At 41.6% G+C, this 127,032-nt stretch overlaps 1 protein-coding gene across 1 annotated transcript; it reads right to left on the bottom strand.

Annotated features, from left to right (window-relative positions):
- Positions 1–68,294: 68,294 nt before the first annotated feature.
- On the bottom strand, positions 68,295–121,532 carry PPP4R2 (protein phosphatase 4 regulatory subunit 2). The gene is made up of 9 exons (XM_045808100.2): positions 121,260–121,532; positions 120,180–120,261; positions 85,599–85,769; positions 76,372–76,465; positions 74,764–74,801; positions 73,831–73,905; positions 73,469–73,612; positions 72,457–72,746; positions 68,295–72,203 (listed from the first exon to the last, which is right to left on the bottom strand). The coding sequence occupies exons 1-9, from the start codon at positions 121,291–121,293 to the stop codon at positions 71,884–71,886; spliced, it is 1,248 nt and encodes a 415-aa protein (XP_045664056.1). The 5' UTR covers positions 121,294–121,532; the 3' UTR covers positions 68,295–71,883.
- Positions 121,533–127,032: the final 5,500 nt, after the last annotated feature.

The raw sequence follows: 127,032 nt of genomic DNA on the forward strand, positions 1-127,032 counted from the left end.
TTAAATTTAACACACATGTGCACAGACACCACTGTCTACACTAAAATATTTGGAGAACATTACAGGCAATATAACCACTCTGCCATGCTCTCAGTTTCTGGATTTGAACCCATTTGCCTCCTCAGGTCTGTTTGCAACAAGGACCTGGGGTGATGAGTTAGGACCCCAAACCGCCAAGATGGGCCCACGTCTTCTCCCACGGAGCACTGAAGGGTCTGCAGGACCCTGCCAATAAACTGCAGGCGTCTTAATAGAGTAGCCAGTGCCCTGGGGAAGCGATGGGAGAATCTCTTTATCCCCTTTCTATTCCGCTCCGGAGATACCCAAGAGTTTGGAGACAAACACTATTGCATTTTTTACTTGTTGCTCTGCTCTCCAAGGCTACAGAGAAGAGCCAGTGAAGGCTAGATGCAGAGAGAAATCAGGATGTCAGACTTCATGCCATTATCTGACAAGTGAGTTCCTCTAACAAGGTCAGGTTCTGGTACCTGGCTTCTCATTTCCTCAGGATGAATTGTCCTCCAGGAGGGGCCTCAGTCTTCATGCAAATCGGCTTCCCAGGGCACCCACTCCATCAGTACAGACATGACCAGACGTTTGGAATTCCTCTTAGATTTCATCTCGAAGCTCTGCTCCCAGTAAATGAAATAGCGGAGGATACTGACAATCTAACAGATTAATCAGTGTAACAGAGTGACCCTGGAGTCAGAATTTAAATTTGTTTTTTAGCAAGAAGTTGACAGCTGCTTCCCTCCCGAGCAGGGTTAGCAACTCAAATGGCTCCAGGCAAGGGTGAGAGTCGAAATATTTAACAACTGGTACCAGCTGGGCACCGGTGGGCTCTGAGTGGCCCCTGCCGGTCCTGCCCACACAGTCCGGGCAGGTGAGGGAAGGAGTGGGTGCACAGGGGCAGTGGGAGACGAAACCAGAGCTTCGTGTCCAGGGGAATCTGCTATCCTCTCTGCCGATGGCGGATGTGGGAATGTAAGCCTATTGTTTCAGGTATATAGGTTTTTCCCAGAGAGCCTAAATTTGGACTTGTTTGGGAAATTTCCTGACTGAAATGTTGGCAACTAGTTTGAAATTTAAAAAATTAATAATCATCTTTGCAGGCCAAACCAAATAAAGACATAAATATATACGGCCTTTTTCCCGGAATTCTTCACTGCTACTCCAAAAGCCGACCCAGAAAGACCCGTGGAGCACTTGTCACTGCTCTGTGGAGGGCACCTACGTAGCCTCTTCACGAGCAACCAAGGTCGCTACGCTTTCACGCTTCGAAGGCAGGAATGTATTGGTCCTTTAGGTTAGCAAAGCGGTCCCACCCCCTTGCCACGTAGACCTCTGGGATGAGAAAAGGCAAATGAGCATCAAGATCTAGGAACTTCCGGGGTGAAAATAGTAGGGACGTCTACTCCCCAAGACTGAAAGTTATAGAAACCCATCAGGGTGGACTGGGACAGGCGAGGTGAGCTCTGCCAACTAAGTCCTCAAAGGGAGCTTCCAAAAGGTAGGAGAAACCTGGGCTGGCGTGCCACTCTCTCTCATCCCTGTCTGTGCTTCAGGGATGGTACTGAGTCATGCAACGGGCACTCTAGGAATAGGAACATGGCAGCCCGGGCAGGGACTCGACCAGCAAGGCCCGCACACAGTAGTGGACGAGCAGTGCCCTTTGAACCGTGCAGGCTCGTCTTCAACTATGAACCATTGCTCGCCCGAGGCAACGACTGTGGTGAGCTTGTCAGGTTCTTCTCTCCCAGCCTGGTGTTTAGAGGGTCTTTCAGTTTGAATATATCCAGGAGCAGAGCCAGCTACATGGGCATGTGACATGTGCCATCACAGAGGGCCCCATATACTTGGTTTGATGCTCATCTTGGAATTCTTACATTTTGTTTTTGTTTTTAAAGATTTTATTTATTTGACAAAGAGAGAGCACAAGCAGGGGGAGTGGCAGGCAGAGGGAGAGGGAAAAATAGGCTCCCCACTGAGCAGAGAGCTCAACACGGGATGTGATCCCAGGACCCCGGGATCATGACCCGAGCCGAAGGCAGAGGCTTAACCGACTGAGCCACCCAGGCGCCCCGGAATTCTTACATATTGAACAAGAGGTTTTCATTTTCATTTTGCACTGAGCCCCACAAATTATGTAGCTGGTCCTGGCCCTGAAGTTCTTAAATAATTGCGAAGGAACATTATCATAAAGGGGGCCTCGAGAAGGAGATACAGCCATTTCTGATTATTTGTGGTAGTTATGTTCTATAAACAGAACATGGAGTTAGTGAATACTGAACCATTGTTCCTATGAGAAATACAAGGTTATATTTTAGCCGGTCAACCCATCAGTGCAGCTAACAGAATCGCTACCCAGAATCGCAGAAAGGCATAAGACTGACAGCCCGACCTGGCTAAGGAGACAGCCAGGGCTTTGTCCAAAAACACCATGGATGAGGAAAACAATCCTCTTCTCAGTTTGAGTGGTGCTGATGGAATCCCAAATCTCACCGCCAGTTTGGAAAAATCCTCTAATAACAAGATAAAGGTGATTTTGTCAATGCGTAGAAAGGACAAAGTTTCAAATTACTTTCCGATGACAATTTTTGAGGCATCTAATTTATAAGGTTGGTGAGACTTAGCTCTCTTGCTATTTTAAGCTCCCCAGGCACACTCAAAAAAATTGTCTGGGACTGGTTATACATAATTCATTCTCTGGAGCAGAAATAAACTGAAGAAACTAAGGGATGGAGCTTAGTCTCTTGAAATAAAGGCTAATTGAAGGGGAGAAAACTTGAATTTGAAGTAAATGAAGAAGGCAGCTGAGGCCCTTCCCAGCAGACTGAATGAAAACAGTGGGACTTTTCTTCATGATGTGTTTACTGAGGGCCCACTATGTGACTGTGAGGTAGTTTTAAAGCATGACCACCGATTTTCTTGACATTTGTCTTATGTATTCAAGCTATGATAAGAACATACCACAGGCTACTTACCTTATAAATTTATGTCTCCCAGTTCTGGAGCCGGGAGGTCACTTTGTGACATCATGGTCACACACATTCTGGTAAAAGCCCACTTCCTGGTTCATAGCTGACACCTCTCGCCGCGTCCTCACGTGAGGGAAGGGGCAAGGGAACCCTGTAGGTCTCTTTTACAACAGCACTAATCCCACTCGTGAGAGCTCCCCTGCTTCCTGACCTAAGCACCTCCCAGAGGCCCCACCTTCTATTACCATTATCTCTGGAGGTTAGGATTTCAACATATGAATTGGGGTTTACCCAAATGTTCAGAACACAGCAACACCCCTTTCTTCAAAAGGAGGCAAAATCTAATTCTCGTGAATGTGGGCGACACTTGGTGAGGAACTTGTAGCACATAGAATTGTGCAGAAGTGACTTCTGAGGCTAAGTCATAAAGGACATTGTCCCTTCCATCTTACTCTCTCTTGGATCACTGGCATCACCGCCATGTTGTGAGATCACATGGGGAAGAGCTGAAGCCTCTCACAAATGCCTCCCGCCAACTTGCCAGCTGTAAGCAACCTTGGACACGGATCCCTCAGGCCCTCGGATGACTGGAGCTCCAACTGACATCTTGACTGTGACCCCATAAATGACCCTGAGCCAGAACAACCCAGCCAAATGGCTCCCAAATTCCTGACCCATAGAACCACGAGGATTAAAAATGCTATTGTTGTTCTAAGCCGCTACCTTTTGAGGTAATTTGTTATGTAGAATAAGTACTGTAACTTGTTTCTTTGCAAAGTTGTGGCAACACAGGAGCAAAAACAACTCAGTCTACCAGGAAGACGGAGGAGGTTCAGTTGGGTAAAACCAACAATAACAATACCACGGGATAAATGTTGGAATAGAGGGGTTATTCACTCAGTCTGAGCGTGGTCATGCTGTAGTAACCAACAACCTACACATTTCAGAGGCTTAAAACCCCACAGCTTATGTTTTGTTCCTGTTACAGATCAACTGTGCCTGGGACCTCTGCTTCTTGTCATCCTTCTTCGAGGACCTAGGGTCAGAGCAGCCACTGTCCACCTTGCTCCTGGCCGTGGCAGCAGAAAGAAAGAGAAACTGGCAGAACGTGACTACCTCTTAAAGCTCCCACCTGGAAGTTCCACAAATCAATTCTACTCATACTTCATCAGCCAAAGCAAGTCATTTGACTGTGCTTCATTTAAGGAGGGGCAGAGAAATAGAATCCTACCATTTTCCCGGAGAAGAAATCATGTATTTATGACATCCCCGGTGACTCCCAGAGGTCTGCTGGGTGCTGTGGAACACAGGGGACAGAACAGCTCACTCTCCCTCCGAGCAGAAAGGGTCAGAGATAGCTTTGCAGAGGAATGAATGCTCAGAAGGAAGATTTTAACTAGGCAAGGATAGAACAGCATTCCAGATGGAGGACACACCAGACGAAGGCTCCTTTGCACGAGAAGTTATCACATGCTGGAGAGGAGCAGGGGGTGGAAGCGGAGGGGGGTGTGCTGCACTGAGAACACAGTCAGGGGCTGGGCGGGATGAGGTACCACACGCAGTGCTGAAGTTTGTGCTTTGACGACCAACAGCGTAAGGAGGACATTTGGCATCGGACAATTCTCTTTGCGTGGAACTGTTCTATGCAGTGCAGGATGGTTAGCATCCTGAGCAGCAGACCGCCCAATGCCTGTAGCACCCAGAGGAGTCAGGACAGTCCCAACTCTCATTCCCATTCCAAACTCCCTCAGGGCTGGAAGGAATACTGCCCCCCGTTGAGAACCACTGGTAAACGCGATCATCTGTTTTTCTTCTAAAACACTCCAAGTCTAATCAGATTTTGACAGACCTTGAGAAAAATCAAGACGAAATAAATCACTGCAATAAACAGTGATTGCCGCAAAATGTCAACCGTCCAAGACAGCAGTTGGTTCCTACGGCCCAGAGACATTAGACTGTGGCTTACGTGGAATTGGTACCACACCCCTCTAGCCACCCCCCAGGAAAGTACTGTTTTCTCTCCTTTCAGGAAGAACGCAAATGATTGCAAGTAAAGGATCAGAGATAACTTTGAGTCTGCTCTCATTTATTTTTTAAGAGACATCACTAGCAAATAGTCCAATTAAAAAATGAAAAGATGAACAGATATTTTTTCAAAGAAGACAGACAGAGGGTCAACAGACAGCTGAAAAGATGCTCAACATCACTCATCCTCAGGGAAATGCCAATTAAAACCACAATGAGAGATCACCTCACACCTGCCAGGATGGCTAACATCGAAAACATAAGAAATAACAAGTGCTGGCAAGGATGTGGAGAGAAAGGAACACTCATGCACTGTTGGTGGGAAGGCAAGCTGGTGTAGCCCCTGTGGAAGACAGCACGGAGGTGCCTCAGGAAATTAAAAATAGAATTGCCATATGATCCAGTAATTCTACTACTGGGTATTTACCCCCAAAAAACCAAGAACACCAAGAAAACCAAGTAATGGTGTATATATACCGTGAAATATTACTCAGCCATTAAAAGAATGAAATCTTGCCATTTCCAATAACATAGATGGATCTAGAAGGTATAATGTTAAGTGAAAAAAGTCAAAGAAAAATACCATATAATTTCACTCTTATGTGGAATTTAAGAAACAAAACAAATGAACAAAGAATAATGACCACTGACACACGAATGGACAAACACAATGTGGTCTACACCTACGATGGAATATTATTCAGCCATAAAAAGGAAATACTGAAGCAGACCACGATATCGATCAACCTGGAGACATTATACCAAGTGAAATAAGCCAGTAATGAAAAGACAAATCCTGTCTAATTCCACTTATATGAGGTAGCTAGGATAATTAAATTCACAGAGACAGTACGTGAATGGTGGTTGCCAGCATTTGGGGGTAAGGGAGAGGTGGGAGTTAGTATTTACGGACATTGAATTTCAGTTCCGCAAGACCGTTCTTAAGACTGGCTGTGAGACAACGTGAATATACTTAGAATCACCACACTGTGCACTCGAAATGTTACTATGGCAAATCCTATGGTGTCTATTTTACCATAATTAAAAACAAACAGCAGTTAAAATGGTTACTTTTATGCTATGTACGTACACATGTTCTATATAGAAACATGTTGTATAGAAAGAGAGGGGAAAAAATGTTTTCATTGTTGTAATCCCCGCAGGAGCAATGCAGAGAGGCCAGCCTCCAGGATCAAGGTGAACTGAAAGCCCCGTGGTAAGTGGTAGGCCAGGTCAGCTCACTTCAGAAATTTCATCTCAGTGACAGCTACAAACTGACTTAAGCCCACTGGGTCACTGATGATCACCGCGTTCTTTTTAGCAAATGGGGGCAGCCTCAGATTAAAAGGAGGAGAAGGCTATGGGGGTCCTCACCATTCCCCTGCCATTCCATGGTGTGTTAGAAGGACCAACAGCTATCACCATGGTCCTACGCCGAGCTCTTGTTTGCTCAGTGAGGTCCCAGCTCTCTGTCCTCACACAGACGTTACCCTCGAGGAAAATGCAACAATGTTCTAGCAGCTCTGAGATCACAGGACAGAATCCCCTGTGTAAGGCAATGCACAGGGATAGAAGAACCAGGGGCCTCCACTGTTACAGAGGAAATAAGATCCTGAACTTGCTAGATTCTTATACACCATGGGTGGGCAACCTAACATAACTAAAATTTTATTACAACAAAGCCATTTCCTTATGGCCTGTGGTGACTTTCATGCCACTGTAGCTGAGCTGAGCAGTTGCCGTATCAACTGTAGGGCCCTAAAAGCCTAAAACATTTGTTATCTGACCCTTTGTGTAAGAAGTTTGCAACCCATCATAACCCCTCTCGTGTAAGGCAGGAGTGCCCACGTAATATTCCTAACCTGTCTGTAGTTCTCAAACATCGCTCATTTCACCGATGAAAAATAGGTGCCGTTGGAACTAATTTACTGATGGAGACATTAGTTAGAGGTCGACTAGGTGATTGGCCAGAGATAGTCTGATGAGGTCTCGACCTTGATGCGAATGAGAAGATTGTCACAGGTACAGCAGCTTACTAGCCTGCAGTAATCCTGAGGGTCTAAAACCACAGGTTCCCGCGCCTCCCCCAATGCACACTTAACGGGCGCTCCGTTGCCCCAGCAAACTCTGAGCTGGGCTGGCCTTACCCTTGGATGATCACTACCTTGGCCTCCACGCAAGCTGGTAAAGGGTGCATTCGAGGGCCCAAGCATAGGGGGCACACTTTACCCGGCGTATAGGAATGGGCTCGTGACCACCCACTTCCATGCCTTCTTTCTCTCCTGTGTTTCATTTCCGGGTAACATATCATCCTGGGTGAGGTTTGGAGGAAGAGGCAGGTAACACCCACCTACCTGTGACCCCTGGGGTCTCCAATGTCTGTCGGAGGAGCCACTGTCAGTCCAGCTGACTTAGGTCAGGTCACAAATCCAGGTTTTTCTTCCTGGAAACTAACAGACCCCCGAAAACAACGGGCCTGGTCCATTTCATGCAGTAGCTACAGATCTTTCTACTGGGCCTTCAGGAGGTAAGGCGGAACCTAAGAGGGGTTTTCTCAGCGGCGCACAGTCATGGAGGCTCAGTCACGGGGTAAAAGGAGCAGCAGCGTGCCGAGTCTGCTTCAGTTTGAAGCACAGGTGAATAGGTGACTATGGACTTCTGGTTGATCTGTGTCTCCTGATCCACCCCCCACCCCAGGTCCCATAGATGCAGTGGCATTTTTTCTTCTATGGCAGTGTTTCTCAACCCGGCTCCTGGGAATCATCTCGGAGGAGCTGTGTATGCCTGTTACCTTCCTGTTTGTTTTTAATACTATGGTCCCTCAACTTCCCTTCACTCTAGAGTTTTCTGTTTGGTGAGTCTGAAGTTGGGCAGGATCCCCAGGTCATAGGCAGCCAGGATGAAAACTCAGCATTTAACACGACCACTCACGGACCACCTGCCACCTGCCAAGCACCGAGCCAGACTGGGCCTTTTCTCACCTGGGCTTCCAGCCGCCCTAGGAGGATACTCGTTATACAGGGATGAACCCAGAGCCAGAGGGGTTATAAGTGGCCCCAGTTGGCTTAACAAGCAAAACGTAAATATGGGATTTGCACCAAGTTTTTCTCCCCTGGGGTGACTGCCCTGGGCGGGGGGCGGAGGGGAGCCTCCTGTGGTTCTGAAGACAACCAGCTGACCCTGGGCTGGCACCTTCACACCAGCACGCAGACCGCCATCCTGTAGCAGGGCCCACTACAACCCAAGAGCCATGACTCTAGAGGTGGAAGCAACTCACTTGGGTCAGCGGGGAAAGATGCCTACAGGAATGCCACCCACAAGCGTCCGGCCCCCCTGCAGCAGACAAGCGCAGAAATGCGAGAATTACATAAATCGTAGTCTTCCTACTTCCACTCCTTGCAATGTAATGTTTACATACCACCAAGACCCAGGGCTTCCATTAGGAACCGCTTACTTTCATCTCATCGCTTTGTCTGAAAGGAGAATGGCACGCCGTGATTTACTTTTCCGTGCATGACTCTTTAAACGGAGGACAGGGGTAGACAGAAACGTCTTGAAAGTTGCTATGAGCAGTGGATCCTTGCTCCTGGAGGAAGTGCATCTTTGCTTAACCACCGCAGGGGGAGTCAGCTGACACTGAATTCTTAGTCCCCATAGCACATCTTTTATTAAAGAGCTCTTGGTTCTAGTCATCAAGGCAAAGACAGAAAAAGTGAAAAACCTACCTTCTGAATTTGCCATCTTAATGATTTTAAGTATTCTTCTCATTGCCTTATTTTAATTTATACTTTCGATTTTTATTTTTACAAAATCCTATTCTTTAAACCTCTAATTTGCATTAAAACAGTTCAGCCACATGATTTTTTTAAAAAGTCATAGTACAGAAGGGCATCTAATAAAAGGAATACTTTTATGTCACATCTCCTTTACTCCCAAAGGCAACCATTTGAAACCATTTTATTTCTAGTTCTTCTAGTGATTACTACCACATAATTTGCTAATTTTTCTTCATTCCCTTTATATAGACATTTTTTTCTCATCTTGAGGCATAAAAGGAAATGCACACATTCAAGTAGAACATGGCCTTAAATTTTTTAAGAATATCATTTCCATAATATCAGCAAAATTCTCTGATCACTTAAAATTTAAAGGCACACAAGAAAGTAACTTTAGTTATCCTTTCTTTTGATTTTAAAGTAAAATATTTAAAAGGCAGCATTCGGGCACTCAAAATATATTTTCCTATGTTTCCAGTGGCAGAGTAACTACCTGTCCAATATCCATTCTCCCCTCCTCCCTTCATTTGTTTTAGCTCACCATATGGCCACCTGTCCCAGGACTATTATCTACTAGCATCTCTTGCAGTTTTATGTAGTCATGTGACTTTCTGTCAAATGTGAAGGGAAATTCTGTATGCCAATGCAAATCAGATTTTTTAAATATATGAATGAAGCTTTCATAGTCATTTCCTTCTTCCTGTTGGTTAGGATGCAGATGAGATGGCAGGAGCAAGAGCAGCTATTCTGAATTATAGACAGAAAAGTATAGTAAGTGTGATGGAGCCTCCCTACTTGCCCTGAGACACCCAGAGACTGCCCCTTGAAAGACAAACTTTCTCCTGTTTAGGCCTCTTTGATATGATAACTTAAACACAGCCTAGCGGACATTCTCAAATTAAAACCAAAATAAAAGCGCTCAGATCCTCTTCATCCATTTAGCAGTTATCTGGGTGCCTACTATGTGGCAAACCTTGTTCTAGGTAGTCGGGATGAGAGAGAAAGAGAAAGAGGCAGCGGGTGATGCAGAGAGGGAGAGAATAGGAATCCTTGCCCCAAGGTAGGAGATAGTTTGCGGGGTGGGGTGGGCGTAAGTCAGCCAGGGCCGCCATAACAAACATCACAGATTGCGAGGCTTAAACAACAGAATATCTCCCCCACAGTTCTGAAGGCTGGAATTCAAGATCACAGTGTCAGCCACATTGATTTCTTCAGAAGCCTCTCTCATTGGTTTACAGATAGCCACCTTCTCACTGTGCCCTCCCACTACCACCACCTGGGGTAATCGCATCTTCTTTCAAGGGCCCCACTCACAGGGGATGAAGGCCCTCCCTAATGACCTCATTTTACTTCAGTTATCTCTTTAAAGGCCCTCTCTGGAAATACAAACATATTCTGAGGTACTGGGGGTTAGGGCTTCCACACGGGAATTGGGGGTACGCACAATTCAGCCCCTAACGGGACAACGGGGAGGAGCAGCAGACAAATGGACAGTGCTGATTTAAAATAGAGAAACGTCATACCCTGGGAAATCTACTAAAGTTGCCAGTAGAAAATCAGTAAGCCTCAGTATGGTAAGAAACTATAAAAACAAAAACCAGGATTAAAAAGCAAAAAGCCAACTCGGAAAGCAATGCTTACAAGTTCTGTTACCAACAAAGTCTGCGCTCTTTCACATGGTGAGAGCCTTTGAAATCAATTAAAAGGCCAAAGACCTTGTAAGAAAATGCTAGAAGAGTTGAACAGGCCAATCCAGAAGAATACAAAAGACAAACATCATAGTGCATAATCACGGATTATTAAAGACACACAAATTCATACAAAGTGTATCACTTATCAGACCGACATGTGTTAAAAAGACTGGTCTGTACGGCGGGATTATGGACGATAGGCAGAAAACACAGAGATGATCACACAACTTAGTTCGAACAGATAAACCAGCATTACCCACTGCTGAATGTGTAGAATCTATTAGCCGGCAATTCCGCTTCCAGTGCACATGTAAATTCATCGCAGAATTGCTCATACTCGCCCCGAATTTGAAACCACTTAAATACTTATTGTTACGGACTACATTGGGTCCTCTGCACTAAGTTAACATGCTGAAGCCTAACCCCCTCCCCCATGTGACTATTTGGAGACAGAGCCTCTCCCCTGTCCCAGGGGTTTTGGTTTTTGTTTGTGGGTATTGATTTAGTTCCTGCCAAATGCAGTTTACAAAGGGAAAGTACAAGTACCTTTGTAGAGACATCAGATCGGGGGGGCCCAGGGAGGGGTGGAGGAGGGGACACATTTCCATGGGAACAGCTGCTCTTATCTCAGGAATGGTGGCAGAAGGCTGGGCAGCCAGAAGCATCCTCCTCCAGTGCCAGTCTCCACCACTGTTTCTGCTAGGTTCCCATTATCTCTGCCTCCTCCTTCTCCCAGCTCCTTACACGGAGCCCCAGGAGTGAGGGGTGTGTTGAGGACCATGCTCCTTGGGGCGTGTGCCCCAAATCTGGGAAAACAAATACGCACCATTGAACACCAAGCTCGTGACAGAAGGAGAGGCAGGCACCCCAAGAATGGATGAGCCGAGCCCCCCAGCCAGCCCTAAGGAGCCACTGCTTCCAGATGTTCTTTTAAGAAGGAGAAAACCATACAACCAAAGGGGAAGGGGTAAGATGGAGGCCAGGGAGTTGTCCCATTTATACAGAAAAAGGTAAAAATGTTAAGTGATGTCACAAGAGTGGTCATAAGAGGTCAATCCTACAGGCTGGCTTCCTTAGAGGGAGATAAAGAGACACCAGAGATCTCTCCCTCCACCTAAGCACAGAGGAAAGGCCATGAGAGGACCCTAAGAAGGCAGCCGTTCACAAGCCAGGGGGAGAATCCTCACCAGAAAATCAACCTGCCAGCCCCTTGATCTTGGACTTCCAGAACTCTGAGAAAATAAACGTCAGCTGTTTACCACCCAGTCCTAATACCTGGCCAACTAAAACACCAATCAAAACTTGGTTTCATAAATTACAGCATATTCACCCAAATGGAGTACTATACAGCCTTTAAGAAGACACAGAAGCAGATTCACAAGTGAAAGATGCCCCACCCCACCTTTATTGTGCCGAGGCATTAAACACCCCGAGTCTGCCTATAAAACAGGACTTTGGTGCTAAAACTTATTCTATTCCTAGAGGCTTGGCTTCATCTGAGTGAGAATCGTACATGATAGAATCCTCTCCTTTTCCCCTCCTATATGTATATTATGTTTCCCCTCCTATAATAACATTTTATTATAAAAATTTTCATACATGCACAGACGTTGAATTTTACAGGGAATTTCTCCATGCCCACCACGAAGATTCTACAATTAATATATTAGTATCTTGCTTTCTCAGATATCTATCCACTGTTTTACCCATCCATCATTTTATGGATTTCAAAGTAAGTTGCAGATATGAGTGCACTTTCCCCTAAATATTTCCATATGCATGGCATGTAGACTGCTGTTAGATACATAAATAAATACATAAATATATTAAAAATGTTACATGCCAGAAGAGTCCACAGACCACACAATGTTAGACCATCAAAGGGAGGGGCTTGGAGACAAATAGAGCGGCGGGGGGGCTACTTCAAAAGAACTAATTAGATTTTGTTTGCTACCCTGGTCCAGCCTTCACTGAGAGCAGAGAAGCACCCACACCCCATAAGCCAAACATCAATATGTTTGTCATTAATCAAAACTCCAGTTAAAAAAAAAAATCAAAGGGAAAATAAGGGTCTGGATATATTTGTTGCTGTGTGCATTTTCCAAGAGGAGTTGGTGTCTCAGACTAGCAGGTTCTGCCTTGATTGGCTCTAAGCCTTTACCTTCTGGGAAGACACCACCAGCCAAACATCCTTTTAAGTCCTTGAAGATATGGTCTGTTGCTGTTTTCCTACAAATATTTGCATGTTGATATCACTGAATGTTCTCGATTTTTTCCAAGGGTTATTTTCACTACAGAAACATCAAACTCCAAACAGCCCCCCATGACTTTCATGTAACATACAGTGTATCGACTTTTCCACCCTGACCTAAGAGGTTTATTTATTCATTTTCAAGGTAGTTCCAGGTCTCTTAATTTCTAATTAGCAAGAAATCCAGTAAGATTAAAAAGCCATGTGAACCACCTTCCCTTTGAGAGATGGGTCTTCCCCACCAGCCTCGTTCACAGTAAAGCAAAGTCAAGCCATTTTTTTCCTAAACCAGAGATAACGTTTCCTCGTGCTTTGACGAAGGTACCCAGCACGGCATGGCCCATAAACGTACTTAGGCACTCATAACACAATTCAGAATCTTTGCTAGAGTGATGCCATGCCAGGATTCCCACCAGAATTAGAATTGCCCAACGTCCCAGCCCCACTCAGGAGCGTGACACTTACATGAAACGGCGCAGACCTTTTTGCACAGCAGGGGATGTCTCCTAGCATCATGAAAACACCTAAAATTCCAAAGTTTAAGAACGCCAAAAAAATTCTGGGATAAAGTACTATTTAGTAGAATAAAAATACCACTGGAACATCTGCCATGGAGATTAGAAAATCATTAGATTTAATTATTCCCCTGCTATCAACGGTACATAGAAGCACAGTCACGCAGGATTCTGGGGCACCCGTATGGCACGCTCGGGCAACAGAGATGAGAACCAACGGGCGAAAAGCAGCTTATATGCCTTTTAAAACATATCCGTTCTAACTTACACTCTCATTTTTTCCCCCTATTTAAGAATTCAAGAATAAATTAAAAAGCTAAACCCACTAAGACTTTCAATGGCCTTCATGGAGAGGAATAAATGACATTACGTTTATCTGTTGAGAACATCAATGGAAAACTAATTTGAAAAAGAAAAGACTAATTAATAAAAGCAGAAATGACTACTTCACTTCCTTTGATCTTAGAAATTATTAAATAGTAAAATAAGCACTGCGTTGTATTAGGCACAATAAAATGGAGAAGGCAAAGGGGAGAGAACAAATAAAGGTACTAACCTTTAAACACACGGGCAAGTTCTCTGCCGTAGGAAATCCACCCCACTGGGGTTTCCGAGTAGAACTCAGGGCCCCTGGTGCAGCTGAACAACTTTGGGGGAATCCATTTCCAGGCTTCTCTCTCAGTAAGAAGGTATGGAAGCCGTGTGCTCTGAGAATCCTAGCTGGCCCCAGGAATCGGTCCAGCTGTGAAGGGATTGCACGTAAAACACTGGCCTAAGACCTGTGTGCAGATCCTACAAGCAGCCATCATCCCTGATCTCAGACCCCTTATAATCAGGTGGAAAGACGAAATACACTCACATATAAACCAAAGACGCACTCTTGGAAAACAGGAGTGCAGGACAGAGGGAAGCAGTGAGAAAGCCAGGAAGTCGTAGAACTCTATGGAAGAGGGAATCTTTGTCTCTGGACTCTCAGAAGACTGAGAAATTCAGGATCCGGGTCAAGCTCAGAGGGCCAAGGATCTCGCGGTCAACATCTGGATTGCACATACAACGGGCCTGCTGACTCAAAATCAGTTTACCTATCCTTATATAAATGAGACCAAACAAAAGAATCACAGCATCAGACTATCCACATTTCTACCCCCAAAGAGCATGTTATTTGCATACCACACAGCTGCTTTGTAAAGAGAAGGGCATGCATACAATTTCTTAACCATTTGTTGTTGTTGTTTTGGTTTTTGTACCCAAATCTTAAGAAAATGCCTGGTACTTGGTAAGTGTCAAATTAAGAAGGCCTAAATCATTGCTTTTTAGACGGTAAAAGCTGTCTATAATTGACTTACTATCACAGAAAGGAACCAACGATTTTATATACTTTAGTTATATTTCTACGGTTATTTCGTTTTGTTGATTTAAAAAGAAAAGAAAGAAAAACTGTACAAGAGATATTTTACTGAACTGAAATTGCTTTGGCCCTTAGAGAATTAGCTACATGGAGTTTCCATAACTCAAAATAACAAGAAGAGGAACAGCGGGAATCAGGCGCTATATCATTATCCCCACTTTAGAGACACACTTCCAAGTCCGTGCTTTAAACGCTCACACTGCATTACCTATAACCTTGTCCCATGCAAACCCTCACCTGTAACTTGAACCGCAGCATGTTTTCCAAGTCTGGCCTTAAAAAGGTCCTTTCTGAGAATTATAATTCTCCTGTTCTTATATTAGGTGGGATTCCATTCAGCTGAGAGATCAAATCCAAAATAACAGTGGCTAATTCACATAAATGAAGTCCAGAGGTGGTCAGTGCAGGGCTGGTAAGGCAGCTTTAGAAAAGTACTCAGGGTCCCTCTTCTAGCTGTGCTACCAATTTCACAGCCTAAGATGGCTGCTGAACTCCAGTCATCACACCCACAGTCCCTCAGCAGGAAGACAGTAATATGATAATCCCTGGAAATCACAAATGCCTCCATTTGTATCCATCATATGACCATGCCTAGGTGCCAGGGAACCTGGGAAACGTAGCCTTTACTATAGGTTGCCATGTGTCCATGTAAAAACTGGAGACTCTACTGCTAAGTGATAAGGGAAGAAACACTTCAGAGAAATAGCTAACATTTTCGTTCACGGGCATATGATTAACTTAGTGGCTGTGAGGACAATGGGGCTAACAAAGCTTGGTACTCCATCCAGCAACTGAATTGAAATAAATATGCAGGATTGTCATCTTGGTCTTGATAGCTTGTTCTGCTGGTAAAAGTAAAAAAAATTTTGTGAATTCAATCAATAGATTTCTTTGAAGTTTTGTCTTTATCTTTGGATCAAGGCCCAATAAAATTATTTAGAAGGATGTGTCTGCTGGTAGCGTGCACATCCGTCCACATACGTACTGAGTGCTCCTAACGTACCACGCTCAGGCCCAGCCCTGAGCACCACTAAGGGCCATGGAGACCCAGGCCTGCCCCTCCCCAAGCTTCCGTCCCAACGTTAAGCAGGGATGAGTCAGCACGGGGGCCCTAGGAACAGAGACAAGTGGCCCAGATTCACTCCTCCGGAGTAGTGTGAGAGGGATTCCCCGAGGCCAGGTTTCCAGGTCAAGCTCTGGATAATAAGGAGGCTTCACTAGGCCCAGAGTCACCAAGAAGGTTCATCTGGAACGTTTCCTCAAACTGGATTCCAGGGCAAGAAGCACACACAAATGCACACGTCTCCCTCCACCGATGGTCTTCACACTGCCAAGCACTCCGGAGTCCATTCCCCTTAAAAGGTCTCTGACAAAACCGATGTCATCTCCATTTCCCAGGCTGAAAAAAATGCAGGAAGAAGAGTTCCATCATCAGACATGAGTGCATAACTGAGCAAGCACAACCCCACCTCAGGGCAATATCTGGAGCCCCCATTAAGCTTCATCCTGGGAGAAGTTCAAGCATCTGCATAAAGCCACTGAGAGGGAAAACCTGTATCAGAACCGACATCTTTGAAGTGGGTGACTTGATTCACAGGCTACACACTGACATCAATTTAAAAGGCAGGACCCTTAAGCAACATTTTCAGGCAGACTCTTTTCACCTTAATGACAAAATAAAGCAGAGGTGGTCTCTGCTCTCCTGAGGCTCCCCCTGAACTGCGGGAAGTTGGCTGTTTCCCACTCGATGCGAACCCCACCGCACCAGATCAATAGGCCCTTTGGCGAGTGATGTAATTGGCTGCCTTCCTCCACCGCAGAGCCGGGCCTCCCTCCCGGGGGTCTCAGGCTCCCTTCACCTACAAAAATAAAATAAACTCAGAGGACTCCTGAGTCGGTGTTATGACACTCAGCTTGGGCAGACCATGCCACAGACCTCAGCTCCACTGACATAGAGACTCTCCGGTGGAGAGTCTCAGGCCCGGGTCCAGACCCACTGAATCAGAATCTGCATTTTAACAAGATCCCCAAGGGATTCATGAGCATGTTGAAGTTTGAGGAATGTTGTGCTAGAAGATGGGCTATAAAGAAAAAGTTTCACAAACTGAGGGTTGCTGGAGGGGAGGTGGGTGGGGGGATGGGACGGCTGGGTGCTGGGCATTAAGGAGGGCACATGATGTAATGAGCACCGGGTATTATATAAGACTGATGAAGCACTGACCTCTACCTCAAAAATCAATAATATATGTTAACTAATTGAATTTAAATTTTAAAAATGAAAAAAACATAAAAAAAAGAAAAAGTTTCAGCAGCAACAAGTTCATAGTTAGAAATGACTATTGATCTGGTTTGGAAGAAGCCCTTGATTAAAGTAGGAAATTGCCTCCATTCACTGGCTTATCACAGTTAAACAGGATCAAACGTGAGTAAGCCATCAGTGAGGTGATGGTGTTGGCGTTGTGATTATCACCTTGGGGAACATGTTAAAATTCTGATTCCGTGGGGCGCCTGGGTGGCTCAGTCGTTAAGCGTCTGCCTTTGGCTCAGGGCGTGATCCTGGTGTTCTGGGCTCTAGCCCTGCATCAGGCTCCCTGCTCCACTGGGAGCCTGTTTCTTCCTCTCCCACTCCCCCTGCTTGTGTTCCCTCTCTCGCTGGCTGTCTCTCTCTGTCAAATAAATAAATAAAATCTTAACAAAAAAAAAAAGTCTGATTCCATGGCCTTGCGACCACTCGAAAACCTGCACATCTTAACAAGCTCACCAGGCGATTCTGATGCAGAGGGTCCCAAAATACACTGTAATACACACTGCACAGTTTAACCATCATGCCGTGAAATCAAGGAAAATGATGCTGACGTTAGAAATGCTGGTCCCGGGACACCTGGGTGGCTCAGTCGGTTAGGTGACCGACTCTTGGTTTCGGCTCAGGTCATGATCTCTGGGTCTGAGACTGAGCCCTGTATCAGGCTCCGTGCAGAGTCTACTTGAGATTCTTTCCCTCTCCCTCTGCTCCTCCCCCTGCTCACACAGTCTCTATCTCAAATAAATAAAAAAATCCTTAAAAAAAGAAAGAAAGAAATGCTGGTCCCTATCAGCTGGAAGGAACATCGGTACTATCAGGATGAAAGTGAATAAGAAGTAGATCTTGTTGGCTCCTAAGTACATTACACACACACACACGCACGCACGCTCACACACGCACATGTAGGTATGTGTCAAGTTGTGCAGCAAGCTGCAAGCAATGTGGGATTCCCAGGTCAGGGAGGGGGTTAATAAGGTGCGTCATTTGGAATAGAGCTGTTCCTAATGAGAACAGGGGCGGGGGTGTCTGAATCACAGCTGGTGCACTTAATTGGTGGGAAAGTTTGGGGTTCTGTGGTTCATGGTTTAGAAAGTTCTGTTTAGTCTAAGATGATGTTTTATCTGGTGTAGATTCAGCCTGAAGGTGGGTAGTCAAATCTATGTTAACTCTTAGTGGTCAAGGTAAGACAGCTCTTAGACGCATTGCTGAAACCATGTCAATGTCCAGTTGGCAACGCTTTAGAAAGCTTCCGGTCCACGCATGGACAGCCAGCCTCAGAATCACCTGAGGGCTTGTGGACCATACGCTTTCCTAGACGCCCCCCCCCCCCAGCAGGACTACCGGAGTTCCTGGCTTTTGAGAAGCCCCATGCAGTTCTGGTAATCATCAGGTTTGAGAAACCACGAGGTTTCACCTTCTAGAGGAGAAAAAGCGACAGGCCCCCAGCCCAGATCCCCAGAGGAGTGCTCAGCTGGCAGGTGTGTTAACCACCCAGAGACCACCTCTGCCCCTGGGCCTTGCTGAGAACCAGAAAAGCGGAACCACCAGCTTGAGGGGACTTTGTGCCAATCGTGAATCAGATGAGATCGGGAGCGTTCGGGGTGGCGTGGCCGTAGAAATCCCAGTCCTTCCTTTTATTCTATATAACCCGCCACTGAGTGTTTGGATACTTAAAACGCAGCTTCACAGGTACCACGTTTTTTACAAAGTGGAGGCTTGTGGCAAGTCTGCATGAGGCAAGTTTACTGGCACCGTTTTCCCAATGGCATTTGCTTACACGGTGTCTCTGTGTCCCATTTTGGTCATTCTCACCTCATGTCAAACTTTTTCATCATTGTTACATTTGTGATGGTGATCTTTGATGTCACTACTGTAATTGTTTGGGGTACCACAAACCACGCCTTTATAAGACAGTGACTTCATCAATAAAGGTTGACTGTGTGCGTGTGCGCGCGCACGCGCTCTGACCGCTCCACCAACCAGCCTTGCCCATCTCTGTCTCCTTCTCCCCAGGCCTCCCTACTCCCTGAGATGCAACAACATTGGAATTAGGCCCATTCCTAACCCTACAATGGCCTCTACGTGTTCAAGGGAAAAGCAGAGTCAATCAGGCAAACTTCAATGTTGTCCCATTTTTTCAAATTGCCACAGCCGCCCTCACTTCCTGCAGTCACCACCCCGATCGGTCAGTGCCACCATCACCAGGGCAAGCCCCTCCACCTGCAAAGGATTAGGACTCACTGAAAGCCCAGAAGATGGTTTGCATTTTGTAGTAATAAAGTATTTTTTAATCAAGGTACATACGTTGTCCTTTTGGACATAATACTATTGCACACTTAATACACTACTCTCGAGCGTAAATACAAGTTTTATATGCACTGGGGAACCAAAAAATTCATTTGACTCTCTTCATGGCAATATTCACTTCATGGTGGCGGTCTGGAACCGAACCCGCAGCGTCTCTGAGGTACGCCTGTACTAGCCGATCAATGTCTCTGGCCTCCCCCCAGAGCGCGGCTCCAAATCGTAAGACTCAGCCCTCGGGACACGAGCTGATGTTTGTACCCACTCAGCATCTGTTTCGGATTACACACAATGTTCAGTATAAGAGAAGCAGCAATAACATTTACCCACATGGGATCACATTCCCTTCCTAAATTCTGCTCCAGAGAAGAATACAACATGAATGTTAAAACTTACAAAAAACAACGTGTTTCATACACCACCAACTGTGTTAAAATTAAAAGGATAATTACATATACATACATATCTGCTTTCCTCTACAGAAGATTTCTCCCAAGTTCGTCAAGTAACTAGAGGCCTGAAAGGAGCGGGCTTTGCCTGGAGTCTTTGATGCTCTTCCAGTCGTCAGCCACGCGACGGGATTGCCAGCCTGAACTACTCAATTCCCTTTTACTTTTGTTTCTAAGAAAAGACTACATTAAGTGTTTCGAAGTCTGCAGTCAGTCTGCAGCAAAAGCTGGTCCCAGTCCAGCGGGACCCTGTGACGCAGGAAGGCCAGTCCAACCCTCCTGTGGGTCGCCCTTGTGGGCACCTCCCAGGAGGTGGGGTGGGTCATGTGATCCGGTCCCCACGCTGGGCGTGGCAGAAAGCCCTCCATCCCGCCTGATGCGCCAGCCCCTATTCACCGTCCCCCAGCTTCAGCTGCACAGGATTTCGTTTTCCTAAATACCTTCAGAACTACAGCCATATAAAAACACCTGCACAGCAAGGAAAAGGGCCGATCAGAACACCGCAGCCTGCACACCTGGCCCCATCTCTCACAACCAGATACCAGCCAAAAGCCACCAAATAATCACAAAAACCCTCAGCTCAGAGGCTGCATAAACCCTGGAGGACCATAAAAAGGTCTTGCACGGGAACCACATGAAACCTGGACATTTCTCTGCTTAATTTTTCTTCCAGGTGAAAATGCTTACCCACCCCCACATAAATACATACACACACACGATAGATAGATAGATAGATAGATAGATAGATAGATAGATAGATAGATAGATAGATAGAAGCAAAAGTTCTTAATATCAGGCCATAAAATCCAGATACCTTCAGCCAAATATTTATTTATTCATTCATTCATTCATTCTGAGAAGATTTTTTTTTTTAAGATTTTATTTATTTATTAGACAGAGATAGAGACAGCCAGCGAGAGAGGGAACACAAGCAGGGGGAGTGGGAGAGGAAGAAGCAGGCTCACAGCGGAGGAGCCTGATGTGGGGCTTGATCCCACAATGCCAGGATCACGCCCTGAGCCGAAGGCAGACGCTTAACGACTGCGCCACCCAGGCACCCCCATTCTGAGAAGATTCTAAAGGACATTTCTGAACCCCCAAAATTAAAGCATCACTGTTCTGGAATATGTATTTCAATGTGCGGTCCTAAGGCCTCCCATATTAGGGGCATCAGGAACACTTTTTAAAAACGCCTATTTCTAAAGTCCACCACCCTCTCACATCAGAATATCTGCAGGTAGTGCCTAGGAATCCAGAGCTCAAACAAGCGTGTCTCCAGCTTGCCCACATCTGAGAGTCAGTGATATAAGAAATACTCAAGTCCTTATCTTGGCTATTGTGGATAATGCTGCAATGAACTTGGCAGGAAAAGAGCCTGAAGTGTTTGTCACCAGATGAAGGAATAAAGAAAATGTGATATATACATACAGTGGAATAGTATTTGATTTTAAACAAAGGAGGAGTTTCAACCACTGGAGACAACAAGGATGAAGCTTGAGGACATTATGCTAAGTAAAAGAAGCCAGACACAGAAAGATAAATACTGTACGATCTTGTTTATATGTGGAATATGAGAAAAGCCCAACTCATAGAAGCAGAGAGTAGAACCGTACCTGCCAGGTTCCGAGCCCAGGGTGGGGGTGGATGGAGAAATGAGGATGAAAGTGCACAAAGGTTCAGTTTTTCAGGATGATTAGGTTCTGGAAATCGAACGTACAGCACAGTGACTAAATACTCTCTTCCACGCTTGAAATCGGCTAAGAGAGTAAATCTTAACTGTTACCACCACACACGTAAAAATAGTAACCAGGTGAGTGAAAGCCGTGTTAATCAGCTTGATTGTGGTAATCATTGCACGATGCATACGGCCATCAAACCATCACACTGCACACCTGAAACATACACAAATTCTACTTCTCAAGTACACCTCAATAATGCTATTAAAAAATAAAATTAAAGGGAAAAAAAGCCACAGCATTTCCTGCAAGTAAAGAATTTATATTCTCTCTAGAGAACTCTGCAGGATCAGGTGGGCTTGAATAAAACAAAAACTCCCCAAGAAGGAAAAATTAGCTATTTGATTTTTTCCCTAAAAAATCAGTGTGTGAGAGTCGAATTCAAGTAACATCACAATTGTAATAGCTTTTTAAATGTCATATTCAAAGGGCTGACTCTCTAACTTTATTAAAACTTCTTTGAAAAACATGCCTTAGAGATGAAAAGTCTGATTAGTTTATTTGATCATTCACTTAATCACCAAATACAACACTTTGCATTCTCAATGTGTGATTTATTAAGTCTGTAAGCCTCATATTAACTCATGCCCAACCTGATACAATGACAGATAGCCTAATACTTGGAATTCCAAACATGCTACTGTTTTTACAGCCTTCTAAGGCTTAACGCCATCATATCTCTTGATTGAAAACCTCCCCATCCGATCCAGAGGGTTTTTCCCCCAAGTTCTCTTCTTAGGAGTCAAGATCTAGCCATGTAAAATTCCTTTTATGTCGGTATTTTAATTGAACACTAAAAAATAATAGTTCATGGAATACAAGATTTAGTGGAGCGCATAAAAAAAATAAAATGACAATAATAAAAAAAAATCTATCTTACTCACATAAATTAACACAAAGCCCTAAAAACTCAACCTATGAATATCGTATATTCTGCAGCTGATTTTCCATTTTCACCCCCAAAATGCAATAAATTACAAAGTATTAGCATGTAGCAGGGCACCTCGGGTTCTCACCAGACACAGAATTCTCCCCTAAAACATCTCGGCCATTCCTCACCCGTAGTTGTCTTTCCAAATCTTTATTAACTCCACCAAAAAGTTTATTGAAGGCGTACCTTCATTTTGACCTCAGGGGCTTTCAGCCAGTAAAAACAAAACAAATTAGAACTCTGATATTCACATGCATAGGGGGGAAATCAATAGTTTTAATTTTCACATTGAGGCCTACAATTTTCAACTGACGGCCTCAGCAGGTTTTAATGGACACAAACAATTTACTTTTACTGTTTTAATTGTTTTTCGTCAATCACTTTTTATTGCCCCTCTACATCTGACTAAACAAATTAATCGAGCTGTATTCATAAATGATGACTCGGTAAAACGGCCGGTTATGTATATTTCACTATTTGAGTCTCAATTACAGGAGGTCCTGGGAAAGCTAGCCTTGGTCATGAAAGCGGAAAGCGGAGCAAGTCCAGAGGAAAATGCCAGAACGGTGACCCTCTGCGGGTGAGGCCGTCCCGGGGCAGTTCCCTTTCTCCTGTGTGAATGCAAAGTGGCTAGCCAGTTGTCCCTGGGGATGCAAGTGGCAGAGTTTCGGGTGACTGGGATGGCAGAGGCCATGACAGCCTGAAGGCAGGGGAGGTGTGTTTGTGTCAAGTTAATTAGGAGACTCCGCGGCCACAAGCCCGCAAGGAGTCAGACAGGCGGACTGCGGTGCACCACCCCCTTTCCCTGCAATCACAGAAACGCTCTCCAGGCCGCCAAAGCCTGTCATCTCCTGGAGCAGCAAGCTCTCCCCTCTGAACAGTTTCCTGTGGGCACCTTTACAGCTAATAGGGCAAGCCTGAGGAAAGCCTCCTTGTCCATGAAAAAGCTTCAACACAACACGATGCTTCATAAAAGATAATATTCCTAAAGTTGATCTTGAGAGCCTCACCAAAGACAAATAAAGGTCTACACAACCAAAACACTGTTACATTTTAACTCCTCCATCTGCTTGGATCACATGGTTCAGCCCTGGGCTTCACTGGAATCATTAGTGAAAGGTAATCAATCCCAGCTGTCATCATGGTTTACAGGACAGAATTTTCCAGAACTGCCACCCAAGCACTTTCTAACTTTGAGAAGTCACGTCTTTTGGGTATCTCACCAGAGTATGGCTGTATCGTGGTGGGTTTGATTTTTGCAAATTCAATCACATGCACTGGCTAGACCAAAAAAAAAAAAAAATGAAAGAAAGAAAAGAAAAGAGAAAAGGGAAATAATTGAAATAGCGCTAATGACTCTGCCCTCCATGCACTTGCTGAGCCCATGTCCTAGCGGGAACAGAGATTGGAAATATGGCTCCGCTGTCCCCACAGTCACTCTCAGCCCGGACTCACTCTGAACCACGTCTCGTGCTCAACTGAAGAAACCATGATGAATTCCAACTTGAGCGGGGGCGGTGGAGAGTTCACTCTGCTGGACTTACTGACAGATGGGATCGTGGTTTCCAGAAAGGGGCCTCTCCACAAGATTCTCAAGAAATATTTGGCTGCCCCCAATGTGAACCCCATGCACTGCCTTTAAAACCCACCCTGGTGTAGGAATCAGCTCTGCTGAGCACCTACCAGCTTCCCAACTGGAAAATCGTGCTGTGCCAAACTGAAACCCAAGAAGACTCTTCTCTAGCTTGATTTATGTGCGTGTTGCAACAGTCAAACCCTCGAAATCTCTGACATGACCCAAAGGGCAAATAATTATTCCTTTTAATTGTGATAAATCACTCCAGAGTAGGCAAATATTTGATTCCCAATTAATTTCTTTGGCACTCCCAACAGTGGCGGTGCAGCTGCTCCGTGACTCCTTCCGCTGCCCGATTAGGACAGAGTACAGAGCTGATTGAAGGGGCAGGTGGCTGACAGTGACTTATAGGGGACAGCCTGTGCTCTCAGAGTATGTGATAAAAGCCTTGTGATAAAAGCAAAAAATATGAGGAAATTAATATGCGGCTCTAAATTGGCATTTAGATAGATCAAATAAATCAGAGGCCATGCTCAGATCCTGAAAAACTGCTAGAGGAGACACAATGCTGAGTCTGGGATCAGCCTGGGTCCCCGGTGCCAATCAGAGAATTCTGATGCCTGTTATATGCACCTCTCCAAAGACCACGGTTCTGCAGAGCAGCAGGGAACTGGGGGCATTTTGCAGGCCCCTCTCCTCACTAGCGATGAGCCAGTATTTAAGTTACTTAAATTCTCTGTGCCGCGGCAGTAAACTGGGAATAGTCACAGCACCACTTCTTGGGGTGGTTATTAGGATGTTATAAGGTTATATAAATATTTGTTGCACGAATGAATAAGTAAATATAAGTTGACATAAGTATTACTCATATCCATACTATCTTCATTACTAGGAAAATTTAACATGCAGGGAACAATAAAAGACACTCATACGTGCTGTGCTTCTACGTGCCTGGCCCAAGTACATGGCATACTGTCCTCCATCTACATTCTCTTTTCACAGACACAACCCAGTTTAGGAGGGTCACTGTGTGTTGGGAGACCGTGTCACAGTCCTCTTCTGTCCTCCTTCTATGCTCTGCCGAGAGAGAGAGAGCTGTAAAATCCAACTCCAAGGTACTGGCGAGATCACACAGAGTCAAGGCTCACAGCCTTCCTCGGTCTGGGTCCAAACAACCTCAGAGAAATGGAGAGCTCCATGGGTAGGAGCCCAGCTTCTCAGTTTCAGAAGTTCTTACCAGACTTCTCAGCACTGAGGTTTGGGGTCTGTGGTAGCTGTCTTAACAGAAAGTTCAAGGGCTGCTTGCAACTCACTCAACCATAATCTGTAGTATAAAAACATAAATCCGATTACAATTACTTCATGGTCCCTGAAATATGGCTGCATGGGAGATCTGGCTCCAAGTTAGGGCTTAGCGAACCCCCAGCCACGGTGACTATGTGTCCTAAAAGAGGTGATAGATGCCCCCCACCGATGCTATTCAATTCAACACTCACGGCTGAATCGTCCTCCCTGGACACAGACGACATAGCAGCTAACTGGGTGCACATGGTCCCAACCCCCATGAGACTCAAAACCCACAGACAGATCAAGTTGTTACTAAAGCATGGGATACAAAACTGCATCATCTAGGTTCTTGGCTTCCAAGCAAGGGAAACCAACTCCAACTAAGGAAAAAGAGGCTGTAAATAGAAGGACAACTGAGGTTACTTGCAAAGATGACCCTAATTTCTCACCCCTCCCAATCTCCATGACCTTTGCATGGAAGCAGGCAGTGCCCGCCCAGCATGGCTGGACTGACGTGCCCCTCCCCTTGACACTAGGCTCAACTGTGTGATTTGCTTTAGCCAATGGAATGTTAGCAGGGCAACATCAGCAGAGGCTACAAATGGCCTTGGGGGTACCAAGGTGGCATAGACTCATTTTACTCTGTATCTGCCCTCTAAATACAATGAAACACCCTGAAAATAATCCAACAACCATAGACAGTGGAGAGAGGAAGGTAGAGTGGCCAGGGACCTCAGGACTTGGAGAACAAAACCATGGTAAGTTCCCTGGATTTTCTTTTTCACTCACATATATTCCGGACTGGATATCAGCAAGCCTTCAACCCAGAATCACCAAGAGGCATAAAAAAAAAAAGTCTTGCTCTGTCCAAAGTCCCCATCAGGCACATAGCAGGAAGACCCAGAACCAGGATCTGCAGTAGCCTGATCTACTTACAGCACTGGCACCTGAGCTCCAGGGAACAACCCACTCTCATCTTCCCACAACATCCACAAAAGAGAAACCTGAGCAGGTGGAATCATCCCACATTCCAGACCTGGTTGCACCAGCAGAACCTGCATCTCTGGACCCTCCACCCAAAAGGCAACCAAGGTCTGGAATCCCCAGCTCCCCACCCAGCCACAGAAGGTAAACAAGGCCCTGGGTCTCCTGATTCCCCACCCAGTGGCAGAGAACCACCAGAGCCTGTGACTCTTGGTCCTCTGCCCAGCTACAGAAAGTGGTATAAGTAAGCACTTTCCTTCCCCCAAGACACCAGAGAGTGAGAAGCCCACCTGCAACAGGTGGCTGAAAAACAGACCAGCAGAAACAGTCTCTGTCCTACAGAACCAGAAACCATCGGGTCCCACCTAACAATACCAGGTGCACAGGAAAGTGCCCACTCTTGAATCCCCCAAACCCTGAGCAGCACCAGGAGGGATCTGGCAGGGGCTCCAGGAAATCAGAAGAACAAAGAGCAGAATAACATTGCAAGGGCTCAAAAACCTACATTGCCATTGGAAGTGCAGTCCACAAAAGTAGGCCAGAACCCACACACTAAACAAGAATGACTTCCTGCTAAAATTAAAGGACGAAATAGGATCAAGAACCAGGAAAATATCAACTTGAACAAGAAAAGACAGTCAACTGATACCAATCCTGAAATAAATCAGATGTTGCACTATCTGACAAAAATTTTTAAAGCAGTTCTCATAAAATTGTTTCAACAAGTAATTATTAATTCTCTTGAGCAAATTTAAAGACACAAATCTTGGGCAAATAAGTAAAACATATTAAAAACCAGAAATTATAGAACTGAAAATACGGTAACTGAAAAAAATTCAGTGGATAAGCTCAAGAGTAGAGTGGAAATGACAGAAGGATAATCCAGAAACTTGAGGACAGATCAGTAGAACTTGCTCAATTTGAACAAAAGGGAAAAACAGACTGCAAAAATGAACAGCCACTCAGGGACCTATGGGCCAATATACATCTGTATCTTTGGAAAGAAATAATGGCTGAAAATCTCCTAAATTTGGCAAAAAATATAAACCTACGGATTCAAGAAACTGTGTGAACCCCAAATAGGATAAACCTAAGTAATCAATACAAAGGCACATCATAACTACATTCCCAAAAACTAAAGACCAAGAAAATCTTAAGAAGCAACTAGAGAGAAACTGGTTACTTACTAGTACTTACCAGGGATCACCAATTCAAATGAGTTCTTTCTCATCGGAAACCATGGAGGCCAGAAGGAAGAGGCCCAACCTTTTTCCAAGGGATGAAAAACGAGTTCTGGATCTGATGAAAGGATTGTTCAAGAATGAAGGAGAAATAAAGACATTTCCAGATGAAAGAAAAGTAAGAGAATTTGTTGCCAGGAGACCTACCCTTACAGAAGGGCTGAAGGAATCTCTCAGATGACCATGAGAAGGGGAACAGAAGAAGTAGCATAACTTCACAACGGGAAGAACAACAGTGAAATAGGTAACAAGTTAAAAAATAAACTCCATCATCCTGAGTCGCTTAAATCATATGTTATGGTTGCAGCAAAAACGATAACGTTTTTTGTGGTACTTAATGCGTAATGAGGAAACACTTGAGACAATCACATTTAAACAGTAGAGAGGATAAAGGAACCTAAATAGAAGATTGTAATATTCCATTAAATGTACTAAAGCATCAATACAAGTAGGCTGTGATAAATTATGTACATGGATTGTAAAACCTAAGGCAATCGCTAAAAGAAAAAAACACTATATAAATACAATTCAAGAAATAATATAAAGATATACTAAAAATAGCACGAATAAAAGAAAGAAGCCTTAAAAATATTCAAATAACCACAGGAAGGCAAGACAAGTGGACCAGAGAAATGAGAAACAGAGGAAACAAACAGAAAATAAATAATAAAATGGTAGACCTAAGCCCTAATCTATCAGTAGTCACTGTAAATGTAAATAGTCTAAATATACCAACTAAAGGACAGGGATCAGCAGGGTGAACAGACACATGGCTCAACCATACACTGTCCACAAGAAACTCACTTCAAACACAGTGACAACATTTGAAAATAAAAGGATGGAAAAGGACATATCAGGCTAAGATTAATAATTTGTAAAGGCATGAAAGGCTATATTCAAATAGACTTCAGAGCAATGAAAATTACAAGAGACATAAGAAGGACATTGCTTAACCATAAAATAATTCACTAAGAAGTTATAACGATCCTACATGTGTATGTACCAACCCACAGAGCTTCAAGACATACGAAACAAAAACTGATAAAGCTGAAAGGAGAAATGGATACATTTACAATGATGACTGGAGACTGTCAGCACAAGATATGTCTACTAGAAAGAAAACAGGCCAAACTATGCAATAGTTGAACAATCCCATCAACCAGAAGGAACCAACATTTACAGAACATTAAACAACAGAATACATACTGTATTCAAGTGTCCGTAGAACTTTCACCAAGATAAACCATATCTAGGACCTTAAAACAAACCCCAACAAATTTTTGAAAATTAAAGTTTCGGAATTTGTTTTCTAACCAAAAAGGAATCAAACAAGAAATCAGTAACAGAAAGGCAAAAGGAAAATCTTCAAACACTTGGAAATTAAATGATACACTTTTAAATAATGCATGGGTCAAAGGGAAAGCCTCAAAAGAAATTTTTAAAGTACATACAACTGAATGAAAATGAAAATATAGTGTTTAAAAATATGTGACACCGGGGTGCCTGGGTGACTCAGTTTGTTGAACATACACTCTTGATTTCTACTCAGGTCGTGATCTCAGGGTCCTGGGATGGAGCCCAGCACCCATCTCCATGCTCAAGGGGGAGTCTGCTTGAGATTCTCTGTCCCCCTCCCTCTGCCCCTCCTGCTTGTGCTCGCTCTCTCTCTCTCTCTCAAATAATCTTTTTTAAAAAAATAAGAAAGCAAATAAACTCCTTTAAAAAATAATAAATACATACATAAAATAAAAATATGTGACTCAGCAATGCTGAGACTGAAATCTATAACACCAACTGCTTACATTAGAAAAGAGAAAAGATTTGCGGCACCTAAGTGGCTCAGTCGGTTAAGTGTCTGACTTCAGCTCAGGTCATGATGTCAGCATCCTTGGATTGAGCCCAGAGTCAGTCTCCCTGCTCAACAGTCTGCTTGTCCCTCTCCCTCTGCCCCTCCCCCTGCTCATGCTCGCTCTCTCTCTTGCTCTCGCTCTCTCTCAAATAAATAAATCATTTAAAACAGAGAGACAGAAAAGATCTCAAATCAATAACCTAAGTTTCTACATCAAAAAAAAAACACAAAAAGAAAATAAAAGTACAAAGCAGAAAAAAGAAATAATAATAGCAATATTAGTAGTAATTATAATAAGCACAGAAATCATTGAAAGTGAAAATGGAGAAAATCAGTGAAACCAAAACTGTTTGGGGGGGTGGGGAAATCAATAAAATTAATAAACCTCTAGCAAGACGGAGAAAAGTAAAAAGAGAGAAGACACAAGTCACCCTTGTCAGCAGGGGAACAAGAGAGATCACTACAGATCCTGGACGCAGACAAAGAAAGAGAGTGAGTGAGTAAGCACTAAAAACAACTTTACACTAATAAATCCAGCACCTTAGAGGAAACGGACAAATTCTTATGGCCCCCAACCAACAAAACTAATATAGAATGGATAAGCTGAACACGATAACCATCAAAGAAACTAAATATTTAAATGACAACTACAAAAGAAATTCTCCAGACCAGATGGTTTCACTAAAGAATTTAACCAAAACTTAAAGAATAATTAACACCAACTTCACAAAATCTCTTCTTCCTGAAAACAGAGGAGGAGGGAATGCTTGTCAATTCATTTTATGAGGTCAGTGTTACCGATACCAAAAACAGAGAGACTGTACTAAAAAAAAAAAGAAAAAAAAAAACTACAGACTAATCTCTCTCATGCTACCTGAATATTCCTTAACAAAATATTCCTTGAAATATTCCTGAAAATTCCGTAACAAAATATTACCAGTAGAATCTTAACAATGTTAAAAAAAAAAAAAAAAAGAATTACACACTATTACTCTCTCTCTCTCTGGCAAATAAATCTTGGGGGAAGAAAACGGAGAAAAGATTAGTGATTTCCTGGGATTGGGGCAGCGGACGAGAGAGGTGGGCATGGTTATGCAAAGTTATCTCTGTGGTTTTGGAACGGCACCGTATCCTAACTGTAATAGATACACAAATCTACCCTTGTGATAAAACGGCACAGAACTAAATATGCACTGCACCCAAATGAGTACAAGTCAACTGAGAAAATCTGAACGAGATCAGTGGGTTGCATCAATGTCAATGTTCTGGGTGTAACACTGCACTATATAGAATTTCTGCAAGATCTCAGTGTTGAGGGAAAGTACAAAAAGGGTACACAGGATCTTGTTGTATTTCTTACAACTCCACGTGAACCGATAATCATGTCAAAATACATTTTTTAAAGGGGAAAAGGTGGAATTTCAGTTTTTTAATGGGCTTGCGTATTTGCGCTTTCTCGTGCCTCTGCCACGGCCACAAAAACATGCCACGATTAGCCTGCCAGAAGGTAAGAGACACATGGAGCAGAGGCAGCTGTCCCAGATGCACCAACCTCCCCACACCGGTCCCCAGTCCTGTGAGCAACCCAGCAAGGCAGCAGAACCAAACGCCAGCTGACCCCAAACCTGTGACCGGGGCTTATTTTTGAATGTCACTGACAGTTTTGTGGCCGTTTGTCATGAAGCATTATCACAGCGATGGGTAACTCATACAACAGCCACGTGTCAGAAAAGACACAAGCAAGGGAACTCTGGAGAGGCACGCAGGACACCTACATCGGGCTCCCCGGGAAAAATGCAGCAGCTCCCACCACGCTTTGTGCTGGAGTTTTTTTGGTTCAAATATGAAAGATTCACAGTCGCAGGAAAGCATCTGCTGGACTTAGCTTGGACGCCTTGACTGCACGCGATGAGAGTGTGTGGGACCCCCCAAGGAAAACCGGAATGCGATAAAAAGTAGGGAGCGCAGACGCTAGGCTAGCCCAGCAGAAACGACAGATGTCCTGTACCAAGACAAACAGGTTGTATTACTAACATCGCAGCTCTGATCAGCTTCTAACATAGACTTAAAATCCACAAGTGCCGTTTTGATCATTTGAGGGAAAAACAGCTTTGGGAGAGTGGGCCGCGTTGAGAGGCAGTGTGACAGGATGGTTAATATCCGGATCCTGAATCCAGATTGCATGGATTTGAATTCAAGCTCTTCTGCAAAATGACAGATGTCCTGATTGGGGGCATTAATTTGAAAAATGTCATATCCTCTCTCCAGCTATTAAAGATGTATAATGCTGATTATCATAGTAAAAGTTCTGGAAGCCCTGAAGTCGAGAGAGCTACTGAAATGGGATTAACCCAGCAGGTGGCTCAGAGTCAGTATAGCAGAATTAAAGTGCAGGCTCCGTTTGTATCCTGGCTGTACCACCCATTGCCTGTGTGACCTTGAGTAGGTCACTTAACCTCTCTGTGCCTCAGCACCCTCATCTGTAAAATGGGGACAATAATAGCACCCATCTAATAAGGCTGTTGTGCAGAATTAATGAACTTATCAGTAAAGCATTTAGAACAGTGCCTGTTCTAAATAACAGCGTTAATTTAAAACCTAACTTCTCAATACATACTGCCTATTATTAATTCTTCGCTCAAATAAGGAAGTCCCTTGCTTCATCCTTTCTCCTGGAAGAAGACAGAATTTATCACATTTGACCTGGGAGTTTTCACAACAGGAAAGGCCATGTGGCAAATATCATCCCTTAACAATTGGGGGAAATCACTAAAGAGCGGCCATAAATCCCTAAACCTTTCTTTAATGGCTGCAGTGACCGCTCCTTTGATACCCGACATCCCACTTCACTATTGTCAATGTCCTAGTCCTTTCAAGGTTTCAAAAGGATGTTTTATGGCCGTTCCTTCATTGATCCCATGGCTTATTGACACGCCACAGCTGGGCCAACTGAGTCCTGGCAGCAGCACTGAGCCACGCCCCCACATTTGCAGGCACTGCGATTAATCGTCAAGGCCGCGGTGGCTCGATGGTCAGCTTGCATGAGGCCACACTGGGATCAGATTAAGGGAAGGTTCTCGCATAGTGGGTTCAAGAAGTAATATTTCATCTCTAGAGACCTGGGTTCTAACCTCACTGAAGCCCCGGGAGATAACATGTTTTGTGGCTTCAATCCATCCCACAATTTGTCAACATCCAGCAGGAGTAAAATCCTTCTTAAAGGCCGTTAATCAAAGAAAGTGGAGTCATCATAGCCAAGGATTGATGGGATACGGGGGCTGCAGTCGACACCGTCAGCCTCGTGCATTATTTCCAATAGCATGCCATCCACTTTTCAGTGCCTTTTGTGCTCTCATGGGAGGTATTCTTTTCCTTACTTTACAAGTGAGGAAATTAAGTCCAATGTAAATTAATTAACTTATCCAAGGTCCCCAAATGAACAAGTGGCTTTACTTCCACTCTGGATAACTCAAAAGTCCTTGCTTGTCCCCATTCCATACTGGTTTTTGTTTGTTTGTTTGTTTTATTTTGGTTTTTTGTTTGGGTGTGTGTTTGGTTTTCATTCTGGGGTGGCAAAGGTTTGGAAAGTGCCGGGGAATCCATCAAGGACAATGCTGAGCTCCACCCCCCAGAAACCCAGCCCCTCACATAGAGCAGGTCCCTACAGACTTGGGATTGCAAACAGATTTCATCTTGCCTGTCAGGCCTGACTCATTCGGACTGGCCTAGAACAATGTCGAGAGAAGCTTTGAGAGGCTGCCTCAGGTTCAAAAGGAAAACAATTCTGTAGGGATTAGCAAACTCCCCCACAGGCAAAGGGTAGGAAACTTACCTTAAGAGTCTACATGCTTGTTAATTTGACCCCAAAATCCTACTACAAGACTGCAAGACTACAGCAACTTCGCCGCACTTTTTAAAGTTTTATTAAGTAATCTCTACACCCAACATGGGGCTCGACCTCCTGACTCCAAGATCAAGAGTCACGTGCTCCTCTAAGCCAGCCAGGCGCCCCAACCCTGACGCTTTTGACTTCCAGCCTATTTTTTACCTCCTATCTCTCTCCAACTTCCCTTTGAACATACTTTCCTAGCAGCCTTCTTCCTACGACCCCGAGTTCCTGGGACACGGTCTTGGTTGAAACATCACTTATTAACATCCCCCATCGCTCTACACTGGACTTTAGTGTCAGGATCTCGTGGCTACTGTCTTTTTTAATCCAAGCAGGGGTGTTACATGATTCTTTGCACAGCTACACCTGCAAAGCTCAAACTGTGACTGCAGACTACAGTCTCTTTCTTATTCATCAAGCCTCTCTAGAAAGAATAAGCCTGCATCATCCTCACCAGCACAACTTCTTCATAACCCATGCAATATATATCATCATATATAAGTAATTCATACACAAGACAATTCCACTGCCACGAAATACACGCACGGCTGTAGAGATCCTGTGAGCACGTGTACATAGGCTTTTCCCTAACCCTACAGAGAAGTGCCGTAAGAGTGAGTGAGTGTGTGTGTGTGTGTGTGTGTGTGGAGAGAGAGAGGTAGACAAACTGCGTTTCCAAATTTGTACGTTCTGCTCCAGTCCATCAGTGAGAAATAGATGGAAAAAAAATGGTGATGTATCCATATGATGGGATACCACATGGCCACAGTCATGAAACAAAGGAAGCAGGGAAGCAGTGGGTCTTTAAGTCCCAATATGGAAAAATCTCCATGACAGATAATTAAGCAAACAAAGCAGACCGACGTGGAAAACTGGCACAATGCAACAGGGGTATCCACACATATCAGACAGCCACAAAAACATCCACCAACAGGGAGCGAAGTCAAGATGTATGAACAGCTCTGTTTCTGTTAAAGGAATAATATGTTAGTTTGTGCATTAAAAATAAATTTGGAAGAGGGGCACCTGGGTGGCTCAGTTGGTGAGGCATCCGACTCTTGATTTCAGCTCAGGTCATGATCTCGGAGTTGTGGGATCGAGCCCATCTCGGTCCCATCTCTCTCCCTCTCTCTCTCTCCACCTCCCTCACCCCCTCTCTAAAAAAAAAAAAAATTAAAAATAAAAAAACCATTTTGAATGAAAATACACCCAGCCATGCAAAGTCATCCTCCTTGGGAAATAGGACTATGAGACATGGCTTTAGAGGTTATATCGTCCATGACGGCATTCTTATGAACAGGCTGTATTAGGGCTTCTTTAATCTACTTCAAAAAATTTTAGCTGTCCTTGAGAATTACGAATTCCACTGAGGACCCCTCTCAGAAAGAGCAGAAGAAAGGGGGAGCGGAGGTGGAAACAGAGAGAAACGAAGCTCCCTTTAAATGCAGAATCCTAAGCACTTTGAGCCCTAGAAGGATATTCTCCACTACCTGCATGAATTAGGACTCTCAAAGGCTACCATTTAAAGTTGGAAATGAAACACAGCAATGCCCCCAATATAAACAGCTCTAAAGCCAGATGCAGCATCTGTCTCCCTAAACACCCAGGGGAACTGCATCCCTGGAGCCTCTCAACTCTCCATCCCTGAGGCTGGTTGGCATGGCCCCCAGGACAGGCCCCTGAGAGCTCAGATCTGAGCCCTTCAGTTCCCCGGGGACCAGGACCACGGGGAGCCCTCTGTCTCCGGCCCTGGCACCCTTAATCACTAGGTCTCCAATGAGAAAGGCAGCCTACTTGGCCCAAACATTATTGCTCACATGGACATGTCCTTCTTGACATTTTTTTCTCCAAATGATTTCTCCTTTAATTGCTCTTTTGGCCACTGGATGCCATCAGCCCTGTGATGATGCCTGGATCTTCCCGTGAGCTGCCACGGGGGACACCCCACGGCCAGCTGCCCGTGGCCGTTTGTCTTGAGGCAGAAGTTGTCATATCTTGGGACCTTCATTCCCCCCGCAAATTAACTCCGCACTCCCTTCATCCAGGTTCCCGCTGTGTTACTGCTGCCACACGAACGCATCCTTCTGGTTGGGGTGATGCTTCATGGTTTTCTTAGAAACCTTGGTTTGCTACAATTTATGCCTTGATTAAAAATGTGCTGTCGGGTGAGACATGCCATTCAGGGGAGGGTGCTCTGTTAATTAGTAAAACAAATCAGGTCAAATGTTCCTCATAAGGATTTTGCATGTCTGCAATTCTGAAATGCCTTACATTCGGTTTAATTTTGTTTTATAAAAAACAGAGAAAAAAGGAAATCTGCATGTTTTAAGCAAGTTCGACAATTAAGAGCAAGAGAGACATATCTCGGTTTGTTTGTTTTACAAAATCATATATTATGAAAATAATTGTTTTTTTAAAGATTTTATTTATTTATTTGACATAGAGAGCACACGCAAGCAGGGGGAACATCAGGCAGAGGGGGACGCAGACTCCCCACTGAGCAGGGAGCCTGATTCAGGCCTTTATTCTAGGACCCTGGGGTCATGACCTGAGCTGAAGGCAGATGCTTAACTGACTGAGCCACCCAGGCATCCTGAAAACAATTATTTTTAAGTAATGACTATTTCAAGGCCAGTTTCTGTGTGTGTGTGTGTGTGTATGTGTGTGTGTGTGTGTGTGTAATCTGAACCACACATTTATTTTAGTGCTAATATATTCAGTGCTCATGTTGGTCTCTTTTCTTAATTTTTTTTAGTCTTGCTACTTTTTTAATTTTTTTAAATTCCAAGCTGTTGGTTTGTTTTGTTTTTTTTTTTTTAATTTAAAAGTAGCAGCTACCTGCCTGACAGGGCCATCGGCCCCTCCAGTTCTTTGGGAAGCCTTTTCTTTTGTGACATCCATCCAATATCAGTAAAACTTAGATCCTTTCTGGACAAATCGCCTTCAAACACAGGGTTAAGGCCATTTATATAATACCCTTTCCCCTGTTCCTAAAATCATATGGGCACGTTGCCTACCCATCTCGTTGCGTCCCCATGAGAAGAGCTTCCCTGACTATTCGCAGCCGCTCCGCTGACGCAGTGTGGCCGTGAAGTACGTACGGAAAACCTGTGTTGCCTTCAGGAACTGCTTTTTTGTTATTTCAGGTATGTTCTCGCTTTGCTCTTGATTGGCCTTCGACCAGGCGATGGCTCTCACTAGCCTCGAAGGACCCGAGGGGACAGACTGGGTCTTACAGAGATCCTTAACATATTTACAAACGTTTCAGCCTCCAACTGTAGCCCGGGCATCGTGGAAGATACAAAGATAAATACGACAGAGCTGCTCTCCGTGATAACCTGGCCACTTACTCATAGAAGTGGACCAAATCACTAACGTTGGATTATTTAAAATGGAACTCTATGGACTCTGGGAAACAAACAGGGTTTTAGAGGGGAGGGGGGTGGGGGGATGGGCTAGCCCAGTGACGGGTATTAAGGAGGGCAGGTATTGCATGGAGCCCTGGGTGTTACACGCAAACAATGAATCATGGAACACGACATCAAGACCTAATGATGTACTGTATGGTGACTAACATAATAAAAAAATAAAAAATAAAAAAATAAAATGGAACTCTGTTAATGCTTCACAGGCATGTCCTCATTTCATTACCCAAATAAGACTCACAGCGGGCTTTCATTCCCACCTTACGAACAAGGAAACTGAGGCTCTAAGAAGTCGCGGAATTCACGCTGGTCGTAACTCACGCAGCGAAGAGCGGGCGGGGCAAGGAAGTTAACCCAGTGCTGTCAGGACTCGTGGGCAAGCCCGGGCAGTCAGTGTCGAGCTTCGCGCTAAGGACCGTGGGGAGGCAGAGGGAACGGACTCAACTGAAAATCAGAAGGGCAGAGACAGCCACGGTTTCAACAAAAATCCTATGGTTCTAAGAGACAGAGACAGAAGTTCAACTCCATGTGGCTTTAAAAAGAGAACAAGGACATTTACTGGATCTTAAATGGAAAAGTCCAGGGATAGGAACACGGCTGGATCCCGGGAGCTGAAACAATGTCAGGAAGGATGGCCTCTAAGTGTGGGTTCTGCTTGCCTCCAGGGTCCCTGCCAAGCAGGCTTCTGGGCTGATGATGGCACAGATGTCGTCAGGCAAACACCCATCAGCTTAGCACCCCCAGCCAAAAGACAGGGCATCATGCCCAAGAAAGCTCCAGCGACGTCCTGAGCCCAATGCCTATTCCTAAACCATCTCTCATCACCGTATCGGTTTATGTACTCGCGCAGCATGATACAATAAAATAATATAAAAACCAAACTGAATATAAAATTTAATTAGATTAGTAAAAATTAGATTACAAGTAAAATAATGAAAATAGATTAAATTCAAAAGTAAATACAAATTTAAATTTTAAATAAATACTTTTTTAAAGATTATTTGAGAGAGAGAGAGAGAGAGAGAGAGAGAAAGAGAGTGAGGGGGGAAGCAGAGGGAGAGAGAGAAGCAGACTCTCTGCTGAGCAGGGAGCCCAACGCAGGGCTCAATCCCAGGACCCCAGGATCATGACCTGAGCTGAAGGCAGAGGCTTAATCAACTGAGCCACCCAAGCGCCCCTAAATAATAAATTTTTTAAAAGTAAACTTTTAAAGCCCCAAGCAGCTCTACAGTAGGGTAGCTATGAGATATAGCCTAAAAAGGGAGAGAAAGTTGTTTGCAAAGTATTTCTTTTTCCATATCAGCAAGGCAAGCTACGTAAGTGAGCACCCCAAGTGCACTAGAAACACCCACGTCTTTCTTGGAAGGCTGGTAGTTGGTGAGCTAATCAAGTGTCTGTCCAAGTGAGGATACCAAAAGAAAAATAATTCATAATGCCTACACAGCATTTTTTAATAAACTTTTTTTTTAAAGGGATGGCTGTTTTATTTATTATTATTATTATTATTATTATTTTTAGAGGGAGGCAGTGGGGAGGCACAGGGAGAGAGAGAATATTAAGCAGGCTCCACACCCAGCATAGAACCCGACACAGGGCTCGTTCTCATAACCCTGAGATCATCACCTGAGCGGAAATCAAGAGTCAGACACATAACCAACTACGCCACCCAGGTGCCCTTTAACTAACCTTTTTATTTTGGAATGACTTCAGATTTACAGTAGAAGTTTGCACCAACAGGACACCGAGTTCCCATCACTTAGTTTCTCTCATTATTAACATCTGATATTATCAGGTTACATTTGTCAAAACTAAACTCACATTGGCACGTTACTATTAATGAAATTTTGACTGGATTTGGGTTCACCAGTTTCTCCACTAATGTCCTCTTTCTGTTCCAGGATCCAGGGCAGGCTACCACGTTGCGTTTAGGGGCATGTCTCCCCGGACTCCTTGAGCTGTGATAGTTTCTCAGTTTCCTTTCATGGTCATGACAGTCTTGAGGACTATTAGTCAATGTCCTCTAGAATGTCTCCCATTGGGAGTTTGACTGCTGTCCTTCTCATGATTAGATTCGGGTTACCTACATAACATTTTAACTTAAAACATATAGATACGCCATTATTAACCAACAGTTTGATAAATGATCAATCCCTGTGTGGATGGGTCACCTGACTGAAGTTGCATACCATCTCTCTTGGATAAGCCACACCCAGAATGCACCACCCATGAATTTTGGGTTCAAGTTCTTTGAAGAAGCTGTATCAATTAGGAATGCTTTGGGCTACAACTAACAACGAATTAAGTAATACAAACTTTTAATTATCTAATATATGAAAGTCTAAACATTCCTACATTGGTGCTGTGGCTCTAGAATGTCATAAAGGACTTTCCACTTTACTGACTTTTGGTGTTGGGTTGGAGCCTCATTGTCACAAAATGGTTGCTGCACCTCCAAATACTCTATCTACATTTAATGCAGAAAGAAGATGAAAACATAAGCCTAACACACCTGTTCCTGATTTCGGGAAAGCAATGTTTCTCAGAACCACACCCTCCCCCAGCACAGTTTGATGTATTCGTTAGTCAGAACTGGGTCACTGACACACCAGAATCCAAAGAAAGCTGGAAATTCAGGGCCTTGGCTTCCAGCCTCTGTAGTAGAGGCCGAATGGGAAGAAAGGGGATCGAAACAGGCACTGAGTTACCTAGTCAAGAGTGTCTGCCAAAGCAGAGAGAACCTAAAACCATTCCAAAGCCATATGAACGAAGAATTCTTCCAAATTTAAACAACTACTTTTCAATGTTTCTTGCCCCTAATTCAACAGCAATTTTTTTCAGCAAATTATGCCTCCAAAGCATTCATCTTAGTTTTCATAGAAATGTTAAATGTTACACTTTTATCTAATTGGATTACACGATATTCAATTTATTTATTATTTAATCCGTGTCATTGAATTTATTCTAAATTACAACACAACTAATGCGAACAGGTTTGGGAGCTAACTCAGTCTGCTCGGGGTGCAGTCAGCTCAGTCAGCAGCAGAGAAGCGCCTGGGGCAGGGGGGCTGGGTAAGGCAAGCCAACAGCTCTGGAGAGGGCTTCACTGTGGGGATACATGTCATCAGCTGCCCGGGGGTCGATGGTGAGAGTGTCTATAGAACCAGCACCAGGCTAGGCTTCGAGAAAAATTCGGACCAAAATTTAGAGTCTCCAAATAGCCAACTAGCTATCATTCAAACCCATTCATCTCATAGTGAGGATGGAGCACACAGAGATGGGCTGGAATGACAGACGTGTTAAGCACTGGCACAAAAACAGAGCTGTCCTGGTGGAAGGGCACAGCGGCTGCTGCGGAGACCAGCCCGCCTCCTCTCGGCCTGCCGCTTCAGGGCACACAGTGGGACTGCCAGCGGCCAGCACCTGCAGCTGCTTCCCCGGGGCTTTCTCTCCCGCACCTCTCTCGAGCCCGGAGGGCCGCAGAATTCACCCCTGGATCAACCTGGCAGGCAGAAGCAGGGATAGCAATATCCCTCCCCCCACCCCCACCCCACAGTAGGACAACTCTAGGGAATGTGCTCTACACCATTTCCCAGAGTTTCCAGCAAGATTTAGCTGCGTGAACCGCTTGGGAGGTGGGTGAGGGGATGGGTGAAAGAGATTTTTAAAACATTAAAAAATAGAAAGACTTCGCTCTAGGTGTGGGCTACGACAGCTGGCTTGATAACACAATCTAGTCTGGCTCTTTCCACGCCCTGTCTCCCTTCTCAACTCCCCTCAAGATGACTCTTAGGATTACCTCCCAAATAAGCTACTTGGGACTCAAATCCTTATCACAGGATCTACATCCGAGAAATACTAAGTTAAGTTGAAGAGTAATTGTAACAGCTTCCATTTAGTGAGGCATTAAATATGTGCCTGGAATAGTGTCAGGGAGCTAACGCGTGTGTTCTCACTCATTTTCACAATTCCACAAGGAAGAAACTACTGTTATTATGGTCAGATAAAAGGCTGGGGTTCAGAGAGGTTAAGTAATGAGCAACAACACACAGCTAAGAAGTGGCAAACTTCAATGGATGAATGGATAAACAGATTGTAGCTATCCACATACAATGGAATATTCAGCCATAAAAAGGAGTATTGATACATTTAACAACATGGGTCAATCTCAAAAACATCATGCTAAGTGGAAAGAAAAAAAAAAAAAAACCAAATGAGAAGTCACATGTACTGTGGTTCTATTTATACAAAATATCCAGAACGGATAAATCCGCAGAGACAGAACTCCAATAGGAGGGGAGGGAGGGAATGGAGAGAAACTTCCTAGCGGGTATGAGGTTTTGCTTCAAAATGATGGAAATGCTCTGAAACTACACCGAGACAGTGTTTGCGAACCACTGTGAATAAACTGAACGTCACTGAATTATTCACTTTCAAATGGTTCATTTTATACTATGCAAGTTTCCCATGAATATTTTTTGTTAGTGGCACAGCTGGGAGTTTAAACCAAGGAACTCAGACCGAGAAGCTCTTCCTTCACTCATTCTCAAAGTGTGCTCCACGGACCATTGGTGGCGGCGGCACCCAGACACTTGCGAGAAAGGCACATTCCCGGGCCCGGACCCAGAACCCCTGAAGCAGCAGCTCCAGGAGCGGGCCCAGCCATCTGACTTTTGAGGTGGTGCAGTCGAGGACCAGTAGCTTATGCCCAGAGCTTAAAACAAGCCTTGTTCTTAGCAACGCTGAGTCGATCTCAGTCGGAACCCTTGACGTGAAAATGAAGTATTGGCTGGATACGCTGACATCGGGATGTCAAGGGCTCGTGCAGGCACGTTTGGGAGTGTGTAAAGTTGTCACACCCGTTCGAGGTGTCCCGGCCAGGTTGGGCTCAGGGTGCTCTTTCCTTCAAGGTATGCGGATGTTCCCCAAAACACAAACCCGATCGGGGCCGTGCCGCCAGGGTGGGGAGGTGGCCTCAGCTGGCCTGGCACGACCATCCTCAACTGTCTGTCTGTCCGGAGGCCCAGGGCGCGCTGGGGCGTGGGCTCACCAGACCAGCTGAGACCAAACTGGCAAACGTTTCTCCAAGATAAAACAGAGGACGTTCTTGGGACATGCCAGAACGAATTCTCATAAATACCCCCAGGCTCCAAGGAGTCCCAAAAATCTGGGTTTTTTTTCTTCGGTTACCAGAAAAACAGACCCAGTGAATTTACTGACAAAAGCTGTTAGGTATAAAACCAAAATTCTTTCCTTTTTAACCTAGGTTTACCATTTTAGTTCAATGCTGGTTGAAGCCCTTCACCGATGGGCCCCTTCTTCGCGTTTTCCGTACTAGTCCTCTGGATGGAGGTTCTCTTTGGAATGGTCCCCCCGATGCAGAAACGGAGGCAAAAGACAAGAAATGAAGAGCAAGACTTTCAATCAAGCTCTTGAATCTAATTCATTAAACCACAGAGAATGAGACAAGGAGCATCTCTGAATGTTGTCCACAGCCAACGTGAGCAAATGAACTTCCAGAATCTGGCCGCGACATGGCAGCAAGGGTGGCCCCTTGGCCGTGGGCGATCGAAGAGGCCAAGAAGAAAAGCTCCAGCCGAGCAAGGCTCCCTCTCCAGCGGCCAGACTGAACCGCATCATTTCCGGCCACCAAGCCAGGGCCGGTCATAGTCTCGTCACCGAGGGCTGCTGCTCCCCGAAGCCGAAGGCCAAAGTATCCGTCTCTGCCTGCGCGGGTTTGACCTCTGAGGACTGCTGCTTGCAAGACAAGCCGAGGTGAGAAACAAGAGGGGCTCCCCCCGTCTGTGGCCCACGACCAAGGAGAACTGCTGACCAAGCCCCTCAGAAGGCACTAGAACATCTTCACGTTGACTCAAGCTACGCTGGAGCACTGCTGTGAGTGAGGCACCGGCGGGATCGGAGCAGGGCCGGGATGCGGACACGGCCCACGGCGAAGAGCGAGCACTCGCTCCGGAGCCCGAGCTGAGCGCTCGACGTGCGCGGCCTCACCTCGCCCTCACCACAGGCAGAAATTAGTCTGCTCCGGAAATGTGACTCACGGGGCCCCCTGGGTGGCTCGGCCGGTGAAGCGTCTGCCCTCGGCTCAGGTCATGATCCCCGGGTCCTGGGATCGAGCCCCACCTCGGGCTCCCTGCTCGGCGGGGAGCCTGCTTCTCCCTCTGCCTCTGTCTCACACTCTGCCTGCTTGTGCTCCTCCTCCCTCCTTCTCTGTCAAATCAATCAATCAATCATTTAAAAGAAATGTGACTGGAGAATCAGAGAAGAATAGCCACTTGCCCAAGTTCACACAGCTAGCTGGTCAAGACTGGTGCGGGAGGGGGGTAGATTGTAGGCAGTCTGACTCAAAGCCCACTCTACCACACCACAACCTTCAAGGAAGGAAGAGATCCGGAAACGTCTTATTTTTGCTTCAACCCTTTTTCTCCCATGAGAAGAGATCTAGTGTTCTGAACCCAAAAATGATGTCAACAGAGGTAATTAACATTCTCCGAATTATTTTACATTCTTGCCATGATCATGTCATGCCAGAAAGAATATTTTTGTTATTCTTTTTTCTCCAAGGAAAGTCAAATGCTAGTGAGGAAAAGGCAGGCCGTACAGGAAGGCTTCTGTGTCATTCGTTGGACAGAGCTCGGAGCGGCTGTGGCGTGCGTGGGTCACGCAGCAGGCCCACGAATGAGGTGGACGCCACTCCCACCTTCATGGAATTGGTACTCTGCGGGGAAGGGGAATGACCGGGCACTTCTCTCCGCTGGGGTGCAGGTAGGGGAGGGCCCTAGCAGAGCCGTTCAGGGACAGGGCAGCCTGGCAGTCCCCCTGGAGTCCGTGGGGGAGGGGGTCCCTTGGAAGTGAAGACTGAGCCCACACAGGAAGGACAGGCAGCAAAGGCAAAGTGGCTGGGGTGTGCCATCGGGGAAGAAGATTCCCGACGAAGGGAAGAGCCTGAGCAAAGGCATCAAGAGAGAAAGGGACAAGAATTGTTGGAGAAAAGGAGGGCCCATGGGCCCTAAGTAAAAGCAGACAGATCAGGTTGCCGAGGCGGGGACGAGTCAGACAGCAGACGGCCTCGTGAGTGAACATGTCCCAAGACAAGTGTGGAAAACATCATCTTTAGAACAGTGGGCAACACTGAAGGGTTTTAAGCAAGAGAGTGAATATAAACAATCACCCAAATCCCACCAGACAGGACAACAGTTAATATTTTGCTGTGAATCCTCCGAAACTTGTTCCTGGCACCCGTCCTCACAAGCATGGAGCTGTATATAACTTCTTCAAATGCGGGGCCAGGCTGTGGTCTGTTTTCCAGACTGTGGTCTGTTTTCCAGTCTGCTTTTTTCTCTTCCTACAAGGTGGTCCACCTCCAATGTCCATCATTTTAGGTCATGAACATGCTCTAGGTCTTTCTTTTAATGGCCACCTGGTATTCCATGATATGAAGAGATCAAATTTTAGTTAACCGGCTTCTGCGGATGGACAGCTCACCTGTTTCCAGTTTCCCACCCCGGTGGACAAAGCACAGTGACCATCCTGACACACACATCGCCCTAGAGGTTTCCTTCAAACTCGGCGGGTCATCTTTTCCTGCACCCTCTGGTCATCCCGAAGGCCTGGCTTGCCCTCGATCTGAAGGCTTGGTGTCTGCCTGCCAGTTAGGTTAACAGAGATGTAGGGCTTCATTTGGCAGGCGTGACGATGACAGTTTCCACCCTGATCCAAAGCAGATGGAGGGACCCGGAGAGATATTAAAATAAAGAGGGAATTGGCAGCTGGGTCTTCCTTTGGGAATCAGGGAGGCCAGTAAGGATGAATTAAGTGTTTAAAAAAAAAAAAGAGGGGGGGGTGAAATGAGCTGGAATCCAGCCACAGGCTCATCTTGCATCTGACAGTGGCACATACGTCTGGGAGCTGGACTCTCAGGTGGCGACTGTTGAGGGGAGTGTGGTGTGACAATGAGGGGTGCAGGATCCACAGGCCCAGCCCCGTCACCTCTCCTGTCCCGTGTCCCTCATCCTCTCTCACTGAGCTCCAGCCTCGTCGGTCTCCTGTCTCTTACCTGCTGAGCCTGTCCCCTGTCAAAGCTTCTGCGTAGGCTGAGCCCTCCTTCCAGAACGTTCCTCCCCAGGTCCTGCCATGGATGGAGACGTCTCATCACTCACTCCTGTGCCCCTTTCCAGGAAGCCTTTCCCAAGCGCTCTCTCCATCATGCACCTCCATCACCACAAAATCGCCCTTTATTTTCTGTCCAGTACCCACCCAAAGTATCTTGATTTTATTGGTTTATTTAGAGTCTGCCGTCCCTTACTAGAACGTAAGCTCTATCAGGACAGGGCTCTCATCTTCCTTCTTTCTTACTGTATCCCGATCACCTAGCACACAGCCTTGAACTAAGGACACAAACTCTATGTCCGATGAATGAATGAACGAATGTCATACCGACCTGGGTTCAGATTCCAGCTCTGCCACTATAGGGCCCAGGGTAAATATTTAAGTATTCTGGGCCAGTTCCTTATTTTTTCAGTGGGTGTGATAAAAGCTCCCACCTCCCTAAAGTATCATGAAATGAACGAGATGATACCCACGAAAACACCACGAAGCCCAGCGCCCAGCTCCCCCACCACAGCAAGCGTCCAGGGCCAGGTAGGTGGACGCGAGCCTTTTCAGAGGAAAGCCAGTTCTGTCAGCCACTGTTGCTACCCCCTTCCGTTGTTCCCTGGGCTTTCAAACCCATAACTGTACCTGGACCAGGTGCAGCACGGGTCTCTTTATGGCTGCAGCAGCCGCTGAAGCTAATTATCAAGCAGGTTCTGGGAACCCAAATGTTATTGTCACTTGTTCACCACCTTGCTCAAAGATCAGTTTTTAACAATGACCAGGGCCTCCGAGGCAGGTTCTGACTTCCTCATTAAGGCAGGAAATAAGCCTGCGTGCACTGTCCACTCGGAGCTGTAAATGCCAATGATTACAGCCAACCTGATCTACACTCATGAGATAACAATGGTATTAATTATTGGCAGAATTTAATATTTGCTTTACTGGACATGTCTCTCCTTGAATTCTCCAATTCCCAGCAAGAAGCTGCTCGCTTTATCGCATTAGCTGTTCCATGTGTGGAGGGGAGATGATGACTCCTACATTACGCAAGGTTGGTTCTCTTATGTTACTGACAGGCCTCTCTTTCTAGAATGGAGAAGAGGAACCAGGTAGTTCCCAAGTATAGTGCGCTCTCTGGTGGTCATTATTCAAACTGCACTACTAGCATTCACACCACCCCCTTCCCCAGGGCCTGCTCCCAGTCTAAGGCGAAGCGACCTTTGGGACTTCGAGATGACCTTTTACTCCAGATGAATGCAGGATAATCCCCTCTAACACATGGCTTTTTTTAAATTACATGTGGGAGGGAAAGGGTAATGGGTACAGTCTTTTAAGATAATGGGAATTAAGGCTTTTGCCAAGATGAGGCCACACCTCGAATCCTTTGCTGTGGATTTCAAAGCAAACTTGAACCTTGAGGGTAGGGGGATGTGGGGGGAGTGCTGGGGTTTGTTTATGCTGAGCAAGAAAGGGCTTCCTGTTGCCAAGAAGACCGGATCTAAAGCGCTCAAAGCCCCAGTGGGCTGCCAACATTTCTTATGCAATCCTCTTTGATGACTCTGGTGCAAATTTTTGGAAATATGTGGAGGTGATTTCCCGGGAAATCCACCCAAGACAGGGGAGGAGGGAGAAGAAAAGGCAAGGTTTGGGGCAGAACTTGGGGCTGGATCCTGCCAAACCTGAGACAGTTGGCAGCTGCAGGATGTCTGCCTGGGCTCCAAGAATAAATCCCATGTCCTCCGAGCATCCGGGTGCAGTGAGGAGGAGTACCAGCACTGCTGGAAATCCTATCACTGGAGGGACTCCATCAAGTTCATTCCTCTTAACTTTTTTATTTGGGGATTTCCCAAAGAAAAACCAGTATCTCCCCACTTTCTTGATACAAGGGTTTTCTGCTGCTGAAGTTGAAAAATGCCCAACTTTCTTACCCTGTTCTGAACAGCTAGACTCCTTCCAGCTCCCCGTTGTCCCAACACACCAAAATAACCTCTTGATCATCATAAGTGGTCCTAAACCAGACACTATGCCCACCAAGAGAGACCAGGTGAATAAATCACGGGTTCCGCACTAGGGGATACTACACACCATTAGAACAAGCATAAACCAGTGGATATTGTTGAGTGAGACAAACTGTAGAGCTCTGTGGTAAGATAGAAGTGGGCATCTGTGTCCGTAACCTATCTGTATAAACAAGAGAAGGATACACTCCAAATAGCTGACACTGGCTTTTTGAAGGGGGCAAGGTGACGAGGGAGGAGACACATTTTCTTTCTACTCTAGATGTCGTTCCTTCCATGAGGAAGGGGAAAATCCAACCCTTCCCATATCAGGTGATCCCAAAGGCCCCTCCAAGAAGCCTTTCCCTGTTTCCCATAATTAGGTACCATCCCTCCTACCTTTATTGCCCCCATAAAGCTTTTTTTTGCCGTTTTTTTTCGGCGCTCACGGTGGCATTGACACAGGGTCTTATCTGGCCCCTAGCTGTTGAGCGTTTCCAAGACCAGGAGGGAGCATCAGCTGTAGAGCCCCATATGGAGCCCTGGCATCCAACAGGTGCTCAATAACTGTTTCCAAAACTCATAAATAGAAAATTTAATGATTTGGGGATTGATTCCTAACGACTGGGGGGAAATGTAGGGTTTCGAATCACACCACAAATCCAACTCCAGGTGAATTAAAGAACTCAATTTACAGAACCAAATATTCAGTCTGTTGCAGTGGTTCTCAAACTTCAGGGAGAATCAGAATCATCTGAAGGTCTTGTTAAAACACTGACGTGGGGTCCCAGCCCCAGAGCTTCTGATTCGGTAGCGCTGCGATAGGACCTAGCGTTTGCATATCTAACGAGGTACCAGGTGATGCTGATGGTCCCAAGACCACAGAGCCTCACACTGGGAACAGCTGGTCTCTGATCTTACAGTCATTACTCCACTCTAGGCAAAGGAAGAAATTGCAAACAGCAAAGTAGAACCGAGCAGTGGTTCACGGGCTTGGTGGCCCATCAGAATTATGCCTCCACCCTCTTCAGCTTGACACCGTCCCTTCACCTTCAGATGGCCCAACAGTCGGCACTTTTCAAGACACATCCTTCCAGGTGAATCTAAGGCACAGCCAGTCCGGGGAACTACTGGATTTACTTATCTGTAATTTAGAACCTGATAGAATAAACACTAGAATAGGGGAAAAAGCATGCATGATATGTGGGGAAAGGCTGGGGGCCTTTGCTGTATCAAGAGCTTGTTCAAATAATTAAGAAAAATTTTGAATCCCCGGTAGTAAAATAGGAAAAGGCAAAAAGACTTGGCAGCCAGAACCGCAATTACCACCAGCTCCCTCTGGAACTCTCTAGAGCACTCTGCAGGTGACTTCTCTGATCAAAGGATTCCCCCAACTCCCTCCTGTGGACTTCTCGCCCCAGAAGGAAGGTTTGAGAAGCAAAGGGCCCTTCCCGCGCTTGCTTCCATACGCCTGTCTCTGCACTTCTAGAAGTTCGCAGGACTCCCCAGGGCACTGGAGACACAGAGACGCATCAACGGTGACCCTAACAGCGTCAGGGACAGCTTCCTTAGCTGGTGCCTGCTCTCAGTCAGGATGAACCAAAAACAACCCTTGGGTGCACTCTTATTTAGCTCCCGTGAGGAAGTATTTTTTACTTCACATGAGAAAACGGAGGCCCAGAAAGGTTTTCAATACCACCAAGGGTAGCAGAGCCAAAGCTGGGGGCTCCTGAAATCCTCATGAGCAACTCGCCCCACTGCCGTTAAGAATGGCATCTTCTAGCCTATGTGAAGAGCAACGCAGGTGCAGCTTCCAGAACTACCCCCCCCCAGAGAGCCCCTCTCTAAGACCCCGAAAGGATGCCATGTATTGGACCCCAGGCAGGGTCTCACTGCCCACACACAGCTTTTCACTCTATTCTCGTGATGAATCGTGAGATGGTACAGTTATCCCCATCCTACGGACGAGGAAACCATAGTCAGAAAATCGTGCACCCTACCTGAGGTCATGCTGGACACGCTTGGTTTCTCCAAAGAGTCCAGGCTGCGCTGTCTTCTGCTTGTTTTCCAAAATACAAGGTAGGATTTCAGCCCCAGGTGAATGTAGTTCCAGATCCGGGGTCCTCCCCGCTTCGCCACGCTCCAGTGACGACATCCTGAGCCGTCCCCACAGTCTGGGCTCTAGGCTCCCAGCAGGAGCAGCTACAAGCTGCCCCAAGCTTGGGGGGTGGACGGCAGGAGGCTGTGAGGTCCCAGGGATCTGCGCAGGGGGTCGTCCCGGGTTCCCGGTCCTGGTGTGGAGCATGCCGAGAAGGCCAGCCCCTCAGACTGCTGGGAAGGCGAGTTCCCGCTGCCCAGGTGCACCTCCTTGAGAGCCGTGAAACAGGGCAGGGCTGGGCGGAAGCAGAAGGAAGGCCCCAGAAGACAGCCCACCCTCCACAGACCCTAGAGGCTGCCTGGGGCAGATGAGACTCTGCTCTACCTTCCCTCACGCCACCCCTGCGGTGTCCTGCTAGGATGACCGGACTGAAATTACACACGCACACACACAGGCTCAATCTGAATTTCAAATACACAACAAGGTTTTTTGAGCATAAGTACAATCACAAATATTGCATAGAGAAGAAATTCTTCCTCTAGGTCTTCCAGCTGGACTAAGAATCAAACTGACATGAAACAGGTTAACAGGAGGAAAAAAACCCCAAAGTTTTAGTGCACGTGCACGGAAACCTAAATATGAGGTTGAGACCTAAAGAAATGACCAGGACAGGCAGTTTTTATACATTTTAGACAAAAAGACAATAAATCCGTGAGGAATGGATAGAACAAAGAAGACTTGAGGAGCTTCAATTCGTAAGGAACTCTCAACAGAATTTGGGCTGGGGTCGTAACGTAATACAAAGTCACAAGAGTTGTTTCTACGGGCTTCGGGGCTCTAAACGCCCCGTCTCTGATGATAAGGTTGTCTCTTTACCTCCTGCTGCCGGGAGGGCACCTTTCACGCGCGGGCGTGTTTCCTGCTCTCAGGGGCGGGGCAGGGGCTGAGAGTCCTTCTTGCACAGGTGGTCTCCTAAGAAGCTTCTGTGTAAATAATTGGAACCAGACCAAAGATTCTGTCCAGCTGATGCACAGTAAGTCAGAAAAAACGAACCCCGAGCTTTTGCAGTGAAGAGAGACAGGCTATTATTGGTGAGGCGCCACCCAAGACAATGGGGAGCTGGGGCTCCAGAAGCCCCCAGTCCCAGATGAGTTGCCAGTGAGGGGTTTGAAGGGCAAAAGTTGGGGCGGGGTCTCCTGAGAAGGTGGAGGCCCTTGATGGGAGGCCCGCAGGGCCCTGCTAGCCGGCGTTCTGGGGCGGCTCCGTCTGCCCCCGCCCCCCCATGGTCTTACCCACCTCAACAGACTTGGATTCTGAAAAACTGTCTTTACTCTTCATCAGGTGCATCTGGCGATTGCGTCTCTAGGGTGGAGCTCGTTAACCACGCGCCCTACAGGCTCCTTCGAAGGATACGAAAGCATCCCCGTCCCTTGAGCCTGGGCTGGTGCAGCCACGCTGGGGCTGGGGGACCTGTACTGTTCATGCTGACAAGGTGGGTGCCAGCTTTATTATCAGCCGAAGCCGCACATTGGCTTACTCTTGGCCCCTACAAGTTCATGGGACATGCGTATTATAAAAAGTTACTTATGGGGGCGCCTGGGTGGCTCAGGAGGTTGAGCGTCTGCCTTCAGCCCAGGTCATGATCTCAGAGTCTTGGGATGGAGTCCCCCATCAGGCTCCTTGCTCAGTGGGGAGCCTGCTTCTCTCGCTGCCTGCCGCTCCCCTTGCTTGTGCTCTCTTGCTCTCTCTGACAAATAAATAAAACCTTTCTAAAAAACAAATAAATAAAAATAATAAAAAGTTACTTATTGTGTATCTGAAATTCAAATTGAACTGGGCATCCTGTTTAACCTGCCTCCTCAAGCCTCAGGGGACTGGAGCTGGTCTCTTATGTGACTGCGGTGGGGGGGGGGGTTCCCTTAGCCTCCCCTGGCAGCCACCCCCTGGCCCCTCAGTGTATATGCAGATTTGCTCTGGGTCAAGCCAAGCATTGCGCTAAGCACCTTAAATTTCCATTATCATTAATTTGTTAACCCCCTAAGTTACTCAAGAAATAGTTTGACATTTCCAAACACTTGAGGGCATTTCCATTTTTTTAAATTATCAACTGCTAAAGTAACTGCCTGGTGGAGAACGCACCGCTCTGCCTCCACTCCCGCCACACTGGCCTCCTGGCTCTCCCACATCTGGCCGCTCCCATCTCAGGGCCTTTGCACCGGCTGTGCCCTCCTCCGAGAATGCTCTTCCCGCAGATATCTGCGAGACTCTCTCCTTTGCCTCCTGCCTCCGTCTACTCAAATGTCCCCCCTGAGAGGGCTGTCCAGACCACCACATAGATCATGACAGCCCCCCTGCCAAGCAGTCCCTGTCTGCTCGGCTCTGCTCTATTTCTGCCTCCATAAAAAAGTTATCACCACATGACATATTAGGTATTTGCCAAAATTTGTGCTTATTGTTCGTCTCTCCCTCCGGAATGAAGATGGCAAGACTCCTCTCCCCTTGGTTCACTGCTGTATCTTAGCGCCTGGCCTGGAGCAACTCTCAGTACGTGTGTTGAATGGCAGGTGAGCTATGATAGCAGTAATTTTAGATGTGTGGAGACTTATTTTATGACAAGATAATGGTCAATTTTTATACCTATTTCCTGAGTATTCATAAGGATGTGTCTTCTCTAATTGAGAGCAGAATTTTACAAACACCCCTCACATACCTACCACACCTTTATATGCTCGTCCACGTCAAAATTCCCCCTGTGAACAATTAAGCACATTACGTACAATATCTTATTAGCTCTCATGGCAACCACTCCAGCTATTGTGGCTACGGAGGACATCGCCACCCAAAATTAACAGCAAAAGAAAACCATTTTGTCATGCTCACAGGTTTTGTGGGTCAGTCATTCGTGTTGGGCAGGGTGTCTATTCTGGTGTGTGGGGCCGGAGCTTGGGGTGATGGAGAGCTGGGCACTGGGACCTTCTGGAGGCATCTTTATTCACAGGTCCAGTGGCTGAAGCTGCCCACGTGGATATCCCTGAGACCGTCCACCTATGGCTCCTCGTGTGGCCCTTTGCCTCTGCTAGGTTGGGCTTCCTCACAGCATGGTGGCTGTGTTCCAAGAGGAGGGTGGTGTTTTTATAATCGAGCCTCAGAAGTGCCACGTACCCACTCCTGCCATACCACAGCCCCGACTGGATTCAAGGAGACCAAGCCAGGGCCCCACGTCTTGCAGGAAAGATTGTGGAGCTCACATGAGATGAAGAGCACGCGGGGTGGGAGGTCATGCTGCTGCGAGAGCTGGAAAACACCATCTGCCACGGCAACCCTCAGAAGCAGATTTTATTTTTCTCAATTTTAAAATGAGGAGAACTAAGACACAGGGAGGTGAAATCATCTGTCCAGGCTCACTCGGCTAGTTAATGGCAAGGCGAAGACTTAGTCTGGGTCTGCCCAACTCGAAGTCACAGGAAAGGGAGATAAATGTTCATTTACGCTCAAGCTTATTTTTAAAAATAATTTAAAGAAGATAAACGCAGGGCACCGGGTGGCTCAATCCGTTAAGCATCTGACTCTTGGTTTCGGCTCAGGTTGTGATCTCAGGGTCCTGAGATCAAGCCCCAAGTCAGGCTCCACACTCGGCTGGGATTCTGCTTGAGATTCTCTCCCTCTCCCCCTGCCCCTCCCCCCACTTAAATAAATAAATAAACAAACATCTAAGGTAGATAAATGCAAAATCATGTTGCATATTCAGGAAGCAATTTCCATAATTCATTCATTCACTACTAGTATTTGAGGGACCTTAAAAAGCAACACTCTTCAGTTTCATTTCCCGTGGAAGAAGCTGGGGTTTTTTGTTTGTTTAATGAAGTCACTAGAAAGAAATGAACTAAACAAGATTCAATCAACTTTCCAGGGTCCCTTTGGTTCCTCCCCTATTTTTGGACTGTCATTATGGGGGCAGGGGTGGGACGATAGCTCTCCCCTCTGCTGCCTGCTCGGCCCAGATGGCTGCACCGGGGAACTGCAGGCTGCACCTCACACCCAGCCTTTGGGTCTGGAAACTACCCAAGGTCACGGACTCAGATCCCAGACAGGCCAGGTGTGCCTACCATTCCCCTTCTCTCCCCTCCCCCAATCCAAAGAACCGAAATAACAACCCCTTCCCATCCCCATGCGGTGGGCACCCCAAGCACAGAAGGTCACATCACCAAGCTCCTTCCAGAGCCGGAGCATGGTTCATTTCCAAGAGTGCCCTCAATTGCTGTATAGGAAAGCCAGGGGGCGCCCCAGAGACACCCTGGTCTTGTGGTGCTCTGGCTTTTTGGGGCATCAGAACACCTGGGACCCCTCATTTGTAACTCAGACTCCCACGATGCCCCACCAGAGCCTCCAGACCCCCAGTTGGGGACTGGGCACATGTATTCAAAGCTCTCTAAGTGGGTGTGATGCACGCGGGGTAAAAACCTCTGCTCTCACCCCACAGCATATGGCTGGGAAACCGAGACGCAGGGGGAGCAAGGGACTTGCACGCAGTGACCAAGCAGGTTAGCAACAGGGTTGGAGCTGAGACTCAAGGATGGAGTCACGCACCCTGCAGCCTCCCTAGGATTTTCTGGAAGTGCCTGTGTCCGCTTGTCCTCTGACATAGTCAATATATCAGGCTGAGCTGTTTGAAATAAATGAACAGCAAAGACAAACTGCCAGGTTGGGATCAAAAAGGTCACCGGATCTTGGGGCAGATTGAACTGTCCCAATAACACACGTTTCATCTTTCCAATGAGGACAAAAAGCAAAATTACCATCGTGCCCATTTCCCAGACCAGGAAAAAGAGACTTGGAGAGGACACCTGATTTGGCTGCTGCCCCCAAGGCCCTGAGAGCTAAGGCCACGGGGGCCTAAGGCACTGGTGTTAGTCCTCCAGAGAGACCAACCCACTGAAGTATCAGGTCAGCCCTGGGAGGGAGGAGCTTCTGCTGCTCCTACTCAGCGGATGACCTGCGGACAGTAGCACGTACTGGGGTCTGCTATGGAGCGGGTACCGGCCAGGGGCCCAGTGCCTGCTCATTCAATTCCGTCAACGGTAAGTCCTGCTTCATACCCATTTGAGCAGTCGGGAAGCTGAGGCACGGAGAAGGGGGGAGGCTATTCGCGTTTGCACGGCTACTGAATGGCACGGGGGCCTATGCTTTGACGCTCTGCATCTGGAAAACGTAAACTCCCTGAGGCCTGGCTCTGGCTTCGCACACTAGTCTTCCTCAGGACCACGCACAGTGGTGAGCACACAGTAGGTCTTCAATTAATCCACTCCGGTGCCATTAACTCGAAGGCGATGGGACAAAGACTGAAATGATTAATCTGTCCTGGAAACCAATAGTAGCTGCCATCCACACCCGGGGAGGGGCACCCAGTAGGAGCCCAGAGGTAACCAGTGAACGGAGACCGTGGCTTCAAAGAGAAGGTGCTCTTGCCTCCGGCGTGTCCTCGGAGGGGGTGTGCAGAGAGGCCTCTGTTCCTGATAGAAACATTTGGAAAAATAGTTTTCAGGATCCTACAGGATCCTCAAGTTAGAATTCAGCATCCTCACCTTGTCTTCTCCAAAAACAGACGGAGGTCGGCCACAGTTTCCATCCTGATTTGACCAAGAACCCAAATCTTAAATATTCTCCATGCTCCTTACGCCCCTTCCCCAAATGTCCCAGCGCAGGACCCCAGCGCCCACTTCCAGGAAGGAGGAAGGAAGGAGAAAGAGAGAAACAAGAGAGAGAAAGAGACAGACAGACAGACAAAGGTGCAGGGAGGGGAAGGGGTGGAGGAGAAAAAGGAAATCATTTAGGTTATTTCAAAAGCAAATAGCACATACACTCTGAACCAGAATTCCTGCTTCCAGGATTTTATCTAACAAATATAGTCTCCTACTTGTGAAATGATACAAATGCAAGATTATTCATTGAAGGGCTCTCTGTACTAGCAAAAACGAAAAGCAAAAAAAAAAAATGTTAAGAGCCTAAAAGTCCATTGAAAGGGGATGAATTACATATATTATGAATTAAATTCATAATATGGTAGGTAAACTCATGATGGAATACTCAGCAGCTGTAAAAAGAATAAAGTAGCTCTTTAGCAACTGTTGTGGGAAAATCAAGATACACTATTGGGTGTAATAAAAAAAAATCACAGTCCACAACAATTCTATCAAATGCTTCTATTGGTATGTGCAAGAATGAAGTAGAAAGCCAGGAACTCTGTTCGGGTACTTGATTATATTTGCATACAATGTATCTGGAAGGATAGAGAAGTCACTGGTAGTCTTTACAGAATGGCTCAGGGATGGGATCGTTTTTTGTGTCTTGAAAATCTTAAATCATGTAATCGCATTAGCCTTTCAGTATGAAGATTAAGATACATTTTTAAAATTGTAACAGCAGGGCACCCAGATGGCTCAGTGGGCTGGGCGTCGGACTCTTGATTTCTGCTCAGGTCATGATACCAGAATCATGAGATCCAGCCCTGATTCAGGCTCTGTGCTGGGCCTGGAGCCTGCTTGAGATTTTCTCTCTCTCTCTCTCCCTCTGCCCCTCCTCCCCGCTCTCTCTCTGTCTCAAGTATTAATTAATTAATTAATTAATTTAAAATGACTTTTAAAAAATAAATGAGTAAATAAAAATAAAATCATAAAGGCAAATGAAATTCAGGATCACTTTGTGGCAGGAGTTGGAAAAATTCATAAAGGACCCAGATAGTGAATACTTTGGACTCTGCTGCCCTTGTGGCCTCTGGCACAAGCCCTCAGCCTGTCTTTGAAGGGCAAGCACCCTGTAAGGGTGATACAGCTGGTGGCTGTGTTCCAATAAAACTCTACTTGCAGACAGTCATTTCATAGAACTTCCATACACTATGAAACAATTTCCTTTTGATTTCTTTTTTTTTTTTTTTTGATTATTTAAAAATGCAAGCCCTTTCTTCCCTCCCTGGCTGTCATTTGCCAACCCTGCTCCCCACGGGGGAAGTGGCGGCTGGCTGTCCACTCCTGCAGTGACGTCACTCTGCTCAGATCGCTGTGTCTAGCCAAGGGGCAGGGGAGGAACCTAAGCAGCTCCCTGGACTTTGTGCGGGACAGGAGGAGCATTTAAGAAACTGCAGCCACTGATCCCCAGAATGCCCCAGAATGAGGGTGAATGCCACCCTCAAACTTGTGCTGGGCTGCAGGAGGGGCTCCAGGAAGGAAGATGTGGGGTTTCACCGGAAGGACAGTGACTGGAGTCAGCCGGGACCAAAGTGAAATCCCCGGGGACAAGGCAACACTGGAGCAGCAGCTGGGGGGCACCGCCGGGTGAGATGTCACGGGTTCCCCCCACCCAGCCCCACCACTTCAGGGCACCCCCAGCCTCCTCGGCCACCCACAGGCAGGCCAGAGGCCCCCGGGAGGCAGCTCTTCACTGTTGGTGGAAACACCCCACATGCCCTTTTGGGAGGATACCTGCCGTTTGTGCTCTGTCCCCCAGGACTCCCAGCAGGGCCAGGACCCTGGGGAAGCAGGAGAGGGACTCTCAGGGCCATGCAAAGATTGAAAGCTTAACAATGGCACAGGTTTATGACCCAGCGCGTGGAAATCATAGCCTGACCCTACGACCCCATCCCGCCTGGAAGAAGACAGCTTAACCTCATCACCGGCAGTTTTTCTCCAGATTCCTAGGGCTTTCGCCCTCTCTTTGGGTTTAAAACCCAGCCATCCCAAAGGTTTCTCTGGGTCCCCTGCTCTCTTGTGGGAACTGACCAGATACCCCAGGGGCGCCCAGGTTCAGGGCCCCCCATCCAGGCTGGCAGGCCCCCTCCTCCCTCTTCACTCAGCCGCCTTCAGAGCCAAGTGTCCCCCGTGCTGGGAGTTTGCGTCTCCTCTCCCGGGACCCTGGCCCTCGGCCCCTTGCCCCCGGGGCCCACCTAGCCCCGTGCACCCGTGTAGCGAGTCAGCAAGCCCCACGGCAGCCCTGGGTACCCGCGTCCACGCGCCGGCCGCTCGGGTGTCGGGGGCGCTGCCTGCTCGTCGTCCCCAAGAGCCGACCGCCCAAGGTGGCCCCTCGGCAGGCTCCGCAGCTCCAAGCTCTTGACGTCCTCAGCCCGGCTCCTTTCTCCCCACGGTCGCCCAGTCTGTCGAGAGGTCAGGGTCACCTCCACGATGTGTCGGGAATGTGACCCCTTCTTCCTTCCCGGCGTCGCTCCCTCTCCCTTCCCGCTTCTCCTCCAGTTCTGTCTCCATCTCATCCTGCTGGTTTATTTTCTCCGGGGACTTTCACTTCTTCAAGTTTTCTTGTTGCCTTGTCTGTGTTCTGCCTCCCTCACTACAACGTCCGCTCCGTGGAGACAGGACACGGTCTTGTTCGTGCCTGGATGGACAGTATGGGAAGGGACCTCAGAGCTCCCAGCGTTCTTGAGATTTCATTTATTTATTTATTTATTTATTTAGGCGGGGCGGGGGGCAGAGGGAGAGGGACAAGCAGACTTGGGCGCTGAGCACAGAACTTCCCACATTCTTAACAAAATGGGCAGTAGACTCAGCTTCCCGCCACAGAAAGTGGGAAAGTGAAGCTCTGCTTGGCCTTGGCATCACGGCTCTGCCTCTGCGTCTCGGCGGGTCTGCTCTTGGGTCCCCGTCGAGCTGCCACACACCTGAGTGTAGCGGACCCCACTTCCCTTTCAGGGCTTACGGTTTGTCCTTCAAAATGGTCTTGGCACGTTTTTCAGCGGGGCTCTGTCACGAGGCTCCAAAATGTGCCTGCATATCTTCTGTTGTGGCTCCTTTGAAGTTTGTTGAATTGTTTTGTTTTGACAGGACTGTCACATCTCAAAACTTCTTGCTGACTAAAAACATATGCAGGACCTTTTTTCCTTCTCTTTTTCTTTATTCATATTTGCAGAGAAGAGCTCCTGCACCGTCTTGCAACTAAACACATGACCACAGGAGGGCACCATGAGGCCGCACTTGTGCTCCATGTAGCGTGCACGGAAATTCAGACCCGGAGAAGGAAGGAGGTGGAAAACGGTGGATAGACTCAATCTCTTTCTTCAAGATCTTCATCCCCCACTGGTGGTGACACACCCGCTGCCCGTTGCCCTTCGGGAGCAGGCTCGGAAAGCTAAATACTGGTACAATTTTGGTAAGTAACAATAACAAGCTGCAGAACTTCTAGTTAATAGAAAATTTGAAGTCCTATATTTATTCAGATATGCTTGAAAGTTCTTGTTATCAGTGTTGGAAGTATATAGATCAACAACTATAAGCATAAGAAGGAGAAATCTGAGACTCCTGTAAACTACAGCCTTCACAAAGGATTTCCCCTGCAACAGAAACTCCAGGCAAGACAGAGTAGTTGAAAGCAATGAAGAACCCTTAGGGACTCTTACAACAAAGGGGGTCATTCAGACTCCATCACCATCCTAGAGAGTGGCAACCTCAGAGGAAACTTTTGCCCTTGTGTAATCCTGTAAATGGGATGGTTGGGGGGATTGGAAGTGGGGGGGGCGGGCAGGGAGGAATAGGAAAATGTTTTAAACATGCAGGTGAATGTTAAAAGTTGCCTTTACCTAGGGTTAAGACAGAGGAAAACTCTGACATCAGAGAACCCCTTTCAAAACTTAACTCGCTGTGTGTCATTAGAGACAATTTAGGGGCGCCTGGGTGGCTCAGTCGTTAAGCGTCTGCCTTCGGCTCAGGGTGTGATCCCAGAGTCCTGGGATCGAGCCCCACATCAGGCTCTTCTGCTGGGAGCCTGCTTCTTCCTCTCCCACTCCCCCTGCTTGTGTTCCCTCTCTCACTGGCTGTCTCGCTCTCTGTCAAATAAATAAATAAAATCTTAAAAAAAAAAAAAAGAGAGAGAGAGACATTAATTTACCTGAGAAACTTTTTTTTAAAAAATCTCTTTAAGAGCAAGAATAACCTACTTCCAGGTTTTGAGGACCAGGAGAATTACATCTAAATCACTTGATGCATAGCAGATGCCAAGATGGCTACACTAATGACCATTTGTTTCGTATACCCGGGCTGGACAGGTGGCGTGACTTGAGAAATGCCACTTCTGGGTGTCAGTGTAAAAAGAAATGTCTCTATGTTGCTATTAATTATTGGGTCCTTTTTCAAATTCCTCAAGTGCCAGGAAATGCCAGGAAAGATTTCAGGAGTTTTCAACTCAAATACATTCATGAAAATTACAACCCCTTGACAATTGCCATTTGCTTTAGACGCCACTCCCACAGTGGATCAAGATGTATTTAAGGATCTACTTTCAGATGTTGTGGAGGGTGGAGGGTGAAGAAGGTTTGCAAAAAGCCACCCCCTGCTCTGAAGGAGTCTCTCTATAAAGAAGACAGGATTTTCAACAACAGATTTTCAAAAATTCACTGAAAGACCACGTCAGCGAAATTTCATTTCAGGTTTCTAGCAATCACAAGATTTTGTGGCCAAGGCTGCTAAGACGCTCCTTGGCCATTTCAATCACTGTTACACCAAGGTGTGGTTTCCTCACTTGTGGATTTCATTAACTAACACCTTTCTGATTTCGGCTCTGCCAAGCCTCCTGTGTTGGTCTTCACTGTCTTGTTAGTCTCCTCCCAAGAGGAAGTTGGCTTCAAGACTTGGGTCTGTTACTGTAGAACGGGAAGTCAGGGAAGGAAGAGAAGGGGCAAAAGAAAAAGGACAAAGAGTACAGAGGCGACGAACAAAGCACTTTCTCCTAGCAAGGCAACATGCCTGTATCTCACGGGCCTGAGCTGTGTGACACAGCTGCTCCTTGGTGGCTGGGGACCAGTGGGTCACCTTTCCAGCCTTTACGGTACAGGCGCACAAGAGGAAAGTAAACTATCACAGCTTTGGGATAGTGATCAATCATCGGCCCAGGGGCCCAACCAAGAGTTTGCAGTGTCTTACCAAATAGACCCAAACACACCAGCAGCTCTCCCCTCCACCAGCGTTTTCTAAAAAGTGTAACACTGCAAAGCATGAAGAACGGTCTCAGCATAACGTGTTCTATTCGTTGCATCCATTGAATTATATGAAAAATTCTCCACATTGTCCATTTCTGCACAACCCAGTCCTGGGAACAGCGTGAGGAATGGCTGCCCCACATGTCTGCAGTGAGAGATGAGAACATGCAGGTACCTGAAGGGCCTACTAGGGCTTTCAGAGCCTCAACGCAAACCATTTTTTTCTGCCACATTCCTATCCATGACCACGGAACTCATTCTAGTGGAATTAAGTCTTTTGACAGACTTTTACAAGGTGTCATCAGTGCAGGTGTGTATCATTAGGCATCTGTTTCTGCTCCAGATCGTCATTAATATTCTATTAATAGAAACCAGGTTGGGACCCAGGTTCCACTCCTGAATGAGAAGTAGGAGCGGAAGTGGGATGAGGGGAGATGTTTTTGGGATGGACAGGACCTGTGAGCAGCCAGTATCCGAACGCCTCTGCAAGGAAATGGCAGATTGGGAGGAGTCTTGACAGAAACCAAAGACACAGCTGGTCCTCACTGCTAGGCAACCCCTGACGTCAAGCCTCTGGCTGCTGGCTCAACCTCCACAGGGCCGCAGCTGACAACGCACAGCGTGACAGAGTGGTAGTTCTGAGGGGGCGGTTGTCATTTTTCTTCTGAAAAGGAGGCTACCTGGCTGGACAGTGTCTTTCCTGTCTTTCCCCAAAGAAGATTCTATACCTTTCAAAAAAAATTATCCCACTTAATGGGAAAAAGCACACATCACCTGGAAGAGGAAACAGACTTTAAATCTTTTTTAATGGTATTATAGGTATTATAATTATTGTATTATGTATATATTATCTATTTTTTATTATTATTTTCTTCTCCACTGGGTCAATTCTAGATGTTTCAGTTATTGGTAGCAGCCCTTAATGACAGTCTTCCTGCTAATTTTCCCTCAACCTCGGTGAAGTTCTGAGTTGGCTTACATGTAGGACCAGGCTACTCGAGGGATACACATTCAGAGGAAGTCGTATGCGTTAAAACGACGACGACTGGGCGGCGCCTGGGGGCTCAGTTGGCTGAGCCTCAGACTCGATTTTGTCTCAGGTCATGATCTCTCAGGGTCAAGAGGTCAAGCCCCAAGTCCAGGTCTGCGCTCAGTGCAGTCTGCTTGGGACTCTCTCTCTCTCCCTCTGGTCTTCCCTGACCCTTGCCTGTTCTCTCTAAAATAAATAAATCTTTAGGGGCGCCTGGGTGGCACAGCGGTTGGGCGTCTGCCTTCGGCTCAGGGTGTGATCCCGGCGTTCTAGGATCGAGCCCCACATCAGGCTCCTCTGCTATGAGCCTGCTTCTTCCTCTCCCACTCCCCCTGCTTGTGTTCCCTCTCTCGCCGGCTGTCTCTATCTCTGTTGAATGAATAAATAATCTTTAAAATAAAATAAAATAAAATAAATCTTTAAAAAAAATAAAACGACCCCTAAGACAGAAGTTCGCAGACTCTCTGCAGTGAGTCAAATCGTAAATACTTCAGGCTTTGTGGGCCAGATGGTCTTTGTCGCAGCTACTCCCCTCTGCCTTCGTGGTGGGAAAGGAGCTGTAGAAAATACAGAAAACGGATGGGAGCAGCTGCATTCCAGGAAAACCTTATTACAGACACTGCATTTCAAATCATTTTTCATGTTTTACACACTATTGTTCTTTTTAATTTTTTTTAACATTAAAAATGTAAAAAACTATTTTTACCTCCTGGGTCACACAAGGACAGGCAGTGGGCCTGTAGCTGGCCCACCCTTGAGTTAGAAAAATAAAATAGATAATGCATTCAGGAGCAAACTTAACAAGAAAAACGCGCAAACCTACATGAAGGAATTAAAAGATTCTTTCAAGTCATAAGAGTAAACTTAGAAAGATGCACCATGTGTGTTTTTTTTAATCGTTTTATTTTCTTTTTCATCACGATAAGTGTACTCTTTTATCCCCATCATCTATTTCCCCCATCGCCCCACCCACCTCCCACTGGTAACCATCAGTTCATTGTCTATAGTTAAGAGTCTGTTTCTTGGTTTGTCACTTTTTTTTTTATTTGCTCATTTGTTTCTTAAATGCTACATATGAGTGAAAGCATATGGTATTTGTCTTTCTCTGACTTATTTCACTTAGCATTATACCCTCTAGATCCATCCATGTCATTGCAAATGGCAAGATTCCATTCTTTTTTATGGCTGAGTAATATTCCATTATATATATAATATAATATTTTATAGTTTTATAAATGTAAATATTTTATATTTATATAAAATATAATATTTTATATATATATATATATATATATATATATATATATATATATATATACACCACATCTTCTTTATCCATTCATCTACTGATAGACACTTGGGCTGCTTCATAGTTTGGCTGTTAAAATGCTACCAGAAACATAGGGGTGTATGTATCCCTTTGGGTTAGTGTTTTTGTACTGTGGGAGTAAATATACAGTAGTGCGATTCCTGAATCATAGGGTAGTTCTACTTTTAATATTTGAGGATCCTCCATACTGTTTTCCACGGTGGCTGCACCAATTTGCATTCCCACCAGCAGTGCCTGAAGGTCCATTTTCTCCACATCCTCACCAACATTTGTTGCTTCTTGTGTTTTTGATGTTAGCCATTCTGACAGGTGTGAGGTGATCTCTCATTGTAGTTTTGATTTGCATGTCCCTGATGATGAGTGATGTTGACATCTTTTCAGGTGTCTGTTGGCCATCTGGATGTCTTCTTTGGAGAAATGACTGTTCATACCTTCTGCCCATTTTTAATTGAATTATTTGGTTTTGGGGTACTGAGTTGTATCAGTTCTTTATATATTTTGGATATTAACCCTTTATCAGATATGTCATTTGCAAATATCTTCTCCCATTCCATAGGCTGCCTTTTAATTTTGTTGATTATTTCCTTCACTGGGCAGAAGCTTTTAATTCTGATGTAGTCCCAATAGTTTATTTTTGCTTTTGTTTCCCTTGCCTCGGGAGACATATCTAGAAAAATGTTGCTACAGCTGATGTCAGAAAAATTACTGACTGTGCTCTTCTCAGGGGTTTTTATGGTTTCAGGTGTCACATTTAGGTCTTTAATCCATTTTTAGTTTATTTTTGCATATGGTAAATGAAAGTGGTCCAGTTTCATTCTTTTGCATGTTGCTGTCCAGTTTTCCGAATACTGTTTGTTGAAGAGACTGTCTTTTTCCCACTGGCTATTCATTCTCTTTTGTTGAAGATTTTTGATCATATAATCATGGGTTTATTTCTGGGTTTTCTATTCTATTCCACTGATCTAAGTGTCTGTTTGTATGCCGGTACCATACTGTTTTAATTACTACCTCTTTGTGATATAACTCGAAATCTGAGATTGTGATGCATCCAGTTTTTTCCTTTTCAAGGTTGCTTTGGCTATTCAAGGTCTTTTGTGGTTCCATACGAATTTTAGAATTATTTGTTCTAGTTCTGTGAAACACGCTGTTGGTATTTTAATAGGGATTGCATTAAATGTGTAGATTGTTTTGAGTAGTATAGACATTTTAACAATATTTGTTCTTCCAAACCAGGAGTATGAAATGTCTTTCCATTTCTTTGCAGCATCTTGAATTTCTTTCATCAGTGTTTTATAGTTTTCAGAATACACCTCTTTGGTTAAGTTATTCCTAGATATTTCATTGTTTGTAGTGCAATTGTAAATGGATTATTTTCTTAATTGCACTTTTTGTTGATTATTAGTGTATAGGAATGCAACATACTTCTGTTGCCTGCAACATACTGATTTTGTATCCTGTGACTTTACTGAATTCATTTACCAGCCCTACATCCTATTTGTTTGTTTGTTTGTTAAGATTTTATTTATTCGACAAAGAGAGAGAGAGAGAGCACAAGCAGGGGGAGCAGCAGAAGAAGAGGGAGAAGCAGGCCCCCTGCTGAGCAAGGAGCCCGATGGACTTGATTCCAGGACCCTGGGATCATGACCTGAGCCGAAGGCAGATGCTTAACCAACTAAGCCACCCAGGGGGCCCCATACACCATGTTCTTAATTGGAAAGATTCAATATCACAAAGATGCCCATCATTCCACAGTTAGTTTTAAAATGTATTATGATCAAAGTACCAACAGTAGTATGATCAAAGTACCAACAGATCATTTCTCTGGAATCACACAAGCTAATTCTAAAGTTCATATGATATGGCTAATAATATTGATCTTACATATATTTCCACTTACCTTGTTTCTCTGTCTTAATCGCTGTGCCCCCAGGCCCAGGCTCAGAAGCAGTCTCTTAATAAACACATATGGATGAACCAACAAGCAGGAGATCGCTGGCTGGGTTGATGGATGGCTGTTTCTCAGATCGTTGATTCCAGCATGCTCTTCTCTTCTCGGAGCTCTGGATGAACCTCTCAAGAGCCGTGGGTCAGCAGAGGTTGTGGCAGTGGCCATTGAGAGAGCATATGCAAAGTGGCCATCACTGTTCCTACTGTTGTCACTCCAATCGAGCTATGTGCATTGCTGGTACAACGATATGGGTTGAAATTAATTGCCACTGGAAATATCTTTAAAAGACTTTACATTGTGATTCTGCATTAAGACAAAAAGTTACCATGTCCTTCAAAAAACCAAATGTTACCATGTCAGGAAAGTCACAACAATAGAACAGCAAGTAATTAGTAAATTAGAACAATTAGTAAGACAAGTACTTGTCATTGTGGGAATGACAAATTCCATACTTTCTTGCCAAGTAACAACCAAGAGCCTAGGAAATGAAAACACCCACAAAGAGACGAAGCTGTTTTGCTTCCTTGCAGGCTGCCCAACAGAACCCAAGCAGTGCAAACAATGGAGAGATTACAAAATTCATCAGAGAGATGAAAATGGCAAGCCAGGAGAGACTGTTGTGACCACCCGTGTTTGACGCAGGAATATATCACTAAGCATTTGTCAGATTTCAATGGGCGACTTATTTTCCTACTTCACATAAAGTAACAGTGTCTCTCACTATTTTAGACAGCTGGAAATACAGCATGTGGTTTGCCTAACAGAAAATTCCCCATCCTCTCTTCCACCACATCCCAGGGGCCAAGGAATCTATTTCCCACATTACTAATTTTTTAAGGAATAAAGTTCAATAACTTGTTTGTTGTTTCTTCCCAGGGTGGAGGGAAGAGAGGAGAGGCTGATTTCATATGTCCCCGTGTCAAACTGCTTGAACTGAGTGAACGGTGGCCACAAATCAAAATTCGTGAGGTCTCTCAAAGGGAAGCTGGTTAAATCAAGTATGGTTCATCTATGCACTAAAATACTATGCAGCTGTTAAAATGACTGGGTGACTGTAGGTACTGATGCAGACATATTACAAAAATATATTAAATAGGGCAGGAAAGGTAAGGTGCCTCCCACTGCAATGTGCACATTCACTATGGAAAGGAAGTCAGGGGAGACCACTAGCAAGTCAGGCTTTCTTCCAATGGTCAAGCCCTAAGGTTGGGACCTCATCCTCATCTTAAGAGATATGCTAGTGATCACACGGCCAGCAAATGCCAGAGCTGGGATTCAAATCTACTGAGAGCGTTTCCATCAGATTAAGGGGGAGGATATGGAAGCAAAACCACCCAGTGCATATTATTTTATTGAATTTTTGCCAGGTGTGCATTACTAATTCTAAAGATAAATTTTTAAAATAGTATTTAAAAATTATGTACTGATAATTGTCTTCTTGGGAAACCATGGGTCATGGAAAGAATAAGTTGAAGCTAGACAGTGAAGTAAATGGGGTGTGAAAACAAAGGCTCAGGTTTGTGGCTGGCCAAGCTCTTGGCTGTACCTGAACTTGGGCGGGCTGAGTGGCTCTGAGAACCTTCGGGTACCTGGAATGGCTTCCTCTCTTCTGGCCTCACTCTAATTTGACAGCCTTCCAAGACTAGACAGGACCTGAGCATGAGGAGAGTAAAAAACATCAGGTTTTGGAGTCAAGAGCCCTATTGTCATTCTGACCCTCCCCTTTCAAAGGGTCCCAAGGCAAGTTGCCTTCCTGTACCTCAAATGTCTGTAAAATGGGGATGTTACACATCTCACAGGGTTGATGGGAAGTTTAAAAGAGGTGACATGTACTGAGGATAAGGAGGGGCATAAAGCGCATGCCCGGTCGGTGCTTGCTATTATCCTGTTATTGGCCAGGATCCAGACCTCAAACTTGATTCTGGTAACAACTGTTGTCTTCCCCAGGAACAATACGTATTTTCCTCTCCACGTTTCTCCTTAAAAGAAACGTCAGCTTAGAGGTGCCTGGGTGGCTCAGTTGGTTAAGCACCTGACTTGGTTTTGGCTCAGGTCATTATCTCAAGGCCCTGGGATCGAGACCCGTGTCAGACCCTGCTCTCAGCAGAGAGTCTGCCTGAGAATTCTCTGTCTCCCTCTGCCCCTTCCCTAACTCATGCTTTCTTTCAAATAAGTAAAATTAAAAAAAAAAAAAAAAAGTCAGATCCTGAACTAGATCCAGCTTTATTCCCATAATTACACTGAATGCCCAAAGAGTGCTGCCAGGTAGACACTATTATTTCCCAACTTCAAAAATGAGGACACTAAGGCTCAAAAAAATACTGTACCTTGCCCAAGGTGCCCCAGCTGGGGAAGGCAAACCAGACTTAACCCATATCACTGCAACTCCTATGCCCTTCTATTCTGCCCATCACACCCTGCTACCTCCCTGTTCATCTCTCAAGGCCAGATCTGAGCAGCTTTCCTAGACAGCCACAATTGCACTAACCTGCTGTCTCTCCAGTGCATCTCTTCAAGTCACAGACCATCTTTAGTTCAAAACTTGGACCTACTGTTCTCCAAAGGTCACTGAATTCCTCAAACGTAGGAAATGGACTGAGTCTACTCTTTTAGCCCCCCAGATACACAACTCCTACAAGTTGCCCCCCAACTTAAATTTAGGTACCTAGACAAGCTGAAAAGTGGGAGACTGTGTGCATTCCTAAATGCACATGGCAATTGTTAGTCATCAACTAAGCTTACCCTTCCATGCTGCAGCATCACAAGAAATGCAAAGAAAAATATCCAAAATGAAGATAGCCCATTACCGGCTATTTAACACTCAAATTTTCAGCAAAAAATACGCAGCATTAACACTTGCAAGCCTACTCAACTGCATTTCTTGATGCAAGCATTAGTAAGCAAGTATCAAGTCCCATCATACCACATTAAAGCAGACTTGACTGGTTTGACTCTATGTCCAACTTAGAGAAACATCTGTCCACTATCAGGTGAAGATGTGTTGTGCTTTTCTATAGGCCTGGGGAGGCTGTCTTACGGACCTAACTCTTCTGTGACTGGTATGCTTATTTCCTGGTGCTTCAGTCCAACTGCCCATGGATTTCCTGTCAAGAGCATCCAACTGTGTGGGTTGCTCTTAACTCCATAAACCTAGCAGCAAAGAAAATCTTCAAGGATGAACTCAGAACCCTTCAAGTAGGCAGAACGTAATTGTAGGATTAGTAAATTTAGCAATCCCAAAATGGATTGTGCAGACAGCATCCACAAAGCCCACCTGATTTCAACTGTTAACCACTTGCCAAGCACGAGGCAAGTATAAACATCAGTAAAACAGCGGAGTGTGCAGACTGGGAAACAGGGAATTCCTGGCATTTCTGTGTCATTACTTTTAGTTAAAAAACCCACTGCCTTTTGAAGAAAAAGCCTGGAAGTATAAATCCTAAACCACAAACTCTAATGCCAAATTTTGGGGAGGGAAAAAAGTCTGTTGCTCTAAAACCATTAGAATAAAATAGGAGATAAAATTCTAGAAAGGCAAGTGGCCAGAGATGGTGCATCGTCATCCTATTTAGTGCAAGTCTTTTTATCATTACCCCAAAAACTCTGTACTACCAATTCCGCTTACCAAATAAAGCTGACTGCAGATAAGTTAGAGACCAAATAGGAAGAAGCTGAAATTTAAAAATATTTAAATTCAGGCATATGCTAATTAGTAGTCTTCTGAATCCAAAAGCCCAAGTGTTACTATCATCTACTACGCAACATATAAAAGAAGGAAGAACCCAGAATTTTCAGAAAACGGAATCCATTCTCACCAGTTAGGGCAATTCTACGCTTCTAATCATGTAGTTGTCTGAAGGAGACCTTTCTGAAACGACTCCAATACAGATGTTGTGGATCCATGCATGCAAATTAGTGCCAAATTATGCCAAAAGAGAACTTTTTTATAAGGTAAATCAGGATTTTTGTCAGATACCAGATTTGAGCTGTCCATTCAAGTCAGCGGCACCCTCCATGCGGAAATACCATTATCACTTAAGAAACAGAGCTACAATAAAATCATGCATTAAGCTTTTTCCCTTACAGAACAGGAAATGCTTATGGATCCTAAACCATCTGAAGTGACTGGGGATGAGGAGTTGGGAGGGAAGTGTGAACTATTATGGCAAATAAAGTAATTCCACACATGAAGATATTCTTCTAATTTATATTTTATTGCATTATGAAAATAATACATTTGGCAAAGTAATCTAGGCTCCAAATTGAAATAAAAGAAAATTCTGAAGAAAGTGTACTGATTATTTTTTAAATGTGAAATATTAGATGTATCCTAACCAATACATACTAGCATTCTTATTAGGCCAATAATCCAATAAACCTAATTATAATAATTCCACATAAAATTACAAGGTGTTTTTTGCATTCATCCATTTTATGATTAGCACAAATCTCGAGAGAACTGAGCCTCATTTGATCAAAACCAATGTAATTAAGAAACTCCTGTTCAGAAGACAATTTGAAACACTATCCAAAATTTTTATTTCCTTTGGTTCTACAAGTTGCATTTTCATCCTTATCACGTTACATTTCTCATAATCAAACATTGTAGCAGCTATAGATTCTGCCCAGTACCGTTATAAGTAAACTAGTATATTACATTTACATTATTTGAAAAATTACTGATTTTACAAATGCAAAAATGCATAAATACATGCCTATCTACACCGGCAAAACAAAGTACTCTGAACCTCCATGCTTTAAGAGACTACTTCTGGTGCAGGATTTCTGGGATGCCTTTCCAAGCCAAAGGATTATAGCTCTCTGACAGGGAATTCCACTGCTCTGTCCACACTGCTGAAAGGTGTAGTTAAAATAAACCCTAATTGGATTAAATTTATCTAATGATCAACATTTAAAAGATGACATTTTCCACTACTCATTTCTGTTTTGCTACATTTTCAGAACTGAAAAGATGTATTTTTTTAAAATGTACTAGGATAATATTTTCACTTTTTTAAAAGGGGAAAGTGCTAAAAACATTACACATATATTCTGTATCCTCATCAGATTTCAAGTTCTTTTTACATGTTGGGTTCAGAGTCTAGATTCTAACAGGTAAACAAACTGCTCAAGGCCAAAAAAAAAAAAAAAAAAGGAAATAAAAGAAAATAACATTTTTAATCACTGAGGTCTTGCTTCTTCATTTAGATCTTTTAAATGACTTTGCTGATGTGTGTTAAGAAAATGTGCCTAAAATTAGCCTTTAAAAAAATTCACATCTGAATCAGTTACTATTAGAACTGACATTCTCATCAAGCAAAGTCTGTGTAAGCGCACCTATGCATACTTGCGGAAATCTACTTCCCAGTGGGCATCAGTATCTTAAACCAGCTGAACAAGGTTTCCCAGTTTAACTACAGAAGTATTCCACCTACCCTAAAGGAGATATTCCATGAGCATTCTACAATTATCTGTATAAACAGGAACAAGTTTGATCTATGATCAACATATGAATATCTAATAAATATTAAAACTATTAAACTATAGATTAAAATGCAGATCTCTCATAGAGTTAAGTGATGGCATTTTGGTACATTCACCATTATTGTACTTTATTTAATAAAGAAATACATTTGCCCTTGCAAAAATAGCAATTGCAAGTTTACAAATAAAACCACAGACCTCAAAAGTCATGACGCTTAATCTTCAACTTATAACCAACAAAAGTAAATTGATTTGTTTACAAATGGTCCATGGCACAATTAAAACAAAAAATATCAAAAGGTCACAGGATCTTAAAGAATACGTTTATTGACAATAATTTCATAAATATTCTAAAGAAAATTTCAAAATTTCTAAACTTAAAATGTTTAAAATCTGTTCTCATTGGCAAAATATCCCTCAACAAAATAATAGCTCAATAGGTCACTACAAATGAATGTCACATTTAAAATTGGCTTCACCATTTTTGCAAAAAAATTTTTAAAAATTTACAATGTATGATTTTTCTCCCCTCCTAGGTACAGTAAATCAAAATGCAGTTTTTATTTCAACTACTAGACATATTCTTAAATATATCATCTAGCTGCTGTGAACCTGACAGTCAAGTCAGTCAGTAGTATATTTACCCTATCAACATAAACGGAGCCAAATCATTTTGGTAATTTTTCTCATAGCAATTTAAGTAGTCAAAATGCAAAAGTTGTGGTCGCCACCCACATCACCCCAAAGATTATGATACAGTGTCAGAAATTGTTTGCATCAGTTTTATAAGTTCATCTGTGTATTTTCAGGTATCTGAAACTAAAAAAGGGATTCTTTTGTATTTTGATAAAAATGTACTCGAATATTTCATAACATTAATATTTATTGCTTTATATGAATACTGTATTGAAAGCCCAAGCATTCAGTTTACACACAGAAATTATACAATTATATACCGCTTCACAAAGGCAGTGAACACATTACATTCTACAAAATCTACTTTACAGAAATTTAAAAATTCTAAATATCAAAAGGTACAGCTGAAGAAACAGGTATAAATTTGGCAGCCAGTAATTTTGACAGGGAAGTTGCAGCTTGCATGACTTTTAAATATGTGAATTTGAAAATATTGAGTTTAGAGTAATCATTGTGCTTTGTGTTAATCTGAAAAATATAACACTGGCTGTCGAAGAAGCATGTTCAAAAATATTTAATTCACTTCAAAATGTCATACAAATTATGGTGGTTTCTATGCACCCCTAAAGCTTCAGTCATTTAGCTCCAGTACATTACTATAGTAATATATTAATTCTTCCAGTACAGTGGGGTTTCATACCATTGACATTTGCATACTCTAGAATAATTTAGAAAGAAATGTGTAATATTCACAATGTTCAGAAAAGCAAGCAAAAGGTCAAGGAACCTGCCGGGTTCTTCTGAGATGGTCTCATGTCAGCATTCTACAAAATAGTAAGCTAATGTTTGAACACAGTTTCCAAGATAAAGCATATTTTCTCATAAATAATGAAGTCTTTTTCTCAGGCACCTCAGAAGTATACAAAAGAATTTTAGTTTGAACAGATCTCTTGGAATGTGTTTAACCTGGTATTTTAACAGACTTATTTCCAGGGTTTCACAAGGGCCAGATTTTATTTGAATTACTCAGAAGAGAAACTGAAAACTATCTTCTGAAAGAGGTGAACTCAATCATTACCAATAGAAAAAGTATCCACCGTATTCATCTCTTATAGAAACAGAAAAATATAACATTTCCCCCCTTAGAATAATATATATATATATGTATATATGACTTAAAGTTCCATTGTACATAGTCAAACAATAAAATCTGGAAACCAGCATGAAACCCTATAATTCACATGTTAAAATGTTGAAACTATGACCAAAATATGAAAACTGCTAGAGTTGTCAGAAAGAGACAAGACAAAAAGATTTCTTGCATATGTATAAACTAAATGTGATAATCTCCAAAAGGTTTTCAAAATTATAATTATTACCTTCCAGTTTAAAAACTTTAATTCTTAAAAAAAAAAAAAAAAATCTATACACAAACCACTGATTTGACCAGACCGAAAAAAAGTCAGCGGTACGCAGGACCCAGAGGAGCTGATATTCACAGTTCTTACATGTACAACTCTTTCAGGATTTATCCCATAAAGTACTTTATTTTACAACCTGCTTCTCTTGTAAAACTAAAGGTCCACTTTATTACATAAAAGTTTTATACAGTGTAAAACCAGAACTGTATGTAAAATACTGCATCTACATGTTTCTAAACAGTTAGTCTTGTTCCATTGGTTCATCTGTGACTTCTGTGGTTTCATCGTCATTTTCCATGGATGACTCTGAGAGAATCGCTCCAGTTTTACTGGAGCTGGATCCCACTAATTCTTCTGTCTCATGGCAATCAGAACCACTACTTACAGGGCCTGTATTTTCACTACCTTCAGAATGTAAATCTTTCTCAGCTTGAGTCAGATCAGATTCCTCCATTTGATTATTTTCCTCAGAAGTCTCTTCATTCACAGTTAAGGCATCATCAGATTCTTTTTCTTGATTTTTTCTTTCTGGGATCATTTCTCTTGATGTCATAAAAGACTCTAAAAATAAGCAAATGTTGTTGTAGTTAAATTTTATTTTCAAAATACCTCCACAGTTAAGTTTCATGAATTCTGATATTCTACAGTTCAAATCATATCCCCTGAAACTCAGCAGCAACTACATACAGGTGGGAGAAAAGCCCAACATCAGCATTATAAGGAGTTCCATTATGTTAAATTCTTTCACGCAAAATGAAGTACAAGAATTTGAGGATCTCCTTACTCCACCCTTTTACAGATGGTCTCTAAATACCTTCTTCTTCCTCTTCATCCTCTTCTTCATCCTCTTCTGTACAGTGCTGCCTGGTACAACTACTTTCCTTGTCTTTATCCTGAGATGATGACGATGCTTCTGTTTCTTCTACCATAACCGAAGCAATTTCACTGGAAGATGTTTGACTGGCTGTCTCTCTGACTTCACTTTCTTTGTCAAACCTGAGTCTTTTTACCTCATGGCCCTCGGCCTCCACAGCATCTTCATCTGGATGTTTATTTTTTATAGGGCTCACTGAGGAACCTTCTGACTCAGATGTCGAAGAGTCACTGTAAATGTTTTTTTAAAGTGTCATTAATAAGACTGTTTTCTTCATCTTCCACATTCTCATTTTTAAGGTCTAATAATTTTTAAAATTGTATTTCAGTGTCAAAGTTAAATTATAACATCTGGGCAAAGAAAAACACAAGAGAATAATTTCAAGGGAACCTAAACTGTGTCATGAATATTTCCCACTAGAACTAGTCAACAAGTTATATGACATTTCTGTTCAGTTCTCCAGTAAGTTAAACGTCTTCCCATAAGAGAACTACAAGTCTTCCAAATGGATGTACTCATTAAGACCTCTTACTCGTTTAGTCTGCTTTCTCTTAATGTGATGCAGAAAATTTGAGATAGGAGATAAATAAAAGGTTTCCTTAAACGATCTACAATGAGAAATAACTCACAAAATTTCCAACTCATTTACAAATCTTTTCTCTTTTCAGGTTACTTTCAAAAACAAGAAATAGAAAACATAACCATAACCACTTTACTTTATGAATATCCTACTGTAAATAGGATCTCCCCAAATCAGCAGTTTTAAGCCTCCTGTATGACCATCTTCATCATGTGCTAATGCTGAAATGTCCAGAGGCCATAAACCACACTAAAACTTTACTTGCTGTGCTCTTCGAAACAACAGTATATAGTAAAAATGAGTGCTGAAAATAATGGATAAATGTCAACCTATTTTGAAAACTTTGTTTTTAAATACAAATCACATACCAACCTGTGATTTTTGTCCTCATTTTGCTGTAAGTTTGACTCTTTGCTGTCTGTGCTCTCAGGCAAGCCATTTGTTGTCATGGGGACTGACAAAGAAACCTTTGGTCGATTAAGTGGCCTGGGTGCCCCAGGCCCATTTATATTAGACCTAGGGTAAGATAAATGAACATCATTTTCCCGTTTTGGTAAGAAGTCACCCTCCCAAGGTTTGCTTATGTGAACACATCATAGAAGTATTTACTTTGATTTTAGGGTTACCAAATTAATTGTTTAGTGTATCCTATATCTTCCATAAAATGCCCAACTTTATTTAAGAAAGTATATTGAACGTGCTTCTCAAAATTAGAAAAATGCAATCAATCTCACCGTTCAGTATAACTTGGTGAATTTCCAGGAAACATAACACCATTCATTCGATTTAAACTATTGGAATTGTTTTTTCTATGAGAAAAGAAAAAAACACTATTATAGATTGCTTAGTTCTTTAATTCTGATAAGAGCCATAGTCTAAAAGATCTTTTGCACGATCTCATAGTCACAGAACCAAACAGACTTCTGTGAGAAATGGAAGTATGGGATTACCTTAATATCTCATTTAACGCAGGTATATTCTTGTGAGAGTTCCAAAAACAAACTGTTATTGTCTATGAAATCACATTTTATAAATCCAGTGTTTCTTAACAGGAGACAACAATCTCCTCTCAACTCCCCTTCATGGAGCCCACAGTCCCAGGGGACTTTTGGCAATGTCTGAAGACATTTTTCAGGGAAAGAGGGACATTACTGGCATCCAGTAGGTAGAAGCCAGGGACAGCACTAAACTTGCTTTAATTCCCAGGATAACCACTCATAACAAAACATCAATAGTGCCAAGGGCTGTGTCTTAAACCAACACATTAATTTGCTATATAAATCTTGACAACTGGAAATACTTTTCCATCATGAGGAGGAAAGTCATCAAAGAACTATTCCAAACCTAGGAGTTATGCCCCAGAGACGCCATGGTAAGGTATCTAGGATGGGATCTCAGGGCCCTGAGTACGATGACAGTACATAAATCCACAAATCGTTAAGATTACAGTAAATCACCAATCACTTTGATACAAACCTCTTTACTAGAAAAATATAGATAATATCATTGGTAATATTTTACTTGAGGGACTGGGTGGTAGGTTCACAGTATTTATAAATGTCATCCTGCTTCATTCCATGTAAAATAAATGTAACCTAATTTAAAGACTAATGTATTAGAAATGATATAATCAGTATATACAGAAATACAAAAATCTCTATACTTACTCTGAAGAAGGATAAACGCAGCTAACAACCATCACATTCTGCAATAACAAAAATTGATGCTTTAATAGGAGGAAAAGCACTACGACATTAAGTTTAATCATTTGTTTTTAAGCTCTCAAAATCACCCTGGCAGATTAAGTTCCTATCTACTCCAATTTTACTAATAAAATTGTAGAAAACTTTTAATCAAACAACAGAAACTAAAACAATAACAGGCTAAACCTAACAACCTACTAAACCATTTGCTCCTTCTGCCAGTATTATTTTAACTCTACTCTAGCTACTTTGGAGCCCTGACATCATATATCAAATGTAATCCAGTGGAATCACACTCTTATTTTAGATCGAAATCATGTCAAGATACTTAGAGATTGAACTATTTAGGCCATGTATAATGAATTTAATTAAAAAGCAGTATCCAATCAAAGGTCTGATGTGCAGTAGCATCATACACACACAAAAAGAGCTTCAGACCTTTTTAATATAATCTTCCCAGTAATACTGACTTTACTAATAGTCAAGATTCATTAAAAGTGTAGTATGAGCCAAAGTGTTTTTCATTTGATCCCCTCCACAGCCCTCTTATTATCCATACTTCACAGATCAGAAAATGAGACTTAGGTTATGTAACTGGTCCATGGTCACCCAAGTATGAAACACTGCAGTTCTGATTTGGTGACAGGGCCACTCCTGGTACAACTCCTCTGACTGCCTCTTCATTCAAAGATTGTCAAAATCTAATTATTAAAAGTCCAATAAGCTGAAAATAAGTACTGAAGAATCATCTCAGTTTCCTGCACTTCAGGAATCTTATTAAATCAAGGGCCTGGAAGCTCAACAAAACAAATTAATCCAGTAAGGCTCTAAGATCTACTGTAAACACTAAATAATGGGTTTAGTCCTGCTCCAAGGTAGAATAAACTGAATTTGAATTAGAACCATAAAATGAACATTGGACTACGTTTTAGGATCAGAGAGGGAATTAGCAACCTACTGGTCCAATCAATCTTGGTTCCCACAGGGCTCCTTCACTGGTTCTTCACTCTAAACAAGTCAATTTCCTACTTTTCATTCCCTCAAACACCTTGATGTCTTTGTTCATCACATTGTTTACTGGATCCAAAATCCCCTTCCCTTACAACATCCCTTACCCACAAAAAACACCAATGCTTTCTTCATTCTTAACTCTGATCTACATCTTTCTCAATATCTAAGTTAAATTTTTCTATCAGATTTTCCAAAGTTGTGCACTTCTGAAATCCCAAAATGAATTCCATGGGTAAACAAGTGTGCAAAACACAACTGAAGTTCAAAATATCAATTCCAGAACTTTGCAGAGCCTTTAATGTTAATGTATACTAGGAATTTTGAAGATACAGTAAGCTGCTTTCCCCAAACTTAACTGATCACAAGTCCTCTCTCTGTGCTCCTCCTATTAAATCTCACTCCAAAACTTAGTTTTTCCCAAATTAGGAAAAGAATCTGGAAAAACTTCAGGTAGGTTTCAGGAAACCTATTCGAAGAAAAGGTGCCTGAAACAGAACTTACTCAGTGCTCTCTTCTGAAATAGATTAAAGTTTAATATAATCCCAATGATAAAATAAATACCTTCTCTACGCCTCTGAGAAATTTGTCTGTTCCTGTATAGTTTCTCCTTGGATCTGTTAGCAATTCACATAGTCGCTGAATAGTAAAAGGGATACTGCAAAAGAATATAATTTTATAGTTTGAGGTCATTAATTACCAAGAGAATTAGAAACATTTCACTCTTGCTATTTAAAGATTTATCTAGTCACCCATGTATTAAGCAACAAACGAAAATGCTACCACAGGGGGATGAATAGATGAGTGACTTAAAAAATAGGCAAGACAATAAGCATACCTGTCTTTTTAACAAGAAAATCCCTTGCCTTAAAAAGCAATTTAAAAAAGAACACAAAATTTTAAGTTTCAAAACTAATGGAGAAATATATTTTAACATTCTGAGTATGATTATTTAAAGTTTACAAGAGAGGCAACACAAATAATAATCAAATTACAGTTTATTAAATACAGGAACTTCTCAAGGATTCCTTTGCACACAAAGATTTCTTTACAGTGTCTCCAAATAAAACTACAAATGCTTTGTTATCAGACAGAACAAGGCAAATGATTTCAATGAAAAAGTATTATAAACAGGGTTCTGCTCCAAGGGCACCTGGGTGGCTCAGTCGGGTAAGCATCTGCCTTCGGCTCAAGTCATGATCCAGAAGTCCTGGGATCAAGCCCCAGATTGGGCTGCCTGCTCAGCGGGGAGTTTGCCTCTCCCTCTAAACCCTCCCCCCTTTCATGTTCTCTCTCTCTCAAATAAAGAAAATCTTAAAAAAAAAGGGGGGGGGTTCTGCTCCATAGTCAGTTTTACATACAATCTATGTTTCATCAGATATAAAATACACACAAACACAATCAATATTTTGATAAGTGCCTTACCATAATCAAATTTTCAACTGATCATACCAAATACAAAACTGATATAAGTTGGAACTAAAATCATTTATAAATATTAAAAAAAATTTATCTCACACACTATTAGCGTTCCTCACAATTACAGTCTGAACAGCAAACATAAAAGCATTTGATAGGACAAACACAGCTAAAAAGTATAAACATAAACTTCAGACTTCATTATATGCCATTCAAATCTATTTATTTTCCTTATAAAGAGAATTACAAAACCTCAAATTAAGAGTTAATATTCACAAAGTTCTTTACTATGTATAGGCATTTTGACACAATACTCTCCCACAAAGGAAAGCCACTAGTGCATAATAGTGCCAAGACTCAAACCCAGTGTCTCTAACTTCAAATCCCTTGTCCTCCTCTCCATTATTCCTACTTAAAATCTTGTTTATTTTCTAATGGGACAGACTATATTTAAGTTCTTATATTCTTTGCATCAATATTATTCTTATGTTCTTACAAAAAGTCAGTGTCAGGTTTATAACAAATTTTGAAAAGGTATAAAGTGTACATTATTCATACAAAAATAAACATTTTACTTATGAGAGGCCAAGAATAAACCTTTTCTCAAGTAGCATCAAAACCTAAAAATCACAAAACTATCTCTCGGTCAACAAAAGACTGAGTGCTAACTAAAAGACAGAATGTGTGTCTCATATCACAAATACTCAGAAGCAACTAGAAATTACAGAACTCTGATGTTCACCATAACTGCTAAAGGAAAGTCCTTTGGGTTTCTGAGAAAGCATATGGTTTCTTCCTTTTGAAAATATGGTCAAAGTGGAGTACACACACAGTCAAAACTAAGAATCTTAGTTTTGCACACCAACATTACTAATAATGAAACAGCTTACTGTTCTATTCATTCCTATAAAGATACCACTAAGGGAAAACCTATAGCTAATACACAAAACTGTTAACTGCATTAAAAAATTTAGGAAAATATTTTCCCAAGCTACGTACATAATAAACAACATGAGTTTACAAATTGAAAACTCAGATTTGATTGAAAGCTGAAGGGAAGGATCTCCTCCTTTATATTAGGTTCAATATACAAGTTATGTGTACACATATACATCTGAAATGCAGTACCACCTTGATTTCTGAGTATTAATGGTATACCTGCACCTCTGCCCCTTCTACAAGTTCACTACTTTCCAAACCTCAATCACACAAACTCCACCTATGCTATTCCCTCATTAACTAACTCATAGTGATACCACAATTAAAAGTGTATAATTATTCAAAAATAAGCAAAATAGCACCCAGTGTTAACAATATTCAAATAATACTTAACTGACAAATACTTCAACAGATATTATCTATGTCTTTTCCTCCAACTAAATTTCTTTCAAATACCAAAAACCAGTATTTTCCCTTAAGTTAAAAACAGCTTTAAAACATAAGTATCTTTAAACTTTCTGTTTAATAATGTTTACATGTTTTGGCTAATTTTCTTCAGGAAGATAAGTAAAAGTGTAGCCAATTATTAACAATGCACGTGTTGGTAAATAATACTGCCTTTAGGGGGAAAATGTATTATGTCTGCACAGCACTGTTAGCAATAAAAGCCTATGGTAAAATCTGTTTACTCCTTAAAGACACTTTCAGGAACTTTTGAGGTATTTTACGAAGTGTCCAACAGATGGCACTAAAATGTCATATAATACCCACCCCCTTGCGTATGCAGGCTAAAATACAAGTATTACTTGTAAATAAAAGTATCCTTTGGAAACATTAATATGACCCTAACAATTGCACTGAAGGTCCCTTTACACAGTTGTACTTTTTAACCTTTTAGGTAAATATCAAAGTCTACCACAAGCTAGAAATCAGAGCATGTAAATAGCTACAATAAATGTTAATAAAATTTTGTACACAATGTTATCAAGACACAATAAACTGTATGCCAAGGAAGCAAGCCTGAACCTGGAACATTTAATCTAAGATCTTTAAAAGGAGGTATAAGAATAAACCAGATAAACAATTCCAAAATGAATGGATGGTACAAAAACTATATGCCAGGTTTGCTCTCTGTCAGTCTTTAGACATAGCATACAAAAGTTTATTCTAACTCCTGAAAATATTAAAACTTTCTCCAGTAAAAATCACTAACTAAATTAAGACCCTATGTGCTAAAAAGAAAAAAAGGAAAAATGCACACAATGAAAAATCTGAACCAGAGTCCCTAAATTTGGAGAAATGGGGTAAGGATGTTCATTGGAACTGTACACTGTAAAATAAGTAACAGAAAAATATCCGGGGTTATTTCAAATAGAATATATTCAGTTTACTCTGCAATATAATACCTATTTGCCTGCCACCCTAAAATAAACACTAAGATTACATAAGGAACTGGGCAGGTAGGGGGGCGCTTTTAAAAGGAACATGACTAGCTAGCATTTTCAACTTTAAAAAAAAAAAGTGTGTCTACAAAATCCAATTAAAGTTGGGGGGAAAAAAACCTACATTAAGGATCCAAAAGTGACAGGTCCTTTCAAATGGTATTTACTCAGAAACACAACAGAACACTGATGTCCAGTCTACCTCTGATGTACAAATTATAAGGTAGTGTGGTTAAAAAGGTATACTTGCTAGCCCACTGAGAGACCGTGTCCAAGTTGAATTTATCACAAAGTTTCATGTTCACATCTAGGAAACAGGGATTCTGAAAGTATACTTCTCACTACTGATTATCATTAAGACTAAATAAAATATAATGTATATAAACCACGTGAAAGTGCCTGAGATATTTTATAAGATGTTCATTAAATCTTAGTTCCCATCATCATCCTGATCTCACCCACTAATTAATGGAGGCTGTAGAAAGCTGTTTACAAACACTCCACAGACCAACTACAGAGGAACAAAACCAAAAGTTTATCTCTGTCTTTTAAAATACTCATTTTAATTCGAAGGAGAGCAACTAACACATTTTACATTAATTATAGAGTATATCTGAATTTGACTGCAATGTGTACCCATTCACTGAATTTAAAAAAAGTATCAGGGCACCTGGGTGGCACAGTCAGTTAAGCATCGATTCTTGATTTCAGCTCAGGTCATGATCTCAGGGTTGTGAGACAGAGCCCTGGATCAGGCTCCCCATTAGGTGTGGAGCCTGCTTGAGATTCTCTCTCCCCCTTTCCACACCCAAGCCCTTAATACTCGTTAAGTCTTACATACCTGAAGGCTATGAGAATTCAAATAACAGGAAAGGGGCTGAACATCAGAGAAAGACATCTAAGCATGAATTAGCACTTCAATGCTATTTTTAACAGAAAGAAATTTTAAACAATAAGGCCAACACCTAAAGGAAGAATTTCCAATCTTATATTTTAAACTGCGAAATTACAGTTTGACTAAAATTTATCTTAGTCTATTTAAATGTTTCATCAAGATGTACAAATATTCTGAATGTATACAAGGTATTCAGTTGGAAAGAAGACATTCAGAAAAGGAAAATGCATTTAATTCAGAAATCTAAGATAAAAATCAGATAATTGATTACTCCTTTGTAACACAAGCCACTTTCCTCATGAAAAAAAATAAAGGAATATAAAATATAACACAGAGACCATCTGAGTCTAAAAACTAAGAGAGGGGTGCCTGGGTGGCTCAGTCGTTAAGCGTCTGCCTTCGGCTCAGGGCATGATCCCGGAACTCTGGGATCGGGCCCCACATCGGGCTCCTCCGCTGGGAGCCTGCCTCTTCCTCTCCCGCTCCCCCTGCTCGTGTTCCCTCTCTCGCTGGCTGTCTCTCTGTCAAGTAAATAAATAAAATCTTTAAAAAAAAAAAAGTGTTTTCTCTTGATTTAAAAAAATAAATAAAAATAAAATAAAAACTAAGAACCATAAAATCAGACATGTTATGAAAAATGTTAAAATAGACAGCTCACTTAAGTTTTATGCATAAAGATGTCATTTCTCTTATGTCCTTATTTTCTATGAACAGCTACATTTATACTATGCCTTAGTTAACAGAATTACTTAAATCCGACTTGAACTATTCAGGTAAAAACTAGCTTAAATGTATCTCAGTTATCACCAAGAATATAAAATAAATAAAAAATATCTATATATCTATCTCAGTTATCCAAGGTTGAACAGGTTCAGTTTTGTTTACTCTTAAGTCCTACAAAAATCAGAAATATCACTGGAATCATGCGATATTATCTAGCTTTATCTTAATTATCTATGCAATATGCTCTATCTGTACTCAGGTTTTAGATTTGTATAAATATACACATAGTTAGATATTCTTATATATGTATTTTCTACCTCAAATCAAATGTCAGAAATTAAGATTTACTGAAAACACCAATATAAAATGACAAGTACAAACAATTAAGAAAATGAATCAGCCTCTTTAAATAATGCTAAGTAATTTGTAAACTAACTGTGCCATTCCCCATCCCAAAATAAATGTGTAGCAACTGTCAACACTTTCAATCAAGTTAATCATCTTTTGTAGTGCCTATAGTAGTCTGAATTGTCACTGTCCTGGCATCAAATCAAAAATGTCAAGAAAAAATTAAACTTCTGCTATATCCTACCTTTCAATTTAAAACATTTTATTAGAACATCAAATCAAACCAAATGACCAAAGGACAAGACAAGGCAGGGGTAAAACGAGGAGGGAAGGCTACTAAATAATTCCAATTCTCAACTAGTTATGCTAAGTGAAAGAGAGAGAAGAAAACAGAAATAAACACATTTAGCTAAAAGATTTAATATGCTCAACAAATACTGACACAAAAACTCTTTTTCCCAACCAACTGAAGAGAATTCAGGAAGCAGCAATAAAATAGGTCAAAGGAAGTAAGAGAACAAAGTAACAAAAAGCTAGAACCTGTTCTCTCATCCCTGAATAATCTCAAATTAACTGCAAAGCAAACAATACAAAATCAAAAAAAGGATTACGCTTTAAATTTATGATCCAGATTTAAGAGTATAAAAATCTCATATACGACCTTTTAAAAAAGTATTAAGAGGCACACTGTCAGGTGCAGAAATTTGGTATCTGTGTGTGTGCAACACACATACAAAACAATGTGAAAGTTTTTAGGAGTAAGAAAAATCTGGTCAATCATGTACGTTAAAGTAACTTTAGAGAAGAAATTCAATATTCAGAAAGACTATCATGCCAAAAGATGAAAAGCGCCCTTCAGTTGTAACCAACTATACCTGCCTTAGAAAGAGGATGTGACAATTAAAAAGATTTTTAGGTATCAAATGGTTATGTACTTTTTCCAGACCTGCTCATAAATACATAGCCACACTACTTTAGTCAACCGCCCACAGTAACTGAAATTTACTGCTTATTTTAGAAAGGTGTTAGGCTTAACAACATTGACAAAGGAGAAGCAAAGACACACAGTTAATTTATATTCATTATTCTTCAATGTCAGCAATTTAGAGGATGTATCACTATATTTTAAAAAACTACTCGCAATGTAAATTACATTCTTTCTACCCCTTGAAGTCCCTCTTTGTGTACTAGTAGGAATGAACTACTGGAAATAAAATATAAATATAAAAACATGCTCTTATTCCCTTTCATTTATTTATTCAGTACTTGTTTGAAAACCTACTGTTCAGGCATTCACTGTTGTAGGCCTTGTTTGGAAAAGACAGTTAACCCTGTTTTCCAGATTCTTACAGTTCAAAAACTCAAGCCAACAAGTGAATGGACAATTTCCACTTCAAGAGGGAAAATTTAAATGCTGACAATATACTACAATAATTTTAGAAAAGGGATAATCTTTTTCAGGACTAAATACTGTGAAGCATTTAATAACAGAGCTTTTTACTAATTAAAAGCAAAAACAAAACAATAAACTAACCAATAAGAAAATCACCCCAAAATATGAAACAAGAAAGGGTATGAAACCACCATGTGTAAGAGCCAATAAGCACTTGATAAAATGTCCAATTTCACTTGCAGTCAAAGACACACAAAATATTAAAGAATTACAATATCTGCATTTATATACACACAAAATGATACACATTTTGCAAGGTCAACTTGGCAGTTCAACAGAAATTTTAAGCATGCGCACACTGTGTGTAACAATTCTATTTCTACAAATTAAAAGCAATCTACACATACATTCAATGTGTGACATTCATCAACACAAGAAGGTACGTACAAGGATGCTACAAGCACTATTTATAATAGCCAAAAAATAAACACCCACCACCAATGGAAACAATGCAAACTTGTTCGTATAATAAAAAATAATGCAGTCATTTCAAACACATAGACGAACAGAAGTGATACCTCTATAAATGTGCTGATACAGAGATTTCAAAGCTCTTCGAAAAGGAAAATACAACTAGCATATGACATGATCCCACTTTCTTTTCTTTATGTACTACTCCTATGACATTTAAGGATCTTTTCAAAAGCATGAACAAATATTTCTCTAACTTAAAAGGTGACCTATTATAAACAGTGGGAAAGGTATACTAAAAAGGATAAATTCTCAATCTGGCTGAAAAAGACCAAAATGCTACTTATAGCCACCACTCTTAGCAAAATTTTTAAAACACCAATTAATTGATATATATTCAAACATAAAAATAAAATTGAAAAAAATCATAAACATGTTTCAATATATAACATAATAAATCATATAAATATATTACTATAAATATAATAAAGACCAAAAAGGTTAATTAAAAACTGAAAAATATTTATCACTGATTAAGACTTCAATCCTGCCTGATTAGGGAAAAGGATTCATAAACTGCTATTCTGAAAAATCAAAAATAATATAAGTTCAAAATACTTATGGTTCAAAGATAAAAAATATTTTAAAAGCAATTACATGTCTTAGGCATGCATTTAACGACCATTCAAATCATTTTCAGAAGTAGGTGAATTACCTGTTTTACAGACTAAGAAATCCTAAATATTCAGTTTTATTTATTCTACGTATCTGTCTAGTGCATCCTAATTTTGAAAGAACTGAAAATAGTATTACTAATTCAGAATCACCAGTCTATTAGCTTAACATTCACAAAGCAGTAGCATAATATGACCTGCTTTACCTTAACTCTTAGTTTTTAATGGTAGCCATAACTTATTGAAATGAGAAGACGAGCTATGATGTCTAGGTACTACCTATGTACTATTTATAAATATCCCAAAGAAGTATTCTTATAATGATTAATTCAGTTCAAGAGTAAATCTTATGCAACATATTTCTAATATAAAGTATGTGGCTTTGGGTATGTACCTTTAAAAAATACTATTATTGACAAAGCAATATGTGCATACAGATAAATAATTTTCAGTACAGTGTAAAAAAGTACAATAGGGTAAAAGTCAAAATAAGTCTCCCTCCCATCCCAAACCCCCAAAGGCAGCTCAAAGATAAAGCTGTAAATTCTACCCCCCAAAAAGTATTTTAGTAACATACCTAAAACCAAAGCCTAAGAATTTGTTATTTTAAGCAAAACTCAAAACTTAAAAGCACAGAAACATGATATAAAACAAAGGATTAACTGAATTACACTACCTTGTTGCAAATCCCATGTGTTTAAATATCTGAAAAGAATGAGACTGTTTATGCTACCTAAAAATACTCACAAATAAAACCTTTTCAAATAAAACCTATCCCAAATATGAATTCATGGTTAACATATCCACAATTCATTAAATTCGGTACTGTCACCCCACACTCCAAATTGCTAACGTCAATCTAAATACTGAACAATTCAACTTCACAAATACTTCTTCCCTTCAATAAAGAAAACCCTATAAATACAAAGTCCTAAAAGGAAAAATATTTAAAATGACACAATATGACGCGCAACATTTTTTAAAATTGCAGTTTATTTTAATGCAGTGTATCTTTTACAAAGGGCTAAAAATGGTTACTTGTTACTTGGGAGTAAAAGGGGAACTCTAAAAAAAAATTTAAATAGAAAGTCCTAAGTAGAATACGTTCAGAAATTGTTATTTTTCATTTAAAAAAAATGTTACTCATCTCAATGATATGCAGGTTCTAGGCAAACTATAAAGATTTATAATATCACATATAAAATGGAAAGAAAAAACTAACATATTTCCTGAATGTTTCCACCATCAAACCCATTTAAAGTCCAAACGCCACTGATACCCATAAAGGTGATTCAAGTTCAATAAATAAATTACATAAATAAATACGTTGTAATTATTTTAAATACTTGTAAGCTAAAAATCACTAACTACTAAATGTCACCAGAGACACAGAACTTATTTAATGGATAGTCAATAATCAATGCTTAAATAAAAATCCATAATGTTCTGCTAAAAATTAAACCTTTAAAATAGTATTAAGTGCATACCCATTAAATCCAGTGACAATTTTCAGTATTCTTTCCTTCATTTCATCAAAGGGAATATATTCGACATTAGGGTTGGGAGGACCTCTCGGTTCAGGAGCTGAAGTTCTGAAATCATCCATCACTTTCTCCAGTTTGAAAATAAAATAGCCTTTAAATTGGGACCACTGAATCCTATAAGCAAAAAAACAAAAACAAAAACACCAAAAAAACACAGTAACATGTAGCTTTACAATTCCTGAACACAAAGCACAAATACAGAGTATACCATAACACTGATGCTAATAAAATTAAGATCTAAGTAAGAGGCAGTGAGAATGTCTTTGTTCAGTAGCACGTACCAGGCCTGATGAATCTGACTCACAAGCTCCACACTGGTTACAGCCAATTCTCCCCACTCCTGACCCAAATGAAACCCCAATCTCTGATAAAAATCTTTAAAATGAAAGGCTATTATGTATTATGTCTCATTTTTAAAACATTATTTTGACGTTATTGCTCCTAACAAACCAGCCAGGGGGGTGTAACTGTAGCATCTTAAAAAGGTTATTAGAAATTGGCCCCAAGTTCACATTTTAAATAGACAAGTCAGAATGACTCCAGACCCGAAGCTCTTAGTATCCAAGCTACAATGCTTACATAGACTAATAAAGGTTTCTTGTCTTCTACCTATGTTAAATACCAAAATAAACTGCAATTTTCCCTTTTTCTTTCAGCTAATATTTTCAGGATCTTATGTCTCTTAAAAGATACATATCACAGGTTCTATCCAACATGTATCTGCAAAGTAAAAATATATAATTTATGTGCTTTTAATATCTATTCATTTACTAAGTTAATAGAAACATCTTTTATCCCTGTCCTCTTGTATTTTACCACTAATATAAAAAAAAAAAATTCGTGACGATACCTGCCTAAATAGCCTAATTTCCAGAAGATCCAAGAAATCAGGAACACCAACCATTTCCCCAAATAGAAAGGACAAACATTAATGGCAGCAGATAAATCTTACACAGGTGACTGCTTAACCAAAATAAGGGAAGTGGTAATCTGCACTCTCCTCTCCCTCCCACAATCCTACAAAAAACGGCAGCAGTTCTCAAAGTGCAGTGTAAGAGGCCAAAGCCATTTTTCTAAGAATAAGAGTTGACATTTTTACTGTTAATATTTGTCCTGACAGCGCAAGAAGAGCAACGGGGAAAATGAAGACACTTAGCAGAAATCAAGGCAAAAGTTCCAACTCCTATCTACTAGTAGCAGTCATCACCTTCCTCACCCACCACAAATTCACAGTAAAACAAAAAACCATTTCATTTAAAGTTTAATAAAACAAAAAAATTACTAATTTTATTAGTTTTCAACCTCTGAATATGCATCTTCTTAATATTCTGTGTAACAAAATGAGATGAATACATGAAAAACGTATCAAAATACTATACACATCTCAAGGAACAACAGTGGAATACTGTTGCCAGCTGAACTAGCTGCTATCTTAGAAGGCCATTTTGACTTGAAAGGACTGTCAAACAAGACTTTTTCAGACCAAGAGAATTTGGTAGACATTTTCTCAAAAACAAAGGACTTCAAGAGAAATAACTAAAATATTTGTGGCCAACGATAAAATCTGAACTTCGAAACAGAAAGTGAAAATTCTAGAAAATGTTTTTCAGTATGAGCCTAGAAGGCTCCTGATACATTCCCAAGACATTTCAGAAATCAGTCATTGTCTACATAAACAGTATTGGGTGACACCAAAAAAAAAAAGAAAGAAAGAAAGAAAAAAAAAAAAGACTGACTACATCAAAATCAAAAACTTTTTTGTGTCTCAAAGGTCATTATCAACAAGTGAAAAGGAAATCCACAGAATGGAAGAAATACTTGCAAATCATCGGTCTGATAAGGTGTTAATAACCAGAAGATAAAAAGAACTCCTACAAGTAAGCAAGGACAGAGGAGGGCACAGGACACAACCCAATAAAAAAATGGGCAAAGTAGTTGAATAGACATTTCTCCAAAGATATACAAATGACTAATAAGCACATAGAAAGATGCTCAACATCACTGACCATTACGATAACATACATCAAAACAACAACGTGATGGAACTTCACATCCATTAGGTTGGCTGCTATCAAAAAAAAAAAAAAATCAGGAAATAACAAGTAACTGGTGGCCAAAGATGTAGAGAAATTGGAACTCTGTGCACTGGCTGGTGAGCATGCAAAATGATGCAGCCACTATGGAAAAGTGTGGTGGTTCCTCAAAAAAAACAAAACAAAAACAAAGAATTACCAGATGATCCAGCGATTCCATTTCTAGGTAAATACCTAAAACATGTGAAAGCAAGGACTCAATCAGACACGTGTACACCAATTCACAAAGCAGTATTACTCACAATAGCCAAGAGGTGGAAAATATCATCAATCAACAGATGCATAGATAAATAATGTGGTAGCTATACATGCAATGGGATATTGTTAGGGCTTAAAATGGAAATTCTGGCAGATGCTACAACTCTGAATAATCCTGAACACAATATGCTAAGTGAAATAAGCCACACACAAAAGAACAAATTTTATGATTTCACTTACATGAGGTATCTAAAGGTATCTAAAATAGAATCAGAGGCAAGGAGCAGAAAGGCACCAGCCAGGGGCTGGGGGGAAGGGAAGGATGAGGTGTTACTTTTTAATGGGTTCAGAGTTTCAGTTTGGGAAGATGAAAAAAGGCCTGGAGATGGATAGTGATGATGGTGGCACAAGACTGTGAATGTACTTAATGTCATGGAGTTACACTTAAAATATCAGGATTTGTTATGTATATTTTACCCCAACAGAAAAGTGTTGAAAATTGGACAAAAGATTCAAATAGGCATTTCTCCAAAGAAGATAAAGGGCCAATGGACACATTAAAAGACGCTTACCATTATTATCCATTAAGGAAACACAAATCAAAACCAGATTTCACAGGATACCATTTCACATCCACTAAGGTGGCTATAATCAAAAGATGCGACAATAACAAGTGTTGGGGAGGATGCAGGGAAACTGGAAATCTTACACACTGTTGATGGGAATGCAAAATGGTGTAGCCACTGTGGGAAAATAGTCTGGCAGTACCTCTAAGTTAAACACAGAGTTAACATGTGACTTGACAATTCCATTCTATTAAATGAATAAATTATATGGTATATAAATTTTATTAATATCAAAAAATTTTAGAGAGGATGATTATCAAAAGCTATTTGCATGATCACCTCTTCCTTCCATTCCCTGGTTTATTTTGGGAAGGTTTTGTGAGCAGAGGCAGCACATTATAACTTCTGACAGGCCTCTTACTAATTTCTGGTTAACATACAATTGCCAATGGTTACTAAAATTTATCTCTAAATTTCACTGGACTCCCCACAGGCATTCAACTAAAACACACCAAGGAAGATTACTGAAAGAGAAGTCTTATGCTTTTCATTTTTTAATTTTAATTAATTTTTTTTTTAGAGAGAAAGCATGCACGCACACACAAGTGGCGGGGAGGGGGGCAACAGAGAACGGGGATGGCAGAGAATCTTAAGCAGGCTCCATTCCAAGTGCGGAGCCCTACACGGGGCTTGATCTCATGACCATGAGAGCATAACCTGAGCCAAAATCAAGAGTCCAACGCCCAGCTGACTGAGCCACCCAGGCATGCTCCCTACCCCCAGTTTTCATTTCTTAAATTAAAAATTATTTTTGTTGTTTTTAAAGCCACTAATAATCTGTTTTACAACTTAGGATTTCTACACACATAGAAGCTTTTCCCTATCTTTCCATTAACTACTTTCTAATCCACCCACGCTATCAAAAACAAAAAACTCACAAACACACACACACACACACACAACAGCCACACACATTAACAGGAATTAGCTAGAGAAGAAAAGATAGAGCCTAGGTAAGCAAACAGGGAGCTTCAAAGACTATATTAACTTGTCAGACAGGAATTAAGTCGCATAAACTAAAATGAATTTTGTACACATTGTATTTTAAGTTTCAAAGGTATCAAAAGCAGAGTAACTCTGATCCAAGAGATGCAATTCAGAAGTCACTACACCATACATAGATAAAAAACCACTTCTACAAAAATATGAAAGATGAAGCTTTTTGTTACACTACCACTATGTGATAAAACCAAAAACAGAAAATGCTTCCCTGAATATTATATAATTTGAACACAAGAACAGGCCATGAGCAAATCAACTAAGAATTTGGCAACAAAAAAATATTTTCTTAGGAATGTACTCATTGGTTGAGTAGAAACTAAAAATGAACCAAAAAACCCTTATTTTTCAAATAAAATTATTCCACAAAGATGCTCATAAAACATAATTTTCAACTTTAGAATCAAATCAATTCCTCCACATAAAACTTTTCAAAAAATACTTTTAATTTAATCTGCTTTGTTAAAATTAACTCACGAATTTACCGAAATTGTTCATTTTTTTAAAAATAACTTCACCTTCCTCCACTTTTTCTTCTCTTTCCTGTCCATCTTTCCTTTTATGCAGTTTCTCCTTTAGAAAGGCACAACTTATATCACTAATAAAGATATCCTATGAAATATCACACAATGACCTTTGTATCTCCACAGGAATTTACAAGTCTATACTAAAACAACCATGTTTCCCTCACAGTTCACAGGTTAAAGGTATTTTTTAGAGGCTCAAGAGCAGAAAATCTAGCCGTTATTTTCTCAGCTGTGTCTAGAACACTTTAGGGGCCAGTGACCACCATCTTAACTTACTGCCTCTTACAGTTCCAAATTCTATTAAGATTACTTCTCTCAGCCTCAATGGCTTCCACACAAAATCTGTGTGGGAAGCTAACACAAGAGAGCACAGGAGAGCCCTATTATCTCCAGGGGATAGCAAATACTACACCATTTGCAAATATCAAAGGGGAATATGTGAAGAATGAATGAATAAGAACAAAAAGAAATTTAAGGGGGCCGGATGACAAGTTTATAAAGTCCTCAAAAGGTAGCTATTCGAATCAAGCAATTTAAAGTGTCAGAATTTGGGGTGCCTGGGTGGTTCAGTCAGTTGGGTGTCTGCCTCCAGCTCAGGTCATGAACCCAGGGTCTTGGGATCAAGTCCCACATCAGTATCCCTGCTCAGCAGGGAGTCTGCTTCTGCCTCTGCCCCTCCCCCCTGCTTGTGATCTCTTTCTCTCCCCCAAATAAATACAATCTTAAAAAAAATAGTGTCAGAATTTTTACATGACAAGACAGAGTAAAACCAAGTAAATTTAATCTGAATATTGAATTACATGAGCAAAAACACGTGGCAAAGTAAGAACACACTCTGAACTGCTTACACAACACAATGATAGCATTTTTAAGAACTTTAAAACACAAATACTAATTCAGAAAACTTCTGTAAGCAGGGTCCCAATCAAGAGAATATTCCTTTTTCATCATGATTATACCATACCATATTTTATCAATTAAATGAGCAAATAAAATATATCATAGAGAGCCCAGAAATAGACCCAACACAAAAGGAAACTTGGTATATTGGAAAGGACCAATTACTCAGAAAATACCCTAAGAAATATTAGGACTACTACAAAATTTTACCAAAGTGTAAAAAATAATTTTTCTGATTATATTAATAGTACAGTCGTAAAAAATTAGAAAATACAGATAGAAACAAAATGAAAACTGCCTAAGAACTACCTGGTAATTATCATCAAAATACATTTTAGTGTATTTTTCACTAAACTTTATTCTATTCTACTCATTTATTAAAATATGGCATTCTATTTTGATATCCCTTTTCTTTCCCTCCTTATTCACTATGGGTACTGTCATATGATCAGTAGTCTCTGAGAGTAGGATTTTTAATTTGTATCACATATAGTTGTACCGTTATTTAATACCCGCCATTTAAAAAAGAGATTTTCTTCCAGCTGATTACAATTAAAAATAACTGTGGTTAAAATCCTAATAAACTTTTGATGCATCTGTTTATTACTTCAAGACAGATTCATTCCTTAAGTGGAATTACTAAGTCTAAAATATAAATATCAACTTCTGATACGTACTTTCAAAAGCCTCTCAGAAATACTGTACCACTTTAGAGTGTCATCAGTATAGAAACACCTATTTCTTTCAAGTATTAAATTCTTTCAAAACTCCTGTCACAATTTAATAGTAGAAAAACACTTTAATTTGCATTTCATTCACTGCTAGTAAAATTGAATATTTTAACCTATGTTCACTGGTCACAAGACATTTCTTTTTGAAAAGGTCCTCTACAATCCTGTCATCCTGGGGTTCCTCAACTTTGGCACCACTGACATTGTGAGCCTGGTAATTCTTTCTAACAGGGGAATGTCCTGTCTGGGGCAGGATGTTGAGCAATCCCTGCTTGAAGTCAGTAGTGCCCAATCCCCACTCTCTCAAAAGTTGTAACAACCATAAACATCTACAAACACTGCCAAATGTTACACAGCAGACAAAAATAGTCCCCAATTAAGAACCGCTACTCCATCCCCACTCCCTTTAAAATTGTCTTTTTCTTACTCTTATGGTATCATAGAAAAAGTAAATTATTATCTGACACAAATATGAACTTAACTTTTGAATTCCCATTTTGTACTGATTGCTTAAAAATACAGCAATTGTTTTTACAAAAATGTTGAAGTGACACTAAAATTTTTATCTAATTTCTCCGGTCTTGAAATTCCCTGGAAAGGTTAACACATTTTCTTGCTCAGAAACTCGTATCTGAGGATGGCATGGTATTTATCTGCTTCAATGCAATAAAGTTCTCATACAAATACTGAAAGTGAATTTTTCAAAGTAAGAGTACTAAAATATCTCCTGATAGTTGTACATATCAAGGATCCAATCCGATGGAAAAGAAAAGCTTCAAGAGGTAACACAAACGTTCAGATAATACCTCAGCATGAACTTGGGTTTCTTCTTTGGCAACTTATATATTCACGATAAGGATTCTAACACGGCTGAAGAGTCAAGTTACTTTTCTCTACTCACCCACTTCTCCCTACCAATTAAAGCAAAAAGTTGAAGAAACAGTGTGAGCCTGATTTATGCTTAAGTCTTAGCTAAACTTTGGCCCCTTACTGAAACTCTTTCTAAAATTTATTAATATACCAACATGAGCTCTTCTGTCCCCCATAAACAGCTGAACCAAAGATACATCTCCTCTAACACTAAGGCTCAGGTTGAAGGCAAACAACCAATTCAGAACTCAGAGGGTACCGGAGTTTTTTAATAGCACTAGCTTAATGGCTGAGGTGGATCTATTCTGCCGAACAGCTCTTCTTACCACTTCCACCACTACTGCTATCACTTTCCCCACAATCCATATGATACCAATTCCAAATTTCCATCAACAGGCATCGGTCCATTCCTTCATTGTCACGTTTACCAGAGCCTGGGTAGGCCCTGGGCCCTTTTTGCATTCTACCAACTCACCCTACACATCAGGGTCAACAGCAGTTAGAAAACTCAGAAGAAATACAACACTGATCCTCCTCCACTAATAAAATTAGTTTAGAAAACAAGATACGAAGACAATAAACAAATAAAACATCTTAAACCATGAGTTGTAGAGATTTAGTGATGGTACAACAGAACCTAGAGAAAGGAAATATGAAATGTAGGCTTAGAGCTATCTAGGAAAGGCTTCAGGACAAAGCAGGACTGCAAGCTGGACCTGTAGAAGAATAAGTAGAATATGGAAAACAAAGTGGAAAAGTACAGGACCTAAAAGTAGAAGCTTAAAAGGGACAAATTTCCCAACCATTATTGACATTTTCGGCTACAGAGTTCTATGTTATGATGGAATGTCCTGTACATTGTGGGATGTTTAGCAAAGTCCCTGGCCTCTACAACTTGATGCCAGTAGCCCTCCCATCCAGAGTGGTGACAACCAAAAATATCTCCAGAAAGTAACAAATGAACCCTTGGGGGAAAACTGCTGCCCCCCATACACATCGAGTACCACGGCAATACACAATACCTTTTGTTGAGGATTACACTGGTTCCTGAAAATTAGCAAGGTTGGGAAAATGACAACTGCCAGATCAAAGTCTCACAAAATTTGAAGAATAAAATAATATGCATATACATTTTTTAATGGCAGAAAAATTCTAAAATGCAGAAGATTCATTAAAAAATAAATAAAACACTCATTCACATTAAAGTCTATCTCACAAATCATCTTCAACTGTACAGGAAAATGTGTTGTGGAGATGTAACCTTAAATTTTTTTCTCAGGTGTAATCTTGTGTACTGAGAAAGGTGGAGGTAAAAACAACAACAAAAGTCTTTCCACACTGACCCAGAGACAAACTCATGTGGTGCAAAGCAAAGAAATCAGCAATTGTTGGGGTGTTTTTTTCTTTTTCTTTTAGTAGGTTCTATGCCCAGGTTGAAGTCCAATGTGGGGCTTGAACTCATGACCTTGATATCAGTACCTGAGCTGAGATCAACAGTCCGATGCTTAACTGACTGAGGCACCCAGGCACCCCGGGTTTTCTTTTTAAGGAGACTGAAAGGTTTGTATGTAAATGATGAAGGCTTTACAGTTTCTGTTATTGAAATATAAAAATGAGTTTACACATTCACAGGTGATGGGAGATTACTGTACACTTTAGTACACAGGGTTCATCGTGGAGAATCCTGAGTTTGAAAACAAGGCTCAAAGAGTCTAATAGTATTTGCAATAATGGCTTTTAGTAGACTAGTATATGTCTGTTTTCTGCTATGTCATATACAGATTGTTTTTATTCATATTTTGAAGTATGCCCCAGAGTTACATGCTACTCTAAAATTACTAAAGACATAATTACTTAAGAAGCATTTTTCTGTATCTACACTCTCAAAAGGAAGAAAAACGTATCATTAAAAGCACAGCATCTACTACAAGGAAAATTTATACTCTGGTTCATGAACTGTCTGAACGTGTGGAAAACAAACACATGAACAATGAAATGGAGAGCCCTTCCTGAGAATGTCCCTCTATATGTGATGAAACCAAGAAAATAAACTGGAAGCTTGGCTGAGTTCAAATTTCAGCTCAGCCACTTTTTCATTTCTCATCTAAGATTATCTAAAATAGTCCCTCCTTTGTTTCCCCATCTATAAAATGGAAATAACTGTACCTACTTCACAGAATTGTGAGGATTAACATTAGTATAAGCAGAGTGCTTGTTAGCAAAGTAACTCACACTAAGAAAGCACTCAATGGTTGTTTTTCCTCAAGAAACTCAGGACAGGGAGAACATCTGAGAATATTACAGTAGAACTAACTATGCAGACAGCTTTCCAGGTGGCATTACCAAGAAAAGAATTAGAACAGTGAGCAAGACCTCTGTTAGACCATACTAAAATGCTTGGGCTGATCTTCTGTACTGTAACACCACAGACTGTAAGAATTTCAGGCAATCTCTCTGGTCTAAGAGTACTTTGTTAACTATTCCCCTCATTAGAGAGGAGAAAATCTTTTACCCAATATTCCTCCCTCCACCACTAACAAAACTATTACCTTCAAAAAAAAAAAAAATACATGAGGTATTGCAGCTAACAGATAAGAAGAGAGACTAGGAAAAGACACCTATTTATCACCTAGTTTTGTCAAACCTTAGTTATATTTTTTACAGTTCTTGATGAAGTAGAAAATATATTATTGCACTTGCTCCAAAAATTCTTTGACTCCACCAGGATCTCCAATGCATTGATACTCCTACCTTTTTACAGTGCCTCATCTCCTTTGATATCCACTCTCTTCATTATCCAGCTTAAATTAAAATTCATAATCATTATAATCACCCCCATGCATACAGTTGACTCTCTAGTCCCTCTTTGCCTTCACTGTACTCACAAAATCAACTACACTGGTTAAATATAATCCCCACCAAATCTGTGCCCAGGAAGAGGAACACTAAAGTTATGGAAAAATGCACCACCATGCCAACTGGACTCAAGTACACTATTAATCTGACAGGTAATAAATCCCCCCAGTTTATTCACTCTCAGGCTCTTGGAGATAACTATTTTGTGTCATCCTCGTCAACCTGTTCAACATCATGTTCTTCCTCAACATCACACTCAATGACTCTGCTTCCTGCTTCACTTACAAAACTGAAGCAGTGAAGAATCTCCACAGTTGCACCACATTTACCCATCTACTAGCAGGATCGCGTACACACCCAGAATTCCCACTGGTAATCACAGATGAACTATTCATTTTCTCATCCCTTCACATACCAGATTCTCTCCTTCTGTGCACCTACTCAGGAGCATCACTTGTGTAATTCTCCCCTTTCTCCTGTCAACTACATCTACATCTACTTTTTAATCTCTAATGGATCATTTCCATTACCACGCAAGTATGTCCATATTTCTCTCATCTCAAAAATTTCCACTTGCCCTCCTATCCCCTACATTATTTATTTGCTGTCGTTGGCAGGAAAATTCCTTAAAAGAGTTGTCTCCCTCCTGTTATCTCTCAAACCCACTCCAAACAAGCTTTCAGCCCACCACTGAAATTAATCTGCTCTTAACAAAGTCATCAATGACTTCCATATTGTTAAATCCAAAGACCAATTTTCACACTTCATCCTTAATTAGCCTATAAAGAGTATTTCACACAGATGACCATTCTTCCTTAATTATTTTCTTTTAAATCAGCGGCCTTTGTTGCTCATTTTTCTTTATAGGTTTCCCGAACTTCTCACCTCTAGAGCGATCCAAAGCTCAGAATATCTCTTCTCTGCCCACACTTGGGGATCTCATCCAGTCTGGAGATTTTAAATTCCATCTCCACATTCATCATCCATCCAACCACCTGCTCCACATCAATATAAAATTCAGCATGTCCAAAACTGAACTCCTGATCTTTCCTATGAAGTGCCCCTGCCACAACCTTTCCCACTGCATACGTGATGAAATTCCATCTTCTAGCTGCTCAGGCAAAACCCTTGAGTCATTCTTGACTCCATTCTCTCTCTCATACACCACAGCCTATTTACAGGAAATCCTGTCAGTTGTACCTTCAAAATATATAAAGAATATGACTAATCCTCACCACCTCCAGCTACCTGAGCCACTATCATTCTTCAATAATATCATTACCTTCATCTTCAACAACCTGCTTCTAGCTTATTTTACGTAAAGCACATTTTCAGCACAGCTATTTCTAAAACACCCTCTTAACACTTAAGTCAGATAATGTCACTTCCCTACTCCAAACTCCATACTGGCTCCCAACTTCAATCAGAGTAAAGCCCTTAAAGTCCTTACAATGGTCCACAATGCCTTACAAAAGCTAACTCCAATCCCCTTTACCTCTCTGACCTCCTCTCCATGGTCAGTCTACTGCAGCCACAGTGACCTCCTTGTTTGTTAGTCTGTGAAAAGGCAGGACATATTCTTACTTAAGTACTTCTGTGCAGGAAGATTCCTCTACCTGAAATGCTCTTCTACTATGTAAGGCTTAATATGACCACAGTATTTAAAATCACAAGTTCCTCTCCAACTTTAACACTCACTTACCCTTCATATTTTTCCATTGCCCTTACAATCAAGAAACATAATATATAATTTATTACATTTACTACCTGCCCACATATTTGTCCACACACACACACACACACACACACACACGTGTATCACAACTACCATGAATATGTCTGACAAACACAAAGTGCTCATTAATTATTTGGTGAATATCTTGAAGCCTGATTTGGTGGAATAATACAACCCAACTACAGTAGAAAAAAAAAATCAGGAATATACCACTTTATAAACAGATTTAGGAAGTACTATATGTGCAACTTTTTGCAAAAGGAATACAGATTCATATTTAAACTGCAATGCATAACAGAAATAGGAGCAAACACATAACCACTAATATAAGACACTAGTCTCAGCCCTTTGGACATATTAATTCAACCCTCACAACCACCCTATGAGTTAGGCAGCATTATTTCACCAATCTTATCAGTAAGCAACTAAGAAACAGAGGTTAAATAACCTGCCCATGGTTGCGCAACTAGTAAGTGGCAGAGCCAGGATTTTAACCTAAGCATTGTGGATTCAGAATCCATACTCTTAGAAAGTCATGACATCTAGTTAAGGCAGGGAGGGAGGGAAGGAAGAAGGAAGGAAGGGTGGGCAAACATGCATCTCCTAAGCTACTCCGTAATAGGAAAAGATCCAAGAGTCTACCTGCCTTCAGGGAATTCACAATCTAAACAAAAAAGAGTAACAAAATCTACACATAAACGATGGAAGCAATCATAAAGTACTCTACTTATTGGGCTAAGACTTGCCTACATGCAGACTTCTGTATGTATCTTAAAAAGATGAGCGCAAAGGAAAAGAGAGGTCCCTGTTCCAGGCAGAGGGGAATAGTATGTGCAAAGTCACTGAGATGAGAGCAGGATCCACCACAGAACTTTTGAGTAGTTAGGAAGGCAGAAAAAAACAAAGGGAGCAAATTGGGGAATAGCAAGTTAAGCAGAGACACAATCATATACATCTTAAAACATCTTGATAAAGATTTTAAATTTTAAATTAAGCAAGGAGGAGGGTGCATAAAAATTTTAATTGCGGGGCGCCTGGGTGGCACAGCAGTTAAGCATGTGCCTTCGGCTCAGGGCGTGATCCCAGCGTTATGGGATCGAGCCCCACATCAGGCTCCTCCGCTATGAGCCTGCTTCTTCCTCTCCCACTCCCCCTGCTTGTGTTCCCTCTCTCGCTGGCTGTCTCTATCTGTGTTAAATAAATAAATAAAATCTCTTAAAAAAAATTTTAATCGGGGAATAACATGACAGTTACATTGTAGCAGGAGCACTGCTAATAACAGATCAGAGACTAAACAGAAAAAGTAAACTGCAGTTTAGGAACTAATTCAGAAAAGCCTACAAAGAAACTCGGGCAAGATGAGAATGATTGATAATGTCTACAGAACGGTAACCCCAACGTTTGAGAATCTTCATGTCCATTTCCACTAATACTGTCATATTTCAAGTTCTCATTTCTTCCATCCTAAACTCCCATTATAGCCTCCTAAGTGATTTCCCTAGCTCACCTAAATTAGACACCCTTCCCCAAAGCAAAGCTCTGCTGTATCTCTCTACTAACAACAAACTTTCAATAACTTGTAAAATCTTTCTAAACGCAAAATTCTATGTATCAGCAAGACACTGATTTATCCCAAATACACCTTCATAACCACACACCTTCTCCTGACTTTCCAGCTCACTGTTCCCTCTAGCTGGATTAAGCGAAACAGCCTCCTGTCTCAGGAAGCTTTCCCTAATCCTCAGCAATTAACTTCTTCTCTTACGCTCCCGAAGCAGTTTATTACTCCCTTAAAGCAACTACTATATTCTGCCCAGATCATAATCGCTAGGTTCTAGATTTTTTTTTCCCCCTTGTGAGGTTCCATGAAGCTAAGCATCATGCAACAGATTTTTTTCTTTGGTGAAGGAACTGTCTTTTGCTATGGAAACACTTTGACAGGAACTTAAGCAAAAGCTATGCTTCAAATTGTAAGCATTTCAACAATTCAGAGATGTTAAGAACAATGAATTTCTCAATAAAAGAACTGGGATTCTTTCTTGCAAATCACAGTTATAACCATAACAGTTTTAAGATAACAATTTTAATACTTTACCTGTATGAACTGGGGATGCTGTATATGCATGCATATATGCCGGCGACAGCATATACCAATGAGGTTGGCTCCCCAGCTCCTGGTTCCCACTTTCTTAGAAGGGATGTAATACACAAAGATGGTCCTCCAGGAATCAATTCTTTCCTGTCCATATTACTTGCCCCCTCCCCTGCAAAAAGTGGATTAATCCTGGGGTCAGCCAATTGGACATTTCACCCCTGAAATGTGAAATATGGAGAGAACATAGATCGGAAGTTACTGGACTAAATCACCCCTTTAAAGGAAACATCCAGCAACTTCCAGTCCAGCCCCTGAGGTACCCCATTCTCATATTCTTGGCTTGGTAGTTTAACTCAACCTGTGATTTTAAGTTCTACCTCAATATCCTTCCAATAAATCTGTCTCTTCTCTCATTTTTGAGGGGGCTTACGAGAATCAAAATCAGTCTGTTCTGCTTACAAGCAAAAAAGCCTTAAATTAACTTGATCCTTTCAAAAAGTCATATATTCTTTGAGGATTACATATTTAATGCTCTATCTTTAAGTAGAAATCTGAGCTGAGAAAAAAGCCTCTTCTGGATTTTCAAATTACAACGTAAAAGTTCACTTCCTATATTTTAATATTTAAAATGCTATGACACCATTAAATTAATTCAAGTCTAAGTGGACATTCCCAAATGAGCCTACTGAACATTCAGTCTAGCAGACTACCCACTGTATTCAGAGATTCTGGGTTTTAGTTTTGTTCTCTGCATGTAATTCTCCAGAATGTCAAAGACCCTATACATTGTTATATGCGCTGACAATCTCTTTATGACAGATCACTACTATAAAGTAACTTTATTGCTATTTTCTTCTTTATTAGCACCTTCTCCCTTGACTACAGTTTTAATTTTATCTTTTTCCAATACAAATATCCAAGGTCTTCAAAAACCTTGATTTTCCTAGATCAGAAATTAGATCTGAATTTATAAATGTATATATTTATGAATTGATAAGAAGGTTGTATATTTCAGCCAATAATATCTATGAAGTTCTTTTCAATGGGAATATAAAAAATAGAAAATATTTAAAAAGGTAACTGCTTAAAAGTCAGAGAAATTATAAATTAAGAAAAATGAAGTTACTGATGGTGAAATTCTCTTATAGATAAATAAAAATATTAAACTGAATACTAGAAAGCAACGCTGATCCAAATAGTATTTTTAAAGGGCTACTGGCATTTCTTTTTCAACTATTCCTGAAAAATATGAATTTGATTCCTTAGAACACAAAGGTTTGCTCGAGTATGTTTTAGTCTTTCCTGGTGGCTTTTTTTTTTTTTAAGCTACTAACTAAATTCTCACTTCCACTTTGTATTCTACTGAATGAATATGAAATTTCAGCAAATTCTGGGGCATACAAATGGAGAAACTGTCATTTCTTTCTTCTATGAAAAACTACATTGTTCAAATAGTTTTACATAGGTATACTACTTTTATAATAAAAAATAATTTTAAATACCCGGCCACACGTCAGTAAGAAATTCAGTAATTTAAAAAATGAGCACACTTAGAAAACTTCATCCCATTAACATGATTCTGTAACTTCAAGTTTTGTACTGTTCAACTATAACTTTTTAAAAAGCAAAATCTTTAAGAATCACAAGGATACGATTTTTTATCCACAATTCTTGTAATGATCTGAACAACTTTTGAAGACTACTAACTAAATATAAAAATATACTTATGTTTCTTAAAACTTCTGATCTGAAATATGCCAATAATTAAGTCAATCTTACACTGAATACTCAGAAGCCTTTCCTTCAAGAATGAACAATATTTCCAAACTGTACTAGCCATCTAATACTTAAATATGTGCTAAAACTTCAAAGAGCTAATAACACCATATTCATCAAATCTAAATCAGGATCAACTGTAAGACTCTCCAATATTTTAAGAATTCTAGACCACTACTGATATTTGAAAGACATTCTTCAGAGCTATTAAAACATAGGAAAAACATATGCCAATGAAGAAAATTTATCTTAATTTTAATTTAAAAATGTCTTTTTTTAACTCGGGGGTTAAACTTTTCTCTTTTTTCTTTTTTTAAAGATTTTATTTAGTTATTTCGGGCGGGGGGGAGCAAGGGCAGGAGAGCATGCAAACAGGGGGAGGGGCAGAGGGTGAGGAAGAGAATCCTAAACAGACTCTGTGCTGAGTGCTGAGCCTGAAGTGCAGCTTCTGATGCAGGGCTCCACCTCAGAACCCCTGAGATCATGACCTGAGCTAAAATCAAGAGTCAGACACTCAACCGACTGAATCATCCAGGCGCCGCAAGCCTTAATTTTAATAAAATTTGTGATGTCAAAATTTTTAGAAATATCTGGAATTTATACACACACACACACACACAGAGCAGAAAAAATCTGAAAAGCAGAAATGTAAAGCAATTTCAATTTTATTCCCATCTAATCTAGCCAAACTCTATAGCACTTGATACATTATAAGGCTATTATCTCCTGAAACTAAAGCTTTTCTCTCCCTACCCAAAATCTAAAATCAGAACTCTATGACAAAAACTATTATTATTATTGGTTTACCCCTTCTATACCTGATTAGTCTTAGGCTCATAGCATATGATAATTTAAGGGTCAACTGAAAAAAAATTACTCTCTAAAGGAACTACACTTAAAGTTCCCCCCACCCTAATTTTAAAAATGAAGATAACATATTTGATACAGGTGAATACTGAAAAAAGCAGAAAGCAAAATATCATATGAAATATAATACTGTAATGCCAAAATAATAAATACTATAAGCAACTATGGTTTGTTTCCTCACCACTGCATTCCCAGCAGCTAGCACAGAACCTGGCACAGAATATATGCTTAACAAATATCTGCTGACTTAAGTAACATCTTAAGAGGTGTGAAGGAATGAAGGAACATAAGCAAACAATGCACAATCAAAAATTACACAAAAATTAAGCGGTAAGAAGAAGGTAACAAAAGGAACTTCGACATTCAGAAAATTTCACACCAGCACATCTTATGTAGAATATAATATGAATTACCATGTAGTAAGCTTTCAATAAATCCCAGCCCCTTTTCTTCCCTGTTTTCCTTTAAACAGAGTACACCTAAAATATTTACTTCACAAAACTCAATGAAATTCAAAAATTTCAAGAATATATCTGCATACCTGAATCTAATCAGTAATATAAAAAGAAAGATGTACTAATTGCACAAATCAGTTGCAAATGTGATGGACTGAATGTGTTCTCCCAAAATTTTTATGTTGAAGCTCTAACACATAAAATTACAGTATTTGGAGATGAGGTCTTTGGGAGGCAATTAGGTATAGATGAGATCATGGGGGTGGGGCCCTAATGATGGAATTAATGTCCTTATTAGAGACACCAGAAAGAGAGGTTGCTTGATGTTTCTCTATTTCACCTCCCTCACACACCCACCCTCTTCTCTCCTTTCCCCTTGCCATGTGAGGACAGAGCAAGAAAGTGGCCTTCTGCAAACCAGGAAGAGAGTCCTCACCATAGCCCAAACATGCTGGCACCCTGATTTCAGACATCTGGCCTCCATAACTATGAGAAAATAATTTCTGTTGTTGAAGCCATCCAATCTATGGTATTTTGTTATTGTGACGTAAGATAAGACAGCAAATCAACTACTGAAGAAACAGTGACATATACTACAGAAGTATATAAAGATCAAAAACCAAATTATGACCTCTAAAGAGCCCAGCTTGGTAGAGAAATAATTGTTGTATTAAAATACCCATAACATAGAACAGAAAACAATAAATGGAAATTTATGAAGGCAAAGCTACTATATTGTTTGAACATCTGGAAAGGCTTAGACACAAGCAGAGTCCCCAAAGGATAAACAGAATCTAGACATAGGGAAACTGAAAGAGAAGAGAAACCAAGTTCCTCTCTCTCTCCCTCCCTTCCTCCCTCTCTCTCACATACACATCTCGAGATTTGGACACAGTAGTTTCTATTATTTTCTAAAGTTAGAAAGAATACTTCTTTAACAGATGAAGACAAGATTTTACTTTTTCTTCCATTTACATATTTAATCCAGCTATCTACTTCACGTCACATTCTCAGCAAGGCAATTTCAGCCCCCTCAACGCTTGGGAAACCACAAGCAGAAACAGATTAGTAAGCAAACAGCTGCAATAAAAGATGCGATCAATGCATGTCAGAAATATGGTGGTTTCTATTAAGAAAAGGGGATCTGAGAAAGCTTTTCAGCAGATTACTATGTATTTGAATAGAGCTATCTGAACAATCTTAAAAGACAAGGGGAGGTTATGCCATGAGGAAGACTATCAGAGGCAACCAACAGAAAGATGCTATTAGAATTTAATACTAGCAAAATAGAGCACTGCATATTCAGTGAAATGCAAATAATTTGGGCAAGTTAGAAAGGTGCCAAAAGAAAAGACTGGATACGTAAGAAGAACCCAAATCAAGAAAGAATTTTAATGAGTAAGACAGTATTTGCCTCACTGGAAGAATAAAAATGTAAGAAGGAATGATATTAACTAGTAATGTTAACAAGGGAGACTTCAAAGGGAACAGAGTGACCACACATCCTAGTTAGAATAGTCCTGGTCTACATCTGTTCACCTGGTGTTCCACCCAGTTTACCACCTGTACCATATTTAATGAAGTGTTATTAGTAACTGCATTAAAATATGCAGGTTTGGTAGGCCTCTCCACTTTATACTTCCAACTTCTGCCATGATCCTATCAGCTTGTTTATGAAATGCATGGATAATGAAGAGAGTCCTCACTTTAATGTGCAGTTAAATCTGAAAGACAGAAATAACAAATTTATCTTTCTCTCACCATTTCCAGACTCAATGTATCTAACCCTTCCCTTTCAAGGGTTAGTCTGCAGAAGACTTCTCCAGAGGCTAAGGCAGTTAGCTCCTTTGGAGGTAGAAGAAGTGGTCAACACTGCCACCACTAATGTCCCACTGATGTATCAGCCAAGTTTCGGCCTGTGATTTTGCCCCTGAAATACAGAGTTGCCAAGCTACCAATGAGCAGAAGTCATGGGAAATTACAGGTTATGTATATGTAGAGTAGCTAATATTAACACACAAAGCCACTCTTACTGAAATGAAGAAATGAAGAATTAAAGCTTCTCTCTCCCCTATGTATATTAAGACTTGTCCAACAAAGCTAGCTAATGGATATAGTTGTGAATAATTATTCACAAATTATATATTACCATATATACATATACATATATATCTGTCCCTGGTTCCTAACACAGAGCTCCTAAAAGCCTTGAAAACAGGGGTGCTAGGACAAACTTTTGTTCTATTTAGTCTTTGGCCCCAGTTCCTGACAGAGAGCTCTTAAAACCTTTGGAATTTCCTGAGTGATAGAAACAGCTTCTATTCTAATGAGGCGACTCTTGATGGGCTCTTCGATGGGGGCTGGTAACCACAAAGACCAAGTGAGGTTAGTAGTTTGGAACTTTCAGCACAGCCTTCCCCATTCTCCAGAAAAAGGAGAGGGGCCAGAAGTGGAGTGAATAATTAATCGTGCCTACATGATGAAGCCTCCATAAAAATCTATAAACTATGGAATTCAGAGAGCTTCCAAAATCATAAACGAGAATGCATCCACATGCTGGGAGGGTGGTGCACCCCAAACTCCCCATGGACAAAAGCTTCTATGCTCAGGATCCTACCAGGTTTCGCCCTATGTTCTCTCTTCATCTGGCTATTCATTTGTATCCTTCAATATCCAGTGTAATAAACCAGTAATCTAGTTAAGTAAACAGTTTTTCTGAGTGCTGTGAGCCACTCTAGCAAATTAACGGAACCCAAGGAGCAAGTTATGGAAACCTCTGATTTTTAACCTGCTGATCCAAACCACAGGTAACAACCCAGATGTGTGACTGGCATCTGAAGGGGTAGACACGTCAATCTTGTAAGATTAAGCCCTTAATTTATGAGATCTGATATTAACCCCACGTAGACAGTGTCTGAAGTGAATTGAATTGTAGGACATTCAGCTGGTGTCATAGAATTACTCGGTATAGGGAAGAAAGCTCACACATGTAGTGTCAGAAGTGTTCTGAGTGTGAGAATAAAGGAGCAACAGAATTTTCCAGGAAATATCTGATTAGATAAGAGGAAAATATCTGAGACTTTTACTTCTACTGAAAATCAAGAACAACAACACTTATAATAAGACTCTGAATCTTCGACAAATAATCATTTATTTCTCAAAATTAAACTTTATTAAGTTTCTCAAATAGGATTCCAAAAGATAAAACTAGAAGACCTGGTTAAAGATCTTGATCATACCCATCACCGTTTTTATTTCACAGGTGAAAGAACAAACTATGAGACACATTTTAAAGCTTGATGCATGCTTTTTCTTATGAAGCAGAATTTTTCAATCTTGGCACCACTGACATTTTGGGTCTGATAATACTTTGTTGTTGGGAGTTATCCTGTGCAATGCGCAGCATCCCTGGCCACTACCCATTCTCAGCAGCATTCCCCCACTAGTAACACCCAAAAATGTTTCTAGTCATTGTCATTTCTGGTCAAGAACCACTGCTGTAAATTTTTGAAAAGGAAAATGAAAACAAATATTACAGATTTAAATGCAAACTTGCAGAAAAAGCCCACATCTCAAAATTGCAAACATCTTCAATTAGTTTTACTGTTAATTATCGCAAAGTCCTACAAGTTTACATAAACACCATAGGTAAGATTAAATATTTTACTTACATTTAAATTAAGAATGTATTTATTCAAAACTAAATTTAGGGGCGCCTGGGTGGCGCAGTCGTTAAGCGTCTGCCTTCGGCTCAGGGCGTGATCCCGGCGTTCTGGGATCGAGCCCCACATCAGGCTCCTCCACTATGAGCCTGCTTCTTCCTCTCCCACTCCCCCTGCTTGTGTTCCCTCTCTCGCTGGCTGTCTCTATCTCTGTCAAATAAATAAATAAAATCTTTAAAAAAAAATCTGATAGTGTCTTAAAAAAATAACAACTAAATTTAAAACAGTAGGAACAATCTTAAGGTAAATCCGTTTTGTGGACTGGATTTTTATTCTTCTTGCTTGAGTATCAGGACTCTAGGACATTTCTGCAATCTCAGAGTGCTCTCAGTATTCAGTCAACCGAAGAGCAAAACGTAGTTTTTTCCCCTCAAAATAACTGGTTTGTTTTGGCCTATTTACAAAGAAACAGGCCAGAACCAGACTGCGAAAAAAAAAATTTACAAGGACAAAATTTCAAATACAGTCATTAAAAAAAAAGACACAGCTCATACTTTGTATCTGAAGTCTCTTTTACTGATAAGTATGACTACTTGTCTATGGAATGTGACTAAAAAGACAGATATATGCCAGAAATAACAATTCATTCCAATCATTAAAAAGACTATTCTTTGCTATATAGTCATGACCATCTTTTTTAAACAACTTGCTGCTTGAAACTGTCTTAAGCTCAAATTATTCCTAACACATCTTATTATTTAGAAGTAACTTCATCAGGCTACTTTATTTTTTTATCAATAATAATCTAGCAAAAACCATGAAAAACAAATCATAACTTCATAAATGAGGGAGGAAGAAACTATAATTGGTAATAAACAAAATGAAAGATGCAGGCACAAAATAGAAGCAAATTAAAATGAGATACCATTTTTCATCTATCAGATTTTCAGATTTAAAGCCTAATAATGCTCAGTGCTTACAGTGGTAGAGAAATAACTTTCATATCGTGCTGGTATATATGCGTATGTTGAAAAAACTTTTTGGAAGGCCGGCTGGCAATACCTGACAAAATAATAATGCACATAAACGGCAACCTATACGTCCCATTCTTGCATCTGTGTCAATGTAAATATGTCACTTTAGCACTTTTTGAATTGTTTTGTAACTGTAAACAACCTAAAAACCATCAAAGGACAGGTTAAGTAAGTTACAGTATACCCCAAACAATGGAATACTATGCAACCCCTAAAAACAATGAGGCAAACTTTTGTGTTTTGATAAAGATATCCAAATACAACAGGTAACAAAAAACAAACTGCAGGAGTTTGATAGTTTGTTTAAAAGAATTAACACACATTTACATAGAAAAATTCTGTTAATATATAAGAAACAGGTTAAAAGTATAGTTTGATTTTTTGTTGGTACTTCCATAATAAAAAAAATTTTTAATGAGACAAGCTTATCTAAGCAGTACTGATTTCCATAATCTTTGTACATGAGTTTTTTCACAGTATGGGCACAATAATTATTTAATTCATGTGATCCATTAAACTAAATATGCAGTTATTCTCACCAAATTTCTCCTTAACCAAAATAAGGATGTAAACAGAAAATGTATGTATCATAGTCTCCATATTCAAGATACTTAAAATATTTAAGACTGAAAGTTTTAAGTATTTAAAATTTTCCACCTGTTCACTCACCTAGTATTTTCTCAGAAAATAATTTTTAAAGTGACCACATCCTGACTGTGACATTGATTTCTGTCATATCCTACAGCAGCTAAGACAGCAGAATCAAATGTCACCGACGATATTTACAAAAAAACTGGATAAAGTGACAAGTATCCCCATGAACCTTCTAAAATAAACAGGACAAGACTGGAGAGCTATCAATATCTATACAGGAGGGAGAAAAAGACTACTTGTCTTACAATAGCTCATGAACAGGAAAACCCTGAATTCACTAACAGTACTTACTGAGGAAAAAAGAAAACCAGGCCACATTCTACCCACATTCAAGATTACTCGTTGCAGAAATAACTCTGCTGTGCAAAGTCCCTAGAAAAGGTGGACTTGTCTCCAGATACAGAACTACTTTGAGACAAAATAGCCATAATCTCAAAAATCACCCTGCAGTTACCATGGACAATATCCCTAAAATAAGACCAGAATAAAACAATCTCGAAAAATATCAAATTCACTTTAGTACACAAAAACAGTTCTGAATAGAAATATTTCATCAGTTAAGAAGCTATCTCACCCTCCCTCTTAGAGATATACAATAGTGCAAAAACTATAAATGTACTCCTAATAGCTTATACTTCTCGAATTTCAAACCCTTCTATAGCATATTTTTCTCCAGTTTCAACCCCTGTAAATGGAAATATTACCACCTACCTCCCAATACTGACAGGTTAAGATTTTTGGTTGATTAAGAATAACAAATCCAAAACACATATATTAAAAAGAAAGCTAGGCTCATAGTTCCAACTAAAATATACATCAGTCTCATCACATATAATGCTTCAAATTTACACCTCTGCAAAATTATAATTATTAAAATTTTCAGCCTTTGAGGTTACTGGAAAATAGTCTAAATCACAACTGTTAAGGGTTTATCAAGTAATTTACCTTACTGACTCTTCCAATAAAATATCTCCTGACACATTTTTTCTTAAATCACAAATTACCACAACCCAGCCTCCCCATACTTGCCACAATCCCCAGGAAACTATCTATGGGACGTGTCAGGGCTTAGAAGGTCATATCATGGTATGCCACAAGGAAAGGAAAGATGGGCAGGTACATGAGGTCAGGATTAGATAAGCAGCAAGGAAATCTCAGAAATAACTAGTAACAAACTCCTGTCAAAAGCATAATTTCAAATTCTAAAGATTTTAAAAGAATTCTCAGAGTGCTTCAGTAAAGAGGAAAAATGTGAGAAGACAACAAGGGACAACGGGCATATAAGTACAGGTTATGAGAGGACCTAAAGTCAGAAGTCCTGAGTTTAAATTCCAATTCTCTCCCTCACCAGATGCACTGTCCTAAAACTTTTTCTTTTTTAAGATTTTATTTATTTATTCGACAGAGATAGAGACAGCCAGCGAGAGAGGGAACACAAGCAGGGGGAGTGGGAGAGGAAGAAGCAGGCTCATAGCGGAGGAGCCTGATGTGGGGCTCGATTCCATAACGCCGGGATCACGCCCTGAGCCGAAGGCAGACCCTTAACTGCTGTGCCACCCAGGCGCCCCAAAACTTTTAAGTTCTGTAAGTCTCAGTATGCACAAAAACCACTTTAATTCTAACACTAAAGTCTTCTTTTTTTTTAAGATTTTATTTATTTATTTGACAGAGACAGCCAACCAGCGAGAAAGAGAACATAAGCAGGGGGAGTGGGAGAGGAAGAAGCAGGCTCCTAGCGGAGGAGCCTGATGTGGGGCTCCATCCCAGAATGTTGGGATCACGCCTTGAGCCAAAGGCAGACGCCTAACGACTGCGCCACCCAGGCGCCCCTAAAGTCTTATTCTTAACACTAAAATTCTAGTCCCTTAAAGATAAATCTCAATTTCAGGTTCACAATTTAAAAATCAATCTAAGACTCTATGAAGGAGTACTGAGAAGCACCACATACAATAAGTAACATTAGGCGAATAAAATTTTAAAAGGGTCAAAAATACTCAAGAGATACCGAGAACCTGCAAGGAGCCGCGACAAATCACAGGGAGACAGGAAAAGAAAGTACAACGTACTGTACGTCTGAAAAAATTCTAAGTCAGATCTAGTTATAGCAAAGAAGGAAAATAAAATAGCCAAAGCAAAGTTTTGGAAAGCAAACTGACTAACTAGCTCAGTCACAAGTATAAAGAGGCTTAATAAGATTTAGGAAAGTCTTGGGCCTAAAGAAAGATCACTGTACCTGGTCAATATGTTTTCATTCATAGGACTTCATTTTAGTAAGCTGCAAACCTTTTAAGTATCAAAATTGGTATTAAATGTTATTTTAGTACTACTAATTTTTATTTTCATATCAGCGTACAAACAAAATAAGAAATCTAAGATTTGCTGAATACCTGCTATTTCAAAAAACTCTGTGAAGTAAGTGTTGTTCACATTTTCAGCTGGGGAGTGAAAGACATAGAAGGCTTAGGTAACTAACTTGTTCCATCATGTCATTCACGTAGATTATAATGAAACTAGAATTTTCACCAAGACTGTCTTCTAAGCTAGGGTCAAACAGATTATAAGCACAGAGACAAGAGAGATACCCTGACAAATACACCTCCAAGAGCATCTTCACTGTACCATGGAGCCTCTCAATAAAGCTTTTCTCCCGCCCCCCCACCAAGTCACATCCGTAAGTAGTAACAAAAAAGCCCTACTTAAACTATCACATATATGGCACATTTTGAAAAAGCACTAGGGGCACTATTACTATTATTTTACATCATTACTAATTTTTTAAAAAGATTTTTATTTATTTGACAGAGATAGAGACAGCCAGCGAGAGGGGGAACACAAGCAGGGAGAGTGGGAGAGGAAGAAGCAGGCTCATAGCAGAGGAGCCTGATGTGGGGCTGGATCCCACAACGCCGGGATCACGCCCTGAGCCAAAGGCAGACGCTTAACCTCTGTGCCACCCAGGCGCCCCACATCATTACTAATTTGACACTTAACTATTTATCACATTCAGTCAATGATGTAATCTCTCAATAATATTCAATGTATTTGCTAGGAATGGACTTTGAGCTTGGGTTACAGAAATGCCTATTACACAAGGTAGATAGATTCTACACAAGCAGTGCCAAACCCAGGCAGCCTGATAATACAAACAGGACTGCTGTAGGTGAAACCAGAGAAAGCAAAGACGAGCAATGTAAAGGCCTAGCAAAAATGAAGGTCTAAAATATATTCCTCAGATCCACTGGGTATTTTTAAAGTAAAATGCTTTCACAGACATATGTATTAAACAACAGCCAACATTCTCCTCTTCAACTGTCTATACTGTTTCAGTCACTGAATACATTTAAGGGTTCTGTGTTTTGTTTTGTTTTTGCTATTGATACTGAAACTTGATTTTGGTATAGAAAGACAGATATAGGCAGAAGGATGCAGACAGACACACACACACTTTCGCTCACAAACTCCCATATCATTAAAGTAAAAGAGCTACAGTCCACAAAACAGAAGGAAAGCACAGTAAATTCTGGATCATGAAACCCTAACTTTTTACTAATAAGATGTTTTGAAGCAACATGAAGTTTTCGACAGACTTCCAGTAACAGTCCATAAGCATTATGAACTGATGCATTCATCAATCAGCAGGCACAAAGAGATCTCTGGATGTAGATAAAAACCACAGGTGTGTATACAGCTGACACTAAGAATGGCATTCTGTGAACCTCTCTGTGGCTCTGATGAATAAAGTGGTAACAATGACTGGTCTTTCTTACCCAAGTATACACAATGCGATTCTCCATTTTCTTTTCTTTTTTGGTCTCCAAACCAGTCACCTCTACAACATACTCCCAACAGTTAACATCTTTCACCATCAGCATTTTAACATCAACCACTATCACTGCACACCATTCTCCACTCTTTATCACTATTGCTGCAATACCACCCCCAGGTAACTACTGCCACAACACAGACTCCTGTAAGCTTTTCAAGCTGGAGGAACCTTGGAGATTATCTACTACAAGCTCCTCATTTAGTATCTGAGCATTTAGTAAACTGAGCATTTAAGTGATTTAAACAATGCGAAATACGGGGCACCTGGGTGGCTCACTCGTTAAGCGGCTGCCTTCAGCCCAGGGTGTGATCCTAGGGTCCTGGGATCAAGCCCCACATCAGGCTCCTCCACTGGGAGCCTGCTTCTTCCTCTCCCACTCCCCCTGCTTGTGTTCCCTCTCTCGCTGGATGTCTGTCTGTCAAATAAATAAATAAAATCTTAAAAAAAAAAAAAAGGCGAAATAAAATAAGTAGTTACAGCAGCTTCCATTTAGAGGGTGGGGATGAGAGGGGGTTGTCAATGTGTGCCAGTCACTGTATTAAGCACTTTAGATGTATAAGGAGGAAATTAAAGCACAGAAAACTCAGCCTTGGTCACAGAGTAAGTGGTAAAGGTAGGAATTCAAACCCAGGTCTTGTGTTCTCCTGCCTCAAACCAGAGCTCTTTCCCACATAAAGTATATTTCAGACTTGTTTCTTAAACCAAATTCACTGTTTATACCCAACATATAGACAATTCTAATTTTCACTCCAAATTGTAATATTTATAACTACATCCTTCCATTTACTTGAGTCCTCAGAAAAGCTGAGGCAACTATATGTATAAACCCCATTTTCCAGTGAAGAAACAAGCTCACAAATAATGTGCCCAAATTCACACAGAGAAGTCGCCAAGCTAAATTCAAAATTCAAGCCATGCTCCTTCCAAGAATGATATTACCACATGCTAACTCTCATGAAATTATGGGACTAGCCAACTACTAGTAAAAATCTGGACTGAACATAGAAAATATGAGCTCACCTGCACACCAAAGAGATTAAAAATTTGAACTCTACTCAGAAAACAAAGTTAGCAAAGTTTCCAATGCATTAATCAATAGATTTTCTGCAGTATACATGACATATCAGGTTTATACCATGATATGAAGAAACAAATGAAAACGACTACAATTTTCTTCATGTTCATACCTTAATCACTGCAGTTACTGGAACATTTGAAACAAAAGTGCATCCACATAACTAATATTTAATGAAAATCGACCATGCTTTCTCCGCATACCACTGCGATGGTCATACAGGACAGGACTTTAGGTGGCACACAGAAAATTCGTATTAAGTACATATTTTAGTATTTATAGATTTTAAAGTGACTTAGAAAGATGTAGCTAATGCAACAAATCTGTGGTTTCAGATCTTCTTTCTCACAAGGAGAAAAAATTAACATAGTGACTATATTTCTGTGGAGGGGTAAAATGAAGGCTTAACTTCTACAATATTTTTCTATTTTGGGGAGCCTGGGTGGCACAGTGGTTAAGCGTCTGCCTTCGGCTCAGGGCGTGATCCCGGCGTTCTGGGATCGAGCCCCACATCAGGCTCTTTCGTTGTGAGCCTGCTTCTTCCTCTCCCACTCCCCCTGCTTGTGTTCCTTCTCTCGCTGGCTGTCTCTATCTCTGTCAAATAAATAAATAAAATCTTAAAAAAAAATTTTTTTTCTATTTTGAAAAAATCTGGAAAAAAAGCCAAACTAGGGAAGAGTATTAAATAATTATATTGATGTTACAAGGATGTGGCAAATATTATGATGGCAGTATAGGAGACTTGATTTTTTTTTTTTTTAATTTTGGGGGGAGAGAGAGAGAGAGAATGGTTGAGTGAGCACACATAAGCAGGAGGGGCAGCGGGAGGGAATCCCAAGCAGAGCCCCAACTCAGATCATGATCTGAGCAGAAACCAAGAGACAGCTGCTCAAACAACTGTGCCACCCAGGAGTCCCGGGAGACTGACATTTTACAAACCATGTTCAGTAAATACTACTTTGACACAACAAAATTCCCTCAAGAAACCCATAGAAGGGGGCACCTGGCTGGCTCAGCGGGTGGAGCGTGCTACTCTTGATCTCAGCGTTGTGAGCTCAAGCCCCACGTTGGCTGTAGAGGTTACTTAAAAATAAAATCTTAAAAAAAAAAAAAAGGACTTTGGTGCGCCTGGGTGGCACAGCGGTTAAGCGTCTGCCTTCGGCTCAGGGCGTGATCCCGGCGTTATGGGATCGAGCCCCACATCAGGCTCCTCCGCTATGAGCCTGCTTCTTCCTCTCCCACTCCCCCTGCTTGTGTTCCCTCTCTCGCTGGCTGTCTCTTTCTCTGTCAAATAAATAAATAAAAAATCTTAAAAAAAAAAAAAAAGAAAAAGAAACCCACAGAAGAAGGATCTAACAGCCTCATTCACTTAAGGAGATTTTATTTACAACAATGAGGTCTCAGCTGTTGATAACTACTTTTAAGTAACCTAACTTTTATTTTCTTACTGTTATGTCAAAATTGTTCAACACAAAGAACTTGAAACTGCAGGGGGCGGGTAGGGGGGTGGGGACAAAGCTGACTCAATATAAACACTGTCAACACAATAACTACTATTTATTGAGCATTTACTGTTTACCAAGCGATGTGCTAAGTTTTCCATGTACTAAGTACTTATACTATGAGATACTATTATTATTTCTATTTTATAGATGAGGAAATTAACAAGTTTTCATAAGAAGTATAATTATGAGAGGGTGACAGTGGTACTATAGCTTTCTTTCTCTCCAAAACCCCAAATATCAGACATAACTAGACAGCAAAACAAAAAACCAATGAACAAAAACATTTACAATAAAACTACCTGAAAAAACAAAACACCACAAAAACCAGCTGAGAAGGTAGCGAACCTCACAAATCCCAAAGAATAGAAGGTTAAGAAAAGTGACAGTCAGATGACCTGTGTACCTTATCAGGTTCTAAACAACAGAAAGTAGAAGTTATTGTGCACCTGAAGGGCCTTGGAATCAAAGAACCACGAAACCGTGAACAAGCATTCACTAGAAATCATGACGGGTCAATCTGAGAACAGCAACTGGAACTGAACGGGTTTTGCCCACTCCACTAGTGAGTGAACAAAAGGAACCCAGTGTGAAAGCTGAAGGAGAGCAGCAGTCTTGCTCCAATAGGATCCTGAAAGTGACCCACCAGGGCTCCCATCCAGAGATGACCCCAGTATGTGGAGAAGGACAATAAAGATGAAGAAAAGATAGGGTCCAAATAAGAGTAGGAGTGAAAAAGAGAACCTGGAAATTTCAGAAAGCAAATTCCATGTTCTTAAACACTTTACAAAAAACAATGAGAGAGCTCTGTGAAATTAGAAAAGCTACTCTGAACCCTATTTCCTCCTCAAAGGTCAGGAAAACTAATTTCATGTAAAAATGTACAAGACAAAAACATCAACGTCAAAACGGGTACAAAGTAATTATAAGGGAAAAAAGTAAGGGGAACAAATATCCCTACAGACCATGAACGGAACCTAGAAAGACTTGTCCAAAACAAGTCAAAACTGTATGATACTATTTCAAAATGAGATAAAGACACTGAGAAAAATGATATAAGTTAAAATTAGAGAAACTCAGAAAATGAGTTTTAAAACACAATTTGGCAAATGATTAGAAATTTTAAGAATTACTTCAGGAAATAAACTAAACTAGTATATGAGAATGAAAGAACATAACAGATATCACAGTAAGAGTTCTTTAAGGAAATAAATTTTTAAAAATCAAAACAAAATTTAAAATTTCACCTTGAAGACACTTATCAAGAGAATGAAAAGAAAAGCCATGAAGTTGTAGCAAGGACTTGTAAATCCTATGTCAGATAAAGGTCTTGTATATGTAACATATAAAGAACTCTCAAAAACCAATAAGAAAACAACTCAATTTTTAAATGGACAAAGACTCGAAGAACCAGTTTACCAAAGATACAGGAATAGCAAATAAACACATGAAAAGATGCTCAACATGATTAGTCATTAGGGAAATACAAATTAAAACCACTTTGCAATATGTGCCTAATAGAATGACTATAGCAAAAAAGAAGGACCATACTAAATGTTGAAAAGGATGTGGAGAACCTTAACTCACTTCCCATTAATACTGGTGGGAATGCAAACTGGTGCAATCACTCTAGAAAACAGTCTGGCAGTTTCTCAGGAAGTAAAACATACACCTACCATATGATCCAGCCACTCCACCCCTAGGTTTTTATACAAGAAAAAAGAATGTATATGTCCATACAAAGATTTGTACACAAATGTTCATAGCAGCTTTTTTGATAACAGAAAAAAAACAAAAATAATCCAATTGTCCATCAACAGGTGAATGTATAAAAAAAACCTGTAGGATGTCCATATAATGAATACTACTCAGAAATAAAAAGGAATGAACTGCTGATATCCAAACATGGATCTCAATTATGCTGAGTAAAAGAAGCCAAAGAATACAAACTGTATGATTCCATTTATATAAAATTCTAGAACAAGCAAACTAAAGTGATGAAAAGAGTTATCTTTAGTTGCCTGAGGGGAGAGGAGCACACCCAGAGAAGGAAGATTACAAAAGGGCATGGGGAAACTTCTGGGAATAATGAATGGATATGTTCACAATCCTGAGTGTGGTCAAAGTTTGAGTACAGATGTCAAAATTTAGCAAATTACGTATTTTCAATAAATGAAGTTTACTGTACCTCAACAAAGCTGTTTTTTTAAAAAACAGGAATAAGGAAAAAGAATTCAGGACAAAATAAATACTGAAGATGCACAAAGATGGTTGACATAGGAATACAAGGAGTCCCTGAAAAAGAAAACCAAAGGAAATAATTTTATTTCCTGAAATTAAAAAAAAGATAAGAGGGGCGCCTGGGTGGTATAGCAGTTAAGCGTCTGCCTTCGGCTCAGGGCGTGATCCCGGCGTTATGGGATCGAGCCCCACATCAGGCTCCTCTGCTATGAGCCTGCTTCCTCCTCTCCCACTCCCCCTGCTTGTGTTCCCTCTCTCGCTGGCTGTCTCTATCTCTGTCGAATAAATAAATAAAATCTTAAAAAAAAAAAAAAAAGATAAGAAAAATCTGAAAATACATATTGAAAAAGCACACCACATACCTGAGTATACTGACCCAAAATGCCCAACACTAAAACAAAAGTCCAGAAAAATTACTGCACTCAACAGAAAAAAATTCCTTGGGAATCTAGGCAAGAAGAGTATGTGGCTTTTAAAAAGGTAAAGAAAATTAGATTATCATCTGATTTGTGACAGGAACTCTGAGTTTGGGGAAACAATGGAATTAACATATTTAAGCTACTCAAGGGCAAAAACTGAGAATCAAAGATTTCCAAAATGACCTACAAGAATAAAGGACACTAACTGTTAATAATATATAAAAACTCAGGAAATGTTCCCATGAGCTCTGCCAAAAGACTCTAGTAGAAAATGAACTTCAGACAACCAACCTGATTAGAGATACTGACCTAAGGACTAGCGGTGAGCATTTGACACAGAGCTACTATAAAAGTAAGAGTAAATGATGGTTAAAAGAGACTTCTGAGCTATATGCTCAGATAACTTAGTACAACTACTTTTCTTAAATGGGGACTACAAATTGGGAGAGTATATGAACAATTCTGATGTTCTTAGTAATTACACTGGTGATGTTGGTATTATTAGACTTTTCCCGTGTCCTTGAGAACCAGAATTGTTGGGGTGGAAGAAGTAAAACACTGTAGTCCTGATTTTGAATTGGAAGCATCAGTATGAATCACTTAGTATTTTATTAGTTCTGTCCACTGAAGAGGTTAGAAACAATTACTAACTCAGTAATATAAGCATCTTTCGTCTCCAGGTTGTAGTCTTTAAACACCACTTCCCACTAAAAGACACAGCTTCTTGAGATATGTCTGATTCTAGGTCTGAGCAGGACTGAGCTTAGACCATATTCTAATACCACAAACTATGGATACTATCAAAGGCTACTAAGAATCAAGTCAAAAGGACTCTGGAATCAAATGAAAGAGGCTCCCACAGACCAAACGTGGGACAGTATGACCATCAAAAAGAGTAACTGCAACTAAAACTTACCAAATGTTTAAATCCACAACTGAAACCTATCAAATGTTCAAAATCATGACTGAAATTCACCCCATGTTTCTTTTTATTCAGCACATAATATACACTTGGCATTAAGTTACAAACTGTTACCTTCAGTAAAGCATCCTTTAAGGAAATGTCCCATTTTCAGGACAAAGTAACCTTTTCAACATAAAAATAATTTTTTGAAGCAGCCAAAACCAACAAATTTGGGGATTGTTTTAGACAGATAATCTCTGTCTTCATTACGGTTTAGTATGCCAGGTCTTAGCATCTTTCCCAACTTCCTACATTAGATGTTTACAGGTAATTTTTAAAAGACCAAAAAGGAAAACTGCTCCAGTACTCTTTAAAATTTTCCTACAACCTCCTGCTCAGTAAAAACCTATACTATAATTTTAAAATCTCTCTAAAGCTAAAAACACAAGTGTCAAATTGGGCTTTTTTAATGAAAAATAAATAGCCTAGGCTGTCACTGATTTTCATCCATAAACAAAGTCCATATAGCTCTTCTGTAAATGATTTCCTGCTATAATGTATCAATGAAAACAAAAACTATGGAATTCTTATCTCAAGAAATCCATCCATCCTAAAACACCAAAGAGATCTGATCTGCTGTTCTTTTCATTTTATTAAAATCTCAGAAGTTAGACAAAGCTCAGTTTAACCATAAATGGATGACAGAAACTTTGCAAATTTCAGAATCAAAAGGCATGCTCATGTCGATTAAAAAAAAAGATTAAAGCTAAATGTGTAAATGACAAATTTAAAAATACTTTCCAAATTTTATAAAGAATCTAACACCACCATTTTAATACAAAATACTTGAATAAATGTAAAAAAACGTGGGGGGGGGGCCTGGAAAGGGGATGGCAGAACTTAAGTCCTCTATCAAGACAAAGTAATTGTCCACAAAAATCAGGTTAAATTTCCCTAGCCACATGGTGATCCAGTCTGACAGGATATTAAGAAGTTTTCTTTCAGAAGTTTTCAACTATTTACAGCCAACGTAGTTTATCAAAAGAGAAGACACTTTGTACAGACCTGATAAGGAGAAGAGGTTTTAAGTATTTATCTCCAAATAGTTTGATATAATCTTGTGTATCAAAACTCTGAAAGTAAAAGCTTCTCCTCTTGATATTGTAGGGAGAGAAGTTTGGACCAACTAACAATTTGAAAGAAATAGAGGCAATCTAAGAATTTATGATTTAGGGATAATTTATTTTTGAAAGCTGGCAACTAGTCATTTTTAAGCTTATCTACATAAATACCAGTTAGTTATGTTGCATCAATTTTTAAAATCAAGATGTTCTAAGAGAGACTATAATTCAGAGGCAAATAGAGCTTTTTCTCCTAAAGGGTTCCACTTTTTAAGTGGAATAAATAAAAATATCACAGACACATTCTTAAGTTGACTGGTAATTTTAATAAAGCACTACGGAGACTCAGCTTATCTACGTGACTACTAAATCAGAGGGTCTTTTTTCCTTTCTAAAATTAGCCTAGTTATTAGAAGGCTACATATATTACAACCACAAGAGAATCTTGTGAGAAATGAACATCTGCTAATAAAGCCCAAGAAAGTATACATCACTTGCTGAAGCTTACACTCATAGTAGGCCTCAAAAAGAATTTTAAAAATAGACAGACCTAGGGGAGCCAAAAGAAAGCTTATTTAGTAACACTGCACCCAAAGAACCCTTTCTCCTTCTACTCCCCACCCCCTACAAAAAAAAAAAGAGTACAAAGGAAGTCACCAAATCTGCACTGCTTTCTACAAATTAACTTAGTGATGACAAAAACAACTCCTGCAACACAAACTACACACACAATGAACTGGAACGGTACTTACAAAAACAGTCCTAACTTCACAGTGTAAGTTTCACATTCACAACATTTGGAAACAAGCCTAATAAAATCCTGAGCATATGTAACAAGTTAGCTATCCTAGAAAGTTTACAGGACAGTCAAAACTGTAGCATCTGGAATTTGTCAGATAATCACCCTAAGTCCTCAGGAGAATAAATAGAAGTGACACTTCAAACACCCACATATATAAATATGACAACAAAGGTTGGATACAGAACAATATGAGAAAATACCACCAACAAAAAAAAAATTAAGACATAATCAAAGCCACAAAATTCTGGAAATAAGCCTGCTAGGGCCAAAAGGGTCATAACGGGATAGCCATTCTTTTCTCTAGCTCTTCAGACTAATAAATTCTAAATCTACAAAAGCACAGATATAAAGAAAACTTTAACAAACTTTTAACGCTCATTACAGAGTATGCATAAGGGAAATAAAGCATATGCGCTCAGTAAATGCTTCAAATAAGTGGAGCTTATACAGCTGTACAAAGATTATTCAATTCTTCTGAAATACACTTCTTTCCCTCTCCTAAGCAATTCTGAATGATACCTGGGAACATAACAAGGAATACATGTTTTCAACTCACATTGTCTCTCCAGTCTTGGCTACATGACAAAGAAACTGATCCAGGACAGGACAGACTTCCTTTTTTCCCCTCTTCTCAAAATCTAAATAAGGGAAGAAAGAAAAATTATCAGTATTTTCAAAGTCCATCAACCATTTCCAGCGCACTATAAAAACAGACTTTTCTCCCAGTTCTTCCTCAAATATTAAGCAGTTTAAAAAAAAAAAAAGCCTCTTAACCAAATATCCACCTCCGACTCTCAAAGTTCTACTTCCAACACTGGTCTCTTCACGTTGTAACAAGAATCCTCCTGAAGGGGGCACTCAACTTCTCCACAAATCATCCTTAATGCAGTGTTTCTCAAAGTGTGGTCCGGGGGAACACCAACATCAGATTTATCTGGGACACCAGTTAAAATACAAATCCCAGGCCTCAACCCCCGTAAATTGCTTATCTAGGGAAAGTTCATAAATCTGCGTGTTAAGAAACTGAAGCTACCTCACGTAGCCGTTTCCAAATAATTTTGGATGTCAATGCATAATTGTGAAAACGCTGAAATCACACGCTATTCTGAGTTTGAGAACCACCGTTCTCAAGCCTGTTGCGTGGAAGGAGACCACCTTAGAATTAGGGCGCGTGGAGGAATGACTTCAGAAGCTCTGTAAAAGACTTCCTGAGACACTTTAAAGTTGCTCTGCCGCCCTCTCCCCCACCCCCCCCCCCACCTTCTACTTTTTCTTTCACCCCGACGCCTGGCGTGCGGGGGCCTGACGGAAAACGTAGCCTACCCGTAAGGGGGCTGCGGGCCCACGACCTCTCCCTGGAGAGGTGGGCGAGAGGCTGGGGCCCCTACCAGAGCTTCCCCGGCTCCCCTCCCCCAGCCCAGACGCCGGCAGCCGACACAAAGCCCAGAGCGGGCGGGAGGGAGCTGCCCACAGGGCTCCCCGCCCCTGGGGAGGTGGGAGGGGGATGGGAGCCGGGGAAGCGCCCCCCCCACCCCCGCTCCAGCCCGGCCCGGCCCTTCGGAGCCCCCTTCCCAGAAAGAGAGGAGAGGGGGCCGCGGAGGGTGAGGAGGAAGGGAGAGGGGGCAGCTACCCCCACCTTTCAGCGCCTCCTGCAGCCTCTCGACGTCCATGGCTTCCCGGAGTCCCTCGCAGCCTCCGCCTCCCTCCGCGGGTCTCCCGGGGACCGGAACGCCTCCCCCCACCCCCCCGACGCCCTCCCCCTCCCTCGCACACACTCCGGCACGCAGGCGACCGGGGGGGGCACCGAAGGGAGCCGGGGGAAGCGAGCGAGAGAGCGAGACCGAGAGAGCGAGCACCTCCCCGAGCCGCTACCACCAGCCCTCCAACATGGCGCCCGGCACGTCACCGCGCGCACGCTCCCCGCCGCCGTCCTCGCGCCCGCCGCGCGCCCCGACCCGGAGCCCGAGAGCGCGTGCGCGGCAGAGGCGTGCCCCCTGGGCAGTGCCGGAGACCCGGCAGGCGCCGGTCGCCCCGCCTTCTTGTTGGCGTTGGCCCCCGGCTTGCCTGCGCTGTACTGCAAGCGGAATGGACGCGGCCGGGGGTGGGGGTGGGGGTGGGGGTGGGGGTGGGGGGGGTGGGGGGGGCGGCAGCAAGCCTACTCCCCAGATTGAGTCCTTGCCATTTGCTAGCTGTGTGATGTTGATCAATTTACTGAGCCTCTCTCTGAGCCTTACTTTCCCGGTCCGTGCAATGAAGGCACTAGTATCGACCACCCTGTACAGTTGCTGGGAGAATTAAGTGAGTGTGTACACACAGCCACAGAGTACGCATAAAAAAACCCACTCAGTGTGATTAATAATCCTACCAAGAATACCTCCGTGCCTGAACCCAACACTCATCACTGACCTAGCTTGAAGAGAAGCGATACATACAAGAAAGATTAAAAATTTAGGGATTGGAACCACCTGGATTCAAAGCGCAATTCGACTACTCCTGTGTGACCCTGGACTAGTTATTTAAACTGACAGAGCTTCGGTTTCTTCACCTACAAAATGAGGGATTGTAAAACGCCCCCGAGGCTTGACTGAAATGCTGAATATGAAGCATTTAGCACGGTGCCTAGAACCTGTAAACACTCGGTTAACGTGGCTGCTGTTTTTATCGTCATCATGATTTGGATTGTGTTACATAAGCACCCAGGAAGTTAGGGCGGGACCTCAGAAGTCCTCTCCAACCCTGACATTCGCAAATGGGAAAGCTGAGGTGTGGAAAGTTAGCCTGGCAAAACGGCACCAGAACCCAGAACATCTGGCTTCCAGCCAGCGTGCTCATTCTTATTATCTTCTCTTGTCCCTGAGCTTTTCAGGGAAAAGATAGCGAATTGTTCCACCTCGTCTTCTGAAAGCCTAGCACAAAGCCAGGAAAGGAAGGAAGGAGAAGAGGGAAGGAGGGCGGGAGGAAAGAAGGCTATTTTTGACTTGCGTTAGAAGGTGCGAATTTGGACACAGCGCTTCCAACCGCTGACCCTCTTAAAGATAATGGCTCTGACCCTGACCCTGGGTGGCAGATGTAGGCAAAAGCTCCCCAAACCCAAAATGCTTCCCATTTTGCCATCAGAGAACCAGTCCCTAGTATCTTTAGACCCTTTCATTGTTCAGAGCATCCAGTTAAATAGCCTTGCAGAGGGACGCATGATAAACACTTACCATGCACTGCTTTTAGTTTATCATGGTCCCTTCTAGTCTGCAGGGGCCTATTCTGTAGATAGCAAAGCCGAGCCCTTCTCTCTGCCACTCTGTCCTCTGTTTAGGCAGGTCTGTTTTTTGTAAGACCTGTGTGAGACCGCATAGTTACTACTAGCCATGTGTGGGTATTTACGTTTTAATTAATTTTTTTTTTAATTTAAAATTTGGTTCTCGAGTTTTTCAATAAAATTCATTTCTCAGTCACACTAGCCACATTTCAAGAGCTGAAGAGACCCATGTGACTATTGTACTGTCAGACACAGATCAAGAAAATCCCATTATCAAGGTGCCTGGGTGGCTCAGTCAGTTAAGCGGCTGACTCTTGATTTTGGCTCAGGGCATGATCTCGGGGTGGTGAGATAGAGCCCTGGGTGGTAGGGCTCTGTGCTCAGCAGGGAGTCTGCTTGAGATGCTATCCCTCTCCCTTTGTGCCTCCCCCTGAGCACATGCGGGTGTGCTCTCTTTCTCTCTCCTTCCCTCTCTCTCTCTCCCTCTCTCTCTCTCAAATAAATAAATAAATACATAAATAAATAAATTAACCTTTTTAAAAAAATAAAAGAAAATCCCATTATCACAAAAAGTTCTCTTGGTTAGAGAACATACCATGCTAATTTCTTCCATCTTGCTTTGCCCATTTTCATCAGCTGTTCCCCTCACTTGGAATGCCTTGACTTCAAAATGCTGGAGAAAGTCTATGATAGGAGGCAAAGTACACAAAACAGTGACAGGCTAAGGGAATCAGGGTAAGTGTCCCAGGAGAAATTAGTGTTTAAGCTAAGACCTGAATCATGAGAGGAAGGTAGCTAAGTGAAGTGGAGACGAAAAGCTTGAAAACAGAAGCCATTGTTGCACAGGCTTTGAAACGAGAAAGAACTGGATGGTTTCTGAAGAGTCATAGGAAATTCAGTCTGCCCCAAATTGAGAGTGCAAGGGCAGAAGAGGCAAGACACGAGGTTGAAGCATTACTTCCTTTGGTTCATTCCTTCCTTCTTCCTTGGAATTCTCCTCTTGCCAATGTGCATCCCAGTCTCCGTGATTGCTAGAGGCTCCTACGAATACTAATTCCACTGGAGGAAAACAGAACACAAATGTGACAGTCATTTGCCCCCGGTAATCCTTGCCTCCTGGAATTGATGCCCTCCTGTAGTCTCCTCCCACACTGAATCAGAGTTGGTCAGGGTGACCAACAAAAGCACAGTGGAAGGGATGGCATTTGACTTCTGAAGCCAGGCCTTAGGAAGTGCTGTGGTTTCTGCCTCACTGTAGTGGAAGCCAGCTTCCATGTCAGAGCACTGGAGCAGCCCTGTGAAGAGGCCCCAAAGTAGAACTGAGGCCTTCAATGTGGGTACACCAGCCCCAGGAAACCCTTCGAATGACAGCAGCCCTAGCTGGCATCCAGACCACAGCCTTATGAGGGATCCCAAGCCAGAGCTCCGGATCTAAGTCGCTTCTCAATTCCTGATCCACAGAAACTACGGAAGATGAAAAATGTCTATAATTGTTCTCAGCTTCTAAATTCTGAGATAATTGTTACACAGCAATAGATAACTAATGTAAGAAATGAAAATATTAATAGTAATAGCTAACATTTATTCAGTATTTTCTATGTGTCTAGTATTCTTCTAAGCACTTTACAAAAATGTCTAATTTTATCCTTGCAAATATCCTATGAGGCTAGTGATATTACCCCCACATATAGGAGAGAAAACAGGTATGAGAGGTGAACCAACTTGCCCAAGTTCACACAACTAACTACACAGGCAGGTGACTGACCCATGATTCAAATCAAGAGTCACTGCAGAGCCTTTGAAATTTTTCTTGTCCTCAAGAAGGTTGCAAACTACCTAGAGAGATAAGATGTGGGCACAGACTCTGAGGCAAAGTAGAAGGCAAGTATGCAAATCAGGTGGTCAAAGGCCTGTGAAATTTCCTCCAGGCAAGGATGGAAGTTGACTTTTAGAAGGGCCTCACTTAAAGGTTGTAAAAGATTAGCACCAATAGGGAAGAAGCCTCCAGGCAGAGGGAGTGGTATTAACCAAGCCAACAGTCCTGAAGGGCCTCCTAGGTACTGGGGGAAATGATGGACCTTGAACAAACAAGAACCTGCAGGAAGACTGGCCCATTGCTCTGAGCGCATCCAGGAGAGAAAAAGCTGGAGCTTAAGAAGACAGATACACAGTAGGAAGTGGAAGAAGGAGAGAGAGAAATGGGAGAGAGAAAACACCTGTAACTATATCAGAGAAAATGTGCAAGGATGTTCTTATAACCCCAGAGAGAATTACTGGAGTTTGTCCATCCCTCTGAGATGAGTCTGTGGGAAGGGAGGAGAACAGGGGATTGTAGAAAATTCTAGAAAAACCACACCACATCTACAAGGGCTGGAGAACAGGGAATAGGCAAAGTTAAAATACCACAGTTAAAAGCCGCGGAGGCTTTTTGCTTTTCATGGCCTTTTATTCATGCTTTTTAGTCCTTATTTATATATCACGGTGGATACCAAGATGAAGCTGAGGCAGGAAAGTGGACAAATGAAGGTGAATACAATTTTCTAAATAGGTAAGAGGGTAGCTTCACATATCATCAGGGTTAACTTTTTTCCAGACATTTTCAAGAGCTAACAGTTTTTTATTGGTCTGCTCGGAAAGACCCTTGGTTGTTTTCTCCAGCACCAAGACGAGTGTGATTGCTGACCCCAGCCGTGTTGGTCTGAAGAGTGCCGGGAGGAGAGGAGTAAGGACTGCCTAGGTGGATGACTTAATTAAGGAGGGTTGTGATAATGAGAGTTCGCCTCAAATTGTGTGAAAGAAAAGGGGAATTTATTAGGAGAGAAGGGTATTCCATGGGATCCAGGACTCTCATCAAACCCATTAGCCATTCTCTTCTTAAGCTTTACACATCTTTCTCTCTCCCTCTCTCTCTGAATCAGTGTTTACTGTTCACAAAAAGATGCCCTCATTTCCACAAGGACTTGCTGAGATAACTGACCAGTATCTCTCAGTCACAACCCGACTTGGACCAAGTGCCCACTCAGCTGTGGCCTGGAACGCAGGGTCTCCCGGTGTAAACCTGAAGGCTTTGACCATGAATGTGGGGCAGCAGGACCAGGGAATGGAGAATTCCCAGAGAAGTAGGGGGTGTGGTGACCAGAGACCCCCAGAGATGACTACAACAAGGGGCCCGATTGTCCCTAACCTAATTTACACAGGAGGCAGGATGGTGCCCTCTGGAGCCCAAGCCAATGAATAATCTGAAAGTTCATCCTGATTGTGGGTGTTGTTTAAAAACACAATCGTGGGGCGCCTGGGTGGCACAGCGGTTAAGTGTCTGCCTTCGGCTCAGGGCGTGATCCTGGCGTTATTGGATCGAGCCCCACATCAGGCTCCTCTGCTGGGAGCCTGCTTCTTCCTCTCCCACTCCCCCTGCTTGTGTTCCCTCTCTCACTGGCTGTCTATCTCTGTCAAATAAATAAAATCTTTAAAAAAAAAAAAAAACAATCGCATCATCCTTTATGAGAGTACAGTCTTCCAGTGCCGGCAAGAAATTGCATGTCTCTCTCTCCCTCAGGCAGGGCTAGATAGGTACTAATCAATTCTTGCTATCGAAGTCCACTTTTTAGCCTAGTCTCTCCCTCCCCCTCTCTCTCATACATTATATGTATATATACTGTGATGATTAATTTTGCATGTCAACTTGTCCGAGCCACAGAGTGCCCAGGTACCCAGTCAAACATTATTCTGGGTGTTTCTGGATGAGAGTAACATTTAAACTGGTAGACTAAGTAGAGCAGACTGCCCTCCCTAATGTGAGTGGGACTCATCCAATCAGTTGAAAGTCTGAATAGAACAAAAAGCTAACACCTCCCTCCCACCCACCCCACCAAGAGAAAACTCTTCATGCCCAGTGGTTTTCTAACTGGGTCATTGGCTTTCTTCCTGCCTTTGGATTCAAGCTGAAACGCTGACTCTTCCTGGGTCTCAGGTCTACTGGCCTTTGGACTAGAACTACACCACTGGCTCTCCTGGACCTTCAGACTAGACTCACACTGGAATTAAACTATTGGCTCTCCTGGGTCTCCAGCTTGCAGACTGACCCTGCAGATCTTGGTGCTTTCCGACCTCCAGAATCACCAATTATTGTAAACCAACTCCTTATAATAAATGAACA

Source organism: Ursus americanus, chromosome 14 (genome assembly GCF_024610735.1).
Source record: "Ursus americanus isolate L20-20 chromosome 14, mUrsAme1.1.p, whole genome shotgun sequence".
Taxonomy (NCBI): domain Eukaryota; kingdom Metazoa; phylum Chordata; class Mammalia; order Carnivora; family Ursidae; genus Ursus; species Ursus americanus.

Bases quoted from the DNA above. Each gene is read 5' to 3' on its own strand.
- PPP4R2 (XM_045808100.2), bottom strand. From the start codon at position 121,293: ATGGACGTCGAGAGGCTGCAGGAGGCGCTGAAAG. The intron at 73,906-74,763 runs GTAAGTATAGAG...CTTTTCTCATAG, and splicing joins TGCGTTTATCCTTCTTCAGA to AAAAAACAATTCCAATAGTT. The intron at 72,747-73,468 runs GTTGGTATGTGA...AAACATTTACAG, and splicing joins AATGAGGACAAAAATCACAG to TGACTCTTCGACATCTGAGT.